Here is a 144,179-nt window from a genome sequence, read left to right as displayed (position 1 = left end):
TGCAGTTTGTTGTTCCCCTTTGAAGTGTCTTGGAGTCTCTGTGACTCTTGCCTAGCATTTGCCACATGCTGGCTTTCTTGTAAGCTGGTACTGAGACTGATCTGAAAAATGAACAGTTTTAAGGAAAAGATACAAAAATTGTTACTACGCATTCTGATAGACCAACCTTTCAACTAATATAATTTATACGTACAAACTGGCTTCACCGAAGTGCTTGAAATGTCGAGTATTAGTTTTACAACTTACGTTATGACATATGTGTGTAATTTGAGTAGTCTGAAAATAACGTGTCCAGTTGTGATCCAAGGTAATAAGATTTTTCAGTTCAATAAGGGTTTTCATTGTAAGCATCAGTAACTGGTAAAACACAAATATTGTCAAGGGACTTTATCTCTTCTGACTATAGTTCATCACAAGTTTAAAATGCAAACAAAACAATGACACAGGCAGACTTTTCAAACACTTTACGCCCTCGTCACTAATTCTGCAGCAATTTCCTGTGATATTCGATAGCAATTAAATTTAGCCCAACATACAATAAAAAAGAGTGTCAATCTTGACCTTGTATATGTCTTCTGAGGCTCTGTCGGTGGACTGTCGAAATGTCATGGACACACTTTGTACACTTAGCATGGACACACTAAACCAAGTTTCAGTTGTTGACGTCGAAAGTACAGTTAACACTCCAGTCGTACGTAGCCAATTAAGGTCACTTTTAACAAAACACAGGCAACTCGCAGTGTGATTATATTTGTATTTACATAAACAAGGTATGGATACACTGATTAAACTAAGAAATAAGTTATTTTCAACGCAAACAATAACTTGTACAGAAAAATAGAAACGACCAAACTCTTTCCTTGTCCACAAGAAATCTCTGCTGAGTATGTATTTATTTGAAGCCACATTCAGCAGTATTTCAGCTTGCGACGTGGTCTGTAAACAAGAGACCGATCCAGTTCCGTCAATCAAAATTGGCGGATGCGTCAATTTTGGCCAATCAGCAGGCCGGGCGGGCTTTGTGGATTTGTCAGACGTATTTCCGGGATCAAACGAAGCCCTCAGAAGCGATGTGCTTCGAATTGTGCCTCACACTCGCTATGTCGACTACATATTGTTGTGATTTGCTGTGTACATTAAACACAGCCATTACAACTAAGACAAAAGATTTGAGACGGATCAAGGAGTGTGATAGTTCTCACGATCAGTTAAATGGCGACACCATCGCCTGCTCGAATGTGAGAACTTGCATGCATTTCCACACTTTCGCACATGTGCAAAATCATTACCAATAGATGACAACAAATAGCAGTTTAAGATTTTGCAAGTCTTGTAAACAATGTAAACAAATCTGACAGCCGATCTGATTTTGGTTAGGGTCGACCGAAATAGCAAAACTTGGTACATTAGAGAACAATGTGGTTGATATTGTTGCCTAAATTTGTCACACATTTTAGGATGTTTTAAAGTTTCAAAAGCACAATCTGAAGGCCTTGTACATTTTAGGAGTAATAACATAACTGTCATTTTAATCAATTCACTGGAAATGATGGCAAAGTATGTTTTAAGAATCTTGCGTCCTTTAGTAAACGTGGAAAGGTAATAAAATAAATAATAATAATCTAATCAATTATAAATAATTACTTAATTGACTGGCATGTGATTTTAAGGCAGAACTAGGCAAACAAATACTATATCATGACAAAAGAATCACTTGGTACTAACTTGTTGGCTCCTTAAGCTTTAAGACATCTTTGGTGATTACTAGTATCATAACTCATTATAAATTATTTCAACATCCAGAGAATTTGAAAAAAAACCAAAGGCTTATTCGGTCTTGGAACAGAATAACTTAAAAAATTCTCAGTTGACTTTTCATCTAACTGGAATGAATAATGAAACATATATTTTAACCAGATTTGATGTAATACTTCTTAGAAATCATCAGCTTTTGAGGTGGTTACCAATATTTGAAGACTGAGCAAAAGTAGTTTTTATTAAGATGTTGGTTTAGGACAAATTGTCCAAGGTTTGTTGATGGTTATTTGGAAAATGCGCTTCATATTAAATTGCACACTGGTTTGCAGGAGGTGAAAGCTTCAGGACATTTTCGTGTGTGTGTTCCTTAACTTTTGTTATGACTTTTACCAAATTCTGAAACAACTTTAATATATTTATGATGACACTAGTAAATATCTGGGAAAAGGAAATAGATCAAAATTAGTGTTATGTCCTTAAGGGACATGGTCACAGATCTAATAAAACAAAGATTATCATTGTTTACAGAAGCCACATAATGTCAATGAGTAATTTTATTGACAAAAAGCTTTGAACATAGGATATATTCTTTGTACCTTTACTTTACCTTAGTAGTTAGCAGTTAAATATCTCTGGAGAAAAAGCAGTGTATATGTAATTTGTGTAACATTCTATTTCAATCCTAGTTAATTGTTTGGATAACTGCATTTGGATCATCTGTTCAAAGATTTTGCATCACAGGTTTCCTATTTCTGGAAGATGGGTCAGTGTACAGGTGCAGACTGTATCCTGGATTTTCTTTGTGTTCTGGTGCTGTGACATACCTGTACATAAATGCTGGCAGTTCATGAAGTCCAGTACTGTGGAAGTTTGTACATTAGGATTCCACAACAAAGTACACATAGAAAAATAAATTGTAATGGGTGATTAAAAAATGGATTTTCGTATATTCAGTGTCATTTTAGGATGGTGTATAGATTGTGAAGAGGGAAATTTTACTGAGAACTGCTGCAGATTAGCTGCTAAATATTTGCTTCTGCATGTCCAGATACATCCATGGAAACATACTGTATACAAGCCCAATAACCTTTCCGGATTCCAAAATAAGATCAAATACTAGTAGGTTATGCTGTGATTGATTTGTTTACATTAATATATATAGACAAATAAGGTGCACGAAGTAGTAGACGGGAAATATTTTTTTCTGCTGTGTTCATTAAAAGGTAGAGTTTTCACATTATTGATTTAACTAAATTTGAACAACGGATAAATAAATACAGGCGCCATGAGCAGTGTAGACAATGTATTTATAGATACCGACACGATCTGCAAAATTGAACATGTGTTTGTGTTCACGGTTTTTATTAAATTACGATGGGAAATTTGAGAGAAAAAACCCAAACAACATAATTCAGTTACCCTTCCCCTGCTAGTATCTTATACGGAGGTGAATTGCCAGATACATTATTTGGTTCGAAAGAAAATACGCTTTCCACTCTAAGCAGCTGAGGTCGAGACGATTTTCATCGAGCATGTAACTCATTTTCACTCGCCAATTGCAATTTGTCAACTAAAATATATTAAAAATAGCGTACGTATAACTTTCCTCTTTAAATATCATTCACAAACGACGGATACCAAAGTACCACAAGCAGAATGCCTCAACAGCGTTCTCAATCACGTACGTTTCGCCGGCGGTGACGCCATTGTGATTAGTCAGTGGTTGTCCCCCCTAACGTCAAAAACGAAGTGGGCGGGGCTTATCAGCAGGGACTGGATCGGTCTATTTAGTCTGGACCAGACAATCCAGTGATTGTCACCACCCGATACGATGACAGAGAATGTGTTTATGAACCACTTTCAAAGGTGATGATACCAGGTGTTCGAGAAAAACGTTAGGGTATACTTCCCCACAGGTTGCACTCGCCATAAACATTCGAAATCCTGCCTGAGCATAGAGGATTAGAGTTAGTTTCTTTACATTTTGTAAGACGTTTATTTGAAATAAAAGTAAGTAGTTTTCCCTTGATAGGTAAACAACAAATTCTGAATGGTATTGCATTGATCCCAGCTCATAGTAACAATCTGTGGGTTGTTTGGCTGGGACCGATCGATTACTTTTCTTTGAATCAGCATATTGGGCTGAAGAGGGACCGCCTATGCACACTGTGGGTACTTTTCATTTCCGGGTCGCTCCATACAGCAGACAGAGTGTGTAGTGACCACTGAAGTGGGTCAAAAAGTAACATAACAGAACAGTAAAACGATAACCTGGAGCCTGGCATGTCTCGGTTGACAAACAGTACTTGAACGTTTACTAATGATGTTGTCAAACGGAAACACCTCATATACCCATATCGTTCCTGTTCTCTTATTAGACATCTCAACTGCGCACTCTGTTAAGTAACTTTGTGCTCCTGTTTGAGGAGGTTTATTATAGAAACATTATCCTGAATTTTCAGCTCTGTGTATGAGTCATGTTAACCTGTATTTGTAATAAAGTAAAACTTGGACAACCACCAGATTTTTGTCGATAAAGATAATCAAATATATTACTGAAAGTTTCCTCTATAAGTAAAACTGCCTTGGATATATATTGTGTTGAAATAGCCACAGACAACAATGCAACATGTTTGATGAACACAGGCTTGTTGTCAGGTTACACATTATGCCAACAAAAAACACGTGGGCAATAATCAGTCACTCACTCGTCAAAATGAGATCATCTTAACAAAGGTGACAGGTTAAACAAATCACGAAAACTAAATAATGCAAAAGGTGCTGCAACGCCTCTAACCTTTCAATGATCAACATGTAATTAGTTCAGTTTTGTCCTATCATGTCTTGTTAATACTTCAACTTTGGTTGAGAGTAAAGGGCGGAGGTTTTGAGCAGAACAAACTCCATGTACATGGCTTTAACGGTTCCGTGCTAGTTTTCCCCGCAGAAAACAGTTCATGAGGCCAATTTCACTGATAAATTTTGACAGTATATGGGAATAGTGCGTATTTTGTGTGCACCCGACGTTTGTAAATATGGGTCCTATTAAGCATCACTAAGTAGTTGGAGCAAAAGCAAACCGAGTTGGTGATAGTGTACGCACTATAACGAGGTGCTGTGGTTATATGTCGAAGGACAATTTATTTATCATTGGACTTTGTCCTAGTAATCTACACTGTTCGTGCGCGTAGCGAATGAAGGTCAGAGTGACCAGAATAACGGACTCCTTTAAGTTTAAACTTGCGTATCTCATTGTTAATTTAAACATTGTGTGACAAGATCATTTGAAATAATCACTGATCGTCACATCGGGTAAGCAGTGGACATATACAAAGACCACACAAACTATCCATGGCGCTGTATGTAGAATGTCCACTTTATTTGGACCAGAGAAACTATTGATATGTGAACTTGAAAGCAAAGACATACTGTCACATCTTGTACTCACCAAAGGTGGCTCAGGAGCTCATATTTGAATGTTTGCCCACTGTTCTTGAGCGGATTTCATAAAACGACGTCCTTATGCACAAACGTCTTGGGCATATCTAAGTCGTGCCATCACGTGACGTGAAAACAAGCTCAAGTGGTTGTTATCTTAAGCACAAACTGCTATGTAAATAAATGTTCCCGTCAGCCTGTAGAATTAGAAGAGTAAAGAGGCAACGACGGAATGAGCACAGCGATAAGCAATTTGTACATTATGTTTCCTTTAGACCTTATAAATTAATACATTATAACAGAGAGAGACGACGTGTTCCTATTGGTTTGAAATAACTACCATTATAAGAGGAGATATAAAGCAGAAATCTGAAGTCAAATAATTTATATAGCATGTAAAAAGAAATATCTTGAAGAATGTGTTTGTCTTAAGTCAACATTTGTCGAAAAAAAAAACCCAGTGAAACAGTGTTTGCAATACGTGACCTGACGCTATAGTGGGGAGTTGACTTGCTGCTTCAGTGCAGTGTTTGGTAGATAGCTAGCATTCGCCATGACATCACCAGGCAATAACACCAGTAAACATTGAATTTTCGCACAATAACTACACACATTTGCACATATCAATAAAAGCTGTGAACAAGTATAGACAGCAGAGCAGAACGCGAAGTAGATTGATCAGGTGAAGACGATCTATGCGAAGTACTACAGAAAGACACAAATTAAATTTGTAATTTACAACATATACCATTTATTTTCGATTTCGAAACTTAGTTATACCGTTGTTACTAATTTCCTATACAAATAATCTCCGATAAAAATCATGAAAAGATTGCAGATTTTCTTCAAGTAATTGTGTATTTATGTTTTAGGTGTGACTGTTTGGCGTGTCTACATATGTCTTCATAGAAGGTAATTCACGACTCGAGCATGCTTCATAATTTTTATATGTGCATACACATATACTAACGAATGGTATATCTAGGAGTTTATAATAAAATCATAAATTTGATTAGACGCTATCCTCGCGTTTCGTTAAAACATGACCGTACCGTAAAATATATTATCAATGTTATTCGCGAGAAAGTTATAGTCATGTGAATTGTGCAAGGTGAAGACTGAACCTTACCGTTGTCTCAAAAATATTGCTTGTGACGCCAAACTATTAGCCAAGAACTAAGGCTAACGTTGTTTTCTGTACAAATTATTGTTATGTATTAATTGTGTATTGTTGAGTGATGGTTGGTTTATTTTTTGCTGCCGTTGGTATTTAGCTAACAATAAGCACTTTATTGGTCTTGACTAAACCACACCATCATTATATCACAAACTACCATATGTTACACACACAAATCAATCATAACCAAAGAAGGGAATAAACTGAAAAGAAATATTGAAAAGTTTTATCCAAAAAATGTACGCTTATTGTCTATCTCCGTCATTCATCTACAAAAAGTAGTTCCCGAAGCAAAAACTTGTACAATATATGTTTTATCATTCTTGTCTAACACATCTTTATTAACATGATTTCTGCTGTCTTAATGGTGCGTGTCATGTACATGGTTCAGAGTGTTTACCATGGATACCATTTATGTTGTATCCGACATTTCCTGGAAGCCAATGTATCATCTTGCTTACTATTGTTCGTATCACTAACAGTTTTCTATAAAGCATGCCAAAAGCTGGCGATACGTCGTGCTCTGCACCGCTTCTGTTATGTGGTGCACGTTAAAATAACACCACTCGGTTCAGCTAAGGTCAACACAATTTCTGCGTTCCTGACAGTTTGAACCACAGGTTCTTGTCCTCTCGAAGTATCTTTCCTGTGGCGCCAAAATATATTCTTAGATCCATGAATATGCATGAGCTTTGAAATAAATTGAATCAAAGCCAGGTCACATAACTCCTTTTCATAAATACCTACACTGGCTTCCTATTACATCTTGTATTGAATTAAAGCTCTCTGAGGAAGTTCTCAAAGGCTAATCTGGTGATAAATTAAAAGGACTAGGTCGCATAAAGACAATGGTCCCCGATATCGCGGCTCGCCGCTATATTTTTACCTTCAACATTCTGAATTAATAAATGTAATACTAATTTGTGATATTTAAATATTTCACAATGCATATAATCTTTCAATGCCTAGCATGTAGTTATCAAGTATTAGTTAAATGTTGTCCTATCTTGTCTAGGGCTTCAACGAGTCCATATTTTGGGACTCGAGTACTCGAGGGATGAGACTCGACTCGGACCCGAGTACTCGAAATTCATACCTTTCAAGCAACGATCAATTGTCAAGATAGTTACCTAATCATTTTAAGAAGTGAAATCTCAATCGATGTATAATATTTACTCTCATCTGCAGACTTGTAACAACTAATACCATACAGCCACACCGTGTGAGGAGTAAACTATTTAATCTAGGTGTTAATAAAAACATTATCAGATGGGTTAAAGAATTCAGGGTACATAGAACTCAGTATGTCAGTGTCAATGGCTATCAATCTTCTTTTCTCTCAACCTCTACTGGAGATCCACATGGCTGTGTTCCTTCATCCGTACGCTTCGTTTTGTATACCAGTGACTGTTACTTGTCAATATATGACTTGTTTACTGTGAAATTTGCAGATGACGCCACTGTTACTGGCCTAATTTCTGATTCTGAACATTATTATCGTCAAGGCATTGACAAAACCGTAATGACAGTTTTTTATCAAATCTTTATTCAAAGTGTGTTGACCTACAATTTTCTATGTTGGTATGGAGATCTGTCTCATCGCAACAAAAACAGACTTTTTAAAATTGTTAATACTGCTCGCAAAATTTCTGGAGTGTATTTCGAATATAGTCAAAAAGGCAGCTAAAATTAGATTTGATAGTTGACATATTTCATCTCACCATTTTGAACTACTTCCTTCTGGACGCGCTGTCGATTACCTTCCCTCAAAACAGAGCTCGACAGTCTTTCATACCATCAAGTATTCGTGAATGCAACAAATATTTTGAATCATTATCATGTGATTAGAACAAGAATTATTCAGCCTCTTTACCTATATGGTTAATTGAATTATATCATGTCAGTTTTATTTGTAAATAGCATTCGTTTTGAAGCATGTAATTATTGTGTATATTTTTGTGAACTGTGTATATATTCATTTTAAGACAGTTTTAAGTTGTATGAGAATTTCCTCCGGGATAATAAAGTTATATCTTTTTCTTAATATTAGACGTTAACGGCCGTTCATGCTTAGCACACGGCAGACAGTCCGTCAACGTCAATAATTCGAGTTATCGCCCCTTTTCGAGTCCTCGAGTCCTTGAAAATGGACTCGAGTCCAGCTAAACCCGACTCGTCCTCGAGTACTCGAGTACCCGTGGAAGCCCTACAGTTGTACATTCATCTTGATAAAGTTCAAGACATGCGCAATAAGAGCAAAGGGAAGTGACCCTCTGTACCATATGGCTGTACAATGTTTGCCAATTGAAGTAAACGTCATGGTTGTTTGCCGAAAATACATGAAGACAGATATAATTAATCTGAGTGTTTGAGATATAAAGGTCAAGAAAAGGCACAGTGTTTGCAGAAGAATTAATAGGCCAATAATATCCCAAATCAGATGTAGTTTGTCTGATAAGAGTTGTACAAGCCTATTTAAGAAACTAAAATTAAAGATTGGCACAATGCTTTCTAAAGAGGAAGTCACTCCATGGCTATAAGTTGATAGCATACCACACTTCCAGTTCTATACACAATCAGAAGTAATTTTTCTGATTTGAGTTGTACAAGTAAAATTCAAAGATTAAAGAGAGGCACAATGTTTTCAAAGAGAGTCAATTTATGGCTATATGCAAATAGAGTACATATCAGGTGAGATTTATCTTACAAGTGTTGTCTAAGCATATTTGGCCAACAATGAGTGTTTGCAAAGGGAGGTAAGTCTGTAGCTAAAAGCCAATGGTACACACCATCAGATGTAATTTATCTGATTAAGATTCTACAAGCTAATGTGAAATCCAAAGGCTTCAGAGTGGCACAGTGTTTTCAGAGGGAAGACAATCTATAGCTTCAATCGCAATAATATACAACAATCAGACATAATTTATCTGATTAAGATTGTACAAGTGTGTTTGAACTACAAAGTTCAATGATTGAACAATGTTTGCACTGAGAAGTGAATGTGGCTGAAAGCCAATAATATACAAAATCTATATGTATTTCATCTAATTACAGTTTTATATTATTTTGTGAGGGAAGGCATTATATTTGTTGTAAACATGATGTTTTTACAAGCAATAAATCTTTCAATAACTAGTTTCATAAACTTGTCTGAATTTATTTATAACCTTATCAATTGATAAGGTGTTGCCCTTTAGACTGCATAGAAAAATATGCCTTTCGCTCAGTAGAATTAAGTGATTCAGCAACATATATTGGCCTTGATAGCCAAAAATAATTGCATTGCTATCCACAGTTATTCCCATATTAATGTGGGTATTCAAAAATAGTTCCAGACTCACCCAAAATTGTTTTACATATTCACATTGAAGGAGCTAAGTCTTCCCGGTTTGTTTTACAAAAAGAGTAAATATCGTTGTTTACTAGGTTCATAACCTTTAACTCCTTCTTAGTATAAACTATGCGGTGTAGAAACTTGAATTGAAATTCTAAAAGTTTTACATATCTTGTACAACATCTGTACTGGAGAAATATATTTTTCCAGGTTGGAAAAGTAAGGTTAGAGTTTTCCACCCACTTTTCACACACTGTGGGGCACGTATTACACGTATTATTCCCTCACTTTGCCACAAGAAGATTGATGAGTCACTGATCGATTGATCGAACCCCCTGAACACCGCAACTGTCGCTCACAAATACCTTTGAGTCGAGGGAAATGTTATTTACGTTTTCATAAAGAAGAAGTCACTTTGACCCATCAACTGGTTTAGTGTTTACTCGGAACACTTCATTTACCTGACTGAAATGGAATGTGGACCTCTGAATTGTAACTGATAACATAACAGACGCATTCATGATACGCTCTTAAGTTGTATTTGCTTTCTATTTTCATATGATCGATTTACATGGTGACTTAAAGTCATTGTTTAAATATATCCAGTACATACCAAAGTTTTATAATCACTCAAAGATTAGTATTTTCACATATGTACAACGATAATTTATCGCGCTAGTATGTGAAGTGCTGGGTGTGGTATGTAAAGTGTTAGCCGTGGTATGTGAAGTGTTAGCTGTAGTATCTGAAGTGTTAGCTGTAGTATCTGAAGTGTTAGCTGTAGTATCTGAAGTGTTAACTGTCTTAAGTCAAGTGTGAGCTGTGGTATGTGAAGTGTTAGCTGTAGTATCTCAAGTGTTAACTGTCTTAAGTGAAGTGTTAGCTGTGGTATGTGAAGTGTTAGCTGTAGTAGCTGAAGTGTTAGCTGTAGTATCTGAAGTGCTAACTGTAGTATCTGAAGGGTTAGCTGTATTACCTGAAGTGTAAGCTGTAGTATCTGAAGTGTTAGCTGTCTTAAGTGAAGTGTTAGCTGTGGTATGTGAAGTGTTAGCTGTAGTATCTGAAGTGTTAGCTGTTGTATCTGAAGTGTTAGTTGTCTAAATTGAAGTGTTAGCTGTGGTATGTGAAGTGTTAGCTGTATCTGAAGTGCTAGCTGTCTTAAGTGAAGTGTTAGCTGTGCTATCTGAAGTGTTAGCTGTAGTATCTGAAGTGCTAGCGGTAGTATCTGAAGTGTTAGCTGTAGTATCTGAAGTGCTGGCTTTAGTATCTGAAGTGTTAACTGTCTTAATTGAAGTGTTTGCTGTAGTATCTGAAGTGCTATCTGCAGTATCTGAAGTGTAAGCTGTAGTATCTGAAGTGTTAGCTGTAGTATCTGAAGGGTTAGCTGTAGTATCTGAAGTGTTAGCTATAGTATCTGAAGTGCTAGCTGTAGTATCTGAAGTGTTAGCTGTAGTATCTGAAGTGCTAGCTGTCTTAAGTGAAGTGTTAGCTGTGGTATCTGAAGTGTTAGCTGTAGTATCTGAAGTGTTAGCTGTTGTATCTGAAGTGTTAGTTGTCTTAATTGAAGTGTTAGCTGTGGTATGTGAAGTGTTAGCTGTAGTATCTGAAGTGCTAGCTGTAGTATCTGAAGTGTTAGCTGTAGTATCTGAAGTGCTGGCTGTAGTATCTGAAGTGTTAGCTGTCTTAAGTGAAGTGTTAGCTGTGGTATGTGAAGTGTTAGCTGTAGTATCTGAAGTGTTAGCTGTAGTATCTGAAGTGTTAGCTGTTGTATCTGAAGTGCTGGCTGTAGTATCTGAAGTGTTAGCTGTAGTAAATCTGAAGTGCTAGCTGTAGTATCTGAAGTGTTAGCTGTAGTATCTGAAGTGTTAGCTGTAGTATCTGAAGTGTTAGCTGTAGTATCTGAAGTGCTAGCTGTAGTATCTGAAGTGTTAGCTGTCTTAAGTGAAGTGTTAGCTGTGGTATGTGAAGTGTTAGCTGTAGTATCTGAAGTGCTAGCTGTGGTATGTGAAGTGCTAGTTGTCTTAAGTGAACAGTTAGCTCTTGTATAAGAAGTGCTAGCTGTAATTTGTGAAGGGCTGCCTGTTATATGAAGTGTTTGCTGTGGTACGGTAAGTGTTATCTGTGGTATGTGAAGTGCTGGCTCTGGTACGGGAAGTGTTAGCTGTGGTTCGGGAAGTGTCAAACTTAGCTGTGGTATGTTGGCTGTTTTATTTGAAGTGTTAGCTGTAGTTTGTGAAAGGGTTGCTGTGATTTGTGAAGGACTGCCTGATAAATGAAGTGCTGGCTGTGGTATGTGAAGTGCTGGCTGTGGTATGTGAAGTGTTGCTTGTGGTATGTGAAGTGCTGGTGGTGGTATGTGAAGTGTTGCTTGTGGTATGTGAAGTGCTGGTGGTGGTATGTGAAGTGCTGGCTGCGGTATGTGAAGTGCTGGTTGTGGTATGTGAGGTGTTAGCTGTTGTATTTGAAGTGTTGGCAGTGGTATGTGAAGCGTTAGCTGTTGTATTTGAAGTATTAGCTGCGGTATGTGAAGTGTTAGCTGTGGTATGTGAAGTGTTAGTTGTGGTGCGTGAAGTGGTGGCTGTTGTAGGTAAGTGTTGGCTGCGGTATGTGAAGTGATGGCTGTGGTATGTGAAGTGCTGGTTGTATTCTGAGTATTGTTCAGAGAGGTATTACTAGTGTTTTTCATAGTGGTATTCCGAGTGTTGTTCAGAGTGCTATTCCGAGTGTTGTTCAGAGTGGTATTCCTAGTGTTTTTCATAGTGGTATTCTAGTGTTGTTTATAGTGGTATTCCGAGTGTTGCTCATACTGGTATTCCGAGTGTTGTTTATAGTGGTATTCCGAGTGTTGTTTATAGTGGTATTCCGAGTGTTGTTTATAGTGGTATTATCAGTGTTGTTTATAGTGGTATTCCTAGTGTTGTTTATAGTGTTATTCCGAGTGTTGTTTATTGTGGTATTCCGAGTGTTGTTTATAGTGGTATTCCTAGTGTTGTTTATAGTGGTATTTCGATTGTTGTTCTTACTGGTATTCCTGGTGTTGCTCTTAGTGGTATTCCTAGTGGATACCGACGACAAATACAGTACACTATATGTGTAATGAAAATATTGAGTGAGTCTAGTTTTACGCCCAGGTATATGGCGGCGGTCTGTAGTTGAGTTGACTTGAGTTGGGCTTTACGTCACATCGGCATTATTTCAGCCATATAGTGACGGGAACGAGTCTGCATGAATACACATTGTAAGTACAAAGTCAAAATTAGTTTTGTTTCAAAGACATATTCATTAAAACAGAGAATGTCATAGCACTAAGCAGGCAATTCGTTAGTCACGTTACACAGCTATAATTTATGATATAGATCAACTTCCCTCAGGTAGTTCACTATCAGATGAGCGCTCACGCGGGAGAACAGTTCTTTCAGGTTTGTTGCATGATAATGCGAGTCCCTTGCAGACGATAAGTCCACACAGTCAAGCAGAATATGCTTGACGGTGAAAACCTCATCGCAAGAGTCGCATATGGGGGGTCCATCCCCATCCGTTTTCAGCAGATAGTCATGTGTAAACCGACTGTGGCCAATACGACATCATCGTAAAACTACCTCATCACGTCTTGACTGACAACCCATGTAGGTAGAACCAATTGTTGGCTTCAATTCATGAAGTTTGTTTCTTCCTACTTGAGTGTCCCACCTTTTTTGCATAAGGTCCCGAGTATAACTTTTGATAGTGGCTTTGAAAGTGTACCAGCAGAAATATCTTGTTGGAAGTGAAAGGAGACGAGGAAATAGATCTCACCTTGGTTTCGTCAGTTTTAGCCATGTGGCACACTCAGTTCTTCCGTAGACTTTTAAAGAACACATGCTATTGCTGAACTTATGAACCCCTGGCATTAGATAAAGATATTGTTTTGATATTCTAATAGCCATACATGTCGTCGTAAGAGGCGCCTAAACGGCTTGGTGACTTGTTCGATTGCATGTCATCGAGTACCAAACTTGAAGTCAGTGGATCAGAATCCATTATTCACAGACATAAGGAATGTTGCTGAGTACTGTTATAAAGAACCACGATTGAAAAGACTTTTTGAAAAAAAACAGCATTTCACTGTATTTATCTTTGTGCGCAATGCGGTAACCAAATCGTTTCCACAAATGTTTTAAGATTGGGACCCTTCAGCCAAAACGCTGTTAAACCCCTAAACGTCAAATAATGTACCTTATCTTCTACTTAAACTGTAGTAGATATATCTAAATCTAGAACAAGAGAGGTATTTTCTATTTCTGGTTGTTTGTATCTCAACAGGAAAGGTTGCTACATCGATATCACTTCCTCATCAATAAGAAGATTCTGCCTCGACTTCAGTTTATGTTCAGAAACATATCACTTCCGGCACTCACGTGAGTTATGCAATAGTTCCAAACAGTTCCATCGGGCTGTTCAGATCTGCAGTGTATTATGGAATCCTTGAAGGGACATTGTCGCTTTGTTAATATATTGTCGTACTGTTGCCGTCTCAAAAACAAGCAAAAAGAGGCGAAATTAACCAAAGCGCAAGAACGCGACATTTCGGACATTAGTCGCATTGTCGCTATCTCATACTGTCGTAATATTTTTTTGTTCACCCAAAGGGCGAAAATGCGACAACGCGACAATTTTCAAGGTCAAAATATGTCGCTTTGTTGCATTGTCGTCCCATCTAAGATGTGTGAAAAAAGCTTTAAAATAAGCGACAATGCGACTACAAGACATAATGAGGATGTCGTATTGTCGCGTTGACACCCTTCTTGATTACTGGTGCGCATGTGTAGAAAGTCAATTAGTTTACGCATGCGGAGAAAAAAAGTTATACCTTATTTCAGACTTCTTGAACTTAATGCGAATCTTTCATTGTTGCTTTGAAAAGAATAACTTCATTTATTGTAAATGTCGGTGTTTTTAGCCAATGTGTGATTTTAACGAAATTCTTCCTTTTTGTTTCAAATAAATGGAGGAAATATGGTTTAATGTTAGTTATTTCAGCGACTGATTTACCAAGATCTTGTTTCCGTGATCAAAATAGGTACCCATGATGAAATGTTTGTAAGGCCTGACTAATAGAGTCGAGTGGTTAGGTAGCTGAATGCTACTCATCTTACAAGCCCGTATGGATCGTTGCTCATGCCATCGACCTCTGGTTTGTCTGTCTGGGGTTGGATTATTGACAGGCGGCCGCGGCACAGCAGCGGTATTGCTGACTGGTGATAAAGGCATTCGTACAGTCAGTCTTTCTTGTCAGGTCTCACAGCCCTAGTGGGCACTCTGAACATCTGTCGTAAGAGTCCGCTCGTCACGCTGAAGACCCAGGTTCGATTCCCCACATGGGTACAATATGTGAAGCCAATTTCTGGCGTCCCCCGTTTTCAGACCTGAATGTGACCATGTTCTTTGTTGCAGAGTGGGGCGCTCTATGCTGAATAATTCTCGGCTAGAGATGGGCCTCTATGACTCGCCCTATGATCTGTGGGTTCAAAATAACAGTATCCAAAGCCATAACAAAAACTATTCATTTCAGATAAATGACATGAGATCACTGCAAAATAACACTGTTTAGGACTCGTTTGATAATTATGTTCGGAAAGCCAGTTTCCTTTTCGACTCGCACTGTGCCATTTATGAATGTTCAGCAAATAGATACGCAAAGAGATCTTTGCTCAGTCTTAAGTTAGTTTTAAGGCATGGCCGTTAAGATCACCTCATGGAACGTTGATATATTTTGGGTATCCGTCTCATATTTTTCGAAACAATCATGAGGAATCGTTTCCCAAACAGAACTTCACTTCTCGCCATAAGGTCATAAGAGTTAACTCCCCTGAAATGGAACACTGAAAATTGAAGCATTTCACTCAAGGCTGTTTACTACACACCGCCATCTTTATACTTACGGAACAGAACACCTGTTTACTTTAAATATCCATTATAAAATCGAATATTTGTCTAAGGCATACTCCCTCCGACTATTTCAAAATATAAACAGATCCGTGAAATATCCTACTCATTTTTGCTTTTTATAAAATTAATGAGTTTCTATGCAGAATGTGCTTCCAATTCCCGCCCTCGCGGGGACCTACTAACGAGGATTTGGTTGTAAAAGTCTGTGATCAAACGCGGTCCGTGTTGTCATATAGTTCCAACTGTTATCAAGTCGGCGGAGTTCAGCTAGAATATGAGTGGAGTTATATACCATTTTGAAATAATTCATTGTCTGTATGTTACGTTGATCCGTATATTGCATTCTCCTACATGATGGTAACACAATAGGCTCTGGTTAACGTTTTTATTCCTATTTACAGCTTTGGCAGATATTGTTCCGAGATATTTCGTGCCTGTCGTCTTGTAGTGGATACTGGCAGTAACCGTTTGGGTGAGTTGACCAACAGAAACGGAAATTTGATGCAGATACCGTGACTCCCAGGGGAAACTTCTCCTTCACCCCGATTACATAGTGAAAATACCTTTGTAAAATGGCAAAAACCATGTAACTGAAAATGTGTATAGTTTACGGACGTTTCGCTGACTGGTGCGCTCTCCGGACATTTCCGTCAGTAGTGGAGTACACCCGCAGGTCTTTCCTGTTGGTGTACCTCGTCATGGAGAAGTGCGAGTGAGTAAGTTTAGTTTTACGCGGTCATGGAGAAGAAATTACAAAGGCCTTTGACCGTATAATAAAACAGCTGAAGAAGATGACACGTTGACCTTTAGTACCTCTGCTATCTGCTATTTACATCATCCGTCTTGCTGCTCGTGCAGCATATTGACGGTAGGGTAGCTTGTTGGTTAAAGCGTTCGCTCGTCACGCCGAAGACCCGGGTTCGATTCCCCACATGGGTAACATGTGTGAAGCCCATTTCTGGTGTCCCCCCGCCGTGATATTGCTGGAATATTGCTGGAAACGGCGTAGCTCTAAACTCTCTAAGTCACTCACTGCGATCTCTCAGAAAACTATAATTATAGCTTCAGTGTTGTATGACCTTGAATTATTTAACCCGCTTCGTTTGTGGCAGTTAAAGGAACAGTGTTTCTGCAATTTGATATCACCACTCTTCAGAAATAATATAATCCAACATGGATACCACGCTGTACTCCTTTAAAGCCATGATCTGCAATATTCCAGCTGTATGACGGCATCTGTAAAGAATCAAGTCTGGATCAGACAATCGAGTACTTGACACAATGGGTATCCATCTATGGAATGTGTCACTGGTTGTCTAGAGTTTACTGGGATTACATTATTGAGCTGTTCGGGACGCACGTTTTCCTCCTAGCACGATTCCTAACGATCTGATCTTTGCAGGATGTGAGACCCATGGTTTGGTAACAATGTCAGGTGGTTTGGACGTCTTCGAGCCTTTCGCTCCTAACGCTAATTGTTGCCATCAAAGCTTAATGTCAATAATGTCAATCACTGGATTGTCTGGTACAGACTCGATTATTACAATACAATACAATATAGTCTATTAAGGTTTCGCCATTTGTACAACGTGGGTTAAAATACAGCATTTTGAATATTAAAACGTAAAAGTACAATTGCCACCCAAAAGGCTTACGAGAGACTATGTTTTACAAAATAAAAACTACGGTAAAATGATACATATACTATATGGGTATAATTTTAAGATATAAATATAAAAATGTATATTATGTGATAAAAATGAATATAAAATATTTAATATATGTAACATTATACCTAAATTAATTTACATGTAATTATTTACATATGCTATGTATTTCATTCTAGGCCGAAAGTTCAGCATCCGAGATTTTCATCACGTGGTGTTAAAGCTTGGGAGTGTTCCGCTTGACCTTCTGGAGGAAGAAGTTCATGACTGGATCGACTCGGAGCTCACTGAAGAGAAAATAGTCACCATTCCTGTCTTTTCGTCAGCCATTACGTGTATATATAATAATGTCCTCATGGCTACTTTTGCAATAGTTTTATTGCTTGCAAGCAGATAATATTTATGATATGTATGTTCTGTGCAGTGTACAGCGTTTTGTATGGTAGAGCATCTTTGTCTGCTGTAAATAAATGTGTCCGTTGTGCAAGAAGAGTATTGTTGTGTTGTCATTGATCTATTCTACAGCTGCAGTGAGATAACCGTTGTTCGTCTGACTAAGGTTGGATTCCGGCTTGGATGGTAATTGAGAAGCCAAGTCTCAATGTATCCTGAATTTGAGAAGCCAGGTCTCAATATCCCGTGAATTTGAGTTGCTCAGTCTCAATGTCTCCTGAATTTGAGAAGCCAAGTCTCAATGTCCCCTGAATTTGAGAAGTCTAGTCTCAATGTCTCCTGAATTTGAGAGGCCAAGTCTCAATGTTACCTGAATTTGAGAAGCCAAGTCTCAATGTCCCCATGAATTTGAGCCGTCAAGACTCACTGTCCCCCATATTTGAGAAGCCAAATCTAAATGTCCCCTGGATTTGAGAAGACAAATCTCAATGTCCCCTGAATTTGAGAAGTCTAGTCTCAACGTCTCCTGAATTTGAGAGGCCAAGTCTCAATGTTCCCTGAATTTGAGAAGCCAAGTCTCAATGTCCCCATGAATTTGAGCCGTCAAGACTCACTGTCCCCTGAATTTGAGAAGCCAAATCTCAATGTCCCCTTGATTTAAGAAGCCAAATCTCAATGTCCCCTGAATTTGAGAAGTCAAGTCTAAATGTCTCCTGAATTTGAGAAGTCAAATCTCAATGTCCCCTGAATTTGAGAAGTCAAGTCTCAATGTCTCCTGAATTTGAGAAGCCAAGTCTCAGTGTTCCCTGAATTTGAGAAGCCAAGTCTCAATGTCCCCCTGAATTTGAGACGTCAAGACTCACTGTCCCCCATATTTGAGAAGCCAAATCTCAATGTCCCCTGGATTTGAGAAGACAAATCTCAATGTCCCCTGAATTTGAGAAGTCAAGTCTAAATGTCCCCTGAATTTGAGAAGTCAAATCTCAATGGCCCCTTGATTTGAGAGACAAATCTCAATGTCCCCATGAATTTGAGACGTCAAGACTCACTGTCCCCCAAATTTGAGAAGCCAATTCTCAATGTCCCTTGGATTTGAGAAGTCAAGTCTATATGTCCCCTGAATTTGAGAAGCCAAGTTTCAATGTTCCCCGAATATGAGAAGCCAAGTCTCAATGTCCCCTGAATTTGAGAAGTCAAATCTAAAAGTCCCCTGAATTTGAGAAGTCAAATCTCAATGGCCCCTGAATTTGAGAAGTCAACACTCACTGTCCCCCAAATTTGAGAAGCCAATTCTCAATGTCCAGCTGCGATGCATATTTCAAGAGAGTAAAGTTTCACAGAGTAAGGTTATCACTCTTGTCTCACTGTATGCTATGAATTTGGATATATTCGGTTTTTTTAAGGAGAAACAGAATTAGAGTGTTTGCGTTAAATCCGGCAATGAAGAGAAATTCAGTTCATCAATTCGTGTCAACTTAAGGTTGACTGAACAAAACAAAAAAAGAAACTCGTCTAAGCACTTTTGAAATGTCCACTCCTCATCCGAAGCAGGCAAAGTCTGTTCCACCACCTACGGCTGTTCTGGGATGCCACTGGAACCACACTGGTATGTCGATGCAAATAGCAAAGACGTATTTAAACCAACCCGAGGAAGCCTTCAAGTGGGAGCCAATCACTCCAAATCATTGTGGAAGGATGTGGAGCTAATAGGTGAGGTGAGGTGAAATTGGGTTTAACGTCGTATTTGAGAATATTTCGCTCATATGACGACGTGCATGCGTGAGTACGTGTATGTGCGGCTGCTTGTACTAGCCCAGACTTAAGCTGGTTTTATAGTGCTAGCCCACTGAGATGCCATGCCGCAGTGAAGCATGATATACCCCACTCAGACACATTATACTGACTCCGAGCCGACCAGTCCTTGTTGTACCCATTAATGCCGAGCGCCAGGCGGGGACCAGCAAGTACCATATTTTAACGTCTTTTGGTATGACGCGGTCGGGGATCGAACCCGCGACCTTCCGCTCTCCGGTCGGACGCTCTAACCACTACGCCATGGAGGCGGTCAGCTAATAGGTGTTTAACGATGAAATATAACTGAGAAGAAACTCCATCTGTCCATATGTGTTTGTCCTGACAGCTGTTAGGATTTTCTTTGATTTACATTCACGTTCTTCCTTCGTTCTGCCAAAGCGAATGTGTACAGGGACTTAATTTGGGTGAAACAATGACATCACTGCTCTGGAAATTACAAAATTAACAAATGTACAATGTAAGTTGTTCACTGGTCCCTCGGGGTCCATGGCTTGATGTACCCTCTATGTTTGTTTATGTTCCCTGAGCCCTCCGGGTCCATGGGTAGATGTACCCTCTATGTTTGTTTATGTTCCCTGAGCCAAAAGGGCGAGGGGAACATAAACAAACATTCAGTGTACATCAACCCATGCTCCCCTCGTGACTATTCAACAACGTATTTATCTTATGGAACACCTCGATGTTAATTTTGAACTGTTTGAAACACGAGTATTGGATCATAATATGGAGTACCGGAGTTAGGCAACAACCCAAACACTACAAACAAAGTACCAAGCGAATTCCCACAGTTCGGCATTTCCAGCGGGTAACATACAAAATGTTACTCACTTGTAAGCGGGTACTTTAATTGGCTCGGCCAATCAGAAAACGACATTTATGTGTGAGGTAAGATAATGGGCGAAATACTCACTCAGAATTTACAAACTGCAGCAAAGGGCGGAACTCAAGCTCAACATTATGGCGTTTCCTACAAGCGATCACATGGTCCAGACTGACAATGGATTGCTGCATTGAACACTAGTAAGTCAAAAACGTCTTTTTGACCACACAGATCTGCCACCATGTCTGGATTCCAACCATCACGCCCTCTCTTATTGATGTCACAAACCTGGATGAGGTGTTGGGCAATAGAATTATTACCACTTTCACAAGCATACTGTACCATGTAACACACCTTCATCTTTATCATCAACCAGTGTGAGGTCAGCAGCATTGGACAGAAGTGATTCACAAGCGATTACATGGTCCAGACTGACAATCGACCGCTGCATTGGACACTAGTAAGTCAAAAACGTCTTTTTGACCACACAGGCCTGCCACTATGGCTGGGGTCCGACCATTATGCCCTCTCCAGCTCAGCCTCATGGCTTTTCCTACGAGCGATCACATGGTACAGCCTATCATATAGCTGGCATGTTGGTGAGTGGAGACGTATTTAAACCAACACGAGGAAGTCTTTCCGTGGGATCCAGTCACTCCGACATTAGCATGGAGCTAATAGGTGTTTTACGTTGAAATATAGTTAAGAAGAAACTCCAGCTATCCATGTGTGTGTCCTGACAGCTGTGAGGATTTTCTGTGAATTATATTCACATTCTTCCTTCGTTCTGTAAACGCGATTGTGGACAGGGACTTAAAGTTGTGAGGAAACAAGGACATCACTGCTCCGGAACCATGATTACATAAAACAATTAACAAATACAAAACTAGCGAAATACTCACTAAGAAATCACACGGACGGCAATGAGCGGAGCTTCAGCTCAACCTTATGGCGTTTAATACGAGCGATCACATGGTCCATACTGACATACACTTAGCGCCAAAAGAAATGTTACCCTCCTTCCTTAGTGACGAGGTACCCATCTTCAACTGGCGTTATGATGCGTGGACGTCCACTTTTTTGGTCTCTACGGTGACCCCAGTCTGTCTGAAGCCCTGAATAAGTCTTATAACCGTGATACGGTTGCATCCGAGAGCGTTGGCAACAGCATTGTATGTCGACCCCATCTGCACCATCCCAATGGCTCCTCCTCTGTCTTCAGCTGTTAATCGTGGCATATTTCTCGTACTTGTGTATCATATCATCTTTTCTAGGCTTTCCTTATACCCTATAGTATCATTCTACATGTGAAATGGATGCAAATACTGCTTGAATATTACTGCGTTTTGGCGATTGATATTACTATGTGTAAACAGAAAATGGAAAAATGTTACTTTGCAAGCAAAAATGTTAACAAAGATCATTGTGGAAGTTCCTAATCATTTTTTTTTCACAATACCAAAGACACGTCTTACTTGTTTTCATTAATGCAAATCAGCAGAAAATGTTTTAAAAGACAGAAATAATTGGAATGATTATTTTACAATTTTACAGACTCTACAACAGTTGTTTCTTGTTTTAATAGTTGAGAAATGGTGACTTTAAATGTTTTATCATTGTCCCAAAGCAGACTTTTATTTCAACCTTTCTTTTGGACATTTAAATCACTGTTATTGGTTTATTTCGGCATGGACGAAAATAAGACAATTTAACTCTTCTGAAAAAGATGCATTTCACCCAAGACCCGTGAAGGTCCGGGTCTATTAGAATAGCCCTTCAGCAACCCATGCTTGCTATAAAAGGCGACTATGCTTGTCGTAAAAGGCGACTAACGGGATCGGGTGGTCAGGCTCGCTGACTTGGTTGACACATGTCATCGGTTCCCCATTGCGCAGATCGATGCTCATGCTGTTGATCACTGGATTGTCTGGTCCAGACTCGATTATTTACAGACCGCCGCCATATAGCTGGAATATTGCTGAGTGCGGCGTAAAACTCAACTCACTCACTCACTCACTCATTTCACCTAAATATGAGTGCATTTGAGAAAATTCTTTTTCGTCATTTGCATAAAGCTGTGTTTTTAAGCTTCCTTGCGAACTAATACCTTCTAACATATCTCTGATAGGTTTTAAGTAATTCATAATGGTAGGAGGGTAACGTTTCTTTTGGCGTGTAGTGTATAGCTGGCATATTGGTAGTGGAGCCCTCAACAGCTAACACAGAATGCATTAATAATCTGAGTATGTATATATACTCTCTTGCAACATATACAAGCACTAGAGAGATACTATTGTAAGACAACCTGTTTGACTGGTTAACGCTATGCATTTACGAACAGCGACTGTAACACGACGTTGGACGTCACTAGAAACACCCATGCCGATAGAGGTGAGTCGTTTTAGTTTAAAGGTAGCATAGTTCTCGCTTCAGTGAATAGGACGACCCCATAACGAGGAATATATCCATTGTTTCAGCCTGTTATATTCAATATGTGTATCCTTTATTCATTGAAAGGACAGTGCTGACTGACTGAGTTTGGTTTTACGCCGCTTTTAGCAATATTCAAGCAACATCACGGGCGGGGGACACCAGAAATGGGCTTCACACATTGTACCCATGTGGGGATTCGAACCCGGGTCTTCGGCGTGACGATCCAACGCTTTAACCAGTAGGCTACCCCACCGCCCCGAAAGGACAGTGTGTCCTGGATATTATGTTTGTGGATAAGCTTTACTATGTCCTATCGATTACAACATCAAGTATGATATCCTTATTCAGTTGTGAGAATACTTTTGGATTGATTTCTCAGTGGTGTCTTATCATTGTCCTTTCCATGCATTTAGAGACACCCTGTATAACTTGACTAATAGGTCCCATGAAAATATGAACGGGTTGCCACAATCTTAAATGATAAAATAAATTCGCATCTGATTGATATTCTGATATATAAACACAATTTTACGTTAGGTTCCCATATATATTTACGTCTAACTCAAACCAAATTCACTGGTTTGCCGAGTGGTTCAACAAGTGAATCGTCTTGTACAAGAAAGCTACATTCACAATCTACAAGGCATATAACGGCTGCCTCTGAATAACACCAATGCAAATATAAGGCACATAGCTTGAGCGCCTAATGTAGTCGCCCATAGCAGGAACAGTGTACTAAGGACATATCCTAACCCTGGGACCAAGGCATTCTATTTGGCCGTCTAACGTGACATCTTTAACAATCGTTATTGATATCGGCACTCTGTACTTTTCGTACCAGAGAATACCTGATGTATATAGTCTTTAGATACTGTGATACTAATATGTTCTGCAAGGGACAAAGTGATGTATCTTTGTAAGTGTTTATGACGTGCGCGATCGGCCAAGCAGGATACGAGACCTGGTATAGTTACTCTTTAATAGTCATCCATAAATGTATGCTCACCGACTCTGCTTCTATCACAGAGATACTATTGTCTTCGTAATGTGGACAAGTTTGACGCTTAGGTTTTTTTTACAGTATGAAATGTGTTTTATTGAACTCGAACGTCTGAAAAATTTTCATTTCTTCAAAACAAGCATATTTTCCCTACATTTATATAGTTTCTGCTTGCACTACATCTTATTAAAACGAACTAGAAATTAGGTCAAAATATAAGTGTAAACTATTGCAATAGATGGTTTAGTGTTCATACATAGATGTGATGAAATCTGTCATGTATTTTGTCTGTTTAGTCAACAATGGAACCTTTGAAAGCCGATCACCCGAAAAACACTGCCCTCCATTACGCCTGCCTTACGGGGGACCTAAAACGTGTGAAAAACATTTTGTCTCTGGGTGGGAGTGTCAATGCCTGTGGAATGCTTAATCGGACACCAGTGATGTTGGCAGCATGGAAGGGACATAGAGAAGTATTGGAATTTCTGCTGTGTGAAGGAGCTGATGTAGGTCTGGTTGATAGTCGTGATGACAACATCCTTCACTTGGCTAGTGTTGGAGGGGGATGGGTACATTGTAAATCTGATCCTCTGCAAGTACACCACACTTGTGAACATCGATGGTAAAGGCAACTATGGAAAGACTCCAGTCATGGAGGCAGCATATGCAGGCCATCTACAGCTGTTACAGCAGCTTCGGTCCAAAGGGGGCGATATGTCCTTGGTTGATGATGGAGGTGACAACGTCCTACACTGGGCATGTGTGGCAGGACATATTGAGGTGGTCAAGTATATCCTCTCCATGACCTGTTTTGACATCAACTGTCGGGGAGTGTGTGAAAGGACTCCACTGATGGAGGCAGCTGTCCATGGTCATGAGGAAGTGTTTAATATAATCGTGAGCAAAGGAGGAGATTTGACCCTAACAGATGCCAAGTGTAGGAACATACTACATCTCGCCTGTCGTGTGGAGGGAATGTGGAAATTGTGAAGTGTCTCTTGTCCAAGAATATTTTCGACATCAACAGTACAGACCATTTCGGAAACACGGCACTGATGGAAGCAACTGCACAACGACATAGAGAAATGGTGAACCTACTTCAGAACAAAGGAGGCAAATCGAGATAAGGACATTGTGATGCTAATGCACAAGTAGTGAGGGATTGTGTTGGGTTAACCACCTCTTGAAGAGTATTCCAGATACATCACAGTTTGTCAGCTTAGTGTGGGGGGAATGCTTAAAATAATGCCCTTTAATGAAAACGATAAGAGCGTGTATGGTGCCAACACACCTTGAAGCATAAGGGAAACCATATTTGAATAATAGCTTCCCGGCGTACCTAAGGGATGCAACCATGCAAATCAACATGTGACAACAGTGTCACCCGTATTCTCTCCAGTAGCGTTGGTGCAGATTTACATGATATGACTGTGTTCTTATGTTCACTCATAAATGTACACGTATGCTCTATGTATAACACACTGGAGCTCGCCTCAGGTTCATTTAGTTTTGTAATGTCTTGTAGCTGGATACTCGGCTCTACGTTTCATTACTTAATGGTATAATAAACTAAACAACCACATATTTTAGGCAATTTATTTCTTTCAACTCAGTTTGCCATTGTGGTATAGCTATGATATTGACTGTTTATAAATCAGTATTTCTGCATCACTCACCCCATATTCTGGTTGAAGGACGTTGATCTGGACTATAGTTTTATCACGTATATTTAACATATATTAACATATATCAGTTTTCCCGAACAAACCTAAAAGTTTCAACCATTAGTACTTTCACAGTGAAGTATTAATCCAAGGACTTTGTATCGCCACCCACAGAGTGAGGCGCCCGATGACCACCACAAAAGTCAACGATCCAGTCAGGGCAGCCATCGAGGCTTCCATCAACATGGCTGTTGATCACTGGATTGTCTCGTCTAGACTCGATTATTTACAGACCACCGCCATATAACTTGAATATTGCTGAGTGTGGCGTAAAACTAAACTCACTCACTCCATCAACATGGACATCCGACAACTGAAAGTCTATACTGATTTGTGGCATTTGAAATCGCTTTTTTAAAATAATAAAGCAAGAATGACGTTGTATAATAAATAGCTTATCACACTTGTGTGTTTTGGGACGGTTAATATCCTGCATTAGGAATAAACACTATGTATTCAGCTCGCCAAGGCTCGGTAAACACAGTGATTATTCCTAATGCAGGATATTAACCATCCCAAAACACACTCGCGTGATAGCCTCTATTTATCAGTTTTCCCGAACAAATCTAAAATTTTCAGCCATTATTAATGTCATCATATGTTACTTTTGGGATTACACTTTCACAGTGAAGTATACCTTTAAAAAAAGTAGGGGATATTCCGTTTTGCGAGCATACCACTAGCCAATGCTAATGTATACGAGAAGAAGTAATATATATACTGAACCGCAAAAGAAACGCAAGTTTATTTAGAAATGTGAATATTTCTGAATCTGTGGAACAAACAATCTTAACACTACGAAAAAAACAACAGACAAGTGATTGTTGAAGAAATGAGTCATGGTCTCTGGTGAAAACAACACTCAAGTTTACTGTAAAAGCATATGTTGTCACTCCACACTCACACACCAAAAATGTCACGAAACAGTGTGTCAATCAGTAGCGCGTGTGACCACCATTGGCTGCAATGCAGGCAGCACAACGACGTCTCATCGAGTCAACAAGTGTCTGAAGAAGGCTTGGGGAATTTGATTCCATTCCCTGACCAATCTGGCTTCCAAATCTCTAAGGTTTTGAGGTTGAGCAGCTGTCTGTATCCGTCTACCAATTTCATCCCACACATGCTCGATTGGTGCCATATCCGAGGACAGAGTGGGCCAGGGCAGTACAGCAATGTTGTTCCCTCTGGGGAAGTCCATAGAGACCCGTGCAGTGTGAGGACGAGCATTGTCCTGCTGGAACGTCTGGAGCTGAGGTTGGGCCTGGAAGAGCGGTACAACGTGGTGTTGAAAGACCTGGTCTCTGTAGACTACAGCAGTCACACGTTGACGAAACACGTGTAAACGTGTACTGTGGTGGTAGCTGAAGCCACCCCGTACCATGAGTCTTCCACCTCCCCAGAGGTCAGCTTCCACAACACAACAGTTGGCGTAACGTTCATTACGTCGTCTCCATACACGTAATCGGCCATCGGCGTGGGACAAGTTGAATCTGGACTCATCAGAAAACAACACTTGTTGCCATTGTTGACGTCGCCAACGGTGGTGTTGTCGCGCCCACTGTAAACGATTTTGGCAGTGACGTTGCGTCAGAATCGGTCCGACGTAAGGACGGTGACATCTCATCCCTGCTGCCCTCAGACGACGACGAACAGTGTGTGCAGAGATGTGACGTTGTGGCCCTTGAATGGTTGCAGCTGTCTGTGTTGCTCGTTGCTGTCGGTTACGCGGATGAGTAATCCGGATGTGACGATCTTGCGCTGGCGTTGTTACCCTGGGACGTCCTGAACGTGGTCGGTCTGGAACATTACCGGTTTGACGATACCTTGCGGATAGTCTTGTGATTGTTGTCACGTGAGATCTGAAGTGCCTGGCCACTTTAGTTGGTGTGGACCCGGTCTGCAACATTCCAACGGCAATTCATCGTTGCTGTTCAGTTAGACGTGGCATGTTTTCTCCGCGTTGTCACAGTCAATTTTGTGTTCTATGGTGTTTTTTGAATGACCTGCCTTATAAAGCTTCAAACTGGAGTGAAATGCACGCATTTTTGTGTGAAACACACAAACTTCATGCATAAAACACGAAAAACATGAAAATGATTGCGTTTGGGCGATATGGTCAAGAATCAGCGGCAACAACGGCAAAACCATCTTCGAATGCTTAGTTCTATAATGGTATACTTTGTTGTCCCAAAAGGAATGCATTTAGAACGTATGTTTTGAATAGTAACTTGTGTTTCTTTTGCGGTTCAGTATATATATCCATACAGATTAAATAGTTCCAAAGGAATGGAATAAATTGTCACATTTTCCCTTAATTTGTCTTCATGATCTGTTTCCTCATTGGCTTCATCATTTGCATTTTATCAATCTTGTACATCCAATATCCCCTACTTTTGTACTGGTATATTAATCCAAGTGCTTTGAACCGCCATTCACAGAGTGAGGCGCCCAGTCACCAGCGCATTAGTCAACGATCCAGTCACGGCTTCAATAAACAGGGACATCGGACAACTGGTTGTCTAGACAATGTACTTTGTGTTCCTCCCTGAAACTGATGTCTCATTGTAAGAATGTGGGTTGAGCATCCTGGCCTCGTCATAAACTCCGAATTACTTGAATGTATACCTTACTTAGAGTGTGTGAGTGAGTAAGTTGGGTTTTACGGCGCAATTAGCAATATTCCAGCAATATCAACCCTGGGGACACCAGAATTGTACCCAGTGGGGAATCGATCCCGGATCTTCGGCCTGACGAGCGAACGCTTTAACCACTCGGCTTCCTCATCGCCCCTAATTTACTAAGAAAGTGAAATCCCAGATGTAACATTTACATCTGATCACTTTCTGAAATCTATTGCGTAATCACTGTGCATTGATTAAAGCGTTCATTCCGACTCTCTACCTGTGGATAACCTGCGGTCTCTAGCAACCTATGCTTTTAACAGAAAACTAACGGGATAGGTAAGTCAGGCCTGCTGACTTGGTGAATCCATGTCACCGTACTCCAGCAGTATAGATCAATGCTCATGACATCTTTCACTCGACCTGATGTCAGTCACTTGACTTGGTGTCAGTCACTTGACTTGGTAATAGTCACTTGACTTAATTTTAGTCACTTGACTTGATGTTAGTCACTTGACTTGATGTTAGTCACCTGACTTGATGTCAGTCACTTGACTTGATGTTAGTCACCTGACTTGATGTTAGTCACCTGACTTGATGTTAGTCACTTGACTTGATGTTAGTCACTTGACTTGATGTAAGTCACTTGACTTGATGTAAGTCACCTGACTTGATGTTAGTCACTTGACTTGGTGTTAGTCACTTGACTTGATGTAAGTCACCTGACTTGGTGTTAGTCACTTGACTTGATGTTAGTCACTTGACTTGATGTTAGTCACTTGATATTTGTCACTTGACTGATGTGAGTCACCTGACTTGATGTTAGTCACTTGACTTGATATTAGTCACTTGACTTGATGTTAGTCACCTGACTTGATGTTAGTCACCTGACTTGGTGTTAGTCACTTGACTTGATGTAAGTCACCTGACTTGGTGTTAGTCACTTGACTTGATGTTAGTCACCTGACTTGATGTTAGTCACCTGACTTGGTGTTAGTCACTTGACTTGATGTAAGTCACCTGACTTGGTGTTAGTCACTTGACTTGATGTTAGTCACCTGACTTGATGTTAGTCACTTGACTTGATGTTAGTCACTTGACTTGATGTCAGTCACTTGACTTGATGTTAGTCACTTGACTTGATGTTAGTCACCTGACTTGATGTTAGTCACCTGACTTGGTGTTAGTCACTTGACTTGATGTTAGTCACTTGACTTGATGTTAGTCACTTGACTTGGTGTTAGTCACTTGATATTTGTCACTTGACTGATGTTAGTCACTTGATATTAGTCACCTGACTTGATATTAGTCACCTGACATGATGTTAGTCACTTGACTTGATGTCAGTCACTTGACTTGATGTTAGTCACCTGACTTGATGTTAGTCACCTGACTTGGTGTTAGTCACTTGACTTGATGTAAGTCACCTGACTTGGTGTTAGTCACTTGACTTGATGTTAGTCACTTGACTTGATGTTAGTCACTTGATATTTGTCACTTGACTGATGTTAGTCACTTGATATTAGTCACTTGACTTGATGATAGTCACTTGACTCGGTGTTAGTCACTTGACTTGGTGTTAATTACTTGACTGTTTGGTTAGCAGTTTGCATACAGATCACGTCATACAGCTAACGCTAAAAAGCAGAAATAACCCTAAACAAGTCTAATTTCATTTTACTGAACTGACATCAATTTTTCAGCAAGGTGTATAGGTGTATATTATGCAGGCTGGACCAAGCAGAACAACGATTGAAGCAATGAAGTCTGTTCTTTCTCCAACGGTCCAACATGGCTTAATTATTTCGACAAGGTATGAAGGAATGTGGTTTTACGCCGCTTGTAGCACATTTCGTTCAGTATCAGCGACACAAGTAATTGGTTTCGCTCATTGTACCTATGTCTGAAATAAACCCGGAATTTCAGACTACCGAACATCCACTTAAACCGCCACTTGCATACCCCACAGCACTGACAGACGACCGAATGAACTGTTATCGAGCAAGAACATATTCACACTTGCAGAAGAATGCTTCCAAAAATGTTACGGTATGAATTTGACAGGCCATTATCAATTATAAGTGCTCACTTGTATCGAAACTGTGTCAATAGAATCAGCAGAATTCTCTTCGTGGTATTGAAAACTGGATCTAGTTTATACCGCATTGTGAGCTGCACAACAACTGTCAACAAAGAAGTGTCACATGCTGTGAGGTTTTATTGGCAAACACAGACACCTCTGACCTGAGAGTCTATGTAAAAGCTCGTCCATTGAGGAAAGCAGGGTGGTTGTGATTTGCACAGCAAAAATAACTTCGTTTCCATTTTTGCGGAAACCTAATGGATACTGGGTAATGTACGTTTCCGCTAGGTTTCAGCATCCGGAAACAGACAATGTGAGTTTCCGCGTAGTTTACCAAACTGAAACTAACAAATCTAGGTTTCCGTCTGATTTCTACAACTGAAACTGTCATTATGAGTTTCCATTTAGTTTCAGGTCGCTGAAAGATTCATAGCAAAATGACTTAGTTCCCGTTGTTGCGGAAACCTATTGGATACTGGGTAATGTAGGTTTCAGCTAGGTTTCTGTACCCGGAAACTGACAAGTCTGTTGGTTTCAGCTTAGATGAAATGGCAAACTTAGCTTTGTGTTGTTCCATTGGGGGGCTATATTTACTGTTACACTTGTAAAATAATTTCTATATACAGTATCCAGCTTGGGCCCATGCAGGGAGGAAAAGCAATAGCCCATTTTTATACTGTACTGTATAAGTGTTTATGGTTATATGTTTTTAGTGTACATTTGTGATAGACTAGTTATTTTACTGTCTTTCACAGACAGGTAAAAAAAATTTATATAATGCACACATTAAAATTTAAATTTCCAAGGTTAGTTTCAGCGACTGGAAACTACCGGAAACCAACAAAGTTAGTTTCCAGAAACGGAAATTTAAAGTAAAGTATCATTGGTAGTTTCCATTGCATAAAGCAGCTTGAAACCATCATTGATGGGAACGTCAATGAAACGAACGTAGAGGAAATTACTCCATATATACCAGTATATTCAGCATATAACCGACATTAACCTACGCTAAACTGTCTATGTATTCCATGTATATAAGTTTCAGTTTAGTGATCTCAGTGTTTTTGTACACCAGAATTCAAATAAAAGTTACTGTCACATGAAAGAAGAATAATTTCAGGAAAAGTTAAACCATATTACGGAAACTTAAGATTCTACTTTGTCTCCTTAACGGTTTGTTAGGTACACTCACAGACTTTTAAATTACTGAGGAACCGGTAAGGCTCCATTAGGTTTCGAACCCATTGGCTTTCCATTTGTTTTTCTCAAAGTGATACATACTAATACAACTAACTGGGAGTGGTTATGCACATTACACATAACTGTACTAAAAAGGACAATAGTTCGTAAATGTCCAATAAAGAACATAATACAGGCTTCAACAAATCACAAAGTAGACCTATAGATATAAAATATGTTTAAGTTTAACGTCATCTGCCGGTGGTGAAAAATGTTGGGATTGAAAGAAAATGAAGTCAATGAACGTTTTGCCTTTTAATTATAGCATTATCATTATTGATCCATTATCATATTTATAAGCACTTTGGAACCTCATAAATTTATGAAATGGCTTTCTAAATATGTCATAGAGTACCTAAAATATAAGGGAATCAGTTTACAACCTGAAAAAACTAAGAGATCTTGTTGGGTACGCCCCTGGATTGTCAGAAGAGGAGAGGTGGGGGCTTATAACTCACATGAACAATGTTGTTTGTGGAATAATTTTGTTGAATGCTACAAGAAAAATGAAACCAAAATACAGATATCAAACTTAAAACCAACTAACGTTATAACAAAACTAATGGGCTATTACCTTGTTCGAGAAAAGTATCCATCAGTATCCACATAATGGAACGATATGCCATTCATCGGCAGCTGCCCCCAAAAACTGTTCCATGTCACGTGATCGGGTTTCACTGGACACCAAAGATAATACACCTGACAAGTTTTTACATAATGCCACAATTCTTTAAAAACGGTGCATGTTGTTTTAAGGGATTAGCTTTCTGAAATACCTAGCGATGAAAATCAATGAAATTGAACTCACTTAGCTTGTTTTGATTGATATGAGTAAGCACCAACTCATCAATTTTGGTACATAATATGCTGGCCATAATTCATCACTTTTATTATGGCAAAACAGCAGTTACATGTGTAAAGTAAAAGTTCATTCCGACTTCACGAGGCTGTATGTATGGATGGTACGCTTTAGAAAAATGCTACATCTTGGATGTCCTGGGTATGTTGTAGAGTCTCAGCTGTCTCCACTGTGGATGATATAGTCACCAAACATCCTGACATACGTAACCACGAACGTGTCAACAATGATATAAAGGTATAATTTATAAATATCCTCTGTGACAATAAATACATGTAAGATAAATATATTTTACAATACCACTGATGATTTGTCAACAGGAAGAATAAATGTACTTGCGTTCGCAGAAGCATGCAGTTTCATACTTAATGAAACTGCAGTGTAGACTGGATGTGTACTATGTACATGTATTATGAAATTGTTTTATCATTATGATGATTAAAATAATGCCAAGATGTCATTTTAATGGATTTTATTGTTGTTGCCATGTCATGAATATGTAAAATATTATCTAACATCTGGTATTTTCTACGGATATCACTTCGTTGTACAATTTATTTTGTTTTCAACTTGGGAATTTAGTGTTACCTGCATGCCTATCATCACAGATTATGTCCATTGTTCTCCAAGTGCGGTCAACCTGAAAATCCCTGTGTGTCGCCCTTATTGTTGTTACAAACATCACAAATGTCTACATCACGGTACTAAACCTTTTCAGTACACGTTAGTAACTCTACAAACATAAAGACTATCTTTTGACGGGCCCTTTTGACAAAGACGTCGTGTAAGATAAAAGTAATAAATCAATTAGCGTGTTATCGGTTAATCCTTTCATCTGTGTTTGTTTTTTTAACTCAGCTGATAATTCCTTTTGCTGCACCTGCATGCATATATTACATAACATGTGGTTTAAACATATTTATTTCATGAAAAAGCAAATACAGAACTTTCATGAACTGGATTGGTCAACAAGCTCGAAAGAACTTATATGAAGACCGCTCCAATATACATAGATATATGAAACAGTATCATGACAAGAAAAGATATCTAAAATGAAAGTAGATGGTATGACATCTAGTCGGAAACTTAAAATCATGATGGTTGTATACTTTCATGGCATAACATGTAGTACTATACCTGTTATAAGTTCACTAGATGACCATCAAGTGAATGATGACAAATATACGGGTAAAATCGTTGTATTGCATGCAATATTAATTGCCTACAGAATCTTAGGGAAACTACGCTTTGTGGTTTTAAAATAATAGGTCATCAACCATCACATTGTTCTTGATATGATTCAATATCAGGTCAAAAACACAGAAATAGGATCAATTTGGATCGGTCATATACGATCAACGCATCGGAAAATCTGAAAAAAGCTTATACTGACTGCTTGAGTACTTTATTACGGGAAATACATCCACCGTTCTTATTGTTTCATTCTTTAGGTTGAGGAAATTCTGCCATGGTTGACAGCTGCCCAGTCCCTGGGTCCGTCACGGTTGAGGTAGCATGCTGCCTTGTGCCGCTGGCAGTCAGACCACATACTAAAATTGTTGTCCCGAAACCGGAAGCGCTTGATTTAAGGAATGAATGAGGCCTCTCATGAGATGTGACGGACATTGTAAAACAAACAATTTACATAACCACATATTGCAGTTATCAGTGTTTTCCAAGCTTGTGAAGGGAAAGCAGACTATTGGTATGTTTACAATAGAAATCGAAAAAAACACAACCTAATTGAGTACCCATAAGTCTTTGTTTGAAATGCCGCCATCTTTGTTCAAACGTACACGCGCGAGATTGGAAAAAAATTCTTTGTTGTTTTCAAGCAAGTCTATGAGAGTAAGGTAGTAGAAATGGCAGTCGTATACTTGCTATAGTTTTCTTGACACATGGCAACAAACTTGACAATCGAAGCTTTGGAAACAAGGATCCGGGATCTCAAGCGATCTCAACGGAAGCCCAAGACAGAGAAATTGGCAGGTAGGTTTCAGATAAAATTAATTATTTTCTTCTTATCATAGCAGTCACTTTGCATCGAATTAAACGTTTTCGGTAGGAACCTTTATCTTACAGTAACGGTGCGCTCGCATTTCGATTTCTCCACGGTTATTAATGTGGACATTGCATTTTGGTGTGAAATCTGTTAAAAACAACATTATTGTTGATACCAGTTGAACATTCCGTTAAAATATAACCATAAGACAAGTATACCTTTGTGTTCCTGTATGTTGAGTCTGATGTTTATATAATTTTTATTTCCTGCGGCAGCTCATTTTGTTGCTGGGCACAACCAACACCATAACCAAATATTTATTCTTCAGTCATTTTTCTGAGTGTAATTTTGTCTCAGTATTATTCTTTTCTTGTCGGACTATTTCAATTATGTATCCAGCTATATTGGAACCGTGTACTGGAGCGGCGTTTATATAAGACACTTGGCTTGTTCACCTTTCCAGGTTATTGATGGAATAAAAATATACTTTAAGAAATTGTTATACATGTATCCAGCCAGGCAACAAATATAGATGAAACCAGTAGTTCATGATATTCCGGTGGAAGATATTACCAATCGACATATGTTCATGATCCAAATGTGTGTCTCTTTTTGTTTTAGGCTATTGTGAGAAGAATCATGGAAAAGTTCCCGGAGTACCTTGAAAATCCATTAAAAGTTACTTATTTAAGGTAAAAAAAACTTACCCCAAGTTTTATTATTGCTCGTCATCATAATCAAGATATATGTTTGGTTTTATAAGATTAGAGACGTCAGTAATACAAAATACAATTAATTCGTTTCTTGTTCACCATTGGGTAAATCTAGCATCTAATTATTTCATTGTCAGGTATCTAGTACTAGCAGTAGAATTGACATAGCATACTATTATGTAGTGCATATTTGCTGCATAATCATGTCTGTCATGTTAATAGAAAACTTCTCACACCCCCGCAGTAATGCATATACATGTAGTTGATATACCACAATTACTTATTACTTGGTTTGATACATGATAATAATCAAACTTATGAATGTTTGTGTCGGATTGTAATAATCTATTATTGGACGAATGAAAATTAATTCATTTGCTTTTCTTAATAGAAACCTTTTGGATAATCTGGAGGAGCAAGACGGACGATCGACGTCGGCAGATTACAGGAAAGAAAAACAAAGGAAAGATGCTAAAAGAAACAAAAGAATCTGATCTGTAAGTTCCTGAAACTGGATTATATAATATCATTTGTACCGGTTTATACACTTCCTGACACCAATTTAAAACACCCTGAGTCACTGACATGATGTGCTACATATTATCACATCGCTATATACCTGTAATAGAATAACTTTCCTTATCACATGCCATTACCCATCACCGTAATGTGCCATTATCTAATTAGAACAAGTGCCGCTCTCAAGAATAAATGTTGGACATAACTTTCGCAGTGCAAGAATTTCATTTTTTCCCCCAGAAACTCCAACACCTCCTGAAGGATCTAGCTGGGCAGAGAAAAGAACACAGAAGGTGGCTGCAGTCCTAACCCTAGAATTGACATCGCCAGTGGTGTCTGAAGCTCCAGCAGCAAAAAATGAAGAACTTGCGACACCATCCAACAAGATGCTTTCCAACCACCTAATGGTCTTAGGAATAGAATGGAATGTCTAAATGTACATTCAATTATCTCCTGTAGTCATCCTGTTTAGGACAAGAACATCTAAATTTGTTGTTTCTGAGACTAAGATTAAGAATTTATGTCCCTCATATAAAAAAATGCCAACCCCCCAATAATATTTATTTGAACGAACTACTCTCTCTCTCTCTCTCTCTCTCTCTGTGTGTGTGCTTTGTGTGAATGTTTAATTGAAACATAGATATGATATGTTTATGATGAATAAACAGAAATCGATTGACATGCCTGATTTTGTATTTATTTATTTCTATGTCCATGTGGTGTTGAGGTAACTGTACTTGAAATGAGTTTATTTTATATTTCAATGTATCATGAATAAAATATATGACCTAATACATTCAAATATATAATACACTCATTTCAACTACAGTTAATTTAGTTGAATAATCATAAATTAATATGGATATATGGTAATCACTGAATACTAATGATTGAAACCAAATGGAGCCATACAGATTCTGATTTACTGAAACTTATGGAACATGGTAAATGTTATTAATAGAAACGAAATTCACAGGGAATCATAATTGAACTAAGTAAATACAATGTATATGAAACCATCTGAAAGTAGAGGATAAGGGAAACCCAATGGAACCTCATAGGAATCTGCGTAACGGAAACGCACTGGAACCATACAAGAATCTGGGTAACGGAAACGCACTGGAGCCCTAGAGGAAAAAGGGTAACGGAAACACACTGGAGCCTTACTGGAAACTGGGTAACGGAAACGCACTGGAGCCTTACTGGAAACTGGGTAACGGAAACGCACTGGAGCCATGCCGGTTTCTGGGTAACGGAAACGCACTGGAGCCATGCCGGTTTCTGGGTAATTTGTAAGTTTCCGTTTTCCGGAAACTTGAAGGAAATGTAGAGAAACGTTCCGGAAACCTAGTTGAAACGTATGTTTCCATTTTGTTTCCGTTAGGTTTCCGGGGTCCGGAAACCAAGTTATTTTTGCTGTGTTGCACGTTAAGATGGCGCTAAACTCGACCACGTGACGGCCTCGATATGGTTTTGCATATATGTGTCAGTAACACGTACAACAGACTTACTGTAAGATATCTTATCACATGACAAATTAATTCTGGACACCCATTGGCCCAACGCTCCCAGCTGTGAACAGTTTCTGTCTTACAAAATACAGCATGATCAGAAATATTTCAGCTATATGGCGGCAGTCTGTAAATAATCGAGACTGGACCAGACAATACGGTGATCAACGGCATGAGCATCAATCTGTGCAGTTGGGAAAGATGACATGTGTCAACCAAGTCAGCGAGCCTGACCACCCCATCCCGTTAGTTGCCTTATACGACAAGCATGGGTTACTGAAGATCAATTCTAGCCCGGATCTTCACGGTTTGATGTTTATATATATACATACTAAGGATGATAAATTGAAATACATCTTATCGAAACCTCAAAATATAAATCTTTTGCATGATCAAAAGCTGTGTTTTTAGCTAACATTTAGATAAAATATGCTACGGGTAACATTACACATAACTAATTAAGTTTGATTTAGTTTTGGTCATTTATTGCCCTATGAAGATATCTCGTCTATGCGTGAAAGCAACTAGTCCATGGGCGAGAAAACATTCCCTTGCTGAAAACGTGTATCTTAGCTGTTGCAAATGCATGACAGAGAAGTGGATCTGAGAATTTCTGGGCAAATGGGCTAAGAGAAACAGATTATGACGTGTAACACTGAAAGCAGCATCAGCATAGCGTTCATTGCATATGAGATATCCATCATGAATCTGGTCAGTGTTGGGTCATCTGAACTATCTGGATCATCACGTGTCTTGTGAGGTTCGTTAGCGCAAAAACCCCGATTGTCACAGTTTAATCTCTTTGGATGGTTTGCCATGCATCGCATCATGGCATTAATAACGTATGTATGTATATAATGAGATGACACATACACGTTAAAGAATTCACCATACAATGGTATATTACAGATAGCCTATGTTCCCATCAATACAGAATTCATATGAACCCGTGAAGATCCGGGTAAGAATGGATCTTCAGCAACCCATGCTTGTCGTAAGAAACGACTGACGGGATTGGGTGGTCAGGCTCGTTAACTTGGTTGGCACTTGTCATCGTATCCTCATTATATAGATCGATGCTGAAGATGCCGATCAGTGGGTTGTCTGGTCAGCCTCAATTACAGACCGCCGTCATGTAGGTGGAATATTGCCGGCGTTAAACAACCAACCGACCAACCAACCAAATCCATATGATAACATGACTCATATACATTAAAGAATACTCCACACAGGGGTATATTACAGAACGTCATTGTTCCCATCAACACAGTTTCCATATGATAACATGACTGATATACATTGAAGAATACACCACACAGGGGTATATTGCAGAACGTCATTGTTCCAATCAATACAGTATCCAAATGATAACATGTCTCATATACATTGAAGAATACACCATACAGGGGTATATTACAGAACTGCATTGTTCACATCAATACAGTATCCAAATGATAACATGTCTCATATACATTGAAGAATACACCATACAGGGGTATATTACAGAACTGCATTGTTCACATCAATACAGTATCCAAATGATAACATGTCTCATATACATTGAAGAATACACCATACAGGGGTATATTACAGAACGTCATTGTTCACATCAATACAGTATCCAAATGATAACATGTCTCATATACATTGAAGAATACACCATACAGGGGTATATTACAGAACTGCATTGTTCACATCAATACAGTATCCATATGATAACATGTCTCATATACATTGAAGAATACACCATACAGGGGTATATTACAGAACTGCATTGTTCACATCAATACAGTATCCATATGATAACATGTCTCATATACATTAAAGAATACATCACACAGGGGTATATTACAGAACTGCATTGTTCACATCAATACAGTATCCAAATGATAACATGTCTCATATACATTGAAGAATACACCATACAGGGTTATATTACAGAACGTCATTGTTCCCGTCAATACAGTATCCAAATGATAACATGTCTCATATACATTAAAGAATACATCACACAGGGTTATATTTCAGAACGTCATTGTTCCCGTCAATACAGTATCCAAATGATAACATGTCTCATATACATTAAAGAATACACCACACAGGAGTATATTACAGAACTGCATTGTTCACATCAATACAGTATCCAAATGATAACATGTCTCATATACATTAAAGAATACACCACACAGGGGTATATTACAGAACTGCATTGTCATGTAACAGTAAGTTAATATGTAACGTCATGTCAGCAATATTTCAGCCATATTGTGACGAAAGCAATTTCTTAACTTATGAGGAGTACTTTTAGACTCTAACAACCTGTCAACAATGGAAAGTACAACATTACAGGTATGCAAACATAAACACGATTCAAGATTCAAGATATAGTATTCAAGGGTTTTGTCCCAGAGTACATGTGCAAAAACCTTTGGTCAAGTATATTCATTATCACAACACATGTGCAATAAGACGAATGCACGAATAAATACAAGCCAACTGTCACTGGAGCATCGCACCTGACTCAACATCACCGTACACCTCTTTCTGATAAAGCATGTATTACCTCCCCCCATAGTTCTTCAGTTTGACCCACTGGATGTTAAATGTAACTGCAGTAATACTAAATCACCCGAACCCTCTCTCTGTGAAACATAATAATAACAATAACAATACAGGGTAATATTGTGATCTCAGAAAAAACTCTTTACTAAGGTAATTTAAACATTGAGTGACTGAATAACAGCAACATTTACCATGCTATATGTATTAGTGTTAGTGACAAGTGGTTGTCTCCCTTTAACTGTTGCTCTATGATTGCCTGGCTTCTGTACATCACACGATCTACAAAACTGTGGAATCTTAATAGCTAACCGATTGGTTACTCCATCGCCCCTGTAAGTCATAACTTTCACAAACTTGTCAACATTACATAAACTGATTGTACATAATGTTGTAGAAGCGTGTGTGAACTGGCGTCACAGTTGGCAAGATGTAATAAAGTGCACATAATCCTCCACAACAGAGACATTCAGGTTATCAAAACAATATTTACAGATTCTATCTCTCTAGCAACATCTCACTATCGCCAATTCTAAAATTTTTACTTTTAAATTTGTAAAAAAAAATATTCTCTGGTTCCAACACACATTTAAGGACAACATAATTTCTAGGTTTACTGCGCTCACTTACACGGTGTGCCGGAGTGTGCCTCCAACAGTCCTGTAGATTTTTCTTGCCAACAATGAGAAAGTAGGACACATCCCCAACTCCTTGTCCAACCTATACTAAATTAAAACCTAAGTTGTTTCAAATCTGTTGCCTACGTGGATCTACCAACTTCTACGATCTGATACAACGGCAAATAGCAGACCTTGGGGGTATCTTGTAGTGGACATATATGGAACTAATACTTTATGACACTGTACATATATGATACATGTAAACAATATCTTCCTTGCTCAACATTTCATCTGCAAACAATAATAAAGAATTATCTTCAGCAAACTTAATGACAAGTATATCTTTACATTTGGTAATTTTTATAACTATCATTCAAAAACAAAATGAACAACACAGTATTATTTATACATCCTTGTCGAGGTTCCATGTGACACGCAAAATACCCTGACAGTGAATGTTTATCTCATCCAAAACTTTGAAAATTTCACCTTAATATAATTTTGTAATGAAACAGACAATAGCAGACAATAGTCCTTCAGATATCTACTTTTGAATCAAGGATTGCAGAACATATATATTGAATGTAATCATTTAAGGGTGTTCGTAAATTCTGTTTCACACCAGTAAGAGTGCGTATTGTGTAATATTCCAGTATGTTTTCCCAATTAAGGACAACAGAGGAATGTCCGTATAATTATTAGGTTCTCAGCTTTCACTTATTGTATGATTAGGGAATAGCCTTGACTCCACCAATGTAGAAGGGAAAACACCAACGACATCACATTGAATGGTTGGTTATACATTGCATCTATAACGTATCTATATAATAACACGACTAATACACTAACAGGCTATATTACAGAACGTCAATCCTCACATCAATGGAGCATGCATATAATAACATGGTTCATATACATTACAGATACACCATGCTATGGTATATAACAGAATGGGATTGTTCACATCACTACAGTATCCATATAATCACATGGCTCTATACATTAAAGAATACACCATACACAGCGCTTTGGCGCGACTGTTCTGAATGTTCATATTAACACACGAGGGACGTCCAAGTATGTCGCCAAAGTCACAGGTCAACAGAGTCCACAGTAATGATATATCTGTCACTACAGGCGTATCCCCACACCCAAGTCTCACATCACTCTCTCATCCCAGTTGATGATGGTACTTGGTTGTGATCAAGTCCTTCTGTAGCCTTCCACAATATTCCATCTGAATCAGACGTTGAGCAAGCACCCTAATGAAGACATCTCCCCGGAACATTCAGTTTAACATAACCATCTGTCTCAGATGTGCAGACACCTGCCTGGTCCAAGGGCATTATATAACAGATTGATAGTATTCTTGGAACAACCATACATGAACTGGTATTTAACATATAATCGAGCATCGACATAACCAATATCAACTGCATTTACAAGAAGTTGGTACATCTAACCAATAATCATCTAAATAATTTTATCAATGACATACACAAAGTAATCCTTAATACATGCGACTAATAAGGCAAACAAAACAATTTTAGATGCATGAAAAAAATGATTCAATTTTTTAGATGTGGAATAAGTAGCCTCATACAAATGAAATAATTTTCACATTTTGCTTATAACAGACGGATGAAAGAATTCCCCCTAAGCATTTAATTTAATGTTACTTCTCCACTAAGTCATTTTTCTGTAACCGGGTATATTTTTATTTTGTTTATAAAATTAACAATTTGGCCCAGGGCACATCAACTAGTGGTTCTGTTATTATTATTCATGAGGCCACAGGACTGCAAAAGATGCCTGACCGAACCAAGAAGTACACTCACGATGATCTATACTACACAATGTTGTCTACCAAAATAACATCCACCACTCGAGATTGGGAAGTAGTTTCCCCAGTGACTGCCAAGAGAAGAGAAGCCCTTCACTCCACCTGATCTCATCAATTTTGGCATTACGACTTACATACCGTCCAACACTACACTCAGGAGATATAGACAAAACGTGCACTGCTGTGTTACCATTATGCTCACAACAACAATACAACAATGCTACCTGTGGATGTAAGTATTGCCATTAATGTTCAAACAAACGGATATACAGCACAACTATTTAATATACATTTAAACATGATCAAGCTAAATGGTAATCAAATGCTATTTACAAGGCTTTTAACCATTGCAAATACAATGGTTTGTTAGACTTGGTAATGCTTTTCTGGAAATTTTATCTTCCAACATTTCCCAATTTCATTCTGAAACTTTCTTCCTCAACTTCTCTCCATGTTATTGGCACATAAGGCCAAGCAAGTCTTCTGTTTCCTGGACTGGTTGCCTACCGTTCTGCCACCAAGTTGACCTCTTGGATAAACCAACCGAATATGGCTGCCTCATTGGCGTGAAGGCAAAAGTGGGTGACCGTCCCGTTACAGGTCAAAATCGTGCCCTGCTGTAGTTTTCGTCTAGCAAGAGAAAATATTGTCTTTCCAGATCTTGCATTTCAAAGAATGGTCCCGACGAAGCTTTGTTGATTACAAATCATACTCATCCTTCTGACAACAACTGGCTCTAGGTCACAGTCCTACCCTGCTCTCTTATTTTAATGTCAGAATAGACGCATTGCAACCAAGACACTAGTATTACCGTTGCCAGTTAAAATGATACCAGCTTCGTAAGACACAAATAAGTCAAAAACGTTTTTTGACCACACAGAGCTGCCATCATGACTTGGATCCGACCATCACGCTTTCTCTTGTTAATATCACAAACCTTGATGAAGGTGTTAAACAACAGAAATGCTACAACTCTCAATAGCATAATGTAATACACTGTCATCTTCATGTCAGATCAGCTGCACTGGACAACAGTAAGTCAAAAACGTCTTTTTGACCACACAGAGTTGCCACCATGACTGGGGTCAGACCATCGCGCCCTTTCTTGCTGATGTCACATTTTGTGAGAAAGTGTTGAACAATAGACCCGTTAGCACCTACACAAGTGTAATGTAACACTCCGTCATCTTCGTCATCAGTTGTGAGACCACCACGCCCCTGCTCTTAATATCACAAACCTTGATGAAGGCGTTGAACAATAGAATTGTTACCACCCTCAATAGCATAATGTAAAACACCTTTATCTTCATCATCAACCAGGGTGAGATCAGCTGCATTGGACATCAGCAACTCAAAAACGTCTTTTTGACCACACAGAGCTGCGCGCATGACTGGGGTCCGACCATCATGCCCTCTCTTGTTTATATCACAAACTCTGATTATGTGTCGAATAATAGACGTGTTACCACCTTGACAAGCATAATGTAACACACTGTCATACTCATCATCAACCAGGGTGAGATCAGCTGCATTTGACATCAGTAACTCAAAAACGTCTTTTTGACCACACACAGCTGCGCGCATGACTGGGGTCCGACCATCATGCCCTCTCTTGTTAATATCACAAACTCTGATGAGGTGTTGAACAATAGACATGTTACCACCTTGACAAGCATAATGTAACACACCTTCATCTTTATCATCAGCCAGGGTGAGATCAGCTGCATTGGACATCAGTAAGTCAAAAACGTCTTTTTGACCACACAGAGCTGCGCGCATGACTGGGGTCCGACCATCACGCCCTCTCTTGTTAATATCACAAACTCTGATGAGGTGTCGAATAATAGACGTGTTACCACCTTGACAAGCATAATGTAACACACTGTCATACTTATCATCAACCAGGGTGAGATCAGCTGCATTGGCCATCAGTAAGTCAAAAACGTCTTTTTGACCACACAGGGCTGCCACCATGACTGGGGTCCGACCATTACGCCCTTTCTTGTAAATGTCACATACTGTGATGAGGTGTTGAACAATAGACGTGTTACCACCTTGACAAGCATAATTCAACACACCTTCATCTTTATCATCAACCAGTGTGAGATCAGCTGCATTGGACACCAGTAAGTCAAAAACGTCTTTTTGACCATACAGAGCTGCCAGCATGACTGGGGTCCGACCATCACGCCCTTTCTTGTTAATGTCACATACTGTGATGAGGTGTTGAACAATAGACGTGTTACCACCTTGACAAGCATAATTCAACACACCTTCATCTTTATCATCAACCAGTGTGAGATCAGCTGCATTGGACACCAGTAAGTCAAAAACGTCTTTTTGACCATACAGAGCTGCCAGCATGACTGGGGTCCGACCATCACGCCTTCTCTTGTTAATGTCACATACTGTGATAAGGTGTTGAACAATAGACGTGTTACCACCTTCACAAGCATCATGTAACACACCTTCATCTTCGTCATCAACCAGTGTGAGATCAGCTGCATTGGACACCAGTAAGTCAAAAACGTCTTTTTGACCACACACAGCTGCCACCATGACTGGGGTCCGACCATCACGCCCTTTCTTGTTAATGTCACATACTGTGATGAGGTGTTGAACAATAGACGTGTTACCACCTTCACAAGCATAATTCAACACATCTTCATCTTTATCATCAACCAGTGTGAGATCAGCTGCATTGGACATCAGTAAGTCAAAAACGTCTTTTTGACCACACAGAGCTGCCACCATGACTGGGGTCCGACCATCACGCCTTCTCTTGTTAATATCACAAACTCTGATGAGGTGTTGAACAATAGACATGTTACCACCTTGACAAGCATAATGTAACACACCTTCATCTTCGTCATCAGCCAGGGTGAGATCAGCTGCATTGGACATCAGTAAGTCAAAAACGTCTTTTTGACCACACAGAGCTGCAAACATGACTGGGGTCCGACCATCACGCCCTCTCTTGTTAATATCACAAACTCTGATGAGGTGTCGAATAATAGACGTGTTACCACCTTCACAAGCATAATGTAACACACTGTTATACTCATCATCAACCAGGGTGAGATCAGTTGCATTGGCCATCAGTAAGTCAAAAACGTCTTTTTGACCACACAGGGCTGCCACCATGACTGGGGTCCGACCATCACGCCTTCTCTTGTTAATATCACAAACTCTGATGAGGTGTTGAACAATAGACATGTTACCACCTTGACAAGCATAATGTAACACACCTTCATCTTCGTCATCAGCCAGGGTGAGATCAGCTGCATTGGACATCAGTAAGTCAAAAACGTCTTTTTGACCACACACAGCTGCCACCATGACTGGGGTCCGACCATCACGCCCTTTCTTGTTAATGTCACATACTGTGATGAGGTGTTGAACAATAGACGTGTTACCACCTTCACAAGCATAATTCAACACATCTTCATCTTTATCATCAACCAGTGTGAGATCAGCTGCATTGGACATCAGTAAGTCAAAAACGTCTTTTTGACCACACAGAGCTGCAAACATGACTGGGGTCCGACCATCACGCCCTCTCTTGTTAATATCACAAACTCTGATGAGGTGTCGAATAATAGACGTGTTACCACCTTGACAAGCATAATGTAACACTCCTCCATCTTCGTCATCAACCAGTGTGAGATCAGCTGCATTGGACACCAGTAAGTCAAAAACGTCTTTTTGACCACACAGGGCTGCCACCATGACTGGGGTCCGACCATCACGCCTTCTCTTGTTAATATCACAAACTCTGATGAGGTGTTGAACAATAGACATGTTACCACCTTGACAAGCATAATGTAACACACCTTCATCTTCGTCATCAGCCAGGGTGAGATCAGCTGCATTGGACATCAGTAAGTCAAAAACGTCTTTTTGACCACACAGAGCTGCAAACATGACTGGGGTCCGACCATCACGCCCTCTCTTGTTAATATCACAAACTCTGATGAGGTGTCGAATAATAGACGTGTTACCACCTTGACAAGCATAATGTAACACACTGTTATACTCATCATCAACCAGGGTGAGATCAGTTGCATTGGCCATCAGTAAGTCAAAAACGTCTTTTTGACCACACAGGGCTGCCACCATGACTGGGGTCCGACCATCACGCCTTCTCTTGTTAATATCACAAACTCTGATGAGGTGTTGAACAATAGACATGTTACCACCTTGACAAGCATAATGTAACACACCTTCATCTTTATCATCAGCCAGGGTGAGATCAGCTGCATTGGACATCAGTAAGTCAAAAACGTCTTTTCGACCACACAGAGCTGCGCGCATGACTGGGGTCCGACCATCACGCCCTTTCTTGTTAATGTCACATACTGTGATGAGGTGTTGAACAATAGACGTGTTACCACCTTCACAAGCATAATTCAACACACCTTTATCTTTATCATCAACCAGTGTGAGATCAGCTGCATTGGACACCAGTAAGTCAAAAACGTCTTTTTGCCCACACAGAGCTGCCAGCATGACTGGGGTCCGACCACCACGCCCTTTCTTGTTAATGTCACATACTGTGATAAGGTGTTGAACAATAGACGTGTTACCACCTTCACAAGCATAATGTAACACACCTTCATCTTCGTCATCAACCAGTGTGAGATCAGCTGCATTGGACACCAGTAAGTCAAAAACGTCTTTTTGACCACACAGGGCTGCCAACATGACTGGGGTCCGACCATCACGCCCTCTCTTGTTAATATCACAAACTCTGATGAGGTGTCGAATAATAGACGTGTTACCACCTTGACAAGCATAATGTAACACACCTCCATCTTCGTCATCAACCAGTGTGAGATCAGCTGCATTGGACACCAGTAAGTCAAAAACGTCTTTTTGACCACACAGGGCTGCCACCATGACTGGGGTCCGACCATCACGCCCTCTCTTGTTAATATCACAAACTCTGATGAGGTGTTGAACAATAGACATGTTACCACCTTGACAAGCATAATGTAACACACCTTCATCTTTATCATCAGCCAGTGTGAGATCAGCTGCATTGGACACCAGTAAGTCAAAAACGTCTTTTTGACCATACAGAGCTGCCACCATGACTGGGGTCCGACCACCACGCCCTTTCTTGTTAATGTCACATACTGTGATAAGGTGTTGAACAATAGACGTGTTACCACCTTCACAAGCATAATGTAACACACCTTCATCTTCGTCATCAACCAGGGTGAGATCAGCTGCATTGGACACCAGTAAGTCAAAAACGTCTTTTTGACCACACAGAGCTGCCAGCATGACTGGGGTCCGACCTACACGCCCTTTCTTGTTAATGTCACATACTGTGATAAGGTGTCGAATAATAGACGTGTTACCACCTTCACAAGCATAATGTAACACTCCTCCATCTTCGTCATCAACCAGTGTGAGATCAGCTGCATTGGACACCAGTAAGTCAAAAACGTCTTTTTGACCACACAGGGCTGCCACCATGACTGGGGTCCGACCATCACGCCTTCTCTTGTTAATATCACAAACTCTGATGAGGTGTTGAACAATAGACATGTTACCACCTTGACAAGCATAATGTAACACACCTTCATCTTCGTCATCAGCCAGGGTGAGATCAGCTGCATTGGACATCAGTAAGTCAAAAACGTCTTTTTGACCACACACAGCTGCCACCATGACTGGGGTCCGACCATCACGCCTTCTCTTGTTAATATCACAAACTCTGATGAGGTGTTGAACAATAGACATGTTACCACCTTGACAAGCATAATGTAACACACCTTCATCTTCGTCATCAGCCAGGGTGAGATCAGCTGCATTGGACACCAGTAAGTCAAAAACGTCTTTTTGACCATACAGAGCTGCCAACATGACGGGGGTCGTCCCTTTCCTGTTTCGATCGTTCACAAGGCTCAGTTCTTTCATGAACTGTAGTGCAACGTTTATTATCCGCATATTTTTTCTTCTCAATGCGACATGTAAAATGTTGTCTTTGTTTGCATTAGTGTTAGCAATGTCAGCCCCTTTCTGCAGTAGAAACGTTACCATTTCAATGTGTTCACGTTCTGCAGCTTCAAGAAACAATTCAGAAACAGTGTTTTGAGGTATCTTGTCTTCAAACGCAGTGAACAATACCTCCATAATTGCCATTCTGCCACCCAATATCGATGCATCAAGAGCTGCTTTGATTTCGTTCCCTGAGAAAATGTTATCTCTAAGCTTTATGACGGACCTCACTACGTATTCACTCTTTGAGAGTACTGCCCAGTAGATGAAATATTTATCATCACAATCCGGAGAACGAAAATCAGTTGTCTTAACCCACTCTTTAAACTTCTCATTTTCAAGAACTTTCTTTGCAAGCGATTCATTTTGTAGCAGTGGATGGGAAATTGACCATCTATATTCTCCTATTAATACTGATTCTGCTATTCTTGCAGCTATTATACCATAGTAGTTTTCTGACACAAAGATGATGTTAGTATAGTTGTCTATTTCTGTTGTGGCTAATGGGTGGGGGTTCACCCTTTCATACAGGAACTGCATACTACAGTTGGTAAGAACAAGAGTTGGATGGAGATCAAAAACAGAGCATAGGCATGCATCAAGTATGGATGGATGTGAAAATGCTGTTGTATCTCCTTCAAGAAGAAATGTTCCTCTTAGTCTTTTAGCAGATTCGTAGATGTCTGCCCTAGTGATTCCTGGGAGAATAGTTTCCACAGCTTGCAGTTTTGTCTCAAGACGCTGGTCATCAGATTTCTTCTCCAACTTTCTCAGATCAAGCTTATCATTGTAAAGGACCATGAGTATAAGAGCCGCTGATATCTTTTGTTTGGATCCCATGATCATATCAATTTCTTGACGCAAGTAGGTCAGGGGCCTAAGGAAAAATTGAAGAGGATTACTCTGGAAATCAGGCAAGCTACTATACAGGGAACATGTCATAGGAAAGCCAAACAAACTATCTTTGGAGTTGCATATCTGGTCTAGATCAACCCGTACGCTCTGCCCGTTTCTCTGTTGGTGCTTTCTGAATATTGCCTTTTTTTCGGCCACAGAATATTGATAGAGAGGAGTTTTAGTCACATCAACAACAGTCTGTGGCTTGAAGAAATTAAACTGCTGTCCTCCTAGCCGAGGTACTACTTCTTGAAAGTTGTATGATTTACTCGTGAACACAATGTATAGGTTTAAATGTTGTTTCTCCTTTAGTTGTGGAAGTATGTCATGATCTGGTCTGACATCTCTAAGTTTTAGTGCGTGATCATTTCCTGTCTCCATTTTCTGTCGTGCCTTCTTCTTTTTTCTTTTCAGAAGACCGAGTCAAGTGTTTGATGAATTCGTCCAGTGATGTCAGAACCTTTCTAAGGTTTGAAATCTCTGCAGATGAACCGGTTCCAAACAAATCATCAAAAACGATGAACAGTGGTTGTCCATCTTTGACGCAGACAGCAAGATCAAACTTATCAATATTGTCAACAAATACCAATTGAAAGCCTTTCTTCTTGTACTTAGCACCCAGCATCAGCGCCATGCTTGTCTTCCTTCTCCTGAGGCGCCCGTGATAGTCACATGTCCATGTTCAATCAGCTTTGACTCCACCTGGTTGAAACTGTTAGTCTTCACGAATACTTCCCGAGTCGATTCTAGTTTCCATTCTGTGTCTTCTGCAACATGTATGTATGATATTGTCAGTGATTCATTTCAAACGGACTATTGAAAGGTATTTGAATACTCATATGGATAGATATTTAGGAGAAATATGCCATTGTAATGTAGCAGTATGTTTGTAAACAGTATATTGTTAGATTTTAAAGCATCGTCATAGTAAACTAACATAAATTAAATTAATAACCTAAACCTAAATACTTAACATTTATTTCCTTAAATACTTGTGTTAACTTCAAAACTTGCATAAAACTTATAATTCATAGGTAAGCTTGCTTCTGAGATAGCTTGGGTAGTTCAGCCATTTCGCTTTTTCAGTTCATGGCTATTGCCACTGGGTTGGGTCACAAGCTTGGCCTGTGGTTAGATTTCTATTGTTCTCTTGGTTTTACTTGATCTTTTCAATCCTGTGGATACCCTGGTCACAACTATGTTTTGCCAGTAGGCCAGGTCATGTAGGGTAATTTCATTTAATTATTACTTTATCAATATGGAAACTTAAGCTAACTTAGTTTATGCATGTTAAGCGTTGTTATTATGTATGGTATTTTAGCTGGCATTGTATTGTGATATTATAGTGTAGTCTTCATTCAACTCTCTTTTGTATTTGACAAATGTATAAGCTAAGTGTACTATTTGTAATATACATACAAAAGGATTATACAATTTATGTTGTTTGTATTCCATGCATACTAATGTTTATCATCCATATGGTGGAGGTGAGGTGAGGTGAGGTGAGGTGAGGTGAAATTGGGTTTTATGTCGTGCTTGAGGATATTTCGCTCATATGACGACGAGCATGCGTGTGTGTATGTGTATGTGCGGCTGCTTGTACTAGCCCAGACTTAAGCTGGTTTTATAGGGCTAGCCCACTGAGAAACCATACCGCAGTGAAGCATGAATACCCGACTCAGACACATTATATTGACTCCGAGCCGACCAGTCCTTGTTGTAAGCCGATCGCCAGGCAGGGACCAACAAGTACCATTTTTTAATGTCTTTTGGTATGACACGGTCGGGGATCGAACCCACGACCTTCCGCTCTCCGGTCGGATGCTCTAACCACTACATCACGGAGGCGGTCCCATATGGTGGAACATAAGCCATGTAATATCACTTTTGCCTAACAATCAGTGTTTCTGTATTTTGTCGTCTGTGACGTCATTGAACAATTGAACGTGACGTCAATAAAGAGGGCCGTCACATTTGCTTACCGTGTTTTACTGCACAAATGTACATGAATAAAATGGATAATAACGAAATTCTTACACTCTCAAGTGTGTCATAGCATTGACACAAAACTCGGGGAATACAAAATATCACACTTGTTTCGAATAAATGGTATGACACACGCGCTCGTGTAATAATGTCTATACCTGTATCTATATTATATTTATACATAGTATATGTATCTGTTCATGATATATCACTGTGGATCTGTAGGAAACGTTCGAGCCTGCATCCCTGAGACGAGGGATGATGGTTATGATGTATGGCATGTGCATGATATAAAGAGCGTGATATGTTTTATCTAAAGGGATTAGTTAAGGTATATTGCAAACAAGGACTGCACTGTGAAGAAATATTGTAATGTTAGTATTATTGTTCTTTGGTGCCGTTATATTGCCCCTACGATTGTCCGCCTTAAAGATGGAATATTGCAGAGTGCGGTGTTAAACAACAAACCAACAAACCCTACAAATGATGTTTATCATTAAATGTTTAGGGCAGATCCGGACTACCTTGTGGTACTTCATTCAAAATAGAACGTTAAACATTTTAAACCAAAGTGAAAAGAGTGACCTGATATTTTCTCAGTAGATGATATAAAACTAATTTCAAACCTCATGTCCAACAGCAGTTTTTACCATACACATTATGTGGCAGATATAACTTTGTACAACTGATGTTGTGGCTCATAAAGAAGACACAAAGACATATATGATAGAAATATTGTTCATTATACAAAATTGAACCATTTACCAAGCATGAAACAGATTCACTAATGTCCAATCGATAGTAATCTGGTCTCGGAATCAGGCACAAGAGACGTGGGGTCAAAATGAAATGTTACCCAATCACAGATCATTCACAAGATGTGTTCCAAGTCTTTAGTAGCGTATGTAATGACCCCTTGAATCGATACATGCCAAAACACGTCTCCTCATGGATGACGTTAGTCGCCGGATGACGTCAGCAGGAATTCTGTACCACAGACCCAAGAGAACTGGTTCGAGCTGCTGTCGATTTGCTGGTGGAGGTTGCCGCTGTTTCAACTGTCTGTCAAGATGATCCCAGAGATGCTCTTTCGGATTCATATCCTGAGATCGTGCTGGCCAGGGCAATACGTTGATGTTCACGTTGTTGAGGTAGTCTTGTACGAGCCTGGTAGTATGTGGGCGTGCATTGTCCTGTTGCAAGATCAAACCCCTCGGCTGTTGGTGCACAAATGGTAACACAACTGGCCTCAAGACTTCGTCTCTGTACCTTTGAGCAATCAAATTTCCATGAAGGATGACAAGTCGTGTTTTCTGCTGACCACAAATCCTACCCCATACCATGACACCGCCTCCACCAAAAGGGTGCACCTCTTGGACACAGTTTGGCTCCAGTCGCTCACCCTTACGTCTGTAAACACGAACTCGCCAGTCATTTCGGAACATGTTGAATCGACTCTCGTCTGTAAACAGAACTCTTTCCCAATCACGTCACTGCCACATGCGTTGACAGTGTTGACGGGTCAAGGCCATTCCACGAAAGGGGCGGTGAGCTCTGATGCCAGCCATACGGAGTCGTCGTAGTACGGTTCGTCTGCTGATGGGGTGTCCCAAGGCCGTCGCCGTCGTTGACGTCGCCGTGACGAATCTGTTCCGCAGGTGTATTGACCGGATGTAGTGGTCTTCAGCTGGCGTGGTAACCCCTGGTGTGCCCGTTCTTGGGCGGTCTTGTGTCTGGCCTGTCTCTTGGTAACGACTCAATAAGTTGCTGATGGTTGATTGGCTGCAATTGAAGACTCTTGCAATGTGACGTTGTGACGCCCCTATTTCTGCCATACCATTGCTCTATCACGTTCGGCTTGTGAAAGCCTCGGCATTTCTCTGATGTTCTTTTGGATACTGCATGGTTGCACTGTTCCACATCTGTATTTATGCAAAAATTGTGCACGGTTATTTTCAGCAAAGTCCATTTATGCTGTTTTTGGAATTGTTCATGCCAGCACGAATTGCACTTAATCACGGACTTGTGCCTTCTGAAAACATTTCACTTTATGGCAGTATCTCTAATTGCGAAAACATTAATTTAAAAGTTTCTTTTGCGAATGTTTTTTGAAACGTTTCACTTTATGGCAGTATGTGTAATTGCAAAAACATTAATTTAAAAGTTTCTTTTGCCCGTTAGTTTATATACATATGGCTAAAGATTGACTTCTCCACTAACTTTGGGGAAACCAACTGCAAACTTTATGCATATGAATTGCAGGAGGAACATGCATCAAATCGCTGGAAAGCATGTGCAAATATCGTGCATGTGAACAGCTGCGTTGTGGTGTAAAGTTTTGATGATTGACACTGATTTTCATCATTTACTGAACTCATGACAATAATCTTTCCAACCTTACGAATTTGTTTTACAATACATTAGTTTATGTGTAAACAGTACTTTTAAACAGTATGGCATATTTTGCAAAATTTAGTTTAGAACAGTTGCCAGTAAGTGGCTATATTTACACTAGTGAGTCTAAACTTTTGATGAGAAGTATATATTTATCTGTAGGAAAGGTTAGATATAGGTCATGTGTCCCTCAAGCCCTTAACAAACCCAAGCCATGATGTGCTAGACTGATTTGCCAAGCTAACCCTCCAAGTTCAACCCTTTGTCTAACAGCTTGCACCCAGTCTCACAAAGTCACTACACAGGCTTTCACATCAGCCTAGTCCAATATGTCTCTATATATTTTATATTGTATATTATTTCATTTATATCTGGCATTACAATAAACATTTTCTATTAAAATAAACTAAGTGTTTGATATTATCTAAATCTCATCCATTACATATTGACATAACTGTGTTAAACAAAGCTTATAAATTGTAAGCTTTTGTAATTACTAACATATAGCTTTTCTGTCTCTTTAGTCTTGTGTGCATGAGATAATAGTGTGAATGTGTTATAAAATAGTCTGATTAAACTTCTGTTGTGGTGAGGTATGTGTATGCAACATATGACAGTAACATTTTAACGGGTATGTAAATTGTAAAGGTGTGTTACTCTTTGTTATGAGAGAATATATTTTATTCATGTAACCTTGCCATTTACTATATGAGTACAAATTGTAATAATTCCATAACCTTATTGCACTTAGAATACTTATGAACATATATCTAGCTATATACTTGGCAAGATTGATCGTAACCTTATTGTGTATTGCAATATTGGTGATTGTATCATATGTACTATTAATGTATCATTATTTCTATAAATATTTCAGGGTGAATTCACGGCGAATAAATACTCTTTCGGGCAAAATCTCACACCGTAGCGTGTGTTTGAAGTTATTATTACATTCACTGCCCTGCTACAATTATAAACGGTATTATAACCCACTTGCCATTTTTGATTAATTCCGAAGTATGTTTGAGCTTTATTCACCTACATTAACCGACACATCACCAACACACACCTGGAACTCAATTAAGCACCCCCCGAATTCTACCCCATATTACCATGAAGCTGAGCAACCATTACCATTAGTATGTATACTGGAAAGCTTAAACACCATTGTTTCCCGGACTAAGCAATAACAACAAAATCATGAAAATGTGCAATTTTTTAATTTACAAAATGACATGAAAACGTCAACGATGTTTTGTGAACAAAATGTATCCCTGCCCAACTATGGGGAAGGAAAATAGGAGAGGCGAGTGTCTCTCAGTCTGAAAATGTTCTCTATCATCCTTAGACAACAAATCGCACGAAACCTGTGCACGGATGACAGCTTTGACCCTCCTCCTCATGCTTGTCATGAGTCAATTGGCTCCAGAGGCAGCTGCTGCTACTCCCGGCGCAAAGATGCTTCCTACCATGCCAGATCATGTCCAGGTGGATCCAGTGCTTGCACTCGGCGTCCAAGAATGCCCCAGACAGGTTCCAATGGGTTCAGATCCGGGCTCATAGCAGGCAATGGACGTTTGGTTACAGTGTTGTTTGAGAAAAATTGCCACAAGTCGGGAACGGTGTGGTCGGGCATTGTCATCCATAAATACAGGGCGAGTAGCTTATGGGTGTGGCACAAGAACTGGACCCAGGATGTCCCGGATGTCGTGGTCGCCATTGAGATTTCCACGAACAGTCGCCAAGTCCAGTTTACAATCATTGAAAAGACAACCCCAGACCATGACAGATCCACCAAGGTAAGGAAATGATGCTCTGGTGTTCTTAGGCACTGCTATTGGTCTTCCAGACTCGCTGACGTCTGTCTGTGACGTGCAATAAAAAGTAACTGTCATCCGACCAATGCACCTTCCTCCATGACTTCAAATTCCAATGACGTGGGTAGTGTGCTTCAACTGCATACTGGGATGTGTTTTGACGATTCATTTAGCAAAACGTTTAAACAATATTGAAAGGAAATACAGTGCAAATAGTAGTCATCGTTACAATTCAAGATTTATCATTAAATAAGTCAGTAACTTATAATATGTTAGGGCGTGCTTAGTTAAGTTCCATGTGTATATATCGGTTAGATAAATAAAAACAGAATTCCTTTTCTCCAACATGTTTCGTTGTTTACTCTTCAGTAATTTATATTCAGGTCATATGATTTGACTAGAATTAGGGATACAGGCGAAGTCTTTCCCTCTGGCAAAGTCTTTATATTTGTTAGGAGTGTTTCCAAAGGCTTGTTTCCATTATATTATACGATAGCATCCATTGACCTTTGTACATTTGGTGTAATGATTTTATCATCATTTATTACACAGTTTCAACAATCTGACGTTTACATGGTGGCATTGGAAAATAAGAGTTTGAGTTACAGAAAACAAAGATGCCATGTACGTTTACAAATGTGAATTTCTGTAAGCAAATACACGAAAATAGTGAAATATCATCGACAAGTATTACTTAAACACTTAACATTCCCTTACACTTATTGTAAAGTACTAAAGCAGCAGTCATATGATTTCCTAGAGTTCACAGACTCCCTAACATCGCTGAACCATACATAATGATCTTCTCACCTGAAGACATGGTTCCACCTCCAGAGCCAATGGCGACATTCACGTCTCCCAGCTCTAGGAAAAAAATAATGTGGAGATGTACGTTTGATTAAACGGTAACAGATAATGCAAAATATGAATAGGATTAAGCCACAGTATTTTGAATAAATTGCAATTGGTACATCATTAAATTGCATTGTGTTTTTTTGTAATACCTGCATTCTGTTTGGCTAAACTGGTGATGTATTTTTGTATTCAGCTCTTAATGAATGTAAAAAAATGAACCCAAACCCATCAAAGCGGACAACTGATACTAGTACGCACTGTTGAACAATCCCATATACAGTCCAAATGACTTTGTGGGCGTGTCAAGTTATGTGCGTACGGTAAACAATCTCCTAATATGCGTCACGCCTCAGCGTGTATTCCTTTCATTAGAATGTTTATCGGTCTTTGAGTTTCCTGCTTTTTTTTGATATTCTGATATTGTTTTAGATTGTTTTTTTTGTCCAATGTCATTACAAGTATTACATCAAATCATGTCCCGCTAAATTGTCCTGTTTTGTGGGTGTTGAGGAGCAGAATGGGATGAAAGGGTTTGATAAGGGCGATAGGTTCCCGTTTCGCCATTATGTATACTATATCCAAGCGATGTTGCCGCTGCCTAAAATCAATACATATTCATATATAGAAACACGTTAATCTCACTATTTCTTTGGTTTTGGTAAGGAATGCTTGACGAGCTAACTGTCTCCCCTGTTCTGTGAACCTTTTTCGCTTCTTCACAAATGCCACTGGTTTTACGTGTCTTTGTTCGAATCTCTTGTATCATCACCTTGTGTTTTGTACGTTCTGACAGAACTAAAGGAAACCTTTCTTCAGTTATCTTACTATCGGACATATAATGCTGCCGAGATATGATCCTCATTGCTACTTCACTTCACGTCAACAAGAACGAAAATACTATCGTGTTTGAATGCCTTCTTGTGCAACTGGCGAGAAATAAATTTAAGAGCTATATCAATTACATGGAGACCCCCAATGCTACTTCCATACCGAGTACGACAGGCGCGGCGGTTATAGTTGACAATAAACTAGCATCTGCCACACCAGGCCCCATGCCATGTTTGCCGCTAAAAGTGCAGTGTCAACTCTGTTGAGAGCATTCACAGTTCTATGGCAAACGAAATCCGTCAACGCTTTCCAACTTTTCAACTGCTTCATCAACTGCCGGGTATAATCCCGTGAAATGTTAGGTTTTTCAATGACAATGGCCCCTTCAAGGCTTGTAAATGTGGCTGCTCCTGGTCGTATATGAATACAACTTTTATGTTCATGTTTTTCATCCCATCATACTTTTAACCAATCAAAAGGTTTAACATCTTCTGTGGGGACATCTCTTGGGAAGACGTCAATAAAAAGTGCAGAGCCTTGTTATATCTAACCTCGTATTGGCAGAGTAACAGTCAATAACTTGTAATGGGGATATATATATTCTTGTAGCCTGGATCGTTGACTATCACATGACCTGTTTTATCTGGTATTGCTATCAAGTATTTAGTATGTTTCGTAGGATTGAAAGACCCTAAAATAACCCCATATTTTTTATTTCAATCAAATGTCCACTGACGTCGTAAACAATATATGGGTTGGTAAGGGTGATATTTATAATCTTTAGATTCGATTATTATTCATTTGTCATCGTTGGTGCGTACGAGATTGTAATGGATGATTTTTGATCGGGTTCCGATTTCGACATTGTTTAAATCTCCTAGATTATCACCCGGAAGTATAACCTCTTGTCGTTTGTAAAGATTGTTTTGCAAGTGCAAGGCATATAACGTGTCTTCAGTACCGGAATTATCAAACATTTGTGTGTCACTGAGATCGGAGAGTGCAATTGTAGCACATTTTGTAATGTGGCCAGGACCTGAAGTGTCAACCATTATTCTTATGAAATAGTATTCAAATGGTTCTCATACAATCTATCGAGTGTAAACTTAAAGCTTATAAGATGTATATTATATGGTAAAACAAATCTTAGTGAGTGAAATGCTTTAAGGAGGCTGGATACTTTGGTTTGATACCGACGGGGTGTGACACTAGGAGCGCATATTTATGTTACGCAGTTATTAGGGCTCCTTGCCTATTGGAATCGTTAATGTTTTTATTATTTATTATTCCGCCGTATTTTGTACCAGCCCTACAAAAAGCACCGCTGGACAGAATCGCTTGAAAAGAATTACCATGGTGCCAACAGTGCTGAAGTCGTTTCTGCAAAAATCTCAAGGCTCTAGGCCCAATAGCAAAGGGGAGATAATTCAAAATTAATTCAAAATTTTCAATTTCCAAAGCAATAATCTCCGAAACTACAAGTCCGATGACTAGCAAATGTCTGGAGCAGGTCTGGAATCCGATTACCTTCAATTTCAACTGCATGACCCATGGGGCTACGAGGCACCGTTTGGACGCCATATTGGATTTAAGGAAATTTCACGTTTTTGACGGGTAGGCATTTCCGCAACCCATCACTCTGAATGTATGATGTCTAGAACTCTGCAAATTTGCACATTTAGTGTATATACCTCAAATATGAATATCCTAAAACTATGTTGCGATATCTTGAATAGTTACGGACATCTATATTTTTACTTTTGTTGTTTATGTTTTACTAAAATGTATCATTAAAGAATCTTAGCATCATTACCATTTCAACTAAACCGCTAGAATTTGGCAACATGCAGTAACTTAGTGTGTTGAACATTTTTGGTTCTTTGCTGCATGTCAAAATGAGAACCGTTTGGCGGCCATATTGGATTTCGTCAGATTCTGAAGATACTACATTATAAACAGTATAGCTGCTCCAGTTCTGCACAGAAGGCAGTATGCATCAACATAAGATGCTTAACATTTCGTGTTCTTACATGCATATACAAAATTGGATCGTTTGTCGGCCATATATATGGCATTGAAAATTGCACAAATGCATCATGTGTCCTACAATCCAAATGACTACAATTTCGCCTGGACGGCTCAAGTCGCTAAAATGCGTCGCTAAACCGTTTCAAGTGTCGAAACGGTGCGTCTGATAGCTGAACTTCTGACGATTCCAGAACACTAATTGTTTTGACTGTAGACCCAAGGACAACGGAGCTACAGCCTGTCAAAGAGCGAACTATTTCTTGTCCGGAACTTCTTAAAAGGTACATGACCGCCAGCCGACCAGGGGTCAACTTTTTCTGTCCACCTTTAAACACCCGTAACTCGGAAACCAACCGTCCGATTTCCACCAAAATTTGGATATGCATTTATGCCGCCAGCTTCGAAGACAACGGAGGGACAAATAATATTCTATTTTCCTCACCACAGTTGCTATTCTGGATTGGTTCTCTACTGTGGGCTATGAAAATTGTCAGTGTACATGTGTATGGTTTGCTGATCACTTTTTATTCTAAGGTACATGTTAAAAATATCACCGTTCACTCGCCGACTTTGTGATGTCTGGAATGTGTCATAACTTTCTCGGAGATTTACGACACGGCAGATTACCCGTGCAAAGCATGCGACAGTCTGAAGGGAAGCGCAGGGACGGTATCTGCTATAAAGAGACTACCACTGCAAAGCGTGGTCCACGTGCAGATATGGGAGATGATGTCAATTTCAATTGACAATGACGAGGGCTAGCGCTACACAAAATGAAAATACACATACAGTGTAATGGATACTGATACAAACCTACTGAAGTACCTTAACTGCTGTGTAATCACAAGTTCACTTGCATGAGCGCGAGTGAGTGAGTGAGTGGGTGAGTGGGTGAGTGAGTGAGTGAGTGAGTGAGTGAGTGAGTGAGTGAGTGAGTGAGTGAGGTTTTACGCCACACTCAGCAATATTCAAGCTGTATGTCCGCGGTCTGTAAATATTCGAGTCTGGACCAGACAATCCAGTGATTATCAGCTTGAACATTGATCTGCACAATTGGGAACCGATGACATGTGTCAACTAAGCTCAGCGTGAGAGAAACAGTGTTGTGGATATTGGTACATGCTACACAAGTACAGAGCATGGGCACGTTGTGTCGCATTTCAACTTGGCTGTAGTTGATATTTAGCTGGAAATTGTATCTACAGTCACCCGAAAATAAACACCATAAACAACCACATTTTCAGTCAAAAGGAAAAAATTATTAGCAATTGAAAGTGCATTATTCTTTTTCCTTCGAATCTCTAATCAAACCAACAGCTGTTTCCAAAGCCATACGTGCAATTACCCATACCATACAACACAATCCTTTGTTTCTAACCCTGAAAACATAAGAATTCAAAGTTTACCACTGAAGTATTTCTCATTACTGACAATGATATGATCCATATCAGCTATAACCTTTACTGCTTTCGACATCAGGTACCAAATGTTTAGAAATTATCCAAGCCAAGGAGCCCTCAATGTTGCCCGCAACTTTAATTTCCCTTTATCTTGCTTCCAATCATACTTCATGATATTTTGAACAAGAGTTATCTTTCCTTATCAAATTTAATTTGGGTACGCTGTTTTAATTGGCGATAATATTGATACCCTCTGGTAACATATTTATTTTATTTTTGAATATTAATCTAGTGTGAATTTACTATATAAAAATTCATTGTATACAAATCTTTTTTTTCATTGATGAATCAATATTTTTTTTAAATTTCCGGTTTTTAGAAGTTAATTAATGTGTCAAATCCTACATACTGCCTTGAAAATTGATTTTCCTCCTTTGTTTCACATCAATACTGATATATCTTTATAAAAAAACACATATTGAATAATAAAAATAAACAATTTACTTTTAAGAAAACTTTTATTGACATATTACTTTTTACAGATGGTGCCACAAGCGGCGCCACTTGTCAAACAAATGCTGTGGTGACTTGCTAGTTTTATTACATAGGGACACATTTTTCTCCAAAATGATACCAAATTTAGCAACTTGACATTTTGATATTTTGTATCCAATCTCCTTATGCCAATGCAACCATGACACCCTCGAGACTAACATGAGAATTTGCCGAATTTGTTTCTGTTCGTAAATAAATCACACAACGTCGTCGTTCATGTTTTTTGAGCCATTGAAGTTTTACCCCCGTAAAAAGTACAACATCTTGTGCTGGTGCATCCCCGAGCAAGACTTCGATATAAAGTGAAGAACCTTGTGGCATCGTTTTTAAGGTATTGTCAACGCGTATGTGTGTCGTCGACGGGGGATCTTGCTCGGAATTAAGATGGTACATTGACGAAGACAAAGGCATACCTTGATTTCAAACTTCTTTAATTTGGCTACATAGTTTTGATCTTTAGAAATATTTGGACGCTAAAACAACTTCCCTCTATGCAATAACGGTATGAGGGTGATCATCTTGCCAGTCTGACTTAGTGCCTATCAGAAAATTAATCCAATGATGCTTGTAAGTACATTTCACATCCAGGTATTTACTACTTTGGAAATATTCAATAAATGTTTCAGGAAAGGATCGTGAAATCTGGAGTCTGGCTTTGCGGTGAGACTCAGTCCCAAATAATGATAATAATTAACGTCAATAAGTACACATTAAACATCTCAGCAAATATTTCGCATTTAAACTTTGAAGCCACTTTATTGCGCGACTCAGATAGTACTTGTGGGTACTGTTGCCATTTTAAGTACACTGGGTGCTATTCCTGTGTCTTTGACAGAGTTTGCTCAAATAGTGTGGGTGCTATGCCCAATAACAAAAATCCTAGTCTGACTTCAAAACTCTAAATAATATAAATGTGTTTGTGGGTGGCTGAACCCAAGAATATCTCTAATCAGACATCATTCAACAGAAGTAATTTGGAGCACATTGTATATGTGTGTGTGTATGTGTGTATGTGTTTGTGTACATACTGAACCACAACAGAAAATTAATGTCGCACCGATAGCGGTTTCTTAAAGCACACACTTTATTTCACTCTAATTAACAATCAAAACGGAGGATTGAGTTCAAACTTGGCAATTATGATTAACACCTTTTATGAATCATATTTAGCGTACACACAAACAAAATGACTACAAATGGTACCATTCAGATACCCCAAAGTCAATATTGAGTGTGGCCTCCATGGGCATCGATGAAAGCATTGCACCGTCTGTACATGGAATGAATTAGCGGGTTGATGAAGGCCCTAGGCACTTTGGGTCAATACTCTGTGAAATGCCTGATCGAGTCCAGCCACAGTTGTCAGCCTTATTTGGAAGTCTTTTTTGAAGCTCGTCCCAAAGGTCATCAAAAGAATGACCCCTGAACGGGGATTCAGTGAGAGATCACTGTCACGACACGGGTCGGTACATGGGCGCTGCCCACAAAGCATGTAACTTGAAGCTGAAAATTAACCTCAGAACCATCCCCGTTCCCGTCGTGTTTTACAACCGCAGAGGTTACGATGCCCATGATGCAGGCCATCGCAAAGATCAACGGCAACGTCATCTGCATCCCAAATAACATGGAAAAATACATCTCGTTCTTGTTAGATGGTCTGAAATTTATAGACAGTGCCCAGTTCCTCCTATAGTCGCTAGACAGTTTGGCGAAGGCCAACAAACCAGACCATTTTAACATAACCAATACCAAAACTGACCGAACCACAAGACATTTATGACTGAAGAGGGCTGTCTACCCTTATGAATACATGGACAATTGGTCTAGATTTGCTGAAACACAATTACCTCCCACCAACTCCCTTTATAGTCTAAAACTGAATAAAACATATCACAGAATGAATACGAGCACGCCCTTCAAGTGTTGGAGAGACTAGTTTGTAAGACTTTAGGCGATTGTCACGATCTCTACTAAAGAACAGACGTACATATTCAAAATCTTCAGAAACACCTGTTTAAAACAGTATGGCCTCGACCTGGCTTGGTATGTTTCAAGTCAGAGGCTCTCGTGGAATGCCTTGTTAACCAAGCTCAGAGTGAAATTGGAGTTATTCACAGACTATGATATGCACCTGTTTATTGAAAAAGCACTACGCCAAGTGCTACGACTCGAGTAAACCACCAACCATATCCTCTATCTCGATGCCAACAAACTATACAGCTGGGCCATGAGCCAGCCTTTGCCCACGGAAGGGTTCGAGTGGGTGGATCGTGACATGGATATCACGAGTGTCTGTCAATATTTGAAAAAGTGTACGCCCTCGAAGTCGACTTGAAATATCCCACGTAACTCAACGAGTCCCACAACAGTTATCCGCTAGCCCCTGAATGATTGATGGTGAATACAAACTGGCTGTCCGACTATCAGCGAGAGTTGTTGGGAGAAAATAAAGCTGGCTCCGGTCGAAAAACTCATACTGAATCTGATGGATAAGACCAAATATGTCGTCCACTGTCGTAATTATGTAAACTGCAGTTGCATCTATCGTTGGTCATGAACTTGCAGAAAGTCCATTTGATCGTAGTCCCCGGATGGAGCCATACACCAGGCTGAACATGAATTTACGAAAACGGACCACCAGAGATTAAAAAAAGATCTCTATAAGCTCATGAACAACTCCGTCTTTTTACGTAAAACTGAGGAAACTCATAACAAGCCGAGGTAAGATCTTCAACGATGACTTGCTGGCATTGCACGTGAAAAAAAAAAGTCACATTAAGTTTAACCGATTGGTTTATGTAGGGACGGGTATTCTTGATTTATCCAATCACTTGATGAGTAGTATACACAATGGTGGAACGGGATCAAGTCCACCCAAAGCCTTAATTAATTTATTGAGGCTTTGTGAAGGCCCCCTAATTTAGTTTCACCATTGTGTATACTACTGATAGCAAGATTCATATACACTGCAAAAATGTGAATAATCTCAGTGTAATAGTTTTTCAGATACAAATTTCTTTTAAATTATGGATGCGTATGTGTGTCACATGAGTGACAGGAGGTTATGTAGGTCAAACGTTCTTATGAGACCGTTTGACCTGGATACCATGTGAGCAAGGAGTGCTGTGAGTGAGTCTTAGCTTCGCTGAGATTGACTCAGTTACTGACACAGGCTACAAACGAGAACGTCCCAAAACAGAAACCCGCTTGGGGAGCTTGTATTCAAACAAGTGAAGGTGAGTTGATTTAATTTTGCGGTCACTCAGTGGGTGATACAAACAGCAGGCAGTGAGCAAAAACAATACTCAAATCCAGTCGTGAACTGGGGAATTACAATGCTATTTGTAATTTTTTGTAATTTGCCATTTTTTTTAAAGATCCTCAAAGAAAAACATCATGTTGTAATGGTAATCTCTATAAGCTATAATAACCTTCCAGTTGTTATGAACCCCATCTGAACTGCGTTTCACCTGAATTGCTACTCTCTGGGGTATCTACATCAACGGGTGTTGGTTCGTCACTGTCAATATCTGATGGCGTTTACATGATATTCAACTGAATGACCGCAAAATTAAAACAACTCACCTTCAGTCGTCGCGGTACAGGCTCTGAATGGCGTCTATCTCTCAGTCGCCTGAACGTTCGGGAAGAATCACGTGGCTGACGCTGATTGGCTGGCTTGCTCGCGTACGTCACTGGCCAGCATAGCAGGTTCCAGGACCTCTCATTAGTACATATAGACTGGGAACCAGTATGACATAGCTCTAAGTCATAGCATGTGTCAACCTTCTCTCATCTGTCTAGCTGTAAATATATCAATCGGCTGGCTAGCTCATGTTAAGGTGATATCCGCGGGAACAGTTTATTGTGAATCTCCTTCTACTGACTGACTGACTGAGTTTAGTTTTACACCGCTTTTAGCAATATTCCAGCAATATCGAGGCGGGGGACACCAGAAATGGGCTTAACACATCGTGCCCATGTGGGGAATGGAACCCGGGCCTTCGGCCTGACGAGCCAACGCTTTAACCACTAGGCTACCCCACCGCCCGAATCTCCTTCTATGATTTGTTTGGTTTTCGTAATGAAGGCTTGACGGGCCTGTTGCTTCCCTTGTTCTATGAAAAAAAGTTCTCGTCTTCGCTGATGACAGTGCTTTTACGAGTCTTGGTTCGAATCTCTTGCTTCATTCTGTGGTATTTGGCGATTTCCGAGTGCACCAAACGAAACTCTTCCTCGGATATTTTGCTATCGGTGAGAGCAGTGGAAATATGATCGTCTATCGTGTTTAACTTCGCTCCAGCTAGAATTCTAATTTCATCATGTTTTAATGCTCTGCGTTGCAGTTTGCGAGATACGTACTTAAGGACCAAACCCAGCAATCCTGCCAATCCTGCCACTATGGGTGCAGCCACGATGGTGAATAACAATCCGATGCCTGCCGCGCCTAATCCCATGCTGGTTGCCATTGATGGCCCATTGTAATTTTCCGTTTTCACAGGCACGGCTCTCAGTAGCGTGGAAGGTCGTTCGCCTTGAACGTTGTCAGTCGTGCTCAGCTGATCTAGATGTAAGCACAGTTCATGATATGGAACGAGTTCTGGTAATTTCATGCCAGTCACAGTGGTTTTCGGTGGTATGTCGTTCGACATCAACCCGAGCGTTCTCGCCAATGGTCGACTAAGTCTCAAGTCGTTTTTTCCGTTGTTGGTTAACACGGCCGTGCTGTTCGAGTCATTCATTTTGAGTTCAGCTCCCACGGGTTTGAATATTTCGTCGAACACACGCTGCAGTAGCCGTCCGTTATTTGGTTGCATTTGTCGCTGATGAACAGCCTGTAGTTGTGTCTGCTGATATTGGTGACATCGCAGAGCACGATTTCAAGCTGACCGGAAGTGTTATCGATGGTGTGACGCAGTTGAACGGACTCGCCGCTCGTTATTCCCGGAAGCGTCACATACATATTGAAAGTATATCTGTATACAAAATAATAATAATTCAATATGTGCAAACCGGGAGTGTTTTATCCTAAAATCGATAATATAAGTGCTGCCGATTTCACGCATATGAATATCGTGGTGGATGCAAAGGATGGGTTATATTTTCGAACTCGATTTATCGATGTATTTATAAAGTATAGGTATTCAGTCATGAATGTGAAAACGGTACACGCTTGGTTCTACAACCCGATGCAGTTCTGGCACAATCAGTTCAATTCCACCGTGTGGTGCGGCATGATGTTGAATGACACTCATCGCGATCCGCCGAGTCAGTCCGTGTATTTTTCCACGTGTACTACCAGATCAGACGTATTTTGAAAGAGATCAGCGCCTCGATTCCGCAGTACAATGCGTAGAATGCCGTAAACAATCCTTACCATAGACGTGCATATGACCACGTTTGCGGTGAATTCGAACTAGATCCAAAGATTGTCGATTGGCGTTTGCCTGGAGTGAATCATGGTTTGGGCATTCCCATCATTCACAACATGTCTCTCGTGGAAGACAGCAAACAGCTGGTGAAAGATTGGGGTTACAATTCGTATTATTATGTCACAACGAACGAGTGGAACGACGATTACATGGCTTTCGACGACAGCAAGGATTACCGCGTTTGGAGGTTTGAGCAGGAACCCGGAGTAATCAGATTGAACGATTTGAAAGTACGTGTGGGCTGTGCTGGGCACGCAGACCCAAACGCGTTCCGGCATCCTCAGTGAAGGGACGGCTTATGACGTGCAGAAATAGTTCATGGCTAACGTGGAGGATGCCATCGCATCTCCGGTCGATCTACAGAGTGCCATCGAATGCTATGAAAATGTGCTGGAAAACGCCCGGTCTAAAGTCGACTACGTGTTCGGCTCGGGACTGTACATGGCTCCGAGCCACATGCAACTGAGGGTGAACAGAGTGGTTGGCTACAACAGCGAAATCGTCATTGCCACCGGTGAACAAAAGTTGGGCTTGAATCTGGGCTTGAGTCGAGTCGTGCCGCAGTACGAAACCGGCATCATGGTACTGACGGTTCGATGAAACAGCGAACTCACTTGGAATCCCGAGATCACGAAGTTGAAGTGACCGTCAAGGGCGTGCCCAACCAGCTGTTCAGTCAAGCCATGTGAGCACACCAGCGGTGGGACGAGATAATAAAACTACCAGCCATCAAGTGACACTTGTCTGAAGTAAACGACGTCGTCAAAGAACTGAGTTTGCCCTTTGTGATGATTGGTGACTACCTGAAAAAAACATTATGCGCTGTGGCTGGACATGCAATCCACGGACGATGACAGGCTGCACAGCAGCGGACGTCGCATCAACAATGGCAGCGAGGGGGGTCACCATCCAAATCGCCAAGAAGGTGCAAACCGCAGTTAAATTTATATTTGTCTGTGATTATGGACGCATTACGTATTATGTCAATACAGACAATGGAAGATTCGTGCAATTCATTTATTGATTTACCTTGTGATCTGCTCTGTGTCATCATGTGCGGTCAGACGGGGTGGGGCAAGACAGCATTCGTGCTGGACATGTTGGACTGACTGACTGACTGACTGAGTTTGGTTTAACGCCGCTTTTAGCAATATTCCAGCAACATCACGGCGGGGGACACCAGAAATGGGCTTCACTCATTGTACCCATGTGGGGATTCGATCCCGGGTCTTCGGCGTGACGAGCCAACGCTTTAACCACTAGACTATCCCACCGCCCCCTGGACATGTTGGAAGGTTACTATCATGATGTGTTCGAGCACATCGTCATTCTCTGCCCCACTTTACGGGTGAACAAGACGTACATGGAGAGACCATGGGTGATGACGGACCCGGACATGTGCAGAGTCGATCTGGGAACTGCAGGACTGGTTGAGCGGTTACCACGACAAACTTAAAGGAGAATTGACGCTGTTCATCCTGGACGACTGCAGCACCAACAAGGAGATGGTTAAAAAACGATACATGCTGTCGTTCCTGGCCTTGTCGGGCCGACACATGAAACACAGCATTTGAGTTCTGACGCAGAAATTCAACTCGGTGCTCATGGGTCGCCCTGTTTCACTGCCACGACAGGGATTCGTTCGAGGATTGCTTGCGAGAAAACGACGTGATCCCCACCAAACAAGAATGAGAACGAGTTATGAAACAGCTCGCCAAAACGAAACATGCCAAACTCCTGTTGAAAACCAATCAACCCACAGCGTATAAAGTCTGCTAGCTGAAGCAAAATTCAAGCAAAACAATGTTTGAAACTCTCGTTGTGTGCAACTTGACTTTCATCTTGATGTGTTTAGCATGCATTGGTATTTTATTTTATTAGACTTAAAAATCGTTTGTTACATTATAAGATGGAGTATGACGAACGACGATGACGATAATAAAAACGACAAACATGAGAAACTGGTGACAAAGCCAAACAATACTTGGATTGGGGCGACCACACTCCCGAAATTCACAAAATGCCAGCCAAAGAAATCAACAAGCTCTATGCGAGATACGAAGCCAGACTCGGCGCTGGAATGACGAAAACCATAGGATCAGTACTTCCTTCACATTCCTCTGGAAAGTCGACTTCACCTGTGGGAAGATGTCGAGAAAGATCGTTCATCGAACAAGCTTTGAGCGCCGTCAGCTGCTTGCTGTACCATAGATACGGCATGTTTTTGGCTCCGTTGACCGCGGAGGAACAACAACAACAAGTAATTGACACCATAACCAGAAAAAAGGATCCCCCAAAAGTAGCCGCCGGTCACAAAGGCTGATTAGTTAAAAAGCAGAAAAAAATAGAAACTCGCCAATGGGCCCCGTACGCCATAGCGACTGCAGCATGCATCACCACCGTCATCACCGCATTGCTGTACAACTTCAAGCATCCAACATCACCACCCCGGGCACCACCCTGCACCTCAATTTGAAGTAAACCCTCACATCATGTTCTAAGCAAAAGTGTCGACAACCGATAGAAAAACGTTCATCAACGACGAGTATCATGCCGTCATGGTCAGCCGAACGGCCATAGGCTACGCTCGATTGAGCAAAATGATAACCAAACAACCGACACCAAAGCTTGATTTCAACCTGTAAGACATGGGCATGCTCATGTTCGACTTGGGACTGGCGGCGGCCACCAAAGACATGCTCGTCAAGCAAGGGATCATTCCGGAAAACATATTGAAATAACATTAAAGATGGCCACGATAGCGATGATGGTTGGTGGGGGATTAGTCAACGCCCTCTTATTTTCCGGCAGCAATTACCTTTTTTCCCAATTACGAACGTCCAACGCAGCCGTAATCGAAGCGTAACGTAAACGTCACAATATGGCCAGGGAGAATCTGCAGGCCGCTCAGGCCAAGTACGTCAAAAAACGCGTGCAGAGAATAGATTTCATTAACGACCAACATGTGCGCGAAAACTACACTGTGAGAACCTTCAAGAACGTTGAAGACACCATTCGAGAATACTACCTGCTGACCGGCAAACGACTCGAACCTCTCGGTGGCGAACCCACCTCCTCGCAGTATTACACACCTTCCCCGGGACAGAAAGACCGGGAACTGATCTTCGTGGCGATGGGCCTAGCCAGGCCCTTGTTGATTGCCAAGCAATTAGACTAAAATATATATTTATGTGTATACATAAAGATGGGACGACATGCGCCGTATAACTGCAAGTAAGTGCTGCTCAGAAAAACCAAAATCTGTGGCAGGAAATGCACCACCGAAAATTGCGGTATACACAAGATGTCCATACGAAAAGGTTTCATGAATTACACGTACTTGACCAAAAGAGATAATGTCAATGAACGAAACCAGCTGCCCATAATAAAAATCTGATATTTTATGTGCGCTTCAATTTTTTAAAACTCGTCAGAGATAAGGCTGATGGAGCCACCTCCCATGTAGCGAACAACCAATCAGAGGTTTGACTTCGTACCTGACTGTAGCGTAAACCTATTAGAGGTGTGACTTCGCGTCTGAATGTAGCGAAAATCAAACCTATTAGAGATTTGACTTCGCACCTGGATAAAGCAACAATGCTCGCTGTCCGATTGCCAAAGAAAGTGGAGTGATTGCTTACTCCGGTTTGAAGAAACCTCAGCTGCTGAGATTGCTTGGCATCGTTGACGAACAACCTCCTCTCCCAATGGTGAAACAACTCAAACTCCGAGCAAAGAAGCCTAGGCTCAGAGGTTATTCACGCATGAGGAAAGCCGAGCCCGTCGAACTGCTGGAGGAACACGAACCTGTCGAACTACGGTTCGCGTGGATAAAGCATGCTGTAGGTAAGTATCTGAGAGGCTGGAGGATGGACGTCGACGACATCAAACAGCTGGTCGGCGACAAAGTCGATGAGGAACTGAACGATCTCGGAAGCCTCAAATTTCAACTCACTGTGAAAATGTCTATGGAAAAACAGCAGACAGACAGCACCACCGAGCACGTCCAACCTTACTTCAGTCACGACTCAGCCATCGAAGCGTCCATCGACACCTCGTTGCAAAAAATATGAGAATCCCTGGAACGCTACGCGCACATGGGTTCGGGCTGGATCGTGGACAGGATTGACACATAGCAAACTACATGCCGCTCAAAGGAGGATTGGAGGCGACAAGTGTCACTACGCGTCGATTAAAAGTCTGAGCAGTCTGTTGTATAATCAATCCAAGCACGGTGGTAAAAAACATTTTTGCGAACGGTGCCTGCACGGCTTCACGCGCGCTGACCTGCTGGAATCGCACCGAGAGGATTTCCGAGGCATGGGACAGACGGCCGTCCCAATCGACATGCCCCATGAAACAGACAACGTCTTGAAATTCGTCAACCACAATCATCAAATGCCCATGTCTTATGCCATTTACGCCGACACTGAAGCCCTCATCAAAACCGTCGACACCGTCGCTCCGTCTCAGGAAAAAAGTTTCATGCACAAAACGCAAGAAGCCTGTGGTTTAGGGTATGTGGTTGTTCGATGCGACGGACAAATGAACGCTCCCGTGGTCTACTGATGTCCCAACGCGGCTGAAAGATTTCTCACGAGCTTGCAAAATGAAGAGAAAATCATCAGGAAACAGTTGTACACCACCGTCCCCATGCGCATGAACCAAGATGACCGGCGAACTCATAGGAAGGCTAAGAATTGCCACGTCACTGTTAAGTACAGAGGGCCACTCACAACGCGTGCAACTTGAAGCTCAAAATCAATCCCAAAACCGTCAAAATCCCAGTCGTGTTTCACAATCTTCGCGGTTACGATTCTCACTTGATCATGCAGGCCATAGTGAAGGTCGACGGCAACCTGACGTGCATCCCCAACAACATGGAAAAATACATCTTGTTCTCCTTAGATGGTCTGAAATTCATCGACAGCGTTCAGTTCCTGCTGTCGTCTCTATAGTCTACTAGACAGTCTAGTGAACACCAATGACCCGGACAACTTCGACATCACTAATCGATACACCGACGCTGAGACTCAACCTCTGCTGCTGAGTAAGGGCGTCTACCCCTACGAATACACGGACGATTGGTCTAAGTTAGACGAGATGCAATTGCCTCACATATACCGATGACCCCTAACGATTACCTGCACGCCCTCAACATGTGGAACAAACTGGGCTCCAAAACTTTAGGTGACTACCACGACCCAAGATGCAGACGACGACAAAATCAGAAAGCCAAAAGGCATGAAAAAACACGTGGTGAAAAAGCACATCAAGCACACCAGATTCAAGGAAGCCCTCTTCAAGAATAAAACGTGACCACTTACGCATACGGACACACACACATATAAAAAAATTAACGCACACACACTACATACATCATGGAGAAAATTTATTACAGCCTGCGCGGATACTGGAAAGGCGTGGATGCCATCCCGAAATCCTTAGAAGAAAATTCGACATTTCGACACCGAATCGCCGACCTCTTGATTCTACCTCACGACCAGATGAAGCGCAAAACCTACAAGTACGCCCTGACAATCGTCGACGTCGCCAGTCGCTTCAAGGAAGCCGAATCGTTGACAATCAAAGATATGAACGAAGTCGCCAAAGCCTTAGAACACATTTACAAACTCAGTCGCTTGACATGGCCTGCCGTATTGCAAATCGATCCCCGACACTAGTTCAGGGAAGCCATGTCGCAGCTGCTGGCCAAACACAAAGTCCAGGTGAGACAAGGTGTGGCCGGAGCTCACCGCAGCCAAGCCATCGTCGAGAGATCAATCGCACCTTAGCCAAACGCCTGTTCTCACATCAGTACTCGCAGGATTTAATCCATCCCGAAAACAGAAATACGGAATGGGTTGTATGCTTGCCGCGACTGGTGGATGCCATCAACAACGAAGTCACCACACTCGTGGGCAAGAGACCTGTCAAAGCTATCAAAATGAAATCTGTCGAATCAGCAGCAGCCGCACGTCGCGATAAAACAGAGAAAAAATTACCGGACTGGGTCAGCGTTAGGTACTTGTACCAGCTGGGTGAATACAAGGGAGACAGCTGAAATGCGACACCGATCCGATATGGTCCATGAAACATATAATGTCGACCTTGTTGACATCAAAGACGGCGAACCAAACTTGTATTACTTGAAAGACGGACCGCCGAGAGCATTCGTCAGAGAGGAGTTGATGATCATACATGGTGTCACGACACGGTGTTACCACCAACTAAATAAAAGGAGAGACGCCCTCAACGTTGGATAGTATACCAGTAAACACAAACACATACGCATCCATAATTTAAAAAAACATTAGTACCGCAAAAACTATTACACAGAGATTATTCACATTTTTGCAGTGTATATCAATCGTGCTATCAGTAGTATACACAATGGTGGAACTAAGTTTGGGGGCCTTCATAAAGCCTTAATTAATTTAATTAAGGCTTTGGGTGGACTTGATCCCGTTCCACCATTGTATACTACTTGATATATGACTTCTATTACCATGAACTCAACAAGAAATACAGGCATTGATGTGAGCAGATGTATACCGACGCTGATTTGCTGCTGGTGGAAATTCAAACCAAGGATGTGTTATCAGGGCATGACAGAAACAAATAGATTTATATGGCACGAGTGATTACACATCAGTTTGAAACCCAAGATGTTTTCCATCTTGAATGCCGACAGCAGTGACTTCCAAAAGGCTCAGGGTGTGAAAAAAAAGACGTTGTGTAACAACATATCGAACACGACCAATTCAAAAAGGCCTTATTCGTGAAACGCACATTCAAACAAGAAATGAATGAGTGAGTGAGTTAAAATTTAACGTCACATCGGCAATATTTCAGCCATATCGTGACGAGAACAATTAATTTTATGCATAATAAGCAATGGCAAACTATAAAAACCTGTCAACGAAGGACAGTAAAATAACTAGATGATCACAGATTCGAATTTAAAACTAGCAATCAAATCTAAAACAGTCTAACTATAGGACAATACAAGGTAAAAACCGGCTATATATTGCCAACAACTGAAGGTAGATCACCATACTAGGGACCATGGGGACTTACAGTACATTGGCTTCCTGCATGGACCCTAGCTGGATTTATACCATCCCCTCAGCTATTAGCAATGTTAGATAATCTAGCCATAAATTAAACGAACATATATTCTACGATTAAAAGAGTAGTAGGTTTAAATTTACTTTGAATGTTTTGGGACTTACGTACCCTCTCAGGAGGACAATAATTTTACGCTACTTCAACCCCCTTTGAGGGCACTGCCACTCACAATCTAAGTTACTAATCAAATCTACCAATAATTAAAATACAAATATGTACAGAACATATCAATCAAAATTCATTCATTAAATCAATTTCTTTTAAAAAGCCAATAATTAAATGAAAATTAACAGTGTTAAAAAGATCCTTAACTGTTTTCACAGTGAAGTATTTACCCCTTATGATGGAGAATTCAACACAGTCAAGCAGGACATGCTTGACTGTGGTTCTCTCATCACAGGGATACAAAACGGAGGATCCTCACCTTTCAATAGGTATGCATGAGTGTATCTAGTGTGGCCAATACGACATCGTCGCATGATGACCTCTTCAAATCTGGACTGACAACCCAAGTAGGTATAACCGATATAGGGTTTTATTTCATGTAATTTATTGATACCTACTTGGTCGTCCCAAAGAAATGAATGCATCGAGAAGTGAGAATTACAGGATCTACGGGATAACCTTAAACAAAACGTCCTTGTCGCCCATGGTTATGGACACCGTTGTATTACACCTTAACTAACCAGAGACACACCACCCTCCTCTTTTTAACCCACTACTGGGAGCTGATTTGGCCAGATATAACACTCTCAGGTACCTGTAATAGAACTGTAGTTTCATACACTACTAGAATCAATAGCACTTCCTTGGACCAGTTGATGTGATGGCAGATCACAGACCACCAATTAAGGCTATAAATGGCACATAGAGGAATTAATCAAAGTGACAAACTGGTACAGGTAACTGACAAGACAATGTACACTGCGGTAGCAACAAGGATTAAGTATGCAGATTAACATCATACAAATGATTACAATTAAATATCAAATGGCATCATAAAATACCATAAGACCCGCTCTAGCTGGCATTTGAAAAGATTTTTCAACTATGGATAATATTTTCGTGATGTCACTACTACTTAGCGTTCTCAAGAATGCGAAAAAAACCAAACTATATTGCGTGTTTTTACTTTTCTAAGGCATTTGATTCTGTTTGGAGAGCTGGTTTTGGGCATAAAATGCTTATCAATGGAGTCTCAGGCACGTTTCTCACCCTTATAAAAAATATGTACAAGGATATTAAATCATGAAGGATACTTTTAAAAACAAGATTTCGCCCTTTTTCCAAGCAACTCTGGTGTACGACAAGGAGAGAATCTCTCTCCTCTGTTGTTCGCCTTCTTCATAAATGATCTTGAATCCTACTTTGTAAACAGTGGCTTTCAGGGTATAAAACTACATAACTTTTCAGATTAAAATGTAGTGTTTTGGCTTCAACTTGTGATATTATTGTACTCCGATGATACAGTCTGTTCAGTGATGATCCTCATGATCTTCAAAAATCTTTCGATGCATTGTACTGTTAGTGTAACGAATGGAAGTTATCTGTCAATTTATTCATTTATTCAATAAAGTTTGTTGTTTTTGGTAGTGCTCCTGTGAAGTCATGTAAACTGAAACTTCACTGTGGTGATGAGCCTCTTGAGGTAGTAGACTCTTATTGTTACCTTGGTATTTCCCTTCATCGTGATAGAAGATATATTACAGCACTTGAAAATATAGGTACAAAGGCAATGTTTTCTCTTCTGCAAAAATGATGTAGCATAAACATACTACTTGAGTGAATTTTAACAGCTTTCGATGTAATGATAAAACCGATTGTATTTTATGCATGTGAAGTTGGGAAAACATCAACTTAATTGAAAAAATACATATAGAATTTATGAAACTTGCTGCAGGTCTTCGAAATTCCACTCCAGATTAAATGATATATGGAGAATTTGGTCGAAACCCGATGTATATCAAAAAACTGTTTTGGGCATTAAATGGTAACAAACACCAGCTAAGCCAAACATCACATAATATGTATTCTATTATGTTGCAAGTAAGTGCTGAAAATAATGTATTTCTGTTGATTGAATTTGTAAGAAAGACTCAAAAGGAGCGTGGTTTAACTGAACTATTTTACAATCCATTTCTCTGTACAAGTTAATTTCTTTTTTTAAGACCAAACAGACCTCCAAAGACCAATTTCAAATGCGAACCTTTACTACTTTATAGATAAAGATATATACCTTCTTACCTGAATTCAATACCTTATGGAAAGTCAACAAACTGTTCTCGTCTAAGCAAACGTGTAATCTAAAAAATCTTGCTAAGTATATTAATGTAATATTTAAGTCCACAAATATATATTACCTTTGGGGTTTTCGTTCTGTACTTTTTTGCCATCTTGATGTGTTAATGTATATGAATATTCTAATTTTGTATTCTCATGTACCACCATTGGTGGTGTTTTGAGAAATAAATTGAATTCAATTGAATTGAATTGCTTGGTTACATAGTTTTGGGTCTTAAGAAATATTTTGACGATGGCTGTCCTGAGTAAGATGCTATGACACTATCTCACACGTTTTCAAATTCAGCAGCCAAATTTTTACTAATATTTTTAAGTTAAGTGAGTGAGTGAGTTATCATTTAACGTCACATCGGCAATATTTCTTTAAGTTTATTATTTGATTTATACAGCCGTGAAGGAATATAAGCCCCAAATATTAACAATTCATTTCCCGTTAACCCGGTGTAGCAGGCCATTTGTTTCCCGGTCTAAACTTTCCCCGGGGGAAAATCTGTCCCAGGCCAAACTTTACCCGGGGAGGTTTTGTCCTAGGATATTCTTACCTCGGGGAAAGTTTGGGCTAGGCTAAGATGTGAACATTCAATTGCACATTTGATGGGTAAATAAGATGTAATCTACGCAGGTTGCTTGCTCTCTTATCGTGCTGTTTATGATATAATATTTGTTTTATTTATGTATAAATGTAATGGAAGATTATTCACATAAGCTTGTTTACTAATCCATAATCACCTTGGGTGAATGAAATATGATTCAGATATCCATGGGCCAAGTATACCCCTTATCAAACCATGTCTTTTGAATATAGAATAAGGCAATATAGTGGAATGATAGATGATATAGCATTTGATATCGATATTGTGTTGGGTTGTTGTTGTGTTGATGTTTACGTCTGCTTCCAACTGTTAAGTTGATGTCACCGACATGGATACCATATTTAAGGCCATGAGTGAGGGAATACAATTTTGAATGGATATGGACATCCAAGTAAAAACTGGGTATTTAGTTAAAGTTTCGAATATAGTAATGATTTTGAGATAACCCAATTTTGAGTAAGTGGGGACACGTAAATTATTGTGATATAAAAATAAGTAGATGATAATATAAAACAAAAGTAATGATATAATTTTTTCTGCTTTTATGCTTGCTTTTCTTTTTTAATCTCACCTTATAAAGGGTATTGAAACAAAATGAGAACCATGTACATGTTATATATGAAGATGAAGACGACCTGTAAATTGTTAATGGAACTTGACATCAACATGAATATCTTATCAATGTGTTCACGTGAATAGTTATGCCTTGTTTTTGTTTCTGACTTTTTCAAGACGAACATAAACATGAAAATAAGGGTGGGGAAGAAATAGCCTAGCTAGTCCAGAGTCTCCCCCTTTTGATATAAGAACAAGGGTTTGAAACAAGTAACCTTTAAAGTTGATTCAAGGGTGGGGGAAAGTTTGGCCTAGGACAAACTTTCCCCAGGGAAGATTAAGCCTAGGGGGAAAAGTTTGTCCTAGGCCAAAGTTTCCCCGGGGAAGGTTTGGCCAGGGGGAAGGTTTGGCCAGGGGAAAAGTTTGGCCTGTTACATCGGGTGTTTTCGATAAAGCCTACCAAGTCTTAAGGAATGATTTCCACTGGTTAATGTAAGTATTCCTTTAGACATTTAGCATGAGGCCAGCTCCATTCGGTTTTAAAATGTCGTTGTTTAGCAAACAAACACCATAATAACTATCGGACATAAAGTGGTGGTCTTTATTTAAAAATAACCTATTATTATTTTCCACATTACTTATATTAGTCCATCGCGGGTAATACGTGACATCGCAGAGAACGACTTTGAGTTGCACTCATGTTTTATCAATAGCACGAAGTAGCTGAATGGACTCCCCATTTGCTATTCCCGGGAGTCTAACGAACATGTTAAATATACAAAGGTATTAAGTTATACTTCCAACACGTACACATGCATAGGTTTTCAGCAACGAATTTTAAAACAGTACACCCTTGGTTTTCGAACCCAATGCAATTCTGGCAAAATCAAGTCAAGTTTGCTGTATGGCGCGCGACAACTGGGTGTGGAGTGGCTTTTGGTGATAGTCTGTTTTCTTATTTCACGTTTGATACCAGATTAGGTGCATGCTTAACAAAAAAAGCGCACCACTTCCACAGAACACCACATGGAATGGGTTGAATAATCCGTGCGATCGGCGAGCGTAATAACATATTTGCAGTGAATTTGAAATTAATCCTAATACAGATCAGCACTTACCGGGAGTTAATCATGGTTTGGGTATTCCATACAGTGGAATACGCTCTGTTAAAGAAGTCAGAGATGATTTACTGAAAAACACCATACTTCAGTGGGACTTTGCTATTTCGAGTAATGAGTTGGTCTTGCCGGGAGTTGATCATGGTTATCAAGGTTTGGATATTACAAACAGTGGAGCACGCTTTGTTAAAGAAGTCAGCGATCATTTACTGAAAAGAGGCATACTTCGTCAGGACTGTGCTCTTTCGAGTAATGAATGGAGAGATGATCGTATGAACTTTAAAGGTGACGTTGCTTTCACTGTCCAAAAGGATGAGCAGCGAAAAGGCTTTGAAGATGATTGGAAAAAAAATACTTTAGATAAATCAAAAGGTTTTTCTCGCTTTAACGATTGGATTCAAATGTATGTATGGGTTATTCTTGGTGCACAGTCACAAACGCTTTCAAATATTATGGGTCAGGGGCAGCATTTGATGCGCAGAGTTAATCCTGAAAACTCCTTTAAGTTAGTCCTGCGGTACATTATGACCATCCAACATATCTCAAATGGTGCTGCTCCGTCATTATATGCTGGCACACCACCTAATGCTAAGTTATATCTGAAGTTTCGAGAAATACAGGCACAAGCCAAACAGTTAAAAACGAATTCCGAACATTGAGGATTCTATGTCATCTCAGGTAGGTTTACCGATGGCCGTCCAGGGATATCAAGATGTGCTTTAGAATGGTCTATGGAACTTAGAGTTAATTGCGGTGTAGGTTATAATAACAAAATTGTAATCACTACGAGCTACCAAAAACATAAACACCATAACACAACTGAGTACGGGTGAAAAGGGAATAGTAAGCCCATCGCCACAGCAAACCAATCCACCATAGTCACCAACGTTGTCAGTCTCAGTATGTATTGAAAATCAACGACATACGGATCAGAAAACCAAGATTGTGATAGTCCCATTGGGTCTCATCATCATTTGGTTAAAAATTCCTTAGCGGCTATTTAAAACAAACCGGCAACTGCAACGATTAATGCCCACTAGTTTTGACTAAGCCAAGGGGCCCTCAACGTATGGAATAAACTAGTATCGTAGGCAGTTTGGAACAGGGTTTATCAGGGATATCTATAATATTCCTTGACTTATGTAAATTGAATATCTCTCTAAGTAATGACCATGCTGTCAATGGACATGAATCAACACAGCATGACCATTGTCATCATGGCCACCATAATAGAGTCATTAGCTTACTATAATCAAAGTTAGACAAAGGCCGGTTGGCCACTGAAGCATGACAATGTGGATAAGGTGCGGGATAATGCAGGCTGACCATACATCTGTGGTAAATGTGACACGTGACCGTCTGATCAGACCCTTAGGGATAAATTGAAAAGTGCTTTGTGTTAGTCGAGACTTGACCCTGAGACAGCGACTAGGCAGGTTGGCTGACCATCGCCTCCGACATGCCACCTAGTCATTGTTGGAACTTTATGTATGTAAAATAAAATGTTGTGGACCCACTGATGGACTTCTGTATTTGAAGACACAGTTATCCCACAAAACAGTCCGGGATACATGGTGGAGACCAAGATCTCGAAACCTCTCGGCATCAAAGGTCTTGAACGAACCTCCGACGGTATTCGTCCATCCTTGGTCCACATCAAAACAAATGTCAAACAGCCAGCAACATCAAACTAAGTTGACGAAAACAGCTGACAACCCGCCTGTGAAATATCTCTCAATGTGGACGTTTCACAGTTTGACGAAAATGATTCATCAAATACAACTGCAATCATATTGTGCTTTCATGGGACAAAGGTGTGAACACAAGAACTGGTCCATCATCACAAGCTTCGATCACGCACAGTCGTCCAACAGCAAATACTGTGTTCGTGTAAACGAAGACTGACCGAGGAGAAAACTAAGAACTACAAGTGTTAGTGACTTTTAGTAATATTTCTGTGTTTCTATTGTTATACACTACAGGGTGAGTGTTGATACGGTTTGGTTTATTCATTCATTTTTTTTCAATGCCTTTCTTTTCTTCTAAATCTGATGACGGATCCTCCAGTAAATCATATTTTCCTTGAATACATCCACCCGCTCAGATTCCCCGTCTGCCCCTCAACACCCTGATCACCACTGCCGTATTTACAATCCCCATTGTTGTGGCCGTTGCTCTTTTCCCCCTCCATGCTCCTCCCCGCCCGCTGACCGTCACGCTGTCTGTCCCCAACGTCCCCAGCGTCAGATTCACAGCCCTTCCCAGGCCATTATTCGACGGACATGATTCCCGATCGGCACCTTCCTGGCTTAGTCGATTTCAGAAATGTATGCATATTCAAAATTACACCAATGAAGAAGTTGTTAACATTTCCCCCCCCTACTTAACACACTCTGCGCAAATTTGGTATGAAGGTCTTCCCAGTAAAGATAGTCTGACATGGTCTGAACTTAGGCAATGTTTTTTACAATGGTATGGTTCAACGTCCGTTCAAGTCATCACTCGCAAAAAATGCCCTGATTGACAGAAAACAAACAGAACAAGAGGACTTTCGTTCTTTTCTTCAATCTGTGCGGAATGAGGCATCCCTTTCATATTGTAACGATGATCAATTTATTAAAGACCTCATTTTCAGAAACGCCCTTCCCCACATTGTTCAATTTATTGTCACCAGGCGCCATGACACTTTGTCGGACATGATTGAAAGTGCTCAGGAAGCAGAGGACATTTACAAAATAGCAGGTACTGAAGGTCTCATGTCTGTCAGTTCACACATGAACGTTCAGCCGAACAGACTGCAGGAGGAGCGACATGACCCAGCAAATTATTTTCAACCTTCCCCGAACAATGCTTGCCCACACCCCATTCCCTCACACGCCACCCCCTACTCTTTCCCATCCTACCACCTACGACCCCGCCTCTAATCTATCATGCCCGCACACACCCATACAAGTGTGTCCACTGTAGGCTATGCCATCTGAGTCCCCAGGAGTGTCGCCTCAATCACCCCTACCCCGTCAATTGTTTTCCTGCACCACTAAATGCTTTCTTTGTCAATAAATTCAATTTCATGTCCATTTTCTGTATTCTATCGGTAGCAGCATACACATATTTGTGTATGTACCATTCTATTTGTACCCTGTACCCCTGCCCAGGGCTTATCAATATGTACTAGCTTTCATGTACATTGATTTGATCGTCATGTCGCTGATCTTTAAAGCGAACAGTTTATAATGTCTTTTTGTGATCAGCATGTAAATGGTATGCCCTTGAATTTGAATATAATGTTATTGATATGTCCAATTAAGGATATTATGTATCAAAATATGTGTATATAGGACGCAAGGAGATGAGATACAAGAAGGGAGTTGTAACTGTGAGAGACTGACTGACTGACTGAGTTTAGTTTTACGCCGATTTTAGCAATATTCCAGCAATATCACGGCGGGGGACACCAGATATGGGCTTAACGCATTGTGCCCATGTGGGGAATCGAGCCCGGGTCTTCGACGTGACGAGCCAACGCTTTAACCACTAGGCTACCCCACCGCCCTAACTGTGAGAGAGGCATAGAGAGAGCGATTGAGTGAGAGAGAGAGAGTGAAAGAGAGACAGTGAGAGAAAGAGTAGAGGAGATACAGGGAGGGAGAGAGACCGTTTTCGTAACAGAGATTGAAAGAGAGAGAAAAAGAGGTGACTGCTGTCCTGTCTGATTGTTAGGATGATAGAAAATGACGATCCATTTCATGTCCATATTGATGCTACTTTGTACTTTGTTTCTGAAACACTTGTCATCGTACAAGTTATTCAGTGGACGATAATCTCTAGAAGTTTCTGTAGATGACTTACTTTGATTCAGTGTGTTATTCGTCTGTCAATATGTTGATTTAGAAAAATGGGTTCCACGACATGTATCTTAATTTACCAAAGGAAATTGTCTTTAAAGAAATATTTACTGTCATTTAATGTCGATATTGCTATCAGCAAATCTCATTTAAATTAGTCATTTAAACTTTATGAATGCATATCAGTGTTTGACATCATGTGTCATATATGTTACAGAGCTTATCCAAATACTGAAGACTGTGTAATTAATATCATCACTAAACCAATGAAAGAAATTTGGCACACCAGTTTTCGAATTGTATCACCTGTATAATTACTTGTCAGTGTCAACTGTCAACAAGCCCTGACTGATTATAGCATTTTATGTTTATCCCTATAATTTAGATAATATATGTTGAAATTTTATCGCTACCTCATTCACAATGTGCATAAGGTCACGTCCTTCTTTACAGAAAGGGCGTATATCGTAGGCAGTTTGGAACAGGGTTTATCAGGGATATCTATAATATTCCTTGACTTATGTAAATTGAATATCTCTCTAAGTAATGACCATGCTGTCAATGGACATGAATCAACACAGCATGACCATTGTCAGTATGGCCACCATAATAGAGACATTAGCTGCCTATAATCAAAGTTAGACAAAGGCTGCGGGATACTGCAGGCTGACCATACATCTGTCGTAAATGCGACACGTGACAGTCTGATCAGACCCTTAGGGATAAATTGAGAATGCTTTGTGTTCGTCGAGACTTGACCCTGAGACAGCGACTAGGCAGGTTGGCTGACCATCGCCTCCGACATGCCGTTAGTCATTGTTGTAACTTCATGTATGTATACATATTGACTCCAGAATAAAGTGTTGTGGACCCACTGATGGATTAAAGTGTTGTGGACCCACTGATGTATTTGAAGACACAGAGATCCCTTTAAACAGCCCGGGATACTAGGCCGTAAGATTCTGGATGAATATCACAATCTGTACTTGAAAACTAATGTATGATGTATACCAGTACACTGGGCTGGCAGAAATACCTCATGGCCGGTCCAAAAGTTTCTTCCTCCTTGCCCCAGCATGGTGCATATGATTCAGAAGTCCGAGATGTAATTATAATGTCATGTTATGGGTTTTGGCCGATAAATGTAGTCACTTCATTATTTATCGCTGACATAACTTCGGGTTAACGAGTCACCCATTCTGCCGATTGTTTATCATCTCCTGTCGATTAAATCTCTCAACAATAGCTTCGCTAAGAGGAGCAGCCGCTATTCCGCACCTGACATTGACCTTGTGATTTACAAGAAGCTGTGACACAGATCCCATAAACTGGCATCCCGGATCTACATAAATTCTTTAGGCCACTTCAAAGGACTTCATTTATAAATACACAACAGCCCATTAGCCACTTCAGTCGCATCTTTCATGGTTAATGGCCTCTTTAAAAATATTTATATGGCTTACGTCTTACCCTATCGTGTGCAAGAAACAAGGTGGTCAGCCTGATGTACCTCATTGGTCATTAAAAAACTTCCTCCTCGGTATATATGGTGGAGCTAGTAAATATATTTGCCATATTGCTTATTTCTTTAAGCAATCCTTTGTGACATCTTCGGATACCTTAGCTATATCCAATATCCCTGTGGGCTTTAGCACATTTTATCAAGTATTAATAAATAATGAAATATACCTTTAATACAGCCTTGGGACATCGTTTGGATATAGTATACATAATGGGGAAACGGGAACCAATCGTCCTTATCAAGCCATTTCATCCTAATTCTGTTCTTCATCCAACACAAAAAGAGGGCAAATTTAACGGGACATCATTTGGTGTTCTGCAAAAATGACCCTGTTTTTTACCCCATTATGTATACTACTTCAGTGTATGGTTTGGTTCTTTCAAGTTATTAGTTGAAAAAACTTATATGCAAACTTTAATAGAATCCACTCACAAAGATTCATAGTTTGCATATTGTTTTTTTCATTTCATAAGTTAATAAACGAAACAAATGCATGGTTTTGCTGCATAAAAAAAACTAAACTAAAAAAACAACCCTTATAAAAAACACCACTGCACCTGTAGTTGCTACTGTTGCTGCCTGCTGTTCTGGTTGTTGCTGCCTTGAAGATGTGACCAGGTGTTGGACGCCATCGTCTCCCATCCGATGTACCTGTTCAACAGATCTAGTCTGCGTCGGGATGAGACTACCAGTAGATTCTGCAGTTTGTTGTCCCCTTTGACGTGGCTTGGGGTATCTTTTGCCCCATGCTGGCTTCTTTGCAAGCTGTTGCTGGGACTGATCTGAAAAAGAAACAGTTTTAAGGAAAAGGTACAACCCAATTAGTACCTGACAACCCAATTAGTAGGTGTAACCAATAGAGGGTTTTATTTCATGTAATTTATCCATACCTACTTGAGTGTCCCACTTCTTCTGCATCAGATCACGGATGTAGGTTCTAATGCTGGCTTTGTAATCAGAGTATGGGATAAGAAGTGGTGTCACAGATTTTTTGAGTGCTGCCTTATCAGCAAGATCGGCCAAAGTATTCCCAGATATGCCAACGTGGCTGGGTAACCAACAGAGGACGATGTCGTATTGGGGAGTTGCAAGATCATCATATAATTCTATAATTTCTAATAAAAGTGGATGTTTATAAGAAAGATTTTTAATAGCCTGAAGGCAAGAAAGAGAATAGGAAAATATTATATATTGTTTATATTTAGGGTCTCTATTTATATATTTAAGAGCTATAAGTATTGCGTTTGCTTCTGCTGTGAAAATTGAACTGTCATTGGGTAATCTGGAAGAAATTGTTTTGGACCCAATGACAGTAGCACAAGCCGCTCCGCCACTATCCTTGGACCAATCTGTAAATAAGGATTTATATGTATTATATTTACTTTTTAATTGATTATATTCTTGTTTATATTGTAAGTCATTTGTTTCTGATTTTTTTTAAATGATGTTAATGTTTGGTCGACTTGTGGTCTAACCAATTGCCAATGAGGAGAAAAAGAAGTCGGGAAGGAGCTATATTTTCCAGCTCAATGCCGGCAGCAGTAATGAATGGCCTAATTCTAGCCCTAGAAGCAGAACAAGAAAGGTTTCTTGTTATACGAAACCTCATGAAGGGGATTAAAGACACATTTTTTAGCTGGGTTAGACTCAGTCTAACATGTAGTTTTGTAATATATTGTAAGCTTATTTGATACGGCGTTGATTAAGTGATGGTTCATCAGCCTCGACGTAAAAGACTGTCAACAGGAGAAGTGCTGAAAGACCCAATAGAAAGTCTTAGGCCTTGGTGGTGGACAGAGTCAAGGAATTATAGGTTGCTTTTGCAAGCTCCACCATATACAATGGAGCCGTAATCCAGTTTGGACTGGACCAATGGTCGGTATAGGTGTAGGAGGGTAGCTTGATCCCTTCCCCCCTTTGAGTTGGAAACAACTTTTAACAAATCCAGTACATTCAGGCCTTTATTTTTTAGGGATTCAATATGTGGTAGAAAAGTTAAATGGGAGTCGAAAATAATACCCAAGAACTTGGCCCCCTTGACAACCTTGATGTGTGTACCATTTAGAAATAGTTCTGGGTCTTTATGAAGTTTGTATTTACGGCAGGAATGTATACAATTAGTTTTGGATTTAGAAAATGTAAAGCTGTTTTCAAGACACCATTTTTTTATTTTGTTTAAACACAACTGCAGTTGCCGTTCAATAGTATGCATATTTTTACCGCGACAAGAAATATTAAAATCATCCACAAAAAGTGATCCATCCACTGAATCGTTTAAAACCTTGGATAAACTGTTGATCTTGATACTAAATAAAGTCACAGACAAAATACTGCCTTGTGGGACACCCTGATCCTGATTGTAATCATCAGACAGGGTTGAACCAACGCGGACTTGAAATTGTCTGTCATTTAAAAAGTTAGCTATTAATTGAGGCAAGGGGCCTCGCAATCCGAAGCCATGTAAGTCTTTTAAAATGCCATATTCCACGTAATGTCATATGCTTTTTCAAGAGAAAACAAGATAGACATAGCGTGTTGTTTATTAGTTAGAGCATTTTTAGGAAATGATTCCAAACGCACTAGGTGATCGACAGTACTTCTGTTTTTACGGAAACCACATTGTATATTAGTAATAAGGCTATTGGTTTCCAAGTACCAAAAAAGTCGATTGTTTATCATGCGTTCCATGGTTTTGCAAACGCAGCTTGTCAATGAAATTGGTCTATAATTAGAGGGATCAGTATGATCACGTCCAGGTTAAGGTATAGGAATAATAATAGCATCACGCCACGACGACGGAAATTTTCCAGATGTCCAAATGTCATAAAAAATAAGTAAGAGCGTCTCTAAACATGCTTCAGGTAAGTGCTTCAGGAGTTGATAATGCATGTTATCAGCTCCTGAAGCAGAATCGTGAGCCTGATCAAGGGCAGTATGAAGCTCATGTATCGAAAAGGTTTCATTGTAGTCTTCCCCGAATTCTGAATTGAAATTAATAGATTTCTTTTCTTGTTGTTTTTGATATTTTTGGAATTCAGGTACATAATTAGATGAGGAAGAATGTTTGGCCAACGTCTCACCAAGCTTATTTGCAATATCAGATTTATTGGTTAATAATTGGTTCCCATCTTTCAGATGGTGAATGCTAGATTTAAACCCTTTACCTTTGCTTTTCTGGATCATATTCCACACCTTTGATATCGGTGTGCGCGAATTTATTTTTACAAAGTGGTGTGTTGGGCAAAAGGAACACGGTTCAAGGCTCCCAGTGCCCTCAACCACCAGAATCCCGTCCTCCACCGACACAGGGGCGCTGGAACAAATATACCACAATGGGGTGGGGGTGGTGGTGTTGGTGGTGTTTGAAGACGCTTAGCGTTACCCAGCACCCACCACGCGGAGGCGGCTCTTCACGGGTGCCTGGGAGTCTATAAACTTGGTCTTAAACAAAAACTGTTTTGTAGGTAGAATATTATGGATAATTCTTTATTGTAACCATCTTAGATCAGTGCTATTATTCTACCTACAAAACAGTGTTTGTTTAAGATCAAGTACATAGACTCTCAGGCACCCGTGAAGATTATCGTAAGATTCTCTTAGCTCAGCAGGCACCCATGAAGGGCCACCTCCTCGTGGTGGGTGCTGGGTCACGCTAAGCGCCCTTCAACCCCCCGTTGTGGACCCGGGGGGATATTAGGTCCACCAACCCGTTTGCCGTGGGTTGCGCCCCTGTGTCGGTGGAGGACGGGAGGCTGGTGGTTGAGGGCACTGGGAGCCTGGAACCGTGTTCCTTTTGCCCAACACACCACTTCGCCCCTTACTTCACCTAGACGGGTGGTTGAACTGGCCCGGTTCCATCAATCGGCTGGTCACGTCAAGCACTTTGCATGGTGGATATATATTTGCACATTTTCTCATTTTGAGGGTATTGACTTTTTCGATTTCACGATTACAATTTAATTATATGTTAACTTGCCTAGAGTCCTATGCCAGAAGGCGGTGGCTCATGGGCCAATCTGGTGATATGGATCTCTGAATACTGAGTTTCTTGAGACTAATGTCATGGGCCGAACCAGCCTGGCATGTGATCTTTTAGAATTTTCAGCTATTTATGTCTGTATTTCTGGAGTATAACATCCCTGTAGCCCTGGTGTTGCAGTTAGGTTTCCACTGCAACATCATCCTTGTTGACACTCGATGGCGGGTGGGGAGCAGGGTTGTCGAACAATATTATTATACCAAGGCTCACAACACACACTCTGGTTCATCCAAAACAAATAAGCGGAGACATCTTTCGTCATCATCTGATGAAGATGTATCCCCTTTATTGCATGATTCCTGGCCAAGGTTCTTGGTTATTGCAACTGATGATGGAAGTCCATTAAATATCAATCCCTTTGCCGTATCCAAGGGCATCCAAGGTGTCTGCGGGGGAAGTAAAGAATGTCACTCGCCTCCGAAATGGTTCAATCTTGGTTGAATGTGCAAAGCCTCAGCAATCTGTCAATCTATTAGGCTTACAGCAGTTTGTAAACAAACAGGTTGTTGTCTCAGCGCATAACACTCTCAACACTTGCAGAGGTATTGTAAGAGACAGGTCCCGTTGTCTGTCGGATATGACCAAAGAGGAGATTGCGGCAGAGCTGAAGGACCAAGGCGTTACTATGGTGAAGCGTTTTACTAGAAAACAAGAATCAAACATAGTGAAAACAAACACATAGCTTTTCACGTTTTGTCTGACTACACTTCCCAAATCCATTAAAGCTGGATACTGTAACATTGGAGTGGATGTATATGTGCCAAATCCGCTGCGGTGTTACAAGTGCCAAAAATTTGGCCATGGTGCAAGGTCTTGCACCGGTAAATCTGTATGCCCCCGCTGCAGTGAAAATCATGAGAGTACTGACTGCAAAAATACCATCAAATGCTCAAACTGCAGTGGTGACCACCTGGCATCATCAAAATCTTGCCCAAAGTTTGAATATGAGGCCAAAATTCTTAAAATCAAATGTACAAACAACATCTCATACTTTGAAGCGAAGAAAGTAGTTAATGCTCAATCCCAATCTTCTACCGGTCCAACGTACTCAGCCGCAGTTACTTCCTCTGCTCCGACACCTGTTCCTAAAACTCGCTCAGTTTCAACTGAATGTCAAACGGTTATATCTTGGTTGAATGCTGATCCAATAACCTTGGATGACAATATATCAAACGATCATCGATGCACATCAGCCTCTCAGACTGAGGAAACTCAACCAAACGATGCCCATTCGACTCAGGAAACGCAGAGTGTTGCCCACCTTTCAAATAAGGAAAAGAAAAAGTTAAGAAGAAAGAACAGGACTCTTCACCATTTGGAAGAGTCTCCTTCGTTGACACCTCCTGTGACGGTTCAAAATTCATTTGAGCCACTTGCTATGGATTCACTGAACTCTCCTGTGGTGGTTCAAAATTCGTTTGAACCACTTGACATGGAGATTGCATCTTCACACACAACGTGTAGGAGTGATGGCTCCTTGCATTCTCGATCTCCAGTCAAACCACCATAACCATTATTTATGAACTTAATCCAATGGAATTGCAGAGGTCTTAGGAACAATTTTCAGGATCTACAATTATTATCGCAGGATTATAAACCATCTGTGTTTAGTTTACAGGAGACATACCTGAAAAATACCGACAAATTTGAATTTCGTCAGTACAATTCATTCCATTCGTTTTCACCTCCAGGTGATAAAGCCACCGGCGGCGCTTCTATTTTGGTGAGGCAGGGTGTGATTCATAGCCCTGTCCCCTTAAAAGTCCTCTTCAGGCGGTTGCTGTCCGTCTTTCGTTACAAATAACCTTCACTCTTTGTTCATTGTACATTTCTCCATCTTCAGCTCTTCAGCAGTCTGATCTTCAGGATCTATTCGACCAGCTTCCCAAGCCCTGTATTATCATGGGTGATCTTAACGGTCATAACCCTTTGTGGGGAAGTACTGATACTAACATTAAAGGAAAATCCTCGAAGACTTCATTTCTAATAATGACCTGTGCATATTTAATGATGGATCAGCCACGTATTTACACCCTGGTACAGGAACATATTCTGCACTAGATCTATCACTCACAGACCCAAATATTTATAACGAATTCGAATGGTCAGTTCATGATGACCTGTGTGGAAGTGACCATTTCCCCACAATACTTTCAGCTGTAAATCCAACCGATGATCCTCCTGCAACAAGGCGAAATTTTAATAAGGCCAACTGGTCATTATATCAGACACTTTGTACTGACGAACTGAAATCTGACTTTTTTGTCAATGCTCTAGATCCTATTCAGTTGTTCTCGGATAAACTGAATCAAATAGCTGATGAAACTATTCCTAAGTCCTCTGCGACACCACACATTCGTAAACCATGGTTTACTGATGATTGTAAACAGGTCAGGAAGTGTAGGAAGAAGGCAGAGAAATACTTTCGCTGGCATCCCACAGTTCACAATTTAAATAATGTCAAAATAAATAGTGCCAAAGCTCCACGTGCCTTTAAGCAGATTAAACGTCAGTCTTGGCGAAATTATGTTTCCAAGTTAAATTCACGCACACCAATTTCAAAGGTGTGGAACATGATTCAACGAATAAAGGGCAAAGGTTCCATATCTACTGTCCACCATCTGAAGGATGGTGATAATTTATTAACTGATAAGTCTGACATTGCCAATACGCTTCGTGAAACTCTCGCCAAACATTCTTCTTCGTCAAATTACGTACCAGAATTTCAAAAATATCAGAAACAACAAGAGAAAAGGAGAATAAATTTTAACTCAGACAATGGCGAAGACTATAATGAATTATTTTCATTACATGAGCTCCACACTGCCCTTGAGCAAGCTCATGACATTATGCAACAGGAGCTGATAATATACACTATCAGCTCTTGAAGCATTTACCGGACTCCTGTTTGGAAACTCTTCTAAATATTTTTGACACAATATGGACTTCAGGGAATTTCCCACCTTCGTGGCGTAATGCCATTGTAGTCCCTATACCAAAGCTCCGGGCCGGGATCATACTGATCCGTCTAATTACCGACCAATCTCTTTAACGAGTTGTGTCTGTAAAACCATGGAACGAATAGTAAATAATCGATTAACATGGTATCTTGAAACCAACAACCTAATAACAAATATTCAATGTGGTTTCAGGAAAAATCGTAGTACCATTGATCATTTGGTACGATTAGAATCCTTTATCAAAAATGCTATAGTCAATAAACAACATGCAGTATCGATATTCTTTGATCTCGAGAAAGCGTACGATACCACCTGGAAGCATGGCATTTTAAAGGATTTACATGATTTTGGTTTAAAGGGTCGTTTACCTCTTTTATATCACAGTTTTAAAAGACAGGCAATTTCAAGTCCGAGTGGGTTCTACCCTGTCTGACCATTATAATCAGGATCAGGGTGTCCCACAAGGCAGTATTTTGTCTGTCACATTGTTTAGCATTAAGATCAACAGTTTATCCAAGGTTTTAAATGATTCCATTGATGGATCACTTTTTGTGGATGATTTTAATATTTCTTGTCGCGGTAAGAATATGCATACCATTGAACGACAACTACAGTTGTGTTTAAACAAAATAAATAAATGGTGTCTTGAAAACGGCTTTAAATTTTCTAAATCAAAAACTAATTGCATACATTTCTGCCGTAAATATAAACCACATAAAGACCCGGAACTGTTTTTAAATGACACTCCCATCAAGGTTGTAAGAGAGGCCAAGTTCTTAGGTCTCATTTTCGACTCCTATTTAACTTTTCTTCCGCATATCAAATCTCTAAAAACTAAATGCCTGAAGGCACTCGATTTATTGAAAGTCGTGTCTAATTCAAGGTGGGGAGGGGATCAAGCTACCCTCCTCCACCTATATCGATCATTGGTACGCTCCAAACTTGATTATGGCTCAATCGTATATGGTGGAGCCTGCAAAAGCAACCTAAAACTACTTGATTCTGTCCACCACCAAGGCCTAAGACTTTGTCTTGGGTCCTTTAGAACCTCTCCTATTGATAGTCTATATGTTGAGGCAGATGAGCCTTCTCTTACACAACGCCGTATAAAATTAACTTTACAGTATATTACAAAACTTTATTCCAATGAGTCAAACCCTGCATATAACTGTGTCTTTAATCCACTATATGAAGATCGGTATAACAAGAAGCCTTCTCTTGTTCCGCCTCTTGGTATAAGAGTGAAACCTTTCCTTTCTGCTGCTGGCATTGAGCTAGAACATATAGCTCCTTCCCGTTTTCTTTCTTCTCCGCCTTGGCAATTGGTGAGGCCACAAGTTGACCTAACATTAACTACATTTAAAAAATCAGAAACAAATGATTTACAGTATAAACAGGAATTTAGTCAATTAAGAAATAAATATAATACATATAAATCCTTATATACAGATGGATCCAAGGATGGTGGCGCGGTGGCTTGTGCCACTGTCATTGGGTCCCGAACAATATCTTCCAGATTACCCAATGACAGTTCAATTTTCACAGCAGAAGCAAACGCAATACTAACAGCTCTTGAATATATTAATAAACACCGTAAATATAAACAATATATCATCTTTTCAGATTCTCTTTCGTGTCTTCAGGCTATTCATAATCTTTCTTGCAAACATCCACTTTTATTAGAAATTATTGAATTGTACAATGAACTTGCTACTGGCCAATGCGACATCGTCTTTTGTTGGTTGCCCAGCCACGTTGGCATTTCTGGGAACACGATGGCTGATATTGCTGCCAAGGCAGCACTTAACAAATCTGTGACACCACTTCTCATACCATACTCTGCTTATAAAGCCAGCATTAGAACATACATCCGCGATCTAATGCAGAAGAAGTGGGACACCCAAGTAGGTATTAATAAATTACATGCAATAAAACCCTAAATTGGTTACACCTACTTAGGTTGTCAGTCCAGATTTGAAGAGGTCATTATGCGAAGATGTCGCATTGGCCACACAAGATATACTCATGAGTATTTACTGAAAGGCGAAGATCCTCCGTTTTGCATCCCTTGTGATGAAAGAATCACAGTCAAGCATGTCCTGCTTGACTGTGTTGAATATTCCATCACAAGGGATAAGTATTTTAATGTCACAACATTGAAGGATCTTTTTTATAATGTTAGTACTTATTTAATTATTGCATTTTTAAAAGAATTAGATTTGTTAAGTGATTTATAAATAGATAAATATTTTATTATTGGTAATTAAATTAGTAACTGAGATTGTTAGTGGCTGTACCCTCAAAGGGGGTTGAAGTAGCGTAAAATTATTGTCCTCCTGAGAGGGTATGTAAGTCCGAAAACATTTCAAGTCAGTTTAAGTGTACCAGGTTTTTAATCGTAGAATATTTGTAATTTTAATGTATGGCTAGATATGTCTTAATTGCTAACGGCTGAGGGGATGATATAAATCCAGCTAGGGCCCATGCAGGAAGCAAATGTACTGTAAGTCCCCATGGTCCCTAGTATGGTGATCTACCTTCAGTTGTTAGCGATTTATAGCCCATTTTTAGATTGTGTTGTCCCCTATGGTTAAAATGTTTTATTAGATTCAATTACTAGTTTTACATATATATCTGTGATACTCTAGTTGCTTTACTGTCCTTCGATGACAGGTTTTATAATATATACATATTCCATTTCAATGTAAAATGTTCTCGTCACGATATGGCTGAAATATTGCCGATGTGACGTTAAATATTAACTCACTCACTCACTCACTTAGCTCAGCATTATCGAGGCTTAGTCCGCTTATTATATCAGAAGTTTGTTGTTTAAGCGCCTCGTTAATGAAACACTTAATTTCCTCAGTGTCCGACATTTTTGTGAGTGTGATAACTGACTATCTGAATCACTAGTTGGCGACAAAGAGCCCCTGTTTGTTTGTTACACACTCTTCCCGGTCAAAAATGCACTCAGGCCGCGTTGTTGGACGTTGTCGGACTTTTTTTTTACCTTACCCCCTTCGATTTGTAGCCATTTTTGTTGATTAAGAGGGATTTAACTGACGAGCTAAAATCAAGCACGTCTCGCCATTCACGTCAACCGGAAGCCCTCTGTATATATATATTTACATAATAAAGTTATGGATGTACTGATTAAACACGAACAACAATTTGTCCAGAAAATAGAAACGACAAGGCAATACTCTTTCCACGTCCATAACAAATCTCTGCTGAGAATGTGCTTGTTTGCAGCCGCATTCAGAAGTTGGACCAGATAATCCAGTGATTGACAACATGTGATACTATGGCAAATCAGTTGTTTATGAACCACAATCAAAAGTGATGACATCAGGCGTTCGCGAAAAGATTAGGGTATTCTTCCCCACCGGTTGCACTCGTCATAAACATACACAAAGCCGAATCAACTATTCACCAGATAAAACCGGAACATATGGTACAAGACACAACAGGGAATTGCATCTGACATACCTTTTTGTCACTGATGCGTCAAAGTTTGAAATGTTCTCCACCTGTCTACCATAAAACGTTATGAAATTTCATTGAGGCCTTGAATGTTGTAGCCTTGATCAAACAACTCCTGAGCAAGACTCGTATGATGCTCTCTAAATTTATGGTATAAAGAGTATACTCGACTGTAGCTCAAAAGTTGTGAAATGTAACCACCAAACACTGGAGTTGTTCGAATATTGCTTGACATAACAGAGAAGTTGAATTTATCCCTTCTCCCGACAGCCTTGTTGATATTTTTTTCACTCCGAATCTTTATGAATAGATGAAAATATGGAACAGCTGAGACAGTCTCACTTGGCTTTTTTAATTTTAAGCCAAGGTGGGTAAATCAGTGGAAGCATAAGTTCAACTCGACGGCCAAATTACTTTGTTTAATTTTGCCGTCATCAGCAGAAATTTCGATTCCTATGCATAAAGAAACGGATCCGCAACGAGGGGAGCACAATTGGTTCCCAGCACGATTCCTACGTCTTCTCTGAATATTTTTTTTTTAGCATAATTTATTAGCAATACAATTCCACGATTTTACATCCTCTGTACAGTGTCACTAGGATGGACATACCAGGGTGTTGGGGTTAAAATATGATTAGTCATAATTAATATGCACTTGTCATAAGTGTGGCCTGAGAGTCTATATACTTGATCTTAAACACACGGCCGCATGGAACTATGCACATAAAGATTTCACTTTCTCACTTACATTTCTTCTGGTATGTTTCAGTATTTTTTAATGTAATTTTAGATTTCTCTGAATATTTGGCCTCCAAATTTTACAAAGATGTTATCATTGAGGAAGTCCATAATTTAATATATTGTTTTTCTCAGTAAACATCAAATGACATTTGCCTATATATTTGACAAATGTTCCTGAACATCTGAAGATGATTACGTAGGTATCGTTTTGTCCATCATGTTTATTCACAAATGACACAAGGATCCTAAAGTTTGTCATGTGAGAATATTGGTGTACAACTTCGAAAACATCCCTCCGTTTCTGAGATTGTACAAATTCAAACAAATCCTTTGAGTTTTTCAATATCCAAGTGGTATTAATTCCATATTTGTTTTGTAGCTTTGGAATGTACTACAAAAGAGGAATGGACATGTCTTCAGGTTTTCGAGTCAAGTTAATGAAATTAATATTTTACATCTTAGCAAATTATAACAAATCCCAAAAAGTTCACGATTTGAAAATCTCTGACGCCTATATATTTCACTTTTCCTTGTATCTCAGAGCTATTAACTAGAAAAATAAAACATGTAAATATGTTTTCACTATTCACTATGTACTGAGCCCGGGCGTCATCGCCAGGTTAATGGCAAGACCAGTACATCTTCAGATGCGAATTGAATGAAGGAAAAAAATCTACAGAGGACAGTTTTCTATATCAGAGAAGATCTTCCAAAGCAGGACCTTAACACTCTAGCAGTGGGTGCTTTGACAGGCTTGACAGAACAAGAATGTATTGTTTCGTGTGGGCAAATAACCTAATAGCAATAACTGAATTTGAAGATCTGTGGAGAAAACAGCACCATCACGACAAGCAAGTTTATCTGATACTACTACTCAATGAGGAAAGGATATTACTTTACTACAAATTTATAAGTTAAAAAACATTGACTTTCAAGTATTAAAGTAGTTACTGACAATATGATAACTTTACAACAATAGTTTTCTAAAAAATAACAAATGTTGCCCTGCAAACAAAATTCCAAACTTTGCTGAATGTAATATTTATCCCTAATACAGGATATTTACCCTCAAAGACACAGTCCCATGAGAACCACTACAGCCACTGTGTGCCTCCGTGTGTAGTACTTTACAATAAATATGTAAATGACTACAGCTATACTCATAACTTCATTATTACAACTTTTTGGACAACCCCATCGGTCATGTGATGTACTTTGTGTGATTCATCTTGTCGACAGTGACTGAAGTCTTGCAACGTAGATTTTCCACATCATTGCAGCTGGTTGAAACCAGCACCAGACAAACATTTACATTTGAATAATGTGGATTAAGCGGAGAAATACCTAACCTCGAAGCACTGTATTACCATCATATACAATACATAAGTGTTTAGGCGGGTGAGTATAGCTCCATGAATACAACAAAGGGACATAACTCTGGCGTATGATCTGCTGCACAAATTACAGTCACGTTCTTTCATAGAACAATACACTTGAAAGTAGGGGGTCGTGAAATATTTATGTTGGTATCAAGAAAGATAAATGTTGACGACTAATTAACATGCAAGGTGAAACTTTACACCAAAACACATCAACGGCACAGGTACGTAAGGAGTGATTCCTGATTTTGACACCTTCCAAGAAGGTCCATTAATCTTTCCGTACCATTTTCAGTTTGTCTGTGTGTCTAATCATACAGTTGCAATTCATTTGATTTCATTCATTGTTTGTGTTAACAAGCAATGCGCGTGTGAAATGCGCAGAACGTGTTAGGATATGTGCATTCTTGAAACATGAAGAAGTCATCATGCAGCATATACTTTAAGTGTTTCAAAGTTCGTGATTTGCAGGTTATAGAACGGATAGAAGCAAACAAAAGGTCGACACGATCGACACTAGTTAGTGCTCCTAAGGTGAACAACAAGACACCAGGATCTGATTGATCAGACTATTAGAAATCGTCCACCTGCAGCTCATAACATACGCGACGGCCGGGTAGAAGTGCCGTTCTTTAGAAATTGTGTCGTTGCCAACACATGCAGTTGCATACACAATGTCGAAACAGGGTAATAGTCGCTGTTCACGTGTCATGTCTAGAGGTTTGTACCGATCGGTTTGGATGTCCATTATAGGTAGGACATGTCTGGCAACGTTGAAATGACAACCAGGCAATGTCAGTCTTAAGCCTCATGGCAGATTTGTTGTCGATCGGTTATGATGTGTAGCAAATCTCACTGGGATGTTGTGCAAGTAAGAGTCACTTGACAGTACTATCGGGACAACCTGCTTACAGCGCTTGTTGTCCCTTTGTCTTTACAGACGACAACACACGTGCTTACTGAACACAAATAGTTAATGCTCACCCCAGCATCACACCATCCAAAGAATACCAGGGCCGCAACGAGACCAGATCTGTACGCAATTGAACATTTCTGGGACATGATAGGTTGACGTGTGCATCAAAGTCACAGGCAGCCCACCACATTGACTAAGAATTTAAGCAAAATTCACATTCACGTCAAATGTACACATGTTTGCTTATGTCTAACCAAATAACCACCATCATCATCATCATCATCATCATCATCATCATCATCATCATCATCATTTATTCCGTATAGATGGCCATGAGGCCAACAGTACAACATGTGTAAAAGTATGAGTGAACATACATACTGCGCCACAAACAAAATTCATTTGAATTGGTGAACAAATAGATCAGTTTATACATATTTGGGTGGTAATAATAATATTCTGGAATATATTTGATGCGCAAATCGTTATACGCTAGGCATACCAGAATAACATGAAGTTCATCTTCTATCTGTGTTTTATAATATGAACAAGATGTGTCTGTTTTTTATAATATCTATAGGAATTCATATTGAAACCATGCATATTACAACGCAGCATTGTTAGGCATCTCCGTAAACTGGAATTATTGATTGAGAAATATTTCTCAGGATATTAGACAGTTTTATATGGATAATTCATTGCTCCACTCTTGGAAATATACATCTTTACATCGGTGCTGAAACATTTCTAGAAAGTAGGTTTTATCTTTTTAATATTCTGAGCTATCCATATATAGCCAAAACCATATTTGCAAAGCAGTTTCCCTACTTTCGAAACCCAGTTTTCGTCGCCATATTGGTCAAATGTTTTTAATATTTCACTTCCTGGTATTTCCCTACGGTGGTTGGCGAAGAAGCCTGATCCAAAATGTAATTAATCCAACATTGGCGTACAAAGATAACGGATATCGCCCGCAAGTAGACGTTACTTCTAAGTCTTCGTCCTTAATGAACCATTTTTCATGTTGAGATAGGGTTCTACCATTTGTGAAAACTACAACTTTCGTTTTCTTAGAATTTATTACTAATCCCCATTTCCTTTTATAAAACAGTATATGCAGATATTGCAACATCATCTGCAAATAGCAGTATAGATAAAGCTTGTAGAGATTTATCAGTGAATATGCAACTGGTATCAGATATCATTTGCAAGTTCATCAATATATATCATATAAAGTGCTGGGAACAATGTGCACTCCTGTCGCACTCCACATGATGTGTTAAATACAGCAGTCATTGTCAAATTATTGTATCGTTCAGATGCTTTTACATTCTGGTAAATACTCTTCAGTAAATTATGCATCTTTACATGAATACCTCTTTGTAATAACAAACACATCAATTCCTGTGTACAGAGTCGAATGCTTTTTGAAAGTCGACAAAGATACCGTAAAATGTGCCCCATTTCATTCTTTTATACTTATGAGTTACTGAATGTAGGATAAAAGCTTGGTCGCTAGTGGTATAACCTTTTCTGGGATTCAGAAATGACATCTTGTGTATCCATCCAATACCTAATTCTGTCATTTATAATCGTTAAAAAGACTTTGCTGATTACATCAAGTATTACAATTCCTCTATAGTTTCCTGAATCAGCTTTGGCCCTGACTTATAAAGAGGTAATACTAACCATAAAGTCCACGGTGATGGAAAGGATCCTGTTTCAAGAATTCCATTAAATAACTTGCTCCATAGGGGTAGAATAGTGTTACATATTTCTTTTAATGCTTCTGCGGGAATGCCATATTCCCCTGGCTCCTTGCCATTTTTTAAATGTGTTATCGCCCGTAGAATTTCCTTGTCTGTAATTGTGGTCGCATTTCTGTATCACTCACACTACAATGTTCACACACCTCTATATTGTGATTTGAGAGAAAGCTTTCATGATCATTAAAATCATTACTAAAGTTTACATCTGGATTAAGAAGTTGTTTAAAGTATTCATACCATGCTTGTGGTGTAATATCCTGTTTCTCATCAAGAGTAATTTGACAGAAACACTTAATACTTTTTTAAAATCTAGTAAATTGTTCATCTTTAGCAGCATCAATAATATCAGCGAGTAACATTTCATCATATTTTGTCTTTTTGTCGTGACAAACTCTTTGGAATTCTCTCTTGGCATCAAGATATGTTTTGAAATGTACACTGTTGTCTGTTTTCCTGAATTTATTTAAAAGATTATATTTATATCTCTTAAGTGCTGACTTTCACTGTCAAACCACTTGGGTTGCTGTTTATATGTTTTGTTCATTTTGGTTATACTCATGTTGTCACGTGGGTATATATCTATGACAGCATTAAATCAGTCACCAAATAATGAGTTTATCCTATTGTAACCAAATTACGTTTAAAAGCATAATGTTTTTGGCAAACTCACATGTGACTAATGGATAAGTAATTAGAGTTAACATAATTTGGTTTGAAAATATATGTATATTTAACAAAACACACAAACGAAGACCTAACTTAGACTGACTGACTGAGTGAGTCTAGTTTTCGCCGCTTTTAGCAATATTCCAGCAATATCACGGCGGGGGACACCAGAAATGGGCTTAACACATTGTGCCCATGTGGGGAATCGAACCCGGGTCTTCAGCGTGACGAGCGAACGCTTTAACCACTAGGCTACCCCGCCGCCCCACCTAACTTAGATGCTGAAAGAACAAAATAAATGCTCGTGTATATTTCATTTGAATTGAAATGTTTGAGACCTACGACAACTACTATGAAGTAAATGTTATTGAAACACAAACAACACATGGCAACAATCTTTGCATGTTTTCAGATGTAAATAACTTAATAATTGAGTGAGTAGGTTGATCTCTACAACGCTTTATGCAATATTCCAGCAATATCACGGCGGGGGACACCAGAAATAGGTTTCACACATTGTACTCATGTGGGGAATCGAACCCGGACACCGGCGTGAAGAATGAACGCTTATACTAACGCCCCTGTAAATGTTTAAGATGAATGAATAAGATGCATATGTTTTAGATACAATTTACATACATTTTTAAATCTTATGCAATATCAGTGATTATACACAAACAAGGTACAAAAGGCAGCCAATCCAGTTTACCTGAATAACGTAGTGTTGTTTTGAAGAGGTTTTCAACTTATCTCAACTTGTTCCTGGATATCGTTTAGGCGGCTCGCAAAGGTGTGGGCTAAGTCTCTGGGTAGAACCACTTCCATAACATTGAACTACCACGTAACATGAATCTTCAGAGACGCCCTGAACCTTTAGAGGTCACGTGAATATCCATAGCCCAATGTGTGAATAAGAGGGAAATGTTTTTGACGCTTAGAGGTCACATGAATAAATTTAGGACGTTAACAGGGCTCTAATTGGACGGAAATTGCCCCTTTGTCAAAGATAGATGTTTTTGTCCCATTACAGTAAAGATTGGCTGTTTGTAAGAGCTAAACAAAGCCCGTCTTCACAAATATGGTTCATACAGGTTCCTTCTTTTGAATTCCTTTTTGTACTGCCAACGTCACCTATTCACTCTATGGTTCTGGCAAGTCACACCCAGTGCACACAGTACATGTGTCTATTCACGGATGACTCTTAAGGTCAAGCCTGTTTACTTCACCCATGCAACAACGTCGTCTGGGTTTATAAAGTAACGTTCCTTTCATAGCGATTCAAGACAGATCTAGGTCATCGTATCTATATCTGGAAGTCATTACTACACTTTGTTTGCTTCATTAAGTGTCGGGTCGTGAATTGCATTGGCGCATTGGAACAAACTTTGACTAACTGACGTTTCTGGCCTGTGACATCGTGCATATATTTGCATATAAATGAATTGCTGTGCATGTTAATCTTGCTCCCGAGCTCTAAGGAAGGTAGCTAGACCAGTCTCCCTACTACCGTGATCAGACTATAAATAACACCCAGCCAATCTTAGCCTTAAGCCTTATGACAGATTTGTTGTCGGTTGGTTATGGTGTGTAGCAGATCTCACTACGATGTTGTGCTAGTAAGAGTCACTTGACAGTACTATCGGGACAACCTACTTACAGCGCTTGTTGTCCCGCTTGCAAGTCGTGTGGGTGGATGTTTCGTCTTTCAGAACGACCACACAGGGAGCCCACCACATTAATTTAGCTAAGCATTTAAGCAAAATTCACATTCGCGTTAAAGGTACACACGTTTGCTTATGTCTAACCAAATTACGTTTGGAAGCATAATGTTTTGGGGCAAACTCACATGTGACTACAGGCTAAGTAATTGTAGTTGACATAAGTTTTTTTAAAAAATTATGTATATTTAAAAAAAACACAAACGAAGACCTAACTTAGATGCCGAGAAAACAAATATATTCTCGTGTATGTTTCGTTTGAATTGAATTGTTTGAGACCTACGACAACTACTACCAAGTAAATGTTAGTGAAACACAAATAACACCTGGCAACAATCTTTACATGTTTTCAGATGTAAATGATTTAATGATTGAGTGGGTAGGCTGAATTTTACAACGCTTTTTGCAATATCACGGCGGGGACACCAGAAATGGGCTTCACACATTGTACCCATGTGGGGAATAGAACCCGGCCACCGGCGTGAAGATAGAACGCTTATACTACCACACCGCCCCTGTATATGTTTTAAGATGAATGAATAAAATGCATATTTTTCTATACAATTTACATACATTTTAAAATCTTATGCAATATCAGTGATTATACACAAACAAGGTACAAAAAGGCAGCCAATCCAGCTTACCTGTATAACGTAGTGTTGTTTTGAAGTGGTTTTCAACTTATCTCAACTAGTCCCTGGATATCGTTTAGGCGGCTTGCAAAGGTATGAGCTGAGTCTCTGGGTAGAACCACTTCCATAACATTGAACTACCACGTAACATGAATATTCAGAGACGCCCTGAACCTTTAGAGGTCACGTGAATATCCATAGCCCAATGTGTGAATAAGAGGGAAATGTTTTTGACGCTGAGAGGTCACATGAATAAATTTAGGACGTTAACAGGGCTCTAATTGGACGGAAATTGCCCCTTTGTCAAAGATAGATGTTTTTGTCCCATTACAGTAAAGATTGGCTGTTTGTAAGAGCTTCCAGGTGACATGAATATTCAGAGACGCCCTGGACTTTTAGAGGTCATGTGAATATTCATAGCCCCAATATGTGAATAAGACGAAAATTTTTTTTTGACGCTGAGAGGTCACATGAATAAAATTGTGATGTTAACAGCGCTCTGCTTGGACGGAATTTCCCCCTTTATCCAAGAAGATAAACTATTTTAAGGATTCGCTATTTGTGAGAGCTAAACAAATTCCATCTTACAAGATTTGCTCACCTATATACATATTTATAAAGGTGCAAACATGGTGTCTGGAGACGTGTTCATACAGGTTCCTTCTTTTGAAATCGTCTTTTTAACTGCCAACGTCACCTATTCATTCTTTGGTTCTGGCAAGTCACACCCAGTGCACACAGTACATGTGTCTATTCACGGATGACTCTCCGGGGGCAAGTCTGTTTACTTCACCCATGCAACAACGTCGCCTGGGTATATAAAGTAACGTTCCTTTCATCGTGATTCAAGGCAGATCTAGGTCATCGTATCTATTTGGAAGTCATTACTACACTTTGTTTGCTTGCTGCATTAAGCGTCTGGTCGTGAATTGCATTTGCGCATTGGAACAAACTTTGACTAACTGACGTTTCTGACCTGAGACGTCGTGCATATATTTGCATATAAATGAATTGCCGTGCATGGTAATTTTGCACCTGAGCTCTAAGGACGGGTAGCTAGACCAGTCTGCCTACTATCGTGATTGACAATATTAATCATGCTATTTATACTGTTTGGTGTAGTGGTGTACTCCTCACCCCTGTTTATCAGTGTTTTGTATGGTAGAGAATCTTTGTCTGCTGTAAACTGAGCACTCCGTCATGTCACTTTGTGTCCCTGTTTGAGGCGGTTTTATAACAGTAACATTATCCTGTATTTTCAGCTTTTGTATGAGCCCTTTAAACATAGATTAAAACTTGGACTAAGATGTATATGTAAAGTTATTGAAATAGTATTTATTTAAAATAGTAAAAAATAAATAGTTTAAATAGTAAAAGGAAACAGTAATGCGTCAGAATTTGTCCTGAATTAGCCACAAACAATAATGCGACAAGTTTGTGAACATTGGCTCATTGTCATGGTCGGCACAATACCTACATAAACATGTTTCCAGTAACCAGTTAGATCAAACGTCAACAGGAAAACATCCTACCAAAGGTGATAGGCAAAACAAGTCACGATAGCATGTCCAACACATCTCAGTGCGTTCGAACCAACTGCTGCAACCACAGCTTGGCACTGTCGTGTCATGCTCCGAATAAGTATATGAATGGTTTCCAAGTGAAGACTGTTTCTTTCTGCAGAGGAACACAATGCATGGTTCCTGCAGAGTTGCCGAAATAGGCAGGGCGTCACAAGAAGAGCGATCGGTTCCACGTGTGTGGGAGAACCAACTCCCCTGCACAGGAAAGGTTTTCCAAGTTAAAAAGGTTCCCCAGAGAAAACAGTTCTTAAGACCAATTTCACTGATATGTTTCGACAGTTTATGGGCAAGGGGCTTGTTTTGTAGTCACACGACGTTCGTACATAAGTACCTGTGAGTGGAACGAACAAAAGCAAAAGGAGTTGCGATTGTGTACGCATTTTACATGTATTTAAAATTGTTATTAGTTGTTAATGGCGAGGTCCTTAAAAACTTATGAATTAATAATTCCCACACACCGAGGCACTGTGTTCTGGAGACCTTTGGTCTGATATTACAATCATTCTGAAGCGTGGAGCTGACGAGTTCATACGACAGTTTCTGGTGTCTGTTTCTGGATCACAACGTCTTTTCGTGTTATTTTGATGGCATCCATAGTTGAAAGTTCAGCACTGTGCCAGATGACGACCTTCACCCTGCATCTCATCTCTCCAGTTAGACGTCGGATCTGCTAAAGCATGATACTGATTCCCGTCTTTCTCACACACTCGGTAGAGGAGGATCCCGTGCCCGTATACCACAGCTTAAGATGTGCACTAGTAGATTCAGATCTCAGTTTCATATTATAGAAGTAAAAAATGATAGCAATCTCATGTATATAAGGCATTCTGTCCTATGACATCATTATAGGGTGAAATATAGTGGCATCAATATGGCACAGAGGTCATGCTGCATGTGCATGGCACGGTTGGTCCTTACTAAGGAATTATTCTTGTCATAATCATAAGGGGGATGTTTTTGGCTTGGTGAACAATGCTGGGAGAGCGAGTCTCTCGCGCCCTTACCAATAAACAAGTGCAGTACAACAAAATAATGCTGTAAACTTGGAGACTTCAGCAAAAGTCATGTGAACTTGTTCTCAAAACTCCATGTCTGTAATATTGCCGGTTTGATTGTAACACATGGTATGTTGCTGTTTTCGTCAGTATCAGTGGATGTTCCTATAGGTTGAGGTCGAAACATTTTGTTTCCGGATACGTGGCTTGCAACACGATCAGGATCATGTAAGCAAACACTGGGAAATTCCCATATTGTGAAATTGAACCACTTTTAATCAACACGCGCAAAATAGGCCACACGTATCACCTGCTTGGGCATAATGGAGGCTCTATGACCAACAGGAGCACGAGCTAAGGGTAATATTGTAAGTGTTCTTTGTTTTACAGTTGCATCGTTTCACTGTGGTGTTTCCTGGTGGCAAGTGTCTTGGTTAAACATTTGTTCATTGTTAACCTGTTAGTTATCAAGATAAAGCTTATGTGATTCTTGTTCGGGAATAGCCGATTTCTGGTCGAGTTTGTTGACATATGTCTGGTGTTCCATTGTAAGTGACTTTGTTTTACATGTACTTATAAACATATCGGTTCGCTAAAATGTATATTCATCATATAACAGAAGCTGAAATCCACAAATGTTCGCCCTTTATGGTTCAGTTATTCAAGATATGAGTTGTTAGGGTGTTTTTCTTTCCTGTATGCATATTTTAACATCAACACTGTCGGGGTACGACTGCATAGGAAAACCTGTGCCAAAAAATGATCTGAGTGAGTGAGTTAAAATTGAAAGTCACATCTGCAGTATTTCGGCCACATCGTGACTAGAAAATGAATACACATATAGAATCCTGCCATCAACGGGCAGAAAGTATCTAGACTATCACAGATGCTTTTTGTAAACTAGTATTTTACCATAGTCATTGGTGCATCTATGGCACATCCTGATGTCTAATGAACCGTTTCGATGCTTGCCGTATGGGGATTCTTTGGTCAGGCTTTCCCAAATACCTAGATTGATACTCATTGGGTTGTTTGGTCCAGACTCAATTATTTACACTTATATTTCTTTCCAGGCCGAAAGTACAACATCCGGGATTTTCATCACGTGGTGTTAAAGCTTGGGAGTGTTCCGCTTGACATTCTGGAGGAAAAAGTTCATGACTGGATAGATTCGAAGCTCACTGATGAGAATAGTCACCATTCCTCAGAACTACTTCTACAAACGTCTTATTGCTTGCAAGCAGATAATATTTACGATATGTATATGATATGTTCTGTACAGTGTTATGTATGGTAGAGTGAGTGAGTGAGTTAAAATTTAAAGTCACATCGGCAATATTTCAGCCATATCCTGACTAAAACTAGTTCTAAATTCATAATACATACATATAATATATAAAACCCAGTCATCGAAGGACAGTAAAACCACTAGATTATCACAGATGGAGTTAAAACTAGCTAGCATATATCTTTAAAAGTAGAAAATTATTTTTAGACAATAGTATGTAAAAATGGGCTATAGAGCGCCAACAAGTGAAGGTAGATCACCATATTAGGGACCAAGGGGTCTTACAGTGCCTTTGCTACCTGCATGGACCCCAGTTGGATTTACACCATCCCTTCAGCCGCTGGCGATTGTAGGAAAAGTTTAGCCAAATTTTAAAGGAACAAATATACTACGTTTAAAAATCGGGTAAGCAAAAACTTAGCTGTGAAAGTTTTGGTACTTACATACCCTCTCAGGAGGTCAATAATTTTACGATACTTTAACCCCCTTCGAGGATACAGCCACTAACAATCGCAGTTGCAAATATATACTGCCATGTTTAACATACCATTTATCTATTTACAAATCATTTAACAAATCTAATTCTTTTAAAAATGCAATAATTAAATGAGAACTGACATTACTAAAAATATCCTTCATAGTTCGTGATTTGAAATAGATATTCCATGTTATCGAATATTCAACACAGTCAAGCAGGACATGTGATTCTTTCATCACAAGGGATACAAAACGGAGGATCCCCACCTTTCAATAGGTACTCATGAGTATATCTTGTGTGGCCAATACGACATCGTCGTGTGATGACCTCTTCAAATCTGGACTGACAACCCAAGTAGGTGTAACCAATATAGGGTTTTATTTCATGTAATTTATTGATATGAACCTAGATGTCCCACTTCTTCTGCATTAGATCACGGATATAAGATCTGATGACAGCTTTATAATCAGAGTATGGAATAAAAAGTGGTGTTACAGATTTGTTGAGTGCTACCTTGGCGGCAAGATCGGCCATTGTATTCCCAGAAATGCTAACGTGGCTGGGAAACCAACAGAAGACGATGTCGTATTGGCCAGTAGCAAGATCATTGTATAATTCAATAATTTCGATTAAAAGTGGATGTTTGCAAGAAAGGGTTTTGATGGCCTGAAGGCAAGAAAGAGAATCGGAAAAGATTATGTATTGTTTATATTTAGGGTGTTGATTAATATATTTTAAGGCTGTCAATACTGCGTTAGCTTCTGCTGTAAAAACAGAGCTGTTATCAGGTAATCTTGAAGATATTGTTTTGGCAAATGACAGTTGCACAAGCTACAGCGACACCATCCTTGGACCCATCTGTAAATAAGGATTTGTATGTATTATTGTATGTATTTATTTCTTAACTGACTAAACTCTTGTTTATACTGTAATTCATTAGTTTCTGACTTTTTAAATGTGGTTAATGTTAGGTCAACGTGTGGCCTAACCAATTGCTAAGGAGGAGAAGAAAACAAACGGGAAGGAGAGATATGTTCTAGCTCAATGCCAGCAGCAGAAAAGCAAGGTTTGACTCTTAGTCCAAGAGGCGGAACAAGAGAAGACGTTCTATTGCATAGATCCTCATAAAGAGGATTAAAAACACAGTTAAATGCAGGATTTGACTACTCATTAGAATATAGTTTTGTTACATACTGCAAGGATAATTTTATACGGCGTTGTGTAAGAGATGGCTCATCGGCCTCGACGTAGAGACTATCAACAGGAAAGGTTCTAAAGGACCCAAGACAAAGTCTTAGGCCTTGGTGGTGGACAGAATCTAATAGTTTTAGGTTGCTTTTGCAGGCTCCACCATCATCGATGGAACCATAATCAAGTTTGGAACGTACCAGTGATCGATATAGATGTAGGAGGGTAGCTTGAACCCCACCCCACTTAGAATTGGAAACGACTTTCAACAAGTCAAGTACCTTCAGGCATTTAGTTTTAAGGGATTTAATATGTTGTAGAAACGTTAAGTGTGAGTCAAAATTAATATCCAAGAACTTCACAACTTTGATGGGTGTGCCATTTAGAGATAGTTCAGGGTTTTTATGCGGTTGTATTTACGGCAGAAATGTATACAATTAGTTTTGGATTTAGAAAATGTAAAGCCGTGTTCAAGACACCATTTATTTATTTTGTTTAAACACAACTGCAATTACCGTTCAATAGTATGCATATTTTTTACAGCGACAAGAAATATTAAACTCATCCACAAAAAGTGATCCATCCACTGAATCGTTTAAAACCTTGGATAAACTGTTGATCTTGATACTAAATAAAGTCACAGACAAAATACTGCCTTGTGGGACACCCTGATCCTGATTGTAATGATCAGACAGGGTAGAACCAACGCGGACTTGAAATTGTCTGTCAATTAAAAAGTTAGCTATTAATTGAGGCAAGGGGCCTCGCAATCCGAAGCCATGTAAATCTTTTAAAATGCCATATTCCACGTAGTGTCATATGCTTTTTCAAGATAAAAAAAGATAGACATAGCGTGTTGTTTATTATTTAGAGCATTTTTAGGAAATGATTCCAAACGCACTAGGTGATCGACAGTACTTCTGTTTTTACGGAAACCACATTGTATATCTGTTATAAGGTTATTTGTTTCCAAGTACCAATAAGTCAATTATTTATCATGCGTTCCATGGTTTTGCAAACACGGCTAGTTAATGAAATCGGTCGATAATTGGACGGATCCGTATGATCACGTCCATGATTAGGTATTGGTACTACTATAGCGCCATGAGATCCTAAAAAATGTGTAAGATGGTCTCTAAACACGATTCTGGTAAGTGCTTCAGGAGTTGATGATGCATGTTATCAGCACCTGTAGCAGTATCGTGAGCTTGCTCAAGAGCAGTATGGAGTTCATGAATAGAAAATGTTTCATTATAATCTTCCCCATTATCTGAATTGAGTTTTCCTTTCTTGTTGTTTTTGATATTGTTGGAATTTAGGCACATAATTAGAAGAGGAGTTTATTCGCAATATCTGATTTATTGGTAAGTAATTGATCTCCATGTGTAAGATGACGGATACTAAATATAGGACATTTACCTTTAATTTTCTGGACGATGTTCCATACCTTTGACAGTGGCGTTCGAGAATTTATTTTGGATACATAATTTTGCCGAGATTGGCGTTTATTCTGTTTAAAGGTACGCCGCGCTTTAGCATTTAACATTTTAAATTTATTTCAATTATGCACCATAGGATGGCGACGGAAATAATGTTCTGCTTTTTTCCTTGCCTTCCTATCTTGTTTGCACTCACTGTTGAACCATGGTTTTCAGATATGTGGAAATACAGAGGACTGTGGTATACACTCATCAGCTATGGTATTCAGTTCATCAGAGAAACAGTTGATAGCATCAGGAACGTCAATAAAAAGTTCAGGTTTCAGTTTTGTAGCAAACAGTGTTTCATATAAAGCACAGTAAGCCTTTTTAATATTCCGCCTTGATGATGGAGGTACATCAGATGGAGTTACAGGTTTTAGTACAGTAGGAAATTGGTCACTTCCACAGAGGTCATCGTGGACTGACCATTCAAATTCATTTAGTGTTTCTGAATTTGTGACTGACAAATCGAGAGCAGAATAGGTTCCTGTACCAGGGTGTAAATATGTGTTGGAACCATCATTATATATGCATAAATCAATCAAAACTCCTCCTGTTTTCAGCATTTGTATTTGCACTACCCCAGAGTGGGTTGTGCCCCATAATAATACAGGGCTTCGGGAGTTGGTCATATAGAGCTTGAAGATCAGTTTTCTGAAACGTTGAAGACGGAGATATGTAGAGAGAGCATAATGTAAACGCAACGTGCAAAGTTGCACTGCAACAGCCTGAAGATGAATAGTAAGTGCAACAGGGCTATGGATAATGTTCTGTTTGATAAGGATCCAAGATCCGCCAGTGGCCAGATCACCTGCAGGTGAAAAATAATGGTACGCATTGAAATGGCGTAGGTCAAAAGTATCCGTCTGTTTTAAATATGTCTCCTGCAGACAGATTGCTGACGGTGTAAAATCCTGGACTAATAGTTGCAATTCATTGAAATTAGTCTATAGTCCTCTGCATTTCCACTGTATGATATTATTTTGATAACCTATCTCTTGGGGGGATATATGGGGGATCTACCCCGCACTGGTTTGGTGGGCGACAAGTTGTGTGCCCTAGAGCGGACGTTTTCGGACATGTCCATGTCCTCAAGTGATCCATATTTGTTGTACAATTTAATTCCATTTTCTGACAGCTTTGGGGCTCTGCGAGTCAGTTCCTTCAAAGAATCTGGCTTTTTACTTTTGATTTTAACGATTTCCGAAGATTTTTGGGTTGATTGAGAAGATGACTCATGATCAGAGGATGCTACTGATTGGATTTCAGACGTACAGGGAAGTGATTCTGGCGTTTAAGTAGATATTGTAGATGAGTAAATCAGAGGAGCTTCTGACGTAACCCAAGTCAAATTAGTTTGACAGCTTGCAGATGATTTTGTTACTCTTGTTGTTGCCTCCGACTGTGTTTTGGTTATGGAAGCATAGCTTTCTTTATGTTCAGAGCTTTGGACCAGTTTTTGGCATCCGCAAAACTAATGTTTCGGGTGAATTCGAATTTGTGAACCCAAGTCGCAATGTCCCCTGAATTTAAGAAGCCAAGTGTCAATGACCCCCGAATTGGAGAGGCCAGTCTCAATGTCGCCCAAATTTGAGGAGTCAAGGCTCAATGTCACCCGAATTGGGGAAGCCAAGTCTCAATGTCCCCCGAATTTGAAAAGCAAAGTCCCAATGATACCCGAATTTGAGAAGCCAGGTCTCAATGACCACAGAATTTGAGAAGCCAAATCTGAATATCCCCCTATTTTGAGAAGCCAAGTCTGAATGTCCCCCTAATTTGTGAAGCCAAGTCTGAATGTCCCCTGAATTTGAGAAGCCAAGTCTGAATGTCCCCCGAAATGGAGAAGCCAAGTCTCAATGTCACCCGAATTTGAAAAGCCAAGTCTCAATGTCCCCCAAATTTGAGAAGCCAAGTCTCAATGTCCCCCGAGTTTGAGAAGCCAAGTCTCAATGTCCCCCGAATTTGAGAAGCCAAGTCTCAATGTCCCCCGAATTAGAGAAGCCAAGTCTGAATGACCCCAAATTTGAGAAGCCGAGTCTCAATGTCCCCCGAATTGAAGAAGCCAAGTCTGAATGACCCCCCGAATTTGAGAAACCAAGTCTCAATGTCCCCCGAATTTGAGAAGCCAAGTCTCAATATCCCCGAATTTGAGAAGCCAAGTCTCAATATCCCCGAATTTGAGAAAAGAAGTCTTAATGCCCCCTGAATTTGAGAAGCCAAGTCTCAATGTCCCCTGAATGTGAGGAGCCAAGTCTCAATGTCTCCCGCTGCGATGTATATTTCAAGAGAGTTTCACAGAGTACAGTTATCACTCATATCTCTCTGTATACCATGAATTTAGATATATTCGGTTTTTCAATGACAAACAGAATTAGGGAGTTCGTCGGTTGGGTTTAATACCGCAGTGAAAAGAAAGGTTGGTTGAAAAAAGTAACGCCAGTCTAAGCACTTTTGAAACGTCTACTCCTCATTCGAAGCAGGCAAAGTCTGTTCCACCACCTACGGATGTTCTAATGTTCGACTGGAGCCTTACTGGTCTGTCGATACAAATAGTAAAGACGTATTTAAACCAACCCGAGGAATCCTTCTACACAAATGGGATCCTGTCAGTCCGACATCATTGTGGAAGGATGTATAGCTAATAGATGTTTTATGTTGAAACATGATTTAGAAGAAACTCCATCTATCCATATGCGTATGTGTTCTGACAGCTGTCAGGATGTTCTGTGAATTATATTCACGTTCTTCCTTCGTTCTGTCAAGGCGAACATCGACAGGGACTTAAAATTGTGGGGAAACAAGGACAACACTGCTCCGGAGCGTTAATTATATAAACTTAACAAATGCACAATGAGAGAAATACTCACTCAAAAATCACACGGACAGCAATTAACGGAGTTCCAGCTCCACCTCATGGCGTTTCCTACGAGCGATCACATGGTCCAGACTGGCATATAGCTGGCATTTTTGTGTATGGAGCTCTTAACAACTAACAGCATAAATTTAGGAGATAAACATCATGTGTTGGCGAATTTCCCGGGTGTTATTGAGTATTTGAAGCACGGGAATTCATTTGGAACCGACGGCGTCAGCCGGAGGTTTCCAATGAAATATTCCCGAGCTTCAAATACTCAATAACACCAGGAAAATCGCCAACACATGATGTTTATCGACATTGTAAACACAAAAGTAAACCAAACGGTCCACACACGTTTTTGTGTCTGCACTCATTGACATCGAGTACGGGTACAGCAGTGAAATGTCATCAGCCGGCCGTTTCGGCTGTCTCCCATGGTAGCATCTGGAACTGCTCATTTGTGACGTCATTCGGACTTTACGTCACAATATGATTTAAATGACGTCATCACAGCTGACGACGTAACAATACAATGGCGTGAGCGATGTTTGTATGTATTAATACGCAGAGAATTTCCGGGAATCAAATACCATTTGGTCACGTTTTTCAACCAATCAGATTAAAGAACACAGTGACTTTTGGTTTACAAAAAATAATCTGAACATGTCTTTATACCCTCTTGCTACATATACAAGCAGTAGAGAGAAACCACTGTAAGACAACCTGTTTGACAGGTTAAAGCCATACAATTGCGAACCGCGACTGTTGTACTTCACGATAAACATCCATGTTGATAGAAGTGAGTAGTTCTAGTGCAAAGGTAGCATATTTCTCACTTCAGTCAATAAGACGAGGAATATATCCACTGTTTCAGTTTCACCACACAAAATGACTGTATTACCGAAATTTACCAACGTTAGGAAATATACGTTTCATCCGGCGGCAATGTGAACAACGTTTGAAATCTACGTATCAACTGGCTGACATATTTCCACACGTTTAAAGGGGTGTTAAAATAAACGAACACTCAACTCTGCATATACATGTATTTCACAGGTGTGTAAATCTGGCCATTGATTTCGTGAGTTTTCTAGCATGTGTAACATATGTAAATGCTGTGATTGTAGGACATGCATTTCAATACCTTTGAAATCTCGTATGACCAGGGTTAGGTTTGTAATATATTTAGTACATGCGTAAATGGTTGGTAATGGGTAACTAGAGTGTTACAAGATTGACACTACTTTAACATGTATTTCAATGGTTCTGTAATATAACGGTGTATTCCCAGAGTGGCCCCCCTGCCTATTACGTAATAACAAATTCAGGGTCCACTCCGGGACAACTCGTTAAGAAGGTGTTAACGTAGGGGCCAGTGTGGAACAACTTATTAGTTGTCAAAACAAAGTGTTAATCTGCTACTGTGACTAGGAGACTGCTTATGCTGTTAGCAAAATGATAACTTCTGAGTACATAGTGAGAGTCTGGTTACCATTAATGGTTTGTGTACTTATCAACTCTTTCAATCATGTAAAAGTCCAACCCAATATGTTAAAAGGCAAGCTAACTGTACAATATGTAAAATCAAAACAATATGTAAAACTAAAGCAAAACGTAAACTATAAAGCAATATGTAAAATATTAACGCAATATGTAAAAGATGTCTTTAACGCAGAAAGTACAACACCTAACGCAAAATGTAAAAACAATTTTTAACGTAATATGTCAAAAATTAACGCAATATGTAAAATCCACTTTTAGGTTTGAATATTAGGGGTGGCGATCGAAATCCATTTTGTCACAAATTTGGCAAAAATTGACTTTATTCACAAAAACTAAGATATCGCAATGTTTCTTACAAAATAAACTTCATATTACATTTTTTTACAAAATTTTACCTCGTTCAGTATACATGTAAGCAGAGTCGATAAACATATAATTTCCTTGTATATAGAGATATTTTAATCGATCTTATAGTCTATTTTCGAAAGTTTTAAGGAATAATTTTATTCTTCAAACTTGTTTTCATAAATGGTATTTTGGGTTATATTCATTATGTCTTATTCAAGAAGGTTTGACCTTTCCTTCAAACTGTACATTCCGTTGTTGATAATCTGTGATTACCGAATTGGGTCTTTAAAGAAAACCACTTATTGATCCTTCTTAATTTGGTTTGAATTTACATGCATGTTGTAGCAATGTTTCCAATTTTAATTCATTGGGTATGGGGGTTCGAATTAATTGCAATTGGTACTTGCATCGAGATGGTAGCTCTGTCTGATCTTGGAGAGAGCGCCAATAGTTATGATTTGACTGTGTACATGAAACAACGATGGGCGGTTTAAGGGAATACTGGAATAGTTCCTAGATGCGCCATAGCTTCAAGTAAACTCTCTCTCTCTCTCTCTCTCTCTCTCTCTCTCTCTCTCTCTCTCTCTGTCTCTGTCTCTCTCTCTCTGTCTCTCTCTCTCTCTCTCTCATGACCCGTGAGTGAGTGAATAAGGTTAAAAAACCCTTCAGCATTTTTTCAGATATTCAAGACGTTAATTACACTGAGATAAACAATAGAATAGCTGGTTCCATTTGTACTAATGTTTGATACTACGTCAAATAATCACAGGAATGTCACAAAATACACAGCCAATGGCAATCTATGTGATTAAATTTTGAATTACGATAATAATTCCTTAGGCGTGGTTTGTGATTTTGCAATTCTATACGTGTATCATTGATCTTGGCTTTGGACACTTGAAAACAAAACTGGTCTCTCAGCAAAAACAATGAAAAGAAAAAGGAAAATACAAAATACTTATATTTGCAGAATTCCAAGTTGAACCTTGGTTACCGTCCCCAATGCGGAGGATAATTTTATGTCCCCAACTTTGCGCTACATGCGCGTTGTGGGATAAAAACCCCCCACATATGACCATTTATGTAAAAATACTATGAAGAATAAAATGATTTCATTGGATACCGTCGAATATAGATTATGCTATCAAGTGTCGCTATACATTTATATTACACAATTAAACGACCCCAAAGATCAGATATCAATTAAGTCAGAAATGAGGTAAAGTTAATTTTGTCAGAAATATTGCAATAGCTTAGGTATTTTGAAACACAATAAAGTAAAATTTCTAAAAAAATAAATATCAGTTGCCAAAACAATAAACAACAATAAAGCTGTATTTTACAGATTCCGTTAATCTTTTACAAATTGCGTTACAAATTGTTTTTACATTTTGTGTTAGGTGTTTACATATTGCGTTAAAGACATTTTTTACATTTGGCGTTAATCTTTTACATTTTGCGTTATAGTTTACGTTTTGCATTAAGTTTTTACATATTGCGTTAGTTTTTACATATTGTCTTGATTTTACATATTGGTGTTGTACAGGGGCCACTCTAGGAAGGCGTGAAAACTCAGGGGCCACTGTGGGAAGGGTCACTCCGGGCATAAATCAATATAACTGTCACACAGGGTTCGTTAGCGCGTCCCACCACGCCATAATGTACCGAGGTAATTAGAAGCACATGGTGAAGTGATACATATAACTGAGACTAATGCTTAGTCTCTAAATATATATAATTTTGATAGTAACAAACTAACCCATATAAATTGAATAGGAGCCCCAGGGAGACCAGAGATTCTGAACCTGAGGAAATCTAGACCTGCTTAATTTAAGGCTTTAGCATTGCAGAGAGGGCTTGGCAGTAGGGAAAACAATGTGGTTAAGGGACTGTGAGACAGACTACCCATGACTGTGCACCACTATTAACGTGCGTGTCTTTCTTCACATACACATTGTGCAGAATCGCAAGCCTGACACTGCCAAGTATGAACATAGGTTTAAAGCTTACTACAATAAGGGGTTGATGTGCTACATCCCGATATCACATTTTGGAGATTAGACTCAAAGTGACGAAAAAACATTATTGACCAAAGCCCGTTCGTCTCCCCTCGCCGCCATCTTTTACGATGTCTATGCCGTTCGGGATGCTATGACTGCCGTTTTTGGATGCTACGACTGTTTTTTGTACGCTCGGCGACCGTTCACGGGTGCTCTTGTAGCTGATACGCGAGTTTTGTTTCCATTTCAAACTATTAGTTTTCCATTACAGGGCGTAAGGGTATTGTTGCAGTTTTAGAAGTTTATTTTCCTATTTTGGTGATTTTGTTCTGTTTTGGTGTATATGAGTTCAGTTTTGATGATTTGTTCACCATTTGTATGGTAGGCCTGATGGTGTCTGTTTGAAAGGTTCAAATATCGGGTCTATGGGCTAGAGCGATATGTATGTTAGGGAGTATGTGTGCACGTGTGTGAGAGGGAGAGGTTGTGGAATAGGGTAGGCCGTGGGTGGGGTTGTGGCGGTGGGTCGGTGTTGGGTCGGTGTCAGTACTGATTAGTCTTTCTGATCAGTAGGTAATATCGTTTATACTTGTTGTGAATGGAAATTACAATACAGTTTAAATAACTAACCTTAGATACACTTCTTATATATGCCTAATTTTAGGTCCCTAATTTTAGTGCTCACTTCTATGAGTTATCCGACTGAGCATATTTTCACAAATTTCATTATCTATACTTTCAAAACTGATGATTACAGTGCATAAATGATTCCCGGTGTAATATACTGTTGTAAATGTGTAAACATGCACATACTTGGTATGACCTCTTTTTAATTCGGAATACAGATATTATCCCTTACGGATGTTTTCTGAAATTTCAGTTATAATAATATAATGTACACCTATTTTTATTCGATCTCTTGGGTAGATTATAGGAAATTCTAGTGATTGCAATTAGTTCATAAACTTAGACATCTAAGCAGTTTCGATAATTATTGAAAGCTTACTACCTGACATCATTTATGTTCCTCATGCGTTTTCATTTTTGCTTTTTGCTGTCTCATTTGTTTATACATTATACAATAATGTAAATCCTTTTTGGCATCCCAATATCAAGGAATATAATGCGTACTTATTAATCTATCAACATACCGAAACGTATTATCTGTATGCTTTACTGTTATTGGGTGTTATTTACTGTTAAATATACCTTCGTACAGAATTTCCAGGAAATAGGAACTGAAAATTGCTAAATAAATGGAAAACTAAATTGCGTGAAGATTGCAAACAATTATTATTCACATACCAGTTTTAAATTATCAGTGTGTTATCATGTCACTAACATAAAAACTGAAGGATATATGGTGACAAAACTGGTTTCAATCTTGAATGTATAATAAATGTACCAATGTATATTCTTTAACAGTATCAAGGAATGATGGGGTACGCTCGTGGTCAGGTCAAAAGCAGGTGTTTGATTCCCGACATAGGCACATTAACACTGACGCTTAGTGTCTTTACAATATATTATTTTGATAAAAGGCACAGAACTTAATTTCAATGGAAAAAAAGACCAAGCAATCTGGAAGATTCACAGACTAACAACATCTATATTGGGGCTTCAGTTTTCTTTACAGTATTTACTTCTAGACATATATAGAATCTTATTTTTTTACGGGTATGGAACGAGCGGGGGAAAACACGTGCAAAGCATCTGAGACAGCTGAGATGATCCTTTAAAAACATCATATGTACATTTAACAATCACTTATCATTAAGTGCAACAAAAGCATTACATAAAGGCCATATTTCCAGATAGCATGACATCACCTTTGGCCGGGGTTCCAAATATTTGACACCGAAATCTGTCAGTTAACGCAAAGGAAATAACCCTTGTGTTTTACAATGATGCCTTAATCATAGTCACTATGAAGAATAGGTTGCCATGTGTTTTCCAATATGAAAATATCATTGAGTCCGTGAAATACTTATATTTACCAATACAATTGTAAAGGAGCCTTTCTTCAAGCAGTGACATAACGCCATACATAGCTAGACTTGCTTAGATTATAAAAAAACCAAACAACTTCATGTAAGGCATCATACATTTTTCACAAACATGGTACAGGACCCTTCGCCTCATTAGGGTATTGCCTCACCACTTGCGAATTAATCGTTGGCAGATGTAAATGTTACTGGAGATGTTGGTCTGGAGGGGAAATAATATCGTTCTGTGACCGTGATACAGACTGGGACAAGATATGGAAAACCAACATTTTGGACAACAGACTATTGTTTGGGTCTTATAATTGTAAATATGATTAAAATAGCTTAGCCTAAATTTCAGTATCCTTACATATAATTCAAAAGTATAACAGCACGAGAATCCATATTGTCTTTTGTCTTCTAACCGTCCCTACTAGACTAACAACTAGTCTCTGTAATGAACATATTTTACAGAAAAAAGTTCATAGTAAAAAAGAAAAATATAATAAAAAGGGGCCCTGAGACATTCTCCTGAAGCTGTGGAAATCTAGACTTGCCCCATGTTTAAAATTGCATGGGCTTGGATATATTTGCTTCAGGGTCTGTGTGACAGACTACGTCCCTACAAACGCTCAGTCACAAGTGTCTCCAGGTCACGGAGAATCATTGGTGTAGGGGCTCGTATTGCAATTCTCGTGCGTTTGAATGTGTTGTTGACGCGGCATGGACGCCTTGTAACATCACTATTTGATTATGATTCACAAACACATGCTCATGATATGGTCGGAATCATGCCCCGGATTAGCAGATATGTATCATCGAAACAGGTTTCTATGTAGGTGTCTTGAAACATGCTTTTACAAAGGCCAATAGATTCAATCATAATACTTTTCGTTTTACAACTTCTTTTCTCTTTTAACATGTTTATCTCAAAACTGATATAAATTCTAATCGCTGATTAAAGAGTAAGACAATAAATAGTATGCCAAATTATTGTTACCATGACAACTCTGTGATATTTCGCCTTATGCAAGAGAGTAATAAATACGATGCTGGGTGTGGCAGTACTACTGCAGTTGATAGTGTCTGTCGAAAAAATTAATTAGTTGCTTCAACGCTATCACTAATCACTGAGTATCTATACAATTATATGTGTGATGGAGGAGATCTTGCGTCGCTAGTTTTCTCAATAATCTGAATACATGTATGTATCGTGAAACCGGCAGATACCTATAGATGAAAGTGTTTGCCCTACCTGTAACAACGATGTCCCTTGTCTATAGAAGGGATATAATATGTGTGGGGATGAATGACATGTACTTTTATCTTGGCCCGTTTATGAAGATAAATGCTGCGATCTTTCACAAAAATCTCTCTGGCTATCAGATTGAGGGTACTTTTTTAAATTACTTTCAATTATTGTATTTATACAGTAACATTCTTCGAACGTTCTCGACATACGTCCGTCAGATACATGATGCACTCCCCCTTTCTCTTTTGATCTTCTCAAACGACTGTTACAAGTTCGAAGAATCCTGGTCAAAGTTGAAAAGTCTTAAGACTATTCCCTACTATTCTGTAACATGCACATTGTACCTAAAATGGGTAGAGATTCCAGTTCGACAGCGATATATCTGACAGGACAGCGATTACACTTGAACTTGAGATATTGCGAGGGAATTATTTTCAATATCAGATGACATGACCATGCAAGGTCTCAGGTCTACGAGTTGTTTGAGAGTTGTTTAGCAGCACTGGGGCGTAATAGTCATATAGGCCTGCTCCAAACAACGGAAAATATATCTTTGAGAAGGACTTCTCCGACGGGTAAAGGTACAGCAATGCGACATCACGAAAAATGACATTTGCTTTCATTCTGAGTTCATTGATCGAATATATAAAGGCATTCTCACAGATATGGCATTTGTTTGTTTGTTGTCGCATACTTTTGCGTTAGTGAAACAAATGTGAACAACTTAAAGCTGATGTATGGAGTTATTACAGCAGAAGCTGAGTGGAAGGAGAAATAACATGGTTCCGGCACTGAGACTATTAAGAAAGGTCACATGCAGCGCAATAATATTCCAATTATGTACTGCCCAAAAGTATTTTAAAGTAGTGAGCTGAATATACTTCATCTATAGCTGAATAGATAAAGTGCTATTCTACTGGGACAGCTAGGGACACTTGAAAGGACAAAGAGGCACCTCATCGCCCTTTGTTCAACACTAAACCTTTGAATCCCTCGAAACAAGCACCTCACAAGTTTTGCCAACACTGCAGACAAGACATAACTGATACTGGTAGCAGGAGCGAGTGCAGCTTAATAAGGCGTGTTAGCTTTCGTAATACTGCTTTGTTTGTCAGGCTCTTTTGGTGATAAGAATAATGAGGTCACGTGGACGTGCAGCACCATGAATACTCGGATGATATACTCCAGTAGAAAAACTATATAACTATATATAAACATATATCAGGAACTGATTGTTTGCATGTCTGGGGATTTAAGTCGACCATTTCAGATTAATGTCTATTAATATATCGCTCATCTCCTACGTATATACGAGATATTAAATACTACGTAGGGGAAAATATATGTCCTACGTCCTATGTCCTATGTAGGAGAAAATATGTCTTACGTAGGAGATATTAAGTGCTACGTAGGATATATGAAGTCCTACGTAGGAGATAGTGAGACCAAACATTTTTTTCGCCGTGGCCCTACTACGCTTCCGTAGTACTAAACCCTAACTTGAAACTCGGCATATTACTATATCATGAACATAGAACCGTTCATAGAGAACCGTTCTCTGTCAAGTTTGTACAAGAGGTGGTGTGCGTTGAAACGTATGAAGTAATATCCGTTACATGTTCAATACGAATGGCGTTATGAATTAGCTTCACACTATCATCTGCGACTGAATATCTTCGATATTCACTGCGCGATCAAAGGTAACAAGAGTTTTTAAAACTCCCAGCGTTGTTGAGTGAGTGACTCAACATGGATTTATACATAAACACCATACAGGGCATTGATTAGATTCATGTTCCCGTCATGTTCAGATATAACCACAAAGGAAAGACCAGCACGAACAAACACACGCGTTCTCTACACACTCTCGCTTTATGAGATATATGACGACAGATGGTTGTTGTCACAACATGTAATCAGTGAGTGTTCAATGGCCAAAACAGTCAGTAGTTTACAAACTAAATTTAAAAAGGCAAGGTTTCTTTTTATCCACTATTATGTCTCATTTAACATGTGTTAAGTTGTAGAAACTCTACACTTCAAAGAGTAAATAAGCACAAGAACTTCCATTTGTTTCCCGTTGTCAGATCACATAATGCCAATGCCATCGCTGGGCGTGGGACGTGAAGTGACTGAAAAGCAAATCAGCTGGGAATACATTCTGTGTTTCAAAGACGGCTATTTAACATGCAAGACTAGTGTAAATCGCATAATGCCAATGTCATCGCTGGGCGTGGGACGTGAAGTGACTGAAAGGCAAATCAATGCCAATGTCTCGCTGAGCGAATCAGCATTCTGTGTTTCAAAGACAGCTATTTAACATGAAGGACTAGTGTAAATTTTGCAGTAATGACTCTTTAATTACGATCGAAATGGGTTGACCAATATGAATAATCTCTCAAATCTATTATATGCCTATGAGTATGAAAGTCAAGTACATGCAATTGCCTTGCAAATGGTATTATTGATAAATATAACTTGACAAACGTTCAGCCATTATAGGGGCGGTGGGGTAGCCAAGTGGTTAAAGCGTTCGCTCGTCACGCCGAAGACCCGGGTTCGATTCCCCAAATGGGTACTACTAGTATGTGTGAAGCCCATTTTATGTGTCCCCCGCCGTGATATTGCCGGAATATTGCTAAAAGCGGGTAAAACTAAACTCACCCACTCACTCCATTATAACCGACACTGTCCACGTATTTCATGCAGCCCCGACTATTTTGCCGTTGCCCATTTCCGTGTATGAAACATACAGAGAAACATACAAATTGCATGTTACAATAATGTCAGTAAAAGCATATATCATCTAAATGCGTTTTCAGGAGATATGCAAATAAACGATAAGAAGGAATCTTGTAGCATGCTGTTACTCTGTAATCAACGAGTGAGTGAGTATGGTTTCCGCCGCATTTTAGTAATATTCCAGTAATATCGCGGGGGTGGCCTCACACATTGTACAAATGTGGGAAATTGAACCCGGATCCACGAGCGAACGCTTTAACCACTAGCCAAGCAAACTGACCCTCCAAGATCAACGAGGACAATTGACCAGGACATAATTTGTTAAACATCAACCACGTCATTCCTATGGTTGTTTTCATATATGGACACAGCAGATAATTTCATACATGCTTTCATTCAGAAAGTGAAGTATGTGTTTATATAAAATTGTATTTTCTAGCATTGCCATCGAAAAACATAGCTTTATTACTTCCTTCTTAAAACTGTTTCTGAAGAGAGAATACAATACAACCATTCTGAATAGCACATATAAGATTCAGATTTAAGATTCACAAATCGTAATCGAGACGGGAAGCTATATGAGGACCATAGGAGAACACATAACTTGTCAGTTGAGACAAATTATCATCAATGAAGATCTTACCGGACCCCGAGCAGTGCTAGCTCGAAGGGCCCGCCAACTGGTCTTGGATAAGAAAGTTGAGGCGTCATGGGTGACAACTGGGGTCATGCATCCTCATTAACATGGGGACGGGCCGGCGAGAAAGGTGGCCATCAGCACTTCGATGAAGTGTGCGAGTCTACTAAACTCAAGGTGGTGATTAGTCAAGAGTCAACTATTACGATCTATAACTTAACTTTCCAAAAATTTCAGCCTTGTTCTAGCATAACCTTTGCTTTGTAAATATTTGTAAATATGTAGCGCTTTGAGCATGCCTTATGTGTGGAATTCAGCGCATTATAAATACACATATTATTATTATTATAACTTGTTTGAGATACCCATAATGCACTTGCACGATCTCATGAACAGTTACTGTCGATAGTCATCATGACTCCATGCTTTACATATGTTAACATCAGTATAACTGTGCATAAAACTGTGTTGTTTACAGTAACATTGCGCTTTTCCAGAGCTTCACATGTGATGAAATGAACAATTTATATGATTTAGATAAATATGATAATATGCGCTCATGAAGTTGTCAACGCCTCCCTTCACGTCTTCAGTCAGTGACACTCACCGCTAGATATTAACGGTGAACGCGCTGCGAATGTTGTGAAGCACGTGTACGTGAGTGTGTGGGATGCACGAGCAGTGTACTGTTTACTACAGACAGACAACACGTACTTACAATAGATCGTCCATACAGGTGAACTGTGAGCTTCCTCCGATGATAACGAGTCCCAGTGTACCAACTTGATTTGTCTGCACACTATGATTTTGCTTGCTTGGTTCCTCATTTCATTTAAATGCCCATACGAATACACATTTGTTTGCAGGTGTAATCTTGAATACGAGTGGACGTTGCTTAGCATAGCATTGAATACATGCATAATACATTGTGTAGTAAATGTGCAACATATACAGTATTGCAGTATACATATTACAGTAAGGGCTGGGTGGAAGGGGAAATAATATCGGTCTGTGACTGTGATGCAGACTGGGACAAGATATGGAAAACCAACAATTTGGACAACAGACCATTGTTTGGGTCTTTTAATTGAAATATGATTCAAAGAGCTTAACCTAGATTTCGATATCCTTCGAATGTACTTTTAGTTGAAACGGGAAAATATACATTTATCCCAAGACAAGAACGAGTGTTTACATATAATTCAAAAGTATAACAGCATGAGTATCCATTTTGTCTTTTGTCTTCTACCCGTCCCAACTGGACGAACAACTGGTCACTGAAATGAACATATTTTACAGAAAAAAGTTCATAGTAAAAAAGAAAAATATAATAAAAAGGGGCCCTGAGACATTCACCTGAAGCTGTGGAAATCTAGACTAGCCCCATGTTTAAAATTGCATCTTCTTTTGTCTTAACATGTTGACCTCAAAACTGATATAATTCTAATCGCTGATTAAAGAGTAAGACAATAAATAGTATGCCAAATTATTGTTACCATGACAACTCTGTGATATTTCACCTTTTGTAAGAGAGTAATAAATACGATGCTGGGTGTGGCAGTACTACTGCAGTTGATAGTGTCTGTCGAAAAAATTAATAAGTTGCTTCAACGCTATCACTAATCACTGAGTATCTATACAATTATATGTGTGATGGAGGAGATCTTGCGTCGCTAGTTTTCTCAATAATCTGAATACATGCATGTATCGTGAAACCGGCAGCTACCTATAGAAGAAAGTGTTTGCCCTACCTGTAACAACGATGTCCCTTGTCTATAGAAGGGATATAATATGTGGGGATGAATGACATGTACTTTTATCTTGGCCCGTTTATGAAGATAAATGCTGTGATCCTTCACAATAATCTCTCTGGCTATCAGATTGAGGGTACTCTTTAAACATAACCGGTATTTCAATTATTGTATTTATACAGTAACATTCTTCGAACGTTCTCCACATACGTCCGTCAGATACATGCGGCATTACCCCTTTCTCTTTTGATCTTCTCAAACGACTGTTACACGTTCGGAGAATCCTGGTCAAAGTTGAAACGTCTTAAGACTATTCCCTACTATTCTGTAACATGCACATTGTACCTAAAATGGGTAGAGATTCCGTTCGGGGGAATATCTGAAGGACAGCGATACACTTGAACCTGAACATGCGAGGTCTTCGTCTATGGCAGACCAAAGGTCTACGAATTGTTTATAATTAGCAGCACTGGGGCGTAACAGTCATATAAGCCTCCTCCAAACAACGGAATATATATCTTTTGAGAAGGACTTCTCCGACGGGTAAAGGTACAGCAATGCGACATCACGAAAAAAAACTATTTTTCATTTTATATCTCACAGAAAATATAAGTTGATATGGCATTGTTTGCTGTCGCATACTCGTGCGTTAGTGAAACAAATGTGGACAACTTAAAGCTAATGTATGGCGTTATTACAGCAAAAGCTGAGCGGAAGGAGAAATAACATGGTTCCGGCACTGAGACTATTAAGAAAGGTCACACGCAGCGCAATAATATTCCAATTATGTACTGCCAGAAAATATTTTACAGTTGTGAGCTGAATAGACTTAAGAAATTACGAGTTGGTACGTGTGGCATATTTGGCTGTGCTCTAAGAGAGATAAAGTGCTATTCTATTGGGACAGCTAGGGACACTTGAGAGGACAAAGAGGCACCTCATCGCTCTTTGTTCACCACTGAACCTTTGAATCCCTCGAAACAAGCACCTCACACGGTTTGCCAACACCGCAGACAAGACGTAACTGATACTGGTAGCAGGAGCGAGTGCAGCTTAATAAGGCGTGTTAGCTTTCGTCATACTGCTTTGTTTGTCAGGCTCTTTTTGTTATAAGAATAATGAGGTCACATGGACGTTGATTTCAAACGTACTAAAATGTGTGAAAATATAATTCCATGAACCAAGTTATTCAGATGATGCACACATATCATCCTCTTGCTTGAGCACAGGTAACATGACGATGAATGAACCGTTCATATACATACCCCCGAAATCCGGTATGATACATACACATCTAAGGTGTGTAAACATTTGTAAATTTGAAAATTTACATGTGTTTCCCCACCTAAGTAATTTTAAATGTTTCCAACCTGAGTAAACTTAGAACGTTATCAGAAATTTCAGCACCCATTGAAATTCAAAGGAATGCATTGGAAATACTGTATGATCATGTATTTACTGGGGTATCTGTTTTGCAATTCATGTTTGGAAATACCTGACAATCCGGTCATTGCATACATGAACGAGGTGCTTGTTGATACGAAAATGTACGATGAGCATATAGATTTGTATGAAATATATGCCCGAAGTTGGGAAATCTCTAGAAACATACGTAAATCCGGTGATAGCATTAAATATTATCCATTTACATTTACTAGTATTTCAATGGTATACTATCCGGCTTTAGGTCGCGTGTTTGTTATATTCAATATGTGTATCCTATATCCATTGAAGGGTCAGTGTGTCCTGGATGTTATGTTTGTTGATAAGCTTTACTTTGTCCTATTGATTATAGCACCAAGTAGGAGATCCACAGTCAATTCTGAGAATACGTTTGGGTTGATTTCTCGATGGTGCCGTATAATTGTCCTTTACCTGTGTACCATTCTGAACATTTAGAGACACCCTGTATGGCATGACTAATATGTCCCCTGAAAATATGAACGTGTTGCCACAATCCTAAATGATAAAATAAATTCGCATCTGATTGATATTCTGATATATAAACACAATTTTACGTTAGGTTCACATATATATTGTCTAACTGTTCTATATATAAGGCTACGTTCAAATCTACAAGGCATATAACGGCTACCTCAGAATGATTTCATGTGCGCCGGGTTATATTATACTGAGAATATAAAACTATTCAACACGCATTGTAACGCCAAACTGTAAGGCACATAGCCCGAGCGCCCAATCTAGTCGCCCATAGCAGCAGGAACAGTGTACTAAGGCCATATCCTAACCCTGGGACCAAGGCCGTCTAACGTGACATCTTGAACAATCGTTATTGATATCGGCACTCTGTATTTTTCGTTCCAGAGAATACCTGATGTATTTCTGATTTGTCTTGAGGTACGTTGATACAAATATGTTCTGCAAGGGACAAAGTGACATATCTTTGCAAGTGTTTATAACATGTGCGATCGGCCAACCTGATAAAATTACTCTTTAATAGTCATCCATAAATGTATTCTCATGATGTAGTTGGAATTGTACGACCGATTCTGCTTCTTTTACAGAGATACCATTTTCTTATTAATATGGAAATATTTGACGCTTCAGTTTTTTCAGAATTTGAACTATATTTGATTTTAACTCAAACTTCTGACAAATTTTCGTTGACCTAACTTTGACCACATTTAAAAAATCAGAACCAAATGAATTACAGTATAAACAAGAATTTAGTCAGTTAAGAAATAAACATAATACATATGAAACCCTTATTTACAGATGGATCCAAGGATGGTGGCGCTGTAGCTTGTGCCACTGTCATTGGGTCAAGAACAATATCTTCTCGATTGCCTGATAACAGCTCTATTTTCACGGCGGAACCTAACGCCATATTAACAGCTTTAAAATATATTAACTCACACCGTAAATATAAACAATATATAACCTTTTCTGACTCTCTTTCTTGCCTTCAGGCGATTAAAACTCTTTCTTCCAAACATCCACTTTTAATTGAAATTATTGAATTATATAATGATCTTGCTACTGACCAATGCGACATCGTCCTCTGTTGGTTCCCAGCCACGTTGGCATATCTGGGAACACAATGGCCGATCTTGCTTCCAAGGCAGCAGTCAACAAATCTGTGACACCCCTTCTTCTTCCTTACTCTGATTACAAAGCTAGCATTAGAACCTACATCCGGAATGGAATACATTGTCACATTTTCTCTTAATTTCTGTTCATCATCTGTTTCCTCCTTGGCTTCATCATTTGCATTTTATCAATCGTGTACATCCAATATCCCCTACTGTTTTACTGGTATATTAATCCAAGGGCTTTGAACCGCCATTCACAGAGTGAGGCGCCCAGTCACCAGCGCATTAATCAACGCTCTTGTCACGGCTTCAATAAACATGGACGTCGGACAACTGGTTGTCTAGACAACGTACTTTGTGTTCCTCCCTGAAACTGGTGTCTCATTGTAAGAATGTGGGTTGAGCATCCTGGCCTCGTCACTCACTCAAAATTACTTGAATGTATACCTTACTAAGAGTGTGTGAGTGAGTGAGTTGGGTTTTACGCCGCAATTAGCAATATTCCAGCAATATCAACCCTGTGGACACCAGAATTGTACCCACGTGGGGAATCGATCCCGGATCTTCGGCCTGACGAGCGAAAGCTTTAACCCCTCGGCTTCCTCATCGCCCCTAATTTACTAAGAAAGTGAAATCCCAGATATAACATATTTACATCCGATCACTTTCTGAAATCTATTGCGTATTCACTGTGCATTGATTAATGCGTTCATTCGGACCCTCTACCTGCGATCTCCAGCAACCTATGTTTGTCAGAGACGACTAACGGGATCGGTAAGTCAGGCCTGCTGACTTGGTGAATCCATGTCATCGTATTCCGGCAGTATAGATCAATGCTCATGACATCTGTCAGTTGACTTGATGTTAGTCACTTGACTTGACGTTAGTCACTTGACTTGGTGTTAGTCACTTGACTTGGTGTTAGTCACCTGACTTGATGTTAGTCACTTGACTTGATGTTAGTCACTTGACTTGGTGTTAGACACTTGACTTGGTGTCAGTCACTTGACTTGATGTTAGTCACCTGACTTGGTGTTAGTCACTTGACTTGATTTTAGTCACTTGACTTGATGTTAGTCATTCGACGTGATGCTAGCCACGTGATTTGGTGTTGATCACTTGACTTGATGTTAGTCACTTGACTTGATGTTAGTCACTTGACTTGATCTTAGTCACTTGACTTGATGTTAGTCACTTGATATTAGTCACTTGACTTGATGTTAGACACTTGACTTGATGTTAGTCACTTGATATTAGTCACTTGACTTGATGTTAGTCACTTGATATTAGTCACTTGACTTGATGATAGTCACTTGACTCGGTGTTAGTCACTTGAGTTGTTAATTACTAGACTGTTTGGTGAGCGGTTTGCATACTGATTACGTTATACAGCTAACGCTAAAAAGCAGAAATAACCCCAAACAAGTTTAATTTCATTTTACTTAACTGACACCAATTTTTCAGCAAGGTGTATTTTATGCAGGCTGGACCAGACAGAACAACGATTGAAGCAATGAAGTCGGTTCTTTCTCAAACGGTCCCACATGGCTTAATTATTTCGACAAGGTATGAAGGAATGTGGTTTTACGCCGCTTGTAGCACATTTCGTGCAGTATCAACGACACAAGTAGTTGGTTTCGCTCATTGTACCTATGTCTGAAATAAACCGGGAATTTCAGACTAACGAACATCCACGTAAACCACCACTTGCATACCCCACAGCACTGACAGACGACCGAATGAACTGTTATCGAGCAAGAACATATTCACACTTGCAGAAGAATGCTTCAATAAATGTTACGCTATGAATTTGACAGGCCATTATCAATTATAAGTGCTCACTTGTATTGAAACTGTGTCAACAGAATCAGCAGAATTCCCTTCGTGGTATTGAGAACCGGATCTAGTTTATACTGCATTGTGAGCTGCACAACAACTATCGACAAAGAAGTGTCACGTGCTGTGAGGTTTTATTGGCAAACACAGACACCTCTGACCTGAGAGTCTATGTAAAATCTCGTCCATTGAGGAAAGTAGGGTGGTTGTGATTTGCACGTTAAGATGGCGCTAAACTCGACCACGTGACGGCCTCGATATGGTTTTGCATACATGTGTCAGTAACGAGTACAACAGACTTACTGTAAGATATCTTATCACATGACACATTAATTCTGGACACCCATTGGCCCAACTCTCACAGTTTAGTTTTACGCCGCACTCAGAAATATTTCAACTATATGGCGGCAATCTGTAAATAATCGAGGCTGGACCAGACAATCCAGTGATCAACAGCGTGAGCATCAATCTGTGCAGCTGGGAACGATGACATGCGTCAACCACGTCATCGAGCCTGACCACCCGATCCCGTTAGTCGCCTTATACGACAAGCATGGGTTACTGAACATAAATTCTAGCCCGGACATTCATGGTTTGATATTTACATAGATACATACTAAGCATGATAAATTGAAAAAACATTTTATCGAAAAATCAAAATATAAAGCTTTTGCATGATCAAAAGCTGTGCTTTAAGCTAACAGTTAGATAAAATATGCTACGGGTAACATTTCACATGACTAATGTATTTTGATTTAATTTTGGTCATTTATTGCCCTATGAAGATATCTCGTCTTTGCGTGAAAGCAACTAGTCCATGAGCGAAAAATATATTCCCTTGCTGAAAACTCGTATCTTAGTGATTGCAAATGTATGACAGAGAAGTGGATCTGAGAATTTCTGGACAAATGGGCTAAGAGAAACAGATTATGACGTGTTACACTGACAGCAGCATCAGCATAGCGTTCATTGTATATGAGATATCCATAATTATTCTGGTCAGTGAGGGGTCATCTGAACTCTCTGGATCATCACGTGTCTTGTGAAGTCCGTTAGTGCAAAGAGACCGATTGTCGCTGCTTAAACAATATCACAGTTTTAGTTTCATTGGAGACTTTGCCATGTAGCGCATCATGGCATTAATAACGTATGCATATAATGACATGACACATACACGTTAAAGAATTCACCATACAAGGGTATATATTACAGATAGCCTATGTTCCCATTAATACATAATTCATATGAACCCGTGAAGATCCAGGTAAGAATGGATCTTCAGCAACTCATGCTTGTCGAAAGAGACGACTAACGGGATCGGGTGGTCAGGCTCGTTGACTTGGTTGACACATGTCATCGTATCCCCATTATATAGATCGATGCTGAAGATGCCAATCACTGGATTGTCTGGTCAGACTCAATTATTTACAGACCGCCGCAATATTGCCGGCGTTAAACAACCAACCAACCAACCAACCAAAACCATATGATAACATGACTCATGAAAGAACACACCGCACAGGGGTATATCACAGAACGCCATTGTTCCAATCAATACAGTATCCATATGATAACATGACTCATATGCATTGAAGAATACACCACACATGGGTATATTACAGAACATCATTGTACACATCACTACAGTATCCATATGATAACATGACTCATATACATCAAAGAATACACCACACAGGGGTATATTGCAGAACGGCATTGTTCCCATCACTACAGTATCCATATGATAACATGACTCATATGCATTGAAGAATACACCACACAGGGGTATATTACAGAAAGTCATTGTTCCCATCAATACCGTGTACACATAGGAGTTAGTTAATATATATATAATATCATATCAGCACTATTTCAGCCATATTGTGGCGAAAACAATTTCTTAACTTGTGAGGAATACTTGTAGACTATAACAGACTGTCAACAATGGACAGTAAAAAAGTACAATATTTCAGGTATGCAAACATAAAAAAAGATTCAAGATTGAAGATTTAGAATACAAGGGCTCTGGCTCATGTGTAAATAATTTGGTCAAGTTAATTCCTTATCATAACACAACATAAGTACAGGAAGATAAATGCACGAATAAATAAAACCCAACTGTCACCAGAAGCAAGTAGAATAGAAGGCGCTGTAGAGTATCCCCGTCAGAAGACTGCAATTGATTTAAACATCATCACAACATTTTTCTGAAAGGGCATATATTACCTCCCCCATATTTCTTCAGTTTTGACTATTGGAGGTTAGATATAGCTGCAATAGTGATAATAAATCACCCGAACCATCTCTCTGTAAAACACAATAATAACAATAATAATACAGGGTAACGATATGGTGCACTCAGAAAACCTCTTATGTAAGGTAATTTAAATATTGAGTGACTGAATAACAGCTAGAGTTACCATGATATAAGTATTAGTATAAGTGACAAGTGGTTGTCTCCCCTTACCTGTTATATATAACTGCCTGTACATTTCAAGAGCTATAAAACTATGGATTCTTAAGTGATGTTGTAAGTCATAACTTTCACAAACTTGTTAACGTTATATAAATGTATTGTACATAATGTGGTAAAAGCGTGCATCTGAACTGGCTGTAAATAACTGACGAGATGCAACAAAGTGCACCTGATCCTCCTAAACAGAGATATTCAGGTTATCAAAACAATATTGTACAGATTCTGCCTCTCAAGCAGCTCCTCGCCATCGCCAGTTCTCAGATTTGTACCGTTAAAGTTGTAAAAATATTTTCTAACACAGAGTTAAGGACAACATAGGTTCTAGGTTTACTGCTCTCACTTACACGGTGTGTCGGAGTTTGCCGCCAACAGTCCTGTAGCCTTTCCTTGTAAATACTGAGAACGTTGGAAATATCTCCAACTCCTTGTCCAACCTATACTAAACCCAAACCTAATTTATATTACAAATATTTCAGACTTGTTCCCACTTAGATGATAAAATTGATAAAATTTCACGTTTGGTTTGGTACTAACCCACTATTTCATGATATAATATTTTCCGCTAAAAATACCCTTCTATACTGCACCCTGAAGAAATGAGTGCAAAATATAAAAAAAACCCAACTGTATAAAGATTTTAAGGACATATTCACGATGGAAACAAATATCCAAAAGAAACAATGTTTTTGATAAATTCTCAAAAAATGGTCACCTCTAATCCCATTATTTGATCCAGATTGACCATTAACCTTTGAGAATTGATATGCAATATATACATATATTTGATGTATCAGCAATGTATATACATATACACATATAACTTTACATGTACTTGTACTCTTGGGAAGAATAAAAAGAATACTCATCAAATAGCAGGCCTTGGAGTATCTTATGGTGGGCACATATGAAACTTTAACTAATATTTTATAACACTGTACATATACGATACATGTGAAGGATACCTTCCTTGCTTAAAATTTCATGTTCATCATCAACTAATAACGTATATAGCGCAATAATCCAGTCAGTATAATTGCTCTAAAGCGCTTTGAGAAGATGCATGTCACATGTATCAAGAATAATGAAGTAAGTTATTTCCGCAAACACAATGACAAATATACCTTTACAGTTGTTAAGTTTGAAATTATTATTAAACAACCCCAAAGTGAACAACATAGGATTAATTATGCATCCTTGTCTAGGTCCCACTTGGCACGCAAAATACTCTGACAGTGAATTTAATTTGACTTGCAAGGATGTGATAATTTAACTTTTAGTCTTTATATCATTTTGTAATGAAACAGACAATAGCAGTGTCCTTCGGATAAATACTTGAAACCAAGCATTGCAGATAAAACATATTGTCTGTAATCCTTTTACCTTTTCTGTAGCCAACTTGCTCCTCACAGTAAGTGTAAATTCTGTTTGACACAAGTCAGAGTGCATCTTGTTTAATATTTCAGTAAATGCATCCCAGTTACGGACAACAGAGAAATGTCAGTATAGCTGTTAGGCTCTCAGCTTTCACGTGTTCTGAACAGTGTATATTATTGACTCCACCAATGCAGAAGGGAAAACACCAACGGCATCACATTGAATGTTTGGTTATACATTGCATAATCGCATCAATAACGTTTGCATATAACAACATGATTCATGTGCTGTAAATAATGCACACACAGTGCTATATTACAGAACTTCACTGTTAACATCAATATACTATCTATAAAATGACACGGTTCATATGTATTACAGAATATATCACACAATCGTATATTCATAACCTCACTGTTCACATCAATACAACATATACATGTATATGATAACATTATTCATGAACATTATAGAATAAACAACGCTGGGGTATATAACAGAACGGTATCCATATAATAAAATGACCCTATAGTACAACGAATATACCATACACAGCGCTATTGAACGTCACTGTTCAGAGTGTTCACATTAAAACATAGGGAAAGTCCAAATATGTCGCAAAGTCACCGGTCAACAGAGACTACAGTAGTGATACATCCGTCACTACAGACTTATTCCCACCTCCCACACTCAAGGCTCACATCACTCTCTGATCCCAGATGATGACGGTAGTTGGTCATGACCACGTTCTTCTGCAGCCTTCAACAATACTCTATCTGAATCAGACGCTGTGCAGAAGCCTCTCTGGTCACAGGATAATACATGTAGACATCCGAATAAAATACACCCCTCAAAACATTCAGTTTACATTAAAAATCTGATGCAGATATGCAGGCGCCAACCTGTAGCTGTATGTAACTAACTTCGAGATAAACAATATACAGTTCACATGGGTTAGATGAACCATACTTGAATCATTGGTGAGATAAACTATTCAAAGATCATTTGTGTGAGATAAACTATTCAAGGATCATTTGTGTGAGATAAACTATTCAAGGATCATTTGTGTGGGATAAACTATTCAAGGATCATTTGTGTGAGATAAACTATTCAAGGAACAATTGTGTGAGATTAACTATTCAAGGAACAATTGTGTGAGATAAACTATTCAAGGATCATTTGTGTGAGATAAACTACTCAAGGATCATTTGTGTGAGATAAACTATTCAAGGATCATTTGTATGAGATAAACTATTTAAGGATCATTCGTGTGAGATAAACTATTCAAGGATCATGTGTGTGAGATAAACTATTCAAGGATCATGTGTGTGAGATAAACTATTCAAGGATCATTTGTGTGAGATAAACTATTCAAGGATCATGTGTGTGAGATAAACTATTCAAGGATCATTTGTGTGAGATAAACTATTCAAGGATCATTTGTTTGAGATAAACTATTCAAGGATCATTTGTCTGAGATAAACTATACATGGAACACTTGTTTGAGATTGTTTGATTTATACATGGATCAGTTATGTGAGATAAACTATACATGGGTCATTATTTGGGGGTAAACTATACATGGATCATTTATCTGAGATAAGCTGTACATGGATAATTTGTGTAAGATACACTATACATAGCAGATTGTATAAGATAAACTATACATGGGTCATTGTATGAAATAAACTATACATGGCTCTTTGTATTAGATGAAATGTACATGGATCATTTGTATGAGGTAAACGATAAATGGGTCACGGCATGAGGTAATCAATACGGGGTATTCCCGTGAAGTAGATTTTTGTTATTACAGTATACTCTCCTTGATGTTGTGCCGATGTTGTTATAAGGGATTATGTTACTGGTGCTGTAAAATTCTGAACTATGTTGTCAAATATGATTTTGAATTTACGGAGTTCATTTACTGAGTTAGCTCGCTGAGATTATAATGATGCTGATTAATGTGTTCGCTCAATCAATGGGAGTAAAACTGATTAATTTGTTCCCTCGATCAGTGCCATGCACTACACTTACATATCAATGTTTGATACATTTCATATGATATGTTTCATCTTGTGATGCTTTGTGGCGACATCAAATAAATTATGCCATGAAATGTCAAATATCAGTTTAGATTTATTTCTTTTCTTTACCACTTAAACGTTTCGTATCAACCTTGAGCCTGAAAAAAACATAGACTAGCCTTTGTTCGAGATCACCAGGCCTTCAAGGTAATCGCTCCAAGCTCACCCCTGTGTGTTTAGAACTCTACTAACCAACAATACATGGGTCATTTGTGTGAATTAAAAAAATATACATGGATCATTTGTGTAAGATAAACTATACATGGGTCACTGTATGGGGTAAACTATACATAGATCATTTATATGAGATAAACTATACATGGATCATTTGTGTAAGATAAACTATACATGGGCCATTGTATTAGATGAAATATACATGGGTCATTGTATTAGATAAACTATACATAGACCGTTTGTGTGGAATAAACAATACATGGATCATTTGTAAGAGATAAACCACACATGGGTCATTGTTTGAGGTAATCTATGCATGGGCCATTTGAGCGAGATTAATTTCACATGGATCACGTGTGAGATAAACTATACATAATTTGTGTTGGATATGTGGGAAAAAAACTATGCAAGATTTATAAACCGTGATCAAATATGTAAGCCTCATCTGTGTTAGAGATCGTAGGAATTTTTCCACCAAATGCCTGTGAAAATAACAATGCATCCAATACTACAGATAAAGAAACATACTACTCACACACACGCACACGCACACACAAGCATGAAGACACATGAGACTGGGGACTTATTTTCCAAATGACGGCACTGATAAACAAGACATATCCTTCTTTATACCCACTCAGCCAGTCTGTCCCTTTATACAACGAAGCCTTTCACTCCAACAACTCCTGATCTCCACATATTCTGACATTATAGCTTACTTGCAGTCTAACACTACACTGCAGTCTGACGTTTCACATTTGCATAGTAAATATACATAGCAGTATTTCTAATTACTTCAATATTTGCTGATGATATTAACATATTAAATTTATGTAAAGATGGATGCTTGTAAAACTTTTCTTCTATATATCTAATCCTTAAGTCATTATGACAATCAGACACTAATCAAAAATGGTATTCATTTTCAATACATTGTCTGTTACAGTATTCATAAATTCTCTTATCAGGCTGCTCTTTATTGTATCTGCCAGTTTCAATCCGAAGGTTATGAGATCCACATCTAAATCTTGCCATAGGTTTCCTAAATTTGTTTATTTGTACACAACTTAGGTACAATTCTCGCCCGAAACTAGTCTTAAAAAAGCATATAAGTTTGTTTTATGACTTTCAAATATAAAAGAATGTCATTTTTTCCCATAGCAAAATTTTAATCTAGAATCAAACTCTGAAAAGAAACAACCGAAACCTAGAGAATAAATCAGATGTTTAACATCAGATACCCAATTTACTATACCAGCATCTACTATTTTAATAACATATCATATGCTAACTTTACATATCTATTTTCTTGCAGAGATACGATTCGTTCCCAGAATTTACGAATTCTTTTTATAACAATAAGGATACTTAAGGTGTAACGTCCACATTCCCCATATACAACGTGATTTGGAGATTTCCTTTTTATACTGAATAAACGTTTACATATCTCTAGATGAACAGTTTCAACCTCATTTATGTTACCAAAGCCTCAAGCTTCAGACCCATATAGGAATATAGGTATTAAAAAATTCATCAAGTGGTAACGGCCTTAAATATAGATTTAGATACACCATAAACAACCTTTCTCGCTTGTAATGCAGCATTATGAACATGACTATTTCTACAAAAAACTACACCAAGATAAGTATGCGAGTATCATTCACACAAACGTAATACTGATATGCACATGTCGCTAGTTTCCGGTCACGTGACATATAATCACATTGAGAAGCTTGAGTACAGAGCAGTCATAACGTTTTCAGTCTCGAGAGCCACATGATGAAGCACATTGGAGAACGATTGACAGCAGTACGAGTGCCTCATTGGGACACAGTACTCGTACTGCTGTCAATCGCTTCTGATGTCCTGCATTTCTCTTCATGCGATCTCTACACCGGGACAGTTACCATGAAAGTGTTAGAATAATGAAAACACACAAACAATAAATTAATACACAATGTCATTTAGAAAGTGGCCCTATGGAACACTCTTTATATAATATCCCCAAAAAGGAACAATCGTCAAAATATGTAACAAAAGTGTTGATAACATGATTATACACTATTGCACAAGTGAAAAATCGACTTTACCCGAAAATGTTGATTTTGATGAGATTTCTTACAAGAATTAAAAAAGCCTCCCCACAAAGCAACAGAAATCACCTTCCACTTGAAAGTGTGCAGCAAAGAGCATTACTTTCAAATCGGCATTCGTCTTGAAGGAGTTTCAAGACCAAATCAGTACGCCACGTCTTGACGCTGCGACACGGAACATCACCATTGAAAGAATGCACGCTGGAGATTACCAATTTTCTGTTGCCAGGCGTCTGAATGTTAGTCTGAGCGCAATATCACTGCTTGCAGCTCGTTACAGCCAAACAGGTATTACAAATGACCGTCGCCATACAGGCAGACCTCGAGTCACCACTGCAGCCCAAGACCGGTACATCCGGGTACTACATTTGCGTGATCGTACTGCCACGGGTGAGAACACAGCAGCCAATGTGCCTGGACGTTGGAGGATACCCGGTCAAACTGTACGGAACAGGTTGAGAGAGATTGGACTGAGACCATGCTACTTGGCACCATCGCGCTCAGCGTCTCCGTTATCTAAAATTATCCACTTGGTTGTATAGACATTACCCTCTCCTAAACTGATGTGAAAATTCATGTACTAAAGTCAATTTGTGGGCGAGTTATACATCTTTGAAAATACAACATTTTCGCAACAGATTTCTGGCTTATCCGGGTTTTTTTTTGAATAGTATATTGGAATTAAACTTTCTCAGTACAGTATCTAGTACTTTTTGTTGGGTTTAGTAACATCCGGTCCCAATTCAGGCACGCCAAATCAGCCATCTAACCCGTTCAGCCACCGCGGCCTCGGATGGGACTCAGCCCAAATAAGTACTGGAATCTCTGCTGACCACAATTGGCTCAGGTCTAACAACCGTCACTTCCTCACCTATCATAGCATTAGAAAAGACTCATTTCCACCGACACGAGCATACTCGAACACACTCTTATTACCGTTGTCAGTTAGGGTGAGATCAGCTGCTTTGGACACCAATAGGTCAAAAACGTCTTTTTGACCACACCCAACTGCCACCATGACTGGGGTCTGGCCATTTAGCCCTTTTTGTTGATGTCACATGGTGAGATAAGGTGTTGAACAATAGAGGTGTTACCACCTTCACAAGCATAATGTAATACACCTTCATCTTCATCGTCAACCAGTGTGAGATCAGCTGCATTGGACTCCAGTATGTCGAAAATTTCCTTTTGACCACACAGAGCTGCCTCCATGACTGGAGTTCGGCCATCACACCCTTTCTTGTTAATATCACATACTGTGATAAGATGTTGAACAATAGAAGTGTTACCACCTTGACAAGCATAATGTAACACACTGTCATTTTCATCATCAACCAGGGTGATATCAGCTGCACTGGACACCAGTAAGTCAAAAACGTCTTTTTTACCACACCGAGCTGCCACCATGACTGGGGTGCGACCATCACGCCCTTTCTTGTTAATATCACATACTGTGATAAGATGTTGAACAATAGAAGTGTTACCACCTTCACAAGCATAATGTAACACACCAAAATCTTCATCATTAACAAGGGTGAGATCACATGCATTGAACACCAGTAAGTCAAAAACGTCTTTTTGACCACACATAGCTGCCACCATGACTGGGGTCTGACCAGCCATGCTGCCACCCAGTATTGAAGCATCAAGAGCTGCCTTGACTTCGGTCTCTGAGAAAGTGTGACCTCTAAGCTTTATGACGGTCCTCACTACTTATTCACTCTTTGAGAGTACTGCCCAGTGGATGAAATATTTATCATCACAATCCGGAGAAAGAAAATCAGTTGTCTTAACCCACTCTTTAAACTTCTGATTTTCAAGAACTTTCTTTGCAAACGATTCATTTTGTAGCAGTGGGTGGGAAATTGACCATCTATATTCTCCTATTAATACTGATTCTGCTATTCTTGCAGCTACTATATCATAGTAGGTTTCTGACACAAAGATGATGTTAGTATAGTTGTCTATTTCTGTTGTGGCTAATGGGTGGGGGTTCACCCTTTCATACAGGAACTGCATACTGCAGTTGGTGAGAACAAGAGTCGGATGGAGGTCATAAACAGAGCATAAGCATGCATTAAGTATTGATGGATGTGAAAATGCTGTTGTGTCTCCTTCAAGAAAAAAGGTTCCTCTCAGCCTTATAGCAGATTCGTAGATATCTGCCCTGGTGATTCCTGGGAGAATGGTTTCCACTGCTTTCAGCTTTGCCTCAAGATGCTGGTCATTCGATTTCCTCTCTAACTTTCTCAGGTCGAGCTTGTCATTATACAGGACCATGAGGATGAGAGCCGCTGATATCTTTAGTCTTGATCCAATAATCATATCAATTTCTTGTCGCAAATAGGTCAGAGGCTTAATGAAAAATTGAAGAGGATCACTCTGGTAGTCAAGCAAGCTAAAATACAGGGAACACGTCATAGGAAACCCAAACAAGCTATCTTTGGAGCTGCATATTTGGTCCAGGTCAACCTGTATATCATGTCCTTACTCTTTTGGTGCTTTCTAAATATTGCCTTCTTTTCGGCCACAGAATATTGATAAAGAGGCGTTCTAGTCACATCAACAACAGTCTGTGGCTTGAAAAAATTAAACTGTTGTCCTCCTAGCCGAGGTACTACTTCTTGAAAGTTGTATGATTTACTCGTAAACACAATGCATAGGTTTAAATGTTGTTTCACCTTTACTTGTGGAAGCATGTCATGATCTGGTCGAACACCTTTTTGTCCTAGTGTGTGACCTTTTCCTGTCTCCATTTGCTGTAGTGTCATCTTCTTTTTCTTTTCAGAAGATGGAGTCAAGTGTTTGATGAATTCGTCAAGTGATGTGAGAACCTTCCTAAGGTTTGAGATCTCTGCAGATGAACCGGTTCCAAACAAATCATCAAAGGCAATGAACAGTGGTTGTCCATCTTTGACGCAAACAGCAAGATCAAACTTATCAATATTGTCTACAAATACAAATTCAAAGCCTTTGTTTTTGTACTTAGCACCCAGCATCAGAGCCATGCATGTCTTTCCTTCTCCTGAGGCGCCCGTGATAGTCACGTGTCCATGTTCAATCAGCTTCGACTCCACCTTTCTGAAATTGTCTGTCTGTACAAATACTTCCCGAGTCGATTCTAGTTTCCAGTCCGTGGCTTCTGGAACATGCATGCATGATATTGTGAGTGATTCATTTCAGACGGAATCGTCGAATGCTATTTGAATACAGGCCATATCGTTCTGAATACTCATATGGATAGATATTTTGGTGAAATGTTCCATTGTAATGTGGCAGTATGTTTGTAAACGATATATTATTAGATTTTAAGTCCTCATCATAATAAACTAGCATAAATTAAATTAATAAACTAAAAACTTAAATACTTGTGTTAATTTCAAACTTGCAGCATAGATATTCAAATTCATTCGTAAGCTTGTTTCTGTAGATAGCTTGGGTAGTTTAGCCATTTCGCTTTTTCAGCTAATGGCTATTGATACTGGGTTGGCAACGAGCTTGGCCTGTAATTAGGTTTCTGTTGTCCTCTGGTTTTACATAATCTGTTCAATCCTGTGGATACCCTGGTCAGAACGTTTGTTGGCCTGTCGGCACATTGCCTTTTCATTGCATTCTCTGTGCTGAACCATGTAGGGTAAATCCAAGTACTTATTGCTTTATCAATGTGGAAACTTACCTGAGAGTCATCGCGCTCGTTGAATTCTTAGGAAAGAAGTACTTTGAATGATATTATTTTACTAAATTTTGGTGAGTAATTAATAAAACTCTAAACTATGTCCCGTGTAATACTATATTATGAAACTGGTGAATGATATTGGTATCTAACTTTCGCTCGTTAGATGCCAGTCTTGGAAAGTTTGATCATCTAATATTGGCATTATATATAGTGCTCGTGATTGATACCACATTTGCCTAGAATTATTTAGGATCTCCAACAAGCAAATACATGAAAATAGTGGAATACCATCAACGACTATCACTCAAACACTTAACATTCCCTTACACTCATTGTAAAGTATTGAAACAGCTGTCATATGTCTTCCCAGAGCTTATCGACTCCCTAACATCACTGAACCATACAGAATGACCTTCTCACCTGAAGGCATGGTTCCACCACCAGAGCCAATGGCGACGTTCACATCTCCCAGCACTAGGAAAAAAGAATGTGGAGGTAATAAGTGAGAGCAACCATGAAAACGATATCTGTGCATTCACTCATTCGTGATAAGAAATTTGAAAGTATACGTTTGATTAAACTTAAACTGATAAGACCAATGCCAAACCGGAAATAGAATTAAGCCTTGGGATGTTGAATAAATCGTTATTCATTCATGATTAAATTAGCGTTGTTTTTATTGTAATACCTGCATTTTATTTGGCTGAACTGGTGACGTATTTTTGTATTCAGCTCCTAATGATTGTAAAACATGAAGTCAAGGCCATTAAAGCGACTACATGTACTTACACCGCTACGTACTGACAGACAATACCTTACAATCCCAATTCCCTTTCCTGCATAGGACATTTTAACGATATACATAGTCTGGATGGCTCAAACCACCTGAAGGAATGAAATAACACACCTACGGGGCCTGCAGGCTTGCATATGTGTTTATCCGCTCGTCTCTGTACACAAATGACATGTCTTTAGGTTCTTCTCTACAGGTCTACCCGTTTTCGGGAAACCAGTGTTTGAATTTAACCATCTCATTTGAGAAAGTTCTTCTCGCCTCTGGGGCGATGGGGTAGCCTAGTGATTAAAGCGTTCGCTCGTCACGCTGAAGACACGGGTTCGATTCCCCACATGAGTACAATGTGTGAATCCCATTTCTGGTGTCCCCCCGCCGTGATGTTGCTAGAATATTGCTAAAAGAGGCGTAAAACCCAACTCACTCTCTCTTCCCGCCTCTTAACGCGATTGGCAGTTCCTTTGGACCTAGTCTTGATGCAAAACTCCGTTGACCGGCTACTGACTTTGTGGACGTGTCAAGTGTATAAATTAAACAACCTCCTGATACACGTCACGCCGTATTATGTATTCCTTTGCCTACAATGTTTATCAATCTTTGAGGTTCCTGCTTTCTTTATATCATATAATTGTTTTTACATAGTTTTCACCCGTAAAGATCCGGGTTAGAATTGGTCTTCAGTAACCCATGCTTGTCGTAAGAGGCGACTAACAGGATCGGGTGGTCAGGCTCGCTGACTTAGTTGACACATGTCATCGTATCCCAATTGTGTAGATCGATGCTCGTGCTGTGGGCCACTCGATTGTCTGGTCCAGAATCGATCGTGTGCAGACCACCGCCATATAGCTGGAATATTGCTAAGGGTACTGACTCAATCGCATTGTCACTCGCATGTTCAGTTTCATTACAGGGATTGTATGTTTTGATTCTTTCAGGTATGAATCGAAGAACGTGTATGCAAACTTCCACCACGAGATTCATACAGTTTCCATTTCATACATTAATATACAAAAACGAATACACATTTATGCTATACTTTTGAGAATCAGATAAAAACATCTAAATAAATAAAAAACGCTAATCCAACTGTTGCACCTGCAGTTGCTACTGTATTTGTTGCCTGTTGTTGTTGTGGTTGTTGTTGTCGCCTCGGAGACACGACCAGGGGCCGTATTTATCAAACAACTTAAGCCATTAAAAAAACTTAAGTCAGTTAAAAAACTTAGTTTTCACGTTTTTTCGACTTAAGTTTTGAGGTAAAACTTAAGTCATATTTATCAACAGACTTAGACTTAAGTTTTGTCATTTTTTGACTTAACTATTAAGACTCATCTTGGTAGGCTTAAATCAACTCTTTTTGACTTAAGTCATGTGAAACAAAATGGCTGCCACACGTATTCCAAGAGTATTTAATGAAAGAAGAGAAGTTCTGCATACATTAGATGATAATGAGCTGTTACAAAATTACAGATTTGACAGAAACAGTATTGTTTATATCTGTGATTTACTAGAACACGATCTAAGTCCCGTAACGCATCGGAGTTGTGCAGTGTCCTGCGTTACCAAAGTGCTCGTCACTTTGCGTTATCTTGCCACTGGCAAATTTCAGATGTGCAATGGCGATGACCATGGACTGAGCCAACCCACCATCTCAAGAGTCATCGAACAAACGCTTCAATCACTCACAAGTCAGCGTATGGTCCGTAGATTTGTCACCTTTCCCACGCAAGCCCAAGATATAAGACGACATCAGCGTCGATTTTATCAGACTGCAAACTTCCCCGGTGTAGTAGGTGTCATTGATGGCACTCACGTTCAAATTCAGGCCCCATCCGTGAATGAGAATGAATTCATTAACAGGCATCACTACCACAGTATTAATACACAGATAGTGATTGACAGCGACGACCGGATCATCGACATCGTAGCACGTTGGCCTGGCTCAACACATGACTCCCGCATCTTGACAACAAGCGGGTTATGTCGGATGTTTGAGGGGAACCAGTTACCCGTAAGTTGTCATCTGCTTGGCGACGAGTGGCTACCCATGTCGGAGGGATTTTAACACCATTTTTGCGTCCCCTTCCTGGATCACAGACAAACTACAACAGGTATATAATTGCTATTTCTTCGAGTCAGCTTCGAGTACTAACCAATAGAGTGATTTCCCTTGGTTATGTGAAATACAATCTTCAACATAAAAACGAAATGGAACACTTACATATCTTTGCTAAATGCATTATTCGGGCAACATGTCGTACGATCATAATGTCTACTTCTTTTGTTGTAAATGCATCTTGGGTGACTTATCAATGAAACAATACATGTGGGCAAGTAAAGTGTATCATGATATCTCCATTTTGATTTCATGCCACCCATAAATATTATATGATCATCTAGTGATTCCAGTTGTATTTATTGCAAATTTTCATATCACATAAAAAAACCAGAAACTGTGTGGAAAGAGGTCTGATTTCTCCATGTAGTACATGGAACCGCCGCTTTAGTTGTCCAATACCTCTTTCCACACAGTTTCTGGTTGTATTTCACATAACCAAGGGAAATCACTCTATTGGTTTGTACTCGAAGCTGACTCGAAGAAATAGCAATTATATACCTGTTGTAGTTTGTCTGTGATCCAGGAAGGGGACGCAAAAATGGTGTTAAAATTCACCTCCGACATGGGTAGCCGCTGTCGCCAAGCAGATGACAACTTACGGGTAACTGGTTCCCCTCAAACATCCGACATAACCCGCTTGTTGTCAAGATGCGGGAGTCATGTGTTGAGCCAGGCCAACGTGCTACGATGTCGATGATCCGGTCGTCGCTGTCAATCACTATCTGTGTATTAATACTGTGGTAGTGATGCCTGTTAATGAATTCATTCTCATTCACGGATGG

The 144,179-nt window shown here is 39.4% G+C and overlaps 2 protein-coding genes across 5 annotated transcripts; both read right to left on the bottom strand.

Moving 5' to 3' along the window:
* Positions 1-41,152: 41,152 nt before the first annotated feature.
* On the bottom strand, positions 41,153-101,752 carry LOC124268496 (serine/threonine-protein phosphatase 6 regulatory ankyrin repeat subunit A-like). 4 transcript variants are annotated; one of them, XM_046703476.1, is made up of 6 exons: positions 101,641-101,752; positions 83,880-84,104; positions 55,970-56,023; positions 47,036-49,729; positions 45,086-46,060; positions 41,153-44,695 (listed from the first exon to the last, which is right to left on the bottom strand). In XM_046703476.1, the coding sequence occupies exons 4-6, from the start codon at positions 49,341-49,343 to the stop codon at positions 43,287-43,289; spliced, it is 4,692 nt and encodes a 1,563-aa protein (XP_046559432.1). In that variant the 5' UTR covers positions 49,344-49,729; positions 55,970-56,023; positions 83,880-84,104; positions 101,641-101,752; the 3' UTR covers positions 41,153-43,286. The 4 variants fall into 4 exon arrangements, 2 of the variants coding, with proteins under 2 accessions (XP_046559432.1, XP_046559431.1); XM_046703475.1 differs by lacking the exon at positions 101,641-101,752 and adding an exon at positions 99,988-100,145; XR_006896292.1 differs by lacking the exons at positions 41,153-44,695; positions 45,086-46,060; positions 47,036-49,729; positions 101,641-101,752 and adding exons at positions 54,546-55,207; positions 99,988-100,159.
* A 36,092-nt stretch (positions 101,753-137,844) lies between these two features.
* Positions 137,845-138,432, bottom strand: LOC124268498 (homeobox protein Wariai-like). The gene has a single exon (XM_046703479.1). It carries the CDS (start codon positions 138,430-138,432, stop codon positions 137,845-137,847), a length of 588 nt encoding a protein of 195 aa, XP_046559435.1.
* Positions 138,433-144,179: the final 5,747 nt, after the last annotated feature.

Source organism: Haliotis rubra, unplaced genomic scaffold, assembly GCF_003918875.1.
Source record: "Haliotis rubra isolate DU_JTF1 unplaced genomic scaffold, ASM391887v1 Scf1385, whole genome shotgun sequence".
Lineage (NCBI taxonomy): Eukaryota > Metazoa > Mollusca > Gastropoda > Lepetellida > Haliotidae > Haliotis > Haliotis rubra.
Note: the sequence above shows the minus strand (reverse complement) of the source record. Positions and strands in the feature narration are given on the sequence as shown.

Bases quoted from the DNA above. Each gene is read 5' to 3' on its own strand.
- LOC124268496 (XM_046703476.1), bottom strand. From the start codon at position 49,343: ATGGAGACAGGAAATGATCACGCACTAAAACTTAGAGATGTCAGACCA. The intron at 46,061-47,035 runs GTGGTAACATGT...ATGCTTGTCAAG, and splicing joins GTTACATTATGCTTGTCAAG to GTGGTAACACGTCTATTATT. The intron at 44,696-45,085 runs GTGGTAACACGT...ATGCTTGTGAAG, and splicing joins GTTACATTATGCTTGTGAAG to GTGGTAACACGTCTATTGTT.
- LOC124268498 (XM_046703479.1), bottom strand. From the start codon at position 138,432: ATGGCTGGTCAGACCCCAGTCATGGTGGCAGCTATGTGTGGTCAAAAA.